The sequence below is a fragment of the Paralichthys olivaceus genome, chromosome 9 (assembly GCF_024713975.1).
Source record: "Paralichthys olivaceus isolate ysfri-2021 chromosome 9, ASM2471397v2, whole genome shotgun sequence".
Taxonomy (NCBI): domain Eukaryota; kingdom Metazoa; phylum Chordata; class Actinopteri; order Pleuronectiformes; family Paralichthyidae; genus Paralichthys; species Paralichthys olivaceus.
Window position 1 is genome coordinate 11,763,007 of NC_091101.1, and position 144,179 is coordinate 11,907,185.

At 40.5% G+C, this 144,179-nt stretch overlaps 1 protein-coding gene across 7 annotated transcripts; it reads right to left on the reverse strand.

Moving 5' to 3' along the window:
• Nucleotides 1-12,046: 12,046 nt before the first annotated feature.
• Nucleotides 12,047-98,112, reverse strand: gria3b (glutamate receptor, ionotropic, AMPA 3b). Of its 7 annotated transcripts, none has more exons than XM_020084038.2 (16): nt 97,796-98,101; nt 97,204-97,362; nt 74,046-74,285; nt 53,466-53,653; nt 41,993-42,046; nt 40,892-41,053; nt 39,642-39,809; nt 39,154-39,258; nt 37,040-37,144; nt 34,998-35,204; nt 32,373-32,746; nt 31,085-31,283; nt 21,742-21,989; nt 17,916-18,030; nt 16,253-16,500; nt 12,047-13,922 (listed from the first exon to the last, which is right to left on the reverse strand). In XM_020084038.2, exons 1-15 carry the CDS (start codon nt 97,872-97,874, stop codon nt 16,255-16,257), a joined length of 2,649 nt encoding a protein of 882 aa, XP_019939597.1. In that variant the 5' UTR covers nt 97,875-98,101; the 3' UTR covers nt 12,047-13,922; nt 16,253-16,254. The 7 variants fall into 7 exon arrangements, 5 of the variants coding, with proteins under 5 accessions (XP_019939597.1, XP_019939589.1, XP_069387530.1 ...); XM_020084030.2 differs by lacking the exon at nt 17,916-18,030 and adding an exon at nt 20,844-20,958; XR_011244018.1 differs by lacking the exon at nt 12,047-13,922 and adding an exon at nt 20,844-20,958 and having other exon boundaries at nt 16,362-16,500; nt 97,796-98,112.
• Between the last annotated feature and the right edge of the window lie 46,067 nt (nt 98,113-144,179).

A 144,179-nucleotide genomic window follows, 5' to 3' on the forward strand; every position in this document is an offset into this window, starting at 1 on the left:
AAGTCACTGGAAAGCTGATGGTAATCTGCTCGGGACAATCTCTGCTGGCCTCATTCCCCCAATGGAAAGGTGTCTACTCGCAGTGAAATGACTACCTCTCATACCTAACACTCCTCTCTCTCTGTCATCTCTGGGGGCTCATTCTCCCTCCCACTAATCTCAATCTCCCTATCGCTCTCTTTCCTCCACTTCCTTTCCCTCCACAAGCTTGTATTTCACCTCAGTCAATCCCCAAGAAGATGAAGAGGCAGGATAAGGTCGCGGCATCAGTAAAGGCTCTCATTTGGGCTTAATGAATACCATTAATTCAATCAGGGGACTTGTTGGGATGGCCTTGGCATTTGTCCCGTCATGATTAAGCGATGATATCAGTTATCAATCGTAATGAGCTTTTGTGGCAGTGGAAGACAGGCGCCGGCTGGTGAAATAATAACATCTTAGTCCGATGATAGCAGGTATGAGGCCAGATACCCATCTCATTCAGACCTAATGAAATCAAGGCATTTGTGTGGAGGGCAGTGTGCATATATATCTCACTGCTTGGTACTAGTCTGATGGAAACATCAGATGGTTTTCATATTAAGGTAGTAGTTGAAATCATCTATGAGTTAATTTCTGTGTGGCTACAATCAGTATTTTCATGTGAACAATGACTCAAATAACTACGTGTGGCTAATTTGACAAATCAAGCTTAACTGCTCCTGCTAAGAGTTAGCAGCAAAGTTTGATACCAGCTAATCAGCTGCAGTTAGCCGGCTGAGCACAAAGAAGAAGCTGTAAGGAGTTAGGGAAGGAGAACCACTGTGCAGAGAGAATCCGACTCCACTAATACTACACTTAAAAAAACAACTTTATTTATAGCAGAAGATACGCACACACTGTAGGGTACTCTTTGCTGTAGACTGTGCGCTGACTGTTATAATAAAGTTTCCTATTTGAAATAGAATGACACGTCCTGAGAAAATATGTTTTCAGTTCATACAGAGGAAACATTTAGTCGTCAGTTACTCGCAGGAAGAAAACAGATTCACATTAGTTCTGGATCTGAGCTGTTCTGTTTTTTATATTTATGTGGATGTGTCCACATCCCAATATGAGGTTGTGTCTCTTTAAATGTTGCTGCCGCAATGAATTGTGTGGCAGCATTTTCTCCTTTCATTTCATAAAGGATGCTCTGATGTTTCCTATGCTAAAGGCAATAAGTTAGGAAGCATTGAAGCTCCTTTCCTCATCCTTTTATAGAATTTGAACAGCTCTTATTTTGGTGGCTGCTGAAATACCTCCAGGTAATATCACTCAGTTAGGAAGGTTCCTAAGCAAAATGGACTTTTCAAAGTCACCCAAGAACTCCAGAAAATATCCAGAATGAAGAATGCCGCAGGAGATTGTCCGGCTCAAAAACCTTCACAACAACAGGAAAATCTCTTCATCCAGGTGAAGGATGGTGTGTGGGGAGAGGATGCAGGAGGCAGGACATAACGAATGAAATCATCCTCATCAATCAACGATATGATTGTCTTTATCCCGCCTCCTTAAAATGATTGGATGGGTCATGGACAAAACTAAAAAGCCAAAGTACACGCCGCATAAATGTTTTTCAAACATGGTTTCTGAGATTGACTTTGGATTGGTCAAGCTCATGTATTGGCAGAACCTCAATACTTTGTCCCTCAAACGCAGAGTACAGAGCCTGGCTCAAAATGACAGTGATCGCAGCTGGGATATTTTGGTTTCATTTCTGGGTCATGGGAGGAGGCAGAGACACGTTTCCATACAGTCTATTGTTTAAGCATAGTTATTTCAATGCTGCTTAAACACTAACCAAGATTTGTATAATCCAAATTTAGACCAGGATGTCCTAAATTTGTTTTCACCTTTACATCACCAAATGTTGAGTTGTAGAGTTTCTGCTCATCATTTCTGTCTCTTGTCATGTCAACAATGATGTTTATGCCCATACGCGCTCATTGAGAATGCAGCGGCTGTAGGGTCTTTGCCCTCCAGATTTAAATAATTCAGCACAAAGCACAGTTTCCATTCCATTTTTATGGGCCTCTTGTGGCAGTTCAAGGCAGTTTCAGCCTGTTTATATCACTGTCTCCCTTATGTGCCCTCAAACCAGCCTTTCTTAATTTTTGCATTTGGTTGCAGCCTGTAAAGCCTAAAACTTTTATGTTCTCCTCTGGTTTTTAATGGCATGCCCTACAAACCATAATGAGGATTGTGTAGGCTTTACAAAGAACTACTGTCTTTCTAAACACTCAATACCACAATGATTCATGGCTTGGTTTATTTAAGTGCATATACTTCCTTGATAGCATATTGAGGCCTACCAACTCACAAAAATAAACAACCTATCATGCAGAGCGACAGGAAGAGCCTATTGTACAGCACTGATGAGCAGAGCTGCGCCAGGCCCGGAGTCATGCATTACGCTCATCTCTCTCATAACGTTATTAAAAGTTTGAGCCTGCAGGCCATGAAGGTTTAGCAGAGGATTATTATTTCAAGCTCCCTGCAAAATAAATCAATCCTTTATCAAAGTCCGTAGTCACCATGAACTGCGTAATCAAATTGAACAGTGTTCTAGGCTAGTATCCCGTTACTGTTCTATTAAATTGAGCTATTGCTGAGGGAGATGGCTCAAATATAGCCTTGCACAAAAGACATGGGTGTTATGAGCAGACAATTGAAAAATCCCATAAATTCAGCCCTTAAGGATTTTTTCTTTCAAGTGTTTTTCCTTTCTCCATTAGAGTACAGAAAATGTTTTGTGTTTAGAAAAAATATGGATGTATACATATATATATTTTCACACTATATGCCGGCTATATCCTCATCTCTTCAAAAGCCCCAACATACTCAACATACCGGCCAGACCTATTCCCATTGTTGTATTATATATTCCTGTAATGCAATTTCAGAACGACAATTTCTCTCTCTCTCTCACGCGTGTGGTGGAAAGCCTGTTCGCTTCATGTGATTGGACAAGGCCGTTGCAGGCTCTGCGCTTCTGTTCAGCTTCTCCCCGTTGAATAGCGGCCATCAAGCGGCAGAGCAGATGAAGTGTTTTTGCTGTTATGGTCAATGAAGGAAATGACAGTGAATGTGAAAATATGCTGATGACTCCACTTGAAAGAGCAATTTCCATGAATAAGAAGGAGCAGTGTTTCCATCGAGCCCCCACTGTTTCCGTCCCAGGGTTTCCAATGCAGTTGGCAGGGATTTCACCTTAGGAATGATGTGAAATGATATTGTCTAGGGCAATGGATACAATGTGCGTGTGAGAGACCACACAACAGCAGTGATTTTCAAGCAAGACTGAATTTCATTTTTTTTTTTTCTGATTTGAACCAGTCAGTCCTCGAAACAGCATGGGAATACATAAACATTCAGATATAAGCATTTTATAGAACAACAACATAATGTTCTGGTGTCAGCAGCATGAACTGTAAGGACTGAAACAATTCTGAGGCTGAGAGAAAAACCAAGTCATGCACATTTCCTGACAACAACTGCTAACCCTGACCATGTGCTAGTTTCAGATATGAAGCTGCCAAGCTTCATTTTTGAGTCAGTTAAAACTATTTGCCTATAAAAATAGAATAGCACCTTATCAATTTTCCATTCAAACCAAAGCTGTTTTAGCATCATCAAAATTCAAGCAGAGGCTAAAACATCTAATTTAAAGACATTTCCAAAATATTCGTATAACAATGGATTCGTGAAACACATATGGAGGAATTCTGTTCATGCGTGTGCTTGCAATGAGACTCATTAGCTGCTTCACATGTGGAAACACGGAGCACAAGTGGCGTTTGCACCGTACATCTTATCTACTCTCAACACAGTGTTTGTCATTAAAGGGAGAGTTGAGAAGCAATTTAAAGTGACGCTTTGATTGAACTTTTGATGGTTGCTCAATGGTGTTTTGTGGTACGTCCGCACTACATACCTAGACGACAAGAAAGAGGCTCTCTGCCTTTGGAGCTCTAATTAGGTTCCAGAGGAGCGACTATGACAGGGACATCACTTCCTGTTCAAAGAGCTGGACGATGTTGCTCATCTACTCCACACAAATGCTTTCTTTCCAGCAATAATGAGCCGGGCACATCTTCTCCTTTAGTCTCATGCAGGTTTTTTTGTTACATTTTCACACTCAGAGAATGTAGTTTATCTATTTACTGAAGGGCTTGTCATATTTAAAAAGCACTAGTATCATCAAATCGTATACCTCCGACTCTGACCCACAAACAGACTCTGTTTTTGTGTTCTGGTGCTCCAGAGAATGAATGAAATTGCTTCTCTGACTCCGCTCAACCTTGTTATTCGCAAAATGTCTCAGCCTACATCCTCGAGTTGTGTAAGTCTGAGAGTGGTATTTTAAAACAATGATGGGACTTCATGCACTGTCAGCGACTGACAGAACATTTTGCTTTTGATACACTGAGCTTCTAATGGTCTGGTGCAACTCTAATATCAAGGAGAAGAGTCAATATTAACTAGAGTGTGAGCATGTGCTTTAATCTCCTGTTATGATGATGTGGATATAGAGTACATACTACCTAATTATAATTCTGTATCAATATGATCTCCTGCAGCAAGTATAACAAAAATATTTGACAGATTTTTTTTGCAACTCACGCATTTCTGCCACAAGAATTAATTAAATAATTTAAACATAAAACAAAGCAGCAGAAAGACTGTCGTTCGCTATGAGTCAGAAACTGAAACAGCCTCTCTGTCTCCCTGAAAGGTGGATATGCCAAAGTGTTTTGTATCATTCAAAATTAACTAAATCTTGCAGGGTGAAATAATTTAGGTTTTTCTTGAGATGGATGATATTTTGAACATAAGTATTTATTCTCTACTGCGGATGCATCAGGGAGATTAGGCAATTCAACTGTATACAGAATGTTAAAAAGTTAAAGGTTGTATTCCACCAAATCTGAACTGTCCTTGCAAAAGAAGTATGATAACCTCACCAGGTCACAGTGGGCACATACCATCAGTCTTCATGTGGGGGTTTATCTGCAGTATCTAATCTGTGGCTCATCTTGCCAAACCATTGTTGTGTCTTCTCCATCTGTCTCCAAGAAAGTCTTCTTTCAGAGATATGTATCCTCAAATACTGCAATGAGGGAACTATGTACAAATATGACTTTACACTATGTTCTGTCAACCTGCTTTAGAGAGGCCAAAAAATAAGAAGGCACACTATAGATTTTTTCAGACACGACCTGCATGCGGTAAACTTTAGCTGCAGTTTTCCTTTCACACATGAACAATGTGGCGGGTGATTCATGATGGCAACAAATACGGGCGAGACGTGGTGCAAGAGGCTGGAAGTAACGTATAACTCTGTTGCGTAGATCACGTGATTTTCATTCTTTACACAGACACCGTCGTCAGCTCTTATCATCACATCTCTCTTGACATCTTCGTCTGTGTCTTCTGCGTGTGTGACTGTCACCGCTTTTTCAAACCGGAAATATTTCTTTTCTTTTCTTGCGTCTATCACGTGTTAGACACAACAGATGCTCGCTGTGAATCCAATGGGGATTCTCCTGACTTTCTACAGACTTTAATAACCAGTTGCTGGTTGAGCATCCTAAAATAAATGTAGAAAGTTTTGGAAATATAAATACATTTTTGGTTTGCAGCAGCGATTTAAATGAGAACGGTTAAAACCAATTGACTGCAGACTAAATATGATGCTTGCTTAGCCTAATTAAGAATCAAAGCAACTTGCTTTGTATGAAGTTTAAAAACACCCCTAGCAGCTCCCCTAACAAGCCCCCAGGCAAATGAGAAATAATGTAAAAATCACTGAGCCTCAGAGATGTGTTGTTATCTTTGGACTTTGGAGGGAGCCAAACCAGCTGTTTTCAGTCTCCATGCTGTAGGTAAGGCTAACCACCATTGATGGTGCCATTAAACTCCTCAAGGGAAAAACTTTGCCACAGTGATACTTTTTACCAAAATGCTAATTTAACACGGGTCGTTTGTTATCTCAAAAAGATTTTGGAAGCTGAAGTGAAACCTGATGTCTTAAACACTTCAGAGAGTTGCATGAGCTGGGCCTTGAGTGGGCCTCATGAGCCACTTGACAAAGAGAAGACCCTAGTTAGGGGGGGTCTGTATCCTCAGTGTGCTCAGTTGAATCTAGTCTAGAGTCATAATATCCACTGAGGCAGAGGTGAACCAGCTGCTCGGGGGTTTGATAATCAACAGGGTCGGATAGAGGGGGAGTAAGTACAAAAATGTATGTGCTAGTTCCAGCACTTGATCACTTTGAGAGATTTTAACCAAAAATGTTTTTACTTCTAACTACGTGCAGTAGTGCTAAGTGCTAATATGGACTCTATCACCAGCTGCTGCCAGATGTCAAAGGCAATGTTATGTTGCCATGTGTAACATCGCTCATTACAATTGGCTGAACCTGTCGTTTCAAAGGGGAAAACAGGGGAACATTTTTTTTTTTTTTAAATAATGTTAATTATTCATCTGAAAATTTGTTTAAAAGGACTTTGACTGCCGGCATGAAAACGTTTAAGTTTATCATCCAAAATGTCTAAATATTGCTTCGAGGCTGAGATAATCTCGCTGTGATTACAACTCTATGTGCTACAATAATCAAAGTTTCAAGATACTTTCGGGAAAACATGTCCCAGATCAGGCTCAGACATTATTTCGTATGACTCATGGATGAATCAACAAATTATGAAGTGACCTTTCTATTGGGCTCATCTGCTTATTTTTGAAATTGTGAGAATGTTATCATTCCCCACAGTTTAGTCAAATCCATTACATAGTGTCCCCTCAGGACAACAGTGTGACTTTGAAAAAGCTGCAGTTGATCAACAACATGCAGTTGAACTTTCATCAAAAGCCAATCAGTGGTTTCTGGAGGGATGGACCGCAGCTGACTCATATTCCCTTTTGTTATTGTGGGGAGCAATTATAACATCATATAAAAACTGTTATGAAGTTTGGATTATGCATTGGACTGTAAAATCCAACACTGAAGATCAGCGAGCAGAACAACCTTAACACTTACCAAAGCAATTTCCTTTTGTGAGAAATAAAACAGCTTGCTGCATGTGGCAGCTGATGACTGATGACCGCTTCACTTCATAAATGCAGACTGAGCTGTGCAATATATGTGGGTCAACATGAATTCAGAGGGGAGATTTCTGCAGTCAGCTGCACGCTGAATCTATTACTGTATAAAAGGCTACATCGTGAAGTGCAGTGTCCAGATGTGAAATCACCCTGAGCTACTTGTCACTTCTAATGGGTCCTTTAATGAAGCTCTGCAGGACATCAACCCTTGCTACTTATTGTTCATTCCAGTGAACTGTCCTCCGTCCTCCACATATTTATAGAATGAACAAATCTACATGAACAACCAAATCTGATGCAAATCAGTGCTTAACACTGGATAGCTCCTTGGTGGTACATGGCCTTTTTTACGAGTTTACCATTATCACGGATGAATTCTTCAGCATGGATTCGACAAACGCTCCACGGGGGGATGTTGGTCTGTGCTTGCTTGCAGCTGTCGTGCAGGACCTGCATCTTTCAACCATGTTGTGAGCATCTTGTTCCATTTCATTCCTGAGGTGCTGTATTCTGGTTGTGTTCAGGGCACCTCTGAAGAGGATTTAAAGAAGAATCCACGAAGTTGTTACCATTTTTAATGCCATGGCTGACCAGTGTATTGTGTTATAACTGAAAGGACTACTTATGCATTTTGTGATGTGCAGTATATTTATCTTTTATAGCAGAGGCTGGTGAGATTGACACTGGTAAGACCATTCAAGTAAATTACATTTTATGCTGCCACCAGCAACTGGTTAGTTTAGCTTAACTGGAAACAGGGGGAACCAGTTAGCCCATTTCTATCCAGTGGTTATGAATTTGCCCACAAGCAACTTTAAAGCACCCTAATTAACCTAAACTGTATCTAATTTATTTAATCCACAGTTATTACAATTAGCTAGCTGGTGGGCAGATTTTGTTCCCATCGGACAAAAAGAGGCTGCTTGCATTGTTTTTCCAGCCGAGTTTAGAGCTTTATATGTCATGTCCTGCCTCTTGCATGCTCTACCCAGGCACCGCCCCTCACCTGCATGTTCCCGACATTTTCCTGTTGTGAACATGTCTGATTCGGTCAATCTCCTGCTGCATTCTTTATATGTGATACGCAAAGTGCAGACGTACGGAAAATGGTTTAGGTGAAACCTCTTCTTTAGATCAGGGTCAAAGCCTCAGTTGTTGGGAAGGTAGAAGGTGTGGTTTCCACTTGTTTCCAATCTTTGTGCTAAGCTAACTAATGCTGACTGTAGCTTTATATTTAATGGAATGAGAGTGGTTTCAGTCTCCTTTACAATCGTCAAACTCTCTGCCAGAGAACGAGTAAGACTTCCTAGGTTTCACTTTAACTCCTGTTAGTCAGCATTGAAAGCACAAATCGTTATTAACAAATCCATTAGTAAACATGTTTGCATCTATTTGCATTATGTTTACGTATAAACCATACATGTATGGGTGCTGTATAAACTATTTAAATGATGAATAGGAAGTGACTAAAGGTGGTAAAAAGTTAGCAGTGATTTTTCTGTGTTTTAAGCATAAGACATACATGTAGGTGATATGATCTCTCAGTACAGACACAGTTTAAGGTTTAAGCATCAGGTCTTAGTGTCATTCCCACAGAGCAATTTTTTTTAATCCTCAGCATTTTCCACTTGCACTGAGAAATATCATCATTTTTGAGGAAGAGATACCAATTCCTCCACAGACCCTCAACAATCAATAATGTAATGCAGCCGCAAGATATTTTGTGGGCTCAACATCTCCTATAAAACCTCCCTGAGCATGAGATGCACTTTCTTTGGATGAAAATAGGAGAAGTAGAAAATGACCTGAGGTATCACTGAGGCAGGTTAAAAGAAAGTCTAGGAGGGAACTTTTTCTTCAAACAGAGTGACTTGGTGGAGGTTTTGTGACATGGCTTCTTCTTTTGTCACATAGGCAGAGGCCATGCAGAAGCTCATCTGGTATACTTCAGTTTTATGACATTTTCGCACCTGAAAGTCAGAATCAAGGTTCCTGCCAGTAAATATATTTGATCCAGTTCGTTTTGCTGTCACACTGTAATTCAGGGAGTTGACTTTTGCATGGCAATGAACAAAATGAACCGGTTCATTCATTTTCTCATTTCAAATGGCAGGAAAACTTTTTCTTCTATGCACTTAATTCAAAAAGGTAGTAGCCAAATTGACAACACACCAACGTCAGGCACACTCCGAGCCCAGGTAGGTGATGACGACAGAACTAATTGCAATGTAAAACCAAAACTAACCAGATCAAACGTAAATATAACAAAGACATGAACCTTGCTTCAGACTTTCAGATGTGAAGACGCCCTAAACCGAACAGTCCAGAGGTCCACACCAAACAGACGGGTGTGAAAACACTCCTGGTTGGAGCTAACACAGAATGTACAAAGGTGTGTACCATCTTAATGTTTGATCCAGCCCTGAGCATGTTGCGGCAGAGGGCAGGATTTGTCGAACGTTCCGAGCTGTTATTTGAGCGGCCTGCCTTCTCACCTGACCCCTCTCTCTTTGAGGCTGTCTTGCTGTTAGAACAGCCTTTGACTGTGTGTTTTGTATATCACAGCATTCATTCCCTATTAGCTCTGGGCCCCAAGTCTGAAGAGCACACAGCTCCCACGAGGGCAGCTGTCTCTGCAGATGCTGGAGCTGGCACATCTATCGCCAGTGACTGCTCAAAGTCGTGAGTCGTGCCCGTTCACGTTTAGTCAAAGCGTAACAGAATCTCCTCTCGCCATCTGTGTGGTTTCTGTGAGTCCAACACCTGCATAACTCACCATCTGCAGGAGTGAGGATTTCGCAAACATGGCAAACGTAAATCTCATATGTGACTGTTAGGAACCGTGTAAATCATGACATTTTATTCAGTGGAGAATGCAAATGATGTTTCAACCCCCCCCCCCCCGATATGAATGCTGAAGGCTTCACATATGAACTCCATGTGTAATTTATCTCCATCTTCACAGTCATTAAAATGTGCTTCAAAGAACCCAATCAACAGCTAAACAAACTTGGACTTGTTCTAAAAGAAAAAGACGATGGACGAAAGCCAAACAGAAATATGGACAACCGCTCACGTCAAACGTCTGTCTATAAAAATGCTTTGTTTAAAATGAAGCCTTTGAACACTCTTCTTTTAAATAATATGGTATATTTTTTAAACATCTGGTAGGCTGATCGATGTCAGCTGAATGTGAAAGTCAAGTGCAGGTCTCTTTAGGCGCACTTAAGATAGCAGAAGAGCTTAAGTGGAGAAAAGAGGGAAATGGAACAACTGAGTTGGAATGTGATTTATTCATCGTGTCCTCAGAGAGACACAGGGTGAAAGACTGCAGTAGGCTGCAAAGTGAGGGAGCTAGTGAACCAGAAAGTTCTTTTTTTCCCTTTCTTTTCTGTGGCTGTAATCAAAGTACCCTCCCCATGACATGTCCTCTTCAGCCTTTAGAGTTTTCTTTCTCTCCCACACACACACACATTTTTGTCTTCTGTCTCTCCCACACACTGACAGTCATATAACCTCTTTCGTCTTACTGACACAGCTCATGTTAGATCTGATTGACTTTCACAGCCACAGGCCCAAAGAGGCAGCAAGCATCAGAAGCCAGCCTGTGGTTGCACGATTCAACATGCAAGAAGTGTGTGAGGACACAGTGGGGGATGATTAGTTGTCCTCTGGTGGAAGGAAATGTGCTTTCCTGCTCCTGTGATTAGACAGATCCGTTCCCCTTGTGACTCTCTGAATGAAATGGCCTCATCCCAATTGCTTGTTTCCTCTTGTTTTTATTTTTCTACTCTTGCAGGACAAACACTGCTACCATGTAGCCCTCTTTAATAGGTGAGTAAACTAATTCCAGACTATTGTCTCATTAACATCATGTACTGCAGTGCAGCGCCATCCCTGCTTACAAACTCCCCCACGATGTCTTGTTCCTGTTTGAAAGCAGTCCAGGCGTAACAAAGAAAAAAAAGCACCAAAGGAGAGGCAGCGAAGCAAAGGAAGAACAAAAAAAAGCAATATCCTTTCATGCTTTGTCAGAAATGGGTTGTTTGGAACGTACAGTAGCATTTCATACATACAGTCTGTTCCACAGGACTGGTGCAGTAAATAAATCCTGAATCATAGTGTCTGCATCCAAAAATGAAAGAAAAAAAAAAAACACAAACTGGTCCTTTGCCATGTTTGTTGGATTCATTATTTGAGCTGTGGCAGGCTGGATATCTGGGAGGAGGAATTCATTTTAGCACACAATGCAGACCCTGAGACCAGTTAAATGACATATTGTCTGGGCAATCTATTGAGCATTGTGCAGATTTACTGTATATGTGAGAATTTACACTGTGGGAATGAGCAGGGTTTTACATGACTCACTGCCCGTCTGCTGTATTTACTATGTTGAGAACGTCCTCTCTGAAATACAGTTTTCAGATATTTTATTATTAAAACCAAAAAAAAAACTAGGCCTTGCTAGACATTACAAGCAACTGCAGCATCCCTGTTGCAGTTTGGTTTGTAAGCAGTTGGGTGGGTATAATAATATATTATTGATTATGTCACAAAGTATCTTATAAAGAGAGAGTGGGAAAGATCACATGCCAGATGAAGCTGTCAATGAAGCCTTCAATCAGTGGCTGCCCAGCACCAGGAGTGCAGCAGATGGTGCTTCATATTGATCCAAAACATGCACATATACATCCGATGACTAACGGTTCAATATCACACCATTGCAGGGAATTCTCCTCTGTTTGTGTGTTTGTCTGCAGGGGGGCTGCTCAGGCTACTGATACTCCATCAGCACCATGCCCGAGTTAAAAAGTATGCAGTGTGTTTAACCTGACGTGCTCCTGTAGTCCCTGCAGGCCATACAAAAAAAACACGCGTGTTCAAAGAGTGTTGTTAAATGACAAAAACACGGACACACTAACCCTGTCTGTACATTTTATTTACAAAATGTATTAAAAGTTTCTGTACAGCGCCTCACTAATGAGGTTCAGCAAATTATGCATGCATCGCTTACTCTTTTGTACCCACTACTACGCCTTATTTTTGCAGAAGGTGAGGTGTAGAAAAAGAAAATAAAGAAGAGGATGAAACTCATTTACAATGACAAAACAGGGCTGGATTTTCCAACGTCAACCTAAGGTCAGTTTGTGAGTAGCAGAGCTCATCAAGCATCACTGATTTCACATGCAATTTCTCAGAAAACAAACAAAAAAACAAACTAATAAAAAAGAAACCATCTTTCATCATGTAATATAAATAATTCTCATTTATCTAAATGTACACATTTTTCAACTTATTTTTTCTACTCAAGTCTTTTTCTTTTTTTCGTATAAAACTATCTGCCCATAGTTTCAGGTCGATTACATAAGTAACTTCCTAAACCTCATGGAATCACAGTCTTTTTGAGAGAGAGAGGAAATTATTACAGCAATAGGGAAATGTGCTAAGCTTCAGGACTCTCCCTGGTACAACCTTGTATAAATCTATTTTCCCTTGGATTCATATATTTTTCATTTTACTAAGTGAAGTCACCAAACACTTGTAATGCTCATGAAAGGAAATCAAATTTAAAAGCAAACCACAGCTTATCGTAAAAATGTGCGATTTTTAAAAGAAAAGACGGTAAGGTAATCCAAAAATACTACAGTTTAAAAGCCATTACTGTTATCCTTTCATTGGATTGCAGTTGAATCTACAGTTGAATTACCCTTTTTGTTTGGTTTTACTTTCATGTACAGAAGACTTTGAATGACTTTCGGGAAAGACTGTTCTGAGCAGCAAACCTTGCGTGAGTCAGTGCTCCGCTGATATTTTACAAACTGTGGATTAAACTAATTATTTTTTTCCCTATATAACCAAGCATGAATTATTTTCTTTGTACAATTTTTTTTGTCATACAAAACACACTCTTGGCAGTATTGGAAGTGCGAATCATGACCTGGTTCTGTAGTGCGTCAGAGCCGAACCAGATCATCTTCTCATCTTCGTGAGTCCCGTCAAAACGTTCAGAAGACAGTGGCAGCAGCACCAGAGTTTAGAGTACAAACAACACACTCATCATTGTTTTGGGCTGAATGGCATTTTCACTCAATAAGGATCAATATGTCTTTTTAAACACAGGTACGATGTCACCATCAGTGACTAATACAGCAGTATAAAAGCTATTGTCTGGTAACCAGTGGCTTACAGTGCACTGAGTAGATCTCAGAAACTTATCTGAACACATATGACCAGTGAAAATCTGGCGGCAGAATGATGAGGAGTATTCTGATCATGACTACAAGAAACCAATTAGACACTTGTCGTATAAGATTTGTCGTCTGTCTGGCACTTCGAAATGTGCTTAGGGTTGCAAATGATGGCTTTAGTTCTCTCATTCACTGTAAAATGTCTTAATGTATTGTATTGTATATATATATATGTGTGTATATATATATATATATATGTATATGTATATATATATATATATATATGTATATGTATATATATATATATTTATACAGTCTTTATTTTTTTATCACCATTATTCTTGTTTTGTATGAGTTTCAAGCAAAAAAGCAATATCATCGTGAATGAGTTGCATTGATTGGACTCGGAGTTTCATAAGGCACTGAGAGGAGGGGAACCACATCGGCTCTTCACGTGACCAGTCCAGTCGTGTCGTCATTGCAGATTATCGTGCCGTTGTACGCGCAGGAAGATTTGGCTTGGAGCTCAAAACCCCTCCGCAATCCAGTTCTTAGTTACTGTAGGTGTTCAGTCACAGTTGTGTGGGACAATGCAAATGTTTCCTAAACCTGTTGTCGACACAGAGCAGAAGCAAACATGGGAAGAGGTGAGGTTTGTGTGACTGTCAGGGAAAAACTCACATCTTCATGCTGTGACTCATGTCAGGTGAAAAAATGCAACTGTGAAGTCAAAAAGTGGAGTTCGTGCATGTGGTTGTGGAGCTTGATGTTTCAGTTTTCTTTTTAAAGCCCCTGAAAAAATGGTTTCAAATCTTGACTCCCTCTGATCAACAGCATCAAAATGAATTTGGGAAAACATCCTTAGTTATTATTTAATAAGAATTGAACACTCAAAAACTGAAGCTAATCTACGTCATCAGGACTTTGACTTCAGTATTTGATGAGCTTGTTTATTGGTGCACTATTGGTTCTTGGGTATGACATAATTTGTATTTACAGTTTTATCTTTAGTATTATTTTCACCATTTGCTCAGGTTTTGGCAAATTACTTTGTTCTGATTTGTATAAAAATAATCATAATAAAAATATGTGTTTATATGTAATAAGATGTGAAGGATGAGGTTATGTTTTCAACTCTGCTGTATAATCCTACAGGATTATATATATAATTTAGCCGGGTCACCATGAAATTTATGTGGTGTGGGTCAGGAGATAATCCATGAAATTTTGGTGCAGATTTTTTTTTCACTTTCTTTAACATTTTTGTTAATATTTCAGACAAACATTTGGTGCAGATCCAATTGAAATTGGGATCTAGAGAATTAAAATGAATTTCATCAAAGGACTGTTGAACATTGTTGGAGGTATTTGCTCTCTGTATTTATTACAATTTTCACTTGTTCTTTGATTAGGTCTAAGTGACAAAACTATTTGGTTCAGTGTATGTGATAAATCTACTTAATTTAAGCATCAAAACTAACAACATGGTAAGGTAACTGGAAGCCCACAGTCGTCAGTGGAAACAGAAATTCGTAACCGTCTGAACAATGAATCACAATGTGATCTTTTGCACGCTCGGCCGCAGCCACATCTCTATTTGATGTATGTGACATGACCTTTTTCCAACTGAGCCATGCCCACTTCAATACAGTGAGAAGAGCACAGACAAAAACAATAATACATAAGTCACTCTTGTATAGTAAATAATACAAACTTCATCAGTGTGTTAGACGTTGATACAAAAAATGTGTTTTTCAGGGCCTTTAATCTCTGTTGCTCTGTTGTACAGCTGCACTTTCTCTAAACAGACACGTCACACTTAGTGTTTAACAAGAGGAAACAGCACACACACACGCACATACACACAATCAATCCAATCAAACACAAGGCTACCATTTTTTGTAATGATGCACTTGTTAGGGTATATACTTATTCGAAATTGGTGTTTGCAGCTATGTTGTGAATTTTCCCCTGAGCTGAGTTTTAAGTGGTAAATATGTTTCAAAGGAACTACTTTAAAGTTTCTGTATCGTTTGTCTTGTTACACTGTCCCCAGTGGCCAAAACAAAAGCGAGTGAAGCTTTTAAAGTTTTTTTTTCATGCTGAGTGTGAATTCTGTTCCACTGACTTTAATTCCCACTCCTCATCCAGAACGTCTGTTCTTGCTCTGTGTAACTTTGGTGATTGAGTATAATCTCCTTTGAGAAATCTATAACCAACTGATAGTTGCAGCTTCAATTGTCAGAATCTGACCCAGCGAGTTCAAGAGTAATGCTGATCTATAGATCAGTTGAAAGAACTAAGTCATTAAAAAACAGTGTTTATCTGCGAGTAGACTTTTAAAATACCAAGAATTGCAGCTCCTCTGGTTAAGGAAGCCAAGAATCGTGGGTAATATCCACCGTTCTGTTTTCTTTCAGTTCACAGAGTGGGACTATGCAGTGACAGCTTCAGTCAGCAGATTGATAGTCTTTGTTTTTCCTCGACTTGAAAACCACTTAATCACTCGTACATGGAGCCCAACAGAATTAATCACCACAAGTAGCTGCAGAGGGCGCTGTTGCTCAGTAAAAGTTACATAGTGTGGTTTTAATACGAGGTCATAATTTCATAACGCCTATTTCTTTACATTGAACTAAATAATTGTGTACTGCAGTTTGTTGACGCTGCAGAAAACCAGAGGTGCAGGATTATGTGTTCTCGCCCTCATATACTGTACATAGCCTGAGGCATTATCCACATATGTAACAAGGCAAGAGCATGTCTTGAACACGTGTGTTCTGTTGAGTTCAACATGACAACCATAAACAATTTCACAAGCAGCAGCAACACATACACATGAATAATTCACCCTTACTGATATGACTGGAGAGCTAAATGATTAATCTCACACAGATGTGCTCGGCAAAGTCTGAGGACAGTGAGGAGCGGTGACGTACCTCTAGATCTTAACGCTCTCGGTTCCGTACACGTTGTAGCCTTCTCTGTATGTGGCAAAGTTCTGGGTGTTGGTCGGGGGAGCCGGCTTAAAATTCTGGGCATTCTTGGCCAATTTCAGCCGTTTGGTTTCTTGCCGTGATTTATAACAGAACTCTATCAGAGCCACCATCATGGCCAGCCCCAGCCCTCCGACCAGAATATAGAAGACACCAGCCACATTGCTTAGACTGAGAGCACTTGTCTTGTCCTGGGGGAAAGTGAATGACATAGTTAAGAGTTTTGCAGTGGAGCGAGGGCAGCAGAACAAAGATGCAGCCTGTATCCTTCACACTGAGCCTGACATAGACTTGACTTTCAACAGTAAAATTGCTTTGCTGAATCATGACACCTTATCTCACTGACGCTAGATTATGAATAGGCTACTAACAGCTACAAGCGACATAAAATTTAAGATGCAATCAGGTGCTAAGGCTATAATTTTGACTGAACTGATTTTCCTATGGTTGTCACAAAGTTATGAGGAACTTCAGACTGCCATAGTCAAACCATTCTCCGCTAAGGAGAAAGAAGCCAACTCTTAATGCTCTGTCTGTCTGCTGGTGAATGTAGAGCTCACGCTTCCCTGCACTAATACTTTGTCAAATGGCTTCTGCTCTTGACCATGTAAGGAAGCTGGTCAGTATCGCACAGGTCGACAGCTCTGAAAATCCCTATCTTAAAGACATGTACGTATAACTCTCATGGCAACATTGTCATACAGTACAGTCAAATTCAAAATAGATGAATGATAGCTCCATTGAAGTTAAAAAAACACTAAAGATCAAACCATTTTGCTGCTGCTTACCTACCAAACATATTCATTAAAAATTTGTTCATTAGAGTTTTACTATTTGCAGTTTAACCCTATGAGCGTGGAGGTGTCATAAAGCTATCTAGCAACCCTAACCTGCGAACTGAGGCTTCGACTGTATCTCAGAGGGTTAAATAGTGGGTTTATTACATTCCTCGACTTCCTGTGATGTGCAAACAGAGCCAAACTGCAACTCCCAGCAGCCACAAGATTCAGAGGACACCCTATGGTGCTCCCGCTGCTTTAAAGAAGTTGAATTCCAGTAACTCATCACAATGAGAGGCGTCGCCTTCCCGTCGCACCACAGGAGGCCAAAGAATCTAATAGACACATCTCAATGCAAACTAGTAACGACACAAATAAATCAAATTTTCATTAACAGTTTGGTAAATAGAAACAGCAGCATAATGGTCAGAGTTTCATGAATGTCAAGAGTGAAAATGAGCAAAAAATAGCATTTATCAACAACTATTAACTGCTGTGATTCAGTTTAAATTGTGTATCTGCAAGGCACTTTAGAAAATTCCCCCTCAGCGTTATCATTACAGTTTTCACAAAAAAAAAAGAGCTTCTACATTTTTATATTGCATCAAAAATAAAAAAATTTAATTTGGGGAAGCAGTGCCGAGTGTCAACGCCACGTTTTAACCGAGTTACAGTTGGTGGCAGAAAATCAAAAAAAAAAGAAAAGAAAAAAATATGTGTAGCAAATTAAAATGTATACTATAGATGTTAGAGAAGTTTTGTCTTGCATATGAACAGTACGTCAAAATGCAATTTGGAATCAGTACAAAAGACCTGCAGCGACTGACCTTACTTCCAGAGTCCTTGGTTCCACATTCACCCTTATCGTACCACCATTTGTTTTTCAGCTTGTCTAAGATGCCTTGTTCACTGAGTTTCAATACTGCAAGGTTTACAGGAGTTCTTCACGTGGGAAATAACATAAATAACATTATATTATGTTATTTTATGTTATTCAACTTTAAACTACTACATACTTAACAAAGCGATAAAGCAGGACCCCTGGCTGTGTCAACATCACAGAGAGCAGGCATTCTACCTATTACCTCTATAACCCCTATTCTAAAGCCAGGGCCTGCCCGTATCGCTTTGAGTAATCGGCAGACGCTGTTAGCGGGGCGACGAGCAGGTACTGAAAAGTACAATCTGCAGATCTGTGAATAACCAAAAGCATCATGTTTCACTGGTTTGGGGACAAGTTCTGGATCACAGGGGCTTTCTGAGCAGCATTTAACAAATTCAGTCCAACAGGAGCTTTGACTTAACAAACAGAAAACAAATCTGACACTATCTTTCTATTTACACTAAATCAGCAAAATACTGCACTAGTTTATACTTTTGTTGCTACAATGACAACAATACATTTATGGGGGATATTACAACCAATATCTTAAATGCCCAAAGTGAAAGCCTATTTAATTCTTATGTGTCCTATTCCAACATATCGCTAAGAAACTTTTATCTCCAAATTACACCAGATTAGTGTCAGATGAGTGTGTCTCAAGCAAACTGCACAGAGCTGCAGGACTAAGCTCAGAAGTATCTGTGGAATAATTCCTCTCATATTTGCCAGAAGCAGCATAATCTAACATCTGACGCAGCTGTTTCTTGCCGTTTGATTTCTTTAAAAGCTACATCATCACCTCCAAATACAGCATGTATATTCTATAGAATGAGAATCACTTCAGGAAAAAAAACAATTGCAAATCTAAATAAAGATCACACTTTGTGGTCATAACAAATCATCATTTGCGGTCAATCTCACTGTAAGAGTGGAAAGGAAAATTGAATGCAAAGAAAAATAGTGCATCGAAAGATGAGTGACCTGACTTCTCCCAGGAAATGATGTCCCCCAAGGGGATCCATGCAATGCATAATGCACTGAGAGAAGATTACACCACTGTATATCCCTCATAGCCAATCTGGAGAAACGGACTGTGAAGACCAGACCATTGTCTTGGCTCAGAGAGACATTGATTAACAATGCAATTACCCTGTAACATGCTCTGTGTCTGAAACTCAATCTAGGCTACACTCTGTTGTGCCTGGGGGCATGAGAGAGCTGTGTGTGAGTGTGTGTGTAAGATGCCGTGTGCAGGTCTATGTGCATCCCCTGTTGTCTGTTGGAACACGGAGCTGTGAGCAGGATGGGGCCAAGCAATGCACTGTTTGGAACAAAAGCGCTCCAGGCTGCTTTATTCCACCTAATCAGGCCTTTCCACTGAGTCCTGGAGAGCTACAACAAGCCAGGAAACAGAGACAGGAGGGTACGTACCTGTGCATGACAAAGATCGATGACAGCACAAGAGACAGATACTTTCAAAGGGCTCCTGAGCATGCTCTCAGTAGCACAGGGAGGCCTCCTGAGCGCTATGGAACATAGCAATGTTAGCAATGCAAACATTGAAAAAGATGACATTAAAAAGCCCTTTTGAAAAAGGAACCACAGGCATTTGTTTGACATGTAGCTTCTTGTGGTGACGTTATTTTAACAGTAAGCTTAACCGTTCACTGTGGCCCTGACAAATCCATGACAAATTACACTGAGGGTATAATTATACAATCTGAAGTCTAAGGGACCTTGAGGCTTGTGTGTAATTTAGCCAATTATTTGACCTATATCATCACATGTGGGCTGACTGCGTCATTTGTCAATTGACCTGAATTGTAGAGAATATAATGCCACAGCCTTATATGTAATTTAGCAAAAATAGTCCAGTGCTAAATGGCACATAACCTACGTATTGTTACATTAACTTGTCACGGATGAGTGTGGGTTTCACACTCCATTAAGTGCCCATAATGGAAAATCATTCACAATCTAACCACAGAAGAAGAGGGAGAGATCTGATGGTTGGAAGGGTCACAGCGAGGTTATTAATGGGTTGGGGTAGGAGCAGCATGGAGCAGAATCAAACCACAGGTGGTTTATCAGATAACCATTAAAAATGAATTATAGGTCTATTGTTTAATTAGAATTCTCACGTTTGCCTGCAATGCTTATTCCCCTCAAGACGCCGCTGTTCCCCTTGCTTCCCTGTCGGCCTCGGCTGAGCAGCCATTTGGAGGGTTTTTTTTGCAGTCGAGGAGAATCTGTCATGTTGGCTTTAGCGCTCATGGGCTCTGGGTCAGTGTCACGGATGTGAAGCAGCTGATGTACTGCAAAGCCATCTCTTACAGGATTAGCAAACTTTCACCTTCGTGACAGAATGCTGGAGGTTATGGCCTTCTCAATACATTGCTTGGCAAACTATCTTGCGTTACTTGTATGTGTGACTTTACTAAGTAATATCTCAAAGTAACTAAGCTACCTTGACAATGTCCTAACAGCTGAGACGAGGTGATCTGCCCTATAGGTTTGGAAGGATGGATGAACAAGGCTCAACCTTTCCAAACTGTAGGGCAGCCATGTTCCCTTTACAATAGTCAAATGGTAAGAAAACTCCTATATTGGGCCTTATCTGCAATCAACATTCATGAACATTGTATTCTAAATAACCACAAATAATATTTTCTGTTTGCTAAGCAAGGGCTCCTTAGTTCGATCTGAGCTGTTAAACCATCTGGTCAGACAATCAGTTAATTTGGTAATCTGCCTTTGGGCAGCAGCAGGTCGGTTGGGACGGACAGTTGGTTTGGTTATGGTTGGGTTGTCGTAACAGCCTTGCCGATTACTCTGCACTATAGTACCCGATTGTGGTGACATCGAGGCTGACCTTGGAGTCACCTCCCCCGCTGCCGCACTCTCCCTTGTCGTACCACCATTTGTTTTTCAATTTGTCCAAGAGGCCTTGCTCATTCAGTTTTAAAACTGCCAGGTTAACAGCATTTCTTGAAACGATAAAACATAACTTGTAAGAAAATGCACAGGTCCGTGAGAAATCTAATGCAAAGTAATAATTGTACGAAGCATAATAATGATAGTTAATGGTAGAGAGACTACCACTGTCAAAACAAGGGCTTAATGCACAGAGTACTATCTGTTAATCAGAATGGTCTGGGAAAGGACAAATTGTTTAAGAATTTCAGGAATATGGAGAGATAAGAGAGGCTCATATAAGGTAAAGACAGTGTTAAATCTTGGAAAAGGTGGCATGAAGGGTTACGTAGTTTAGAACTGAAGTGTGCGGGATGGGGACACTTGTCATTGAGAAGAAAGTAACAACAACAAACATCATGCAATTAACATTCGTCACAAGTGACAGCGCAGCTTTTAAAAGCTAAATTGAAAAACCATTGAACTGTTAAATTAAAAGTGACAACACAACAGTCAGGTAGGAGAGCACACAGGACAGAAGGAGAGATCGAAGGAGAGAGAAAAGCAACAGTAAGAGAGACATAAATATGAAGTGACTGTTAGCTTTAGCCTTAACGTTTGGATTTGATTGCTCTACGGTAAAATAGAAACTCTTAATCACATGTATAAAAACATTGAAAAAACGTTATTTATCATTATATAACCTCTGTATCCAAGTGCATTTTAAAGGCATTCTACTGTTACCTCTATGTCGACAAAAAAAAGAAGAGGAAGAGAAGAGAATGACAACAGGGGGACATCAGGGTAGGTGGAATACTATAACAACATTGATGATATTGTTATATTATTCCACCCACCTTAATGCTGAGCCTTTGGGCGTCGCCACACCGTAGCCTTTTGAGTCGAGGTTCCCGCCCACTTTCATGGTGTCACATGGCTTCCGCTGCTCGATGTACTCGTTCATGGTGGACTCGAGGAGAAAGGCGAACTTGCCCTTTGACTTTCGTACCCGGGCTACGCCATCAGGCGTGGTCTTAACAAACACTGAGGGCTCAGCAGATTTCATGTATGACCACATCTTCTCATACACTGCTATTTTGGATCGCTGTGCGGAGAAGAACAGGAGAAGAGAAGTAGTTTAGAAACATGAGTGTTATATTTGTCATAATGGAGTTTGCAGGATTTTTGTGCTTAATGATCACGTCATTAAAAATGGCATCATGAAGTATTTATAGACATCATGGAAAGCAGTGGTGTGATATCTTTAAATACTTCCACAAAATACAGCAGGTGAACTTTTCACAAGATCATGAAGTACAAGAATTTACAAAATCCATTTTTCTTCATCAGCATAAATGTACTGTTTGAATATTAGGCCCTATGTTGCAGCTTGCAGCTCCAATTCACTGAGTGTGAATGAGGATCACACATCACCGCTACTGCAAGTAATGCCATGCAAATTGGGTTTTAGTAGAAATACTGACATTTGTGGGCTTGATTATGCAGAAAAATTCCAATAATTAAAATTTTGTGACTGTGAATTGCAGGTAATGATCATTTACATGGAGACTTGCAGAAGTTTGGAACAGTTTGTTGAAATGTCAGTCTCAGTGAATTAGAGCCTTGATTTATAGTCTTAATTTAGCTTTAGAAGCTATTACAGTCATTCAGCAATGCAGCCATTAATGTACAATCTCTACTGTGACTCAGAGGCAATGTGCAGAAGAAGCAATAGAAGTGTACAAGACAGCGGGTTTCACAGACAGGCAACCCATCACAAAGTGACACAGATGAGCATTTCCCTAGTGCCTGGGGTCAGGCTTAGCGAGCCTGTAAATTCTGGAGGACTCGAGCCCTATCTATAATAAGCATCAATTAAATTATTCAATGCCGCTGGACTTATTTTGGCATAGGCATTTCATACTTTGAACAGATCCTGGTCCAAACAGCAATGAGCCAGTTCCTGAGTGGCACTGTGGCTACTGAAAACTGGATCCTACATTAAAAAATGACACTTTCTTTTAATGAAGGCCAGAGAAAGACGAAGTGGTTGGATGGATTTCAAGAACTGGCTGAATCAAAAGATCGACTGCAGCCAAAGGGTTTGGAGATGAAATATGGATGAGCTGTTGATAGACCAACATCTGTCCGAGATGCTTCCCTTTAGCTTTTTTTAAAATCTCATATGCAGCACATGTCATGTAGTGCAGAAATTATTGTTTGATTCAGCTTCGATGTTCAAATCATTGTTTGAGCCATTTATAAAGCTGCAAAACTGGCTAAGAGCCTACTTTAGTCATGCTGACAGCCCTGCACAGCAATGATTTGAGCTGCTTGCATGCTAAAATGCTCACATTGACAATGCTTACATTTTTGTTCCGCAGGTATAATGTGTGATTAATCATCATCATATAATACCATTAGCTTGGCATGTATTTGTGCATAAAACTGGTAGCCTATTGGAAATAAAAATACAAAAAAAATTATAATTTGACTTGCTTTTCAGTCAGGCTCATATTTTAGGCTAGCAAGCATGGCTGACAGTCGCTGGTTTCAGCAACTTAGAAGTTTTAAGAAGAATCACATGTAATTCTATGTCTTTAGATTTGGGGTAAAAACAACCAATGAGCAGCTGTTGCCTCTGGAAAATTATAATGGGCAATTTCCACTGCATTCTATAAGTTCATAAGCTAAACAAGCCTAAAATGATAATAATCAGTAGAGCAATGGAAATAGCTTTTAATTGCTTGTTAACAGGTCAGAGAGTCAATTAGGAAATATGGAAAAGAGTATCTGTATTAAAGCTTTACTTTAAGTTGAAGATAAAGGATATTTATATTTAACACACACGGAACTCTGGTTCTTTGAAAATCCAAACACACCTATCAGTAAATTGACTCATCACAGCCCTGAATTGGTAAAAGCCTCCTTAATAAGAGCAGGCAAAAGCATATCCATCCTCTTTTGCTTTTCTATTAATAAACAAAAGCATTAACCTTGACCCAACAAAAGTGCCTCACTGGCATGTAATCATATACAATTTGTTTGTAGGCATCTGTCATAGAGCATCAGGCCAAGGGTGAGGATGAGATGTGACAGCAACATAACACAAATTAAAAAGTGTGCATGATGAATGTTCCCTGCTCAGATGAAAAAGCCTTGAATCCAGGGCGATGGCCGTTCTATTCTAATGCTAATACAGAAGACTGGGAGTGGGGGGGCAACAATTAGAGATAGATGTGATGTTATTGTTTACAATCTTGTTCAATGTGTTCATTGTGGAAAGGACACTCATTTTGGAGGACGATTCCCCCAAAGGCCTGAAGCTCGGCACTGGGAACGCTGCAGACGCCTCCTCAAATGAAGAGAAAAGAATGGATCTGGGCATTGATTACTGATGACAGAGTGTGCTGCCTCAGTGCTTTATGAAGTCAATTGATCAACATCAGAGCTGGGACAAAGTGCGGCTAAAACCTAAATAGGACCGATTCTGCCGCAACTAAAGTCACCAGTGAGATGCTTGAAGCAGATTCATACGGAGAGAGGGAGAAATATTTGATTATCGACTGATGGCCCACAAATGTGTGCGCGCGCACACACACTTTGAGCAGCTATCCTTAATAGGACTTTGCATTGAATTCCATTCTTTGTAACCAATGGTAGCTCAGTCCATAGCGACTTGGCTTGGGAACCGGAGGGTGGCCGGTTCAAGTCCAGCATGGACGGAAGTTGGAGAGGTGCTAGTTCACCTCCTGGGCACTGCCGAGGTGCCCTTGAGCAAGGCAAAGAACTCCCCAATTGCTCCCCGGGCGCCTTCATGGCGCTGTGTGGTGGTCATTGTGTCGATTGTGTTCCGTGTCTGCTCCGTTCGCACAGAGCGGTTAAATACAGAGGTCAAATTTCCCCATGTTTGCATGTTGCATGCTGTGTGTGGGACCATAAAGAGGAATCTTAATCTTAGCACACACACACTTTGAGCAGCTATCCTTAATTGGACCTTGCATTGAATTCCATTCATTGTAACCAAAACCTTATCTTTAATTTTATCCATAACCAATTCATACCTAATTATAACTTTAACCTAAACACAATTCAAATCTTACCTCTAAGAAGCTTAATACAGAAGCTCAAAAGATTTGCCTCATTAGGACTGGTCCCCATAAGGATAGCTGGTCCTGACAAGGTCAGTGTATATGCTGGAAAAGGTCCCAAAGAGGTAATAAAAACGAGTACACACACACTTACATACCATAATGTATTGAAAGTCGACTCTCATCTCCTTTAAAATCTAATCATTCACGTTCCGGTCTACACTGGTCATTTAAAATTCAATTAGGGAATAATGACTGTAAAAGTCCATCATCAATGAAAAGACAACTTGCTGAGCAATTATATACTGCCCTAAATACAGCTTTATACATGTGGCTCTCCCTCACACCATATAATGGCCGCGTGAGGAAATACCGCTGTGGTCTAAATGACCTTCCAGACGATTAACAAGGATTTGATGGCTACTGTATAATGTAAAAAGAAACACCAGTCTATATTGCAAATTGCGTAACTCTCATCCTCTTAGTGTCTCCACATTATACTAAAGCAATCATGATGTTGCTATATTCATAACAAAGTACCCTTATAGTTGATCTCAGCCAGCCCTCCTACTAAAGCGACACAGTTACATCACCTGTGTAGGTGTTCCTCCTACAAATCTGTCTGAAGCAGTTCCCCACTGTCTTCTAACAGCCATAAAAACAAACTCAGGTCTCTTATTCCAGCTTGGTGACCTAAGGTGAGGTATGAAGAGAACAGGACTTGCCTTCAGCAAGACAAGGTTAGGGGAAAGCCAGAGGAAAACTGGTGGGTGCTCATTATTCTTGTAGGGAGAAAGTCGAAAGTCGAATCAGCACCGCACCACATAGAGAATAGACATGTACTCCATGCAGACAGATACAGATGAAGGTTTACTTATAGCAAGGTTCAGGAGTTCACGTTTTTAATTCTTAAACCTGTAACAGCTGATTTTCTTGGGGCAGCAAAAAGTAGCCGCAAACATAACATGGACATATTATCAAGCACACATGCAGCAGAGAGGGCACAGCCATAGATTAAAAGTCTGATGAATATAAGCCTAATATTCACTTCCTTTTAGCTCTGTTTTAGACTCAACCTACCCCCAAGGGAAACATCTGCTCTTTAGCTGTGAAATGTGCTATTAGTATATTCACCAGCAAGCAGCTAATTTTCCTCTGTATATGGCACATTGAAATGTTAGTAAAATGTATGCAGCCTATGTATTGTAGGGTTCTTTTGGCAGGTGTCACGTTTTTCAGCAGATCTAATAGAGCTAATAAAAACACTCATGCTATAGATCTGTATTGATATCCCTTGCAAGGCTATTAAACAGAGTAAATAGTAGTTGGCTTAAGCTATCAAAATAAAAAATACTGTTGTCAAGCATTAGAATAGGTATAGAATACAGTAGGATTATGCATCTAAATAGCACCGAAAGGGCCAGCTTTGGCTCCGGAGTTAGAGCAGGTCATCCACTAACCAGAGGCTCAGTAGCTCAATTCCCAGTATCTCAAAAGTTTCCCAACGGCTGTGCCGACAGTGTATAAATGATCGAAAAAGCTCTGTGCATAGACATGCTCTATGAACATGTGCTTAAATAGGTAAATCTGACTTTTACTGTAAAGTGGTTTGAGTGGTAAATTAGACTTGAAAAGCCTCATATAAATACTGTCCATTTACCATTGTCATTATATAGGCAGTAAGACTGTTATTAAACATACCAATTCCACACAAACAAAACACAGTGAAATAAATTACACAAAAATCAGAATCGGACAAATACAGACTGTACCATTTTCAGTTTGTATGTTACAAGCTCTGAGGTTTCTCTTGTTGTCTCCTTTAGCAAAGCACTCTGTTAATATTATTAATTATATTATTATTATTGTATCTGTTAAGATTATTTTGTATCAATATATTGTAGCTATTTACACTAAAATATCCAAATATGTTATATTATGTTTAAAGGAAACATTTATCTTTCAGGTCAAGTATGTCAAGTATTTTGTTGGATGTCTGAATTTGTTCCACAGTCCGCTGTTAACTCTCTTACAAGCAAGCTTTGGTATACATGCAATCTAAAGATGAAATGCGTATATTAAAAATTTGAATCTGTGTAGTATTGGGTGATACACTGAAGTGGACAGAGGGAGATGGACAAAATGGATTTGGTCTGTGTTTTAGTAAATCTATCGTTTGGGGATTTTGTTGTTCTAGAAATAAACAGTGTCATTAAAATGTCTGAGAAGGGACAAGTGATTAAAGTCCAAAGTCAAAGAAATTGCCCTCTCCATTCTAAATAACCACTTAATCTGTATTGATTCCGAGTTACGCAGCATTTCCAGACCTCTGCCCACTGCCCTTCGAACCGCAGCCTGTTGTTTATTCTTGCTGCAGCGTCTCGGGCTGCTTTCATTATGGCCTCTCGCACACACGCTCCACTGCTTGTGTATCTAAATGCCATCTCCAAACACCCACCACTACATTTCCTTCAACTTTACTTCCCTTCCATTTTGTTTGTGGACATCACCACTTTCCCCCAATATCCTATTTGCCAGGACTACCTGTATCTCAAGTATGCAGAAATGAAAGTTGAAGCTCTGTGGGTGTACTTTGTCATTGAAGTGCCACACGCCATGCCCTGAATACCAATTGCTCGTCTTTGATGCTTGTTGCTGGACTCCAATAGCTGCTGTTGCTGCTCATCTGAAGTTCGACGAGGCCCACTGAGGACAGCACTTTCCCTCAGAGGTTACACGTATCTCACACAAGTCTGTCATCACTTTTGTCAGCTTTCTCTTTTATGCAAACAGGCTCTAATCTTTATAGGAGCCTCCTGTTCACTCAGCACTGTACTGAAACATAAAATGACAAGAGCTCGGGGAGTTGCGCTACACTGTGCTGTATATGATTGCAGGACGACCTACAAGGATTTCTTCAATAAATATCCTCGCTGGCTCCTCATCATGCAACCCTGGCTAAACGCAGGCCTGCTCTGCATAATAAAGCTACTTATTAAACATTGTGTTGGACCATGCAGGAGCTATAGTGTTGGTGCCGCAATAGCTGAGACATGAAATTGATTTTCATGCATAGTAAAATGCATTGGTGACTGCACCCAAGCTGTTGTTCCCATCTCCCCCACACCTGCAGATCAGTAAGATGCATGATGTTTGCTGCTCAGGCTTGGAGTAATGTATAATCTTTTTGAAGGGAACAGAAGACAATACTGCAGTCTCATTTCTCTGTGCAATTATCATTCTTTCATTGTTACGCTGTTAAATGAGGTGCATAAAGGGACAGCAGTGTGGTTGTCTTTGATGGTCTCACCCCAGTCTTTACACGTAATTAAACAGCCACATCAGCCCATTTTATCATCTCAGCCATTATTACGATCCGGCTTCTCCTTCAATGTACATTTCAAGACGCAACTGTGCCAAGTCTTTTGATGGAATAAAACCTCATCAAGAGGATAAACATGGCCTTGCTGGTACAACTCATAATTTTCTAATCATCCAAAACACAAATATTCAACTGACTGCATAAAAAGATCCATGACAGGTATTAAAGCGATGAAACAAATCACAGTGGCGCATGGCAGCTGCTACGTCAGGGGAAGAGCAGCACAAAGCTTGAAGCTATCTCACATTGTCTCAAGGTAAAGCAACAGACAGGCTGGAGACAGAGGAGGAGAGGGTGCCCAAAACAAGCAGGGTAGTCTGGGGAAGAGGAGCCAAGAGCAGGTAGAGCCACGCTGCCAAGCGCCTACAGCCATTCAGGCTGCTGCTGGGCTTGTCGACAGGCTCCCAGGCCAGCTGTCCTAGTTGGTTGTGAGCAGCAGAATCAGGGCCTTTCTGGGCAATCAACACCACTGTCTTTGAAAATTCCTCTACAGCTTCTCCTCATTCCCATCCCCGAAATTGATACACATGTGAAGACGTGAAGTCAAAACAGTCACTGTCAGCTAATAAGCCATATTTCCAAGGAGTCAGTTTTTAAATGTACAGTGTGTAGAATTTTGTGATATCTAGTGTTGAAATTGCATGTTACAACTGTTACAACCCCTCACCTCACCCTCTCCTTCCTTACATGAAAAATAACCCATGTTAGCCTTCAGTTGTCATATAAACTCAATAGGTGTTTAGTTTGTCCTGTCTAGACTGCTATAAAAAGCATAGCGGCCTCCGTGGGGAGGACCCCCTAGTTGTCAATATAAAGTATTTAAATATAAAGGGCCTTTTCTGAGGTAAAGAAAACTACAATTCATACAACTAAGATGAAACAAACTAGTGAAAAACCACAAATCACAAGGGTTATCCTGCATTAAATGAATTCCCTTTCACCTGAATCTTACACACTGGACCTTTAACATAAAACACAGAGGACAATGAATCTGATTTGAAAATTGAAAAACTTGAGTTGAAGGTTTTGTAGCTCATTATAGTGATTTTTTTTATATATACATCACAGTATTTTCATGTTATTGCAAATTTTTATTGCTCTCGTCAGGTCGTTTTCCAGAATTTTCCAGGTGAGATCATCAAAAATTAAACACCAGCGGTGTCATAGATGATGACATATGTCTTGTTCGAAACATTGGACTTGATTTAAGATTTCCAGCTGGCTGACGCCATATGGGTCTAATTAAGCCTGAATGTATTTCCTAAAAACCAGATCTGTGATAGAACTTGAACTCTTATTAATCAGTTTTTTTTCCTTGTCAGCCCTCTCCAGCTTTAATTAAAAGTCCCTTGGAATAGCAGTTCACGCATGACACTTCCTATTTGAACACTTGTAAAAGAGTTGTAAGTAGGACACTCATTATAGAGAATAAAGGAAAACTGCTAATTCCTGACCACCACCTCTCAGATGTTTGACCAGCAAACCTTTGCGTAGTCCCATTGTCCGGCTGGAAGCCTGATCTGTAATTGTCGTCCATCGTGTCTGCGACACAAAGACATATGCTGTATATAGACCTGTGCAGCCCCTCTGATGAAAGAGAAAGTGTTGACAGGTGTTTCTATGGAGAATCAAGTGTTGCTGTCACACATGTCAAATACCATTCCTTCAATATATGATCCTCTCAGAGAACCTTTCACAATCAATTCCTAGGAGACTACAGTCTTTAAACAAATGTTTTTTTTTTAATATAAAGCTTTGAAGACGCTATCTTTTTCTTCTTTGTGTGAAAAAACGTGGATTTGATTTTGCATTTTGTTGTGCTGAGCGATTCAACCCAGGGGTAATACAAATGAATTGCTCTTTCTGCCAACAGGCTGCAGCTGTGAAACATATGAATTGTTTCTCTCCTGCTGATGAGTAATGAGGGAGTATAAGATAAAAGACTGTCATATTGCCTTTTCGTCATCACAGGCAGAGAGCCGTTTCCATTAATTATTATTCATTCATCTTACTGCTCTGCCATTGCAAAGTGGACTGGACTGACAGAGCAGCCACTAGCCAAGACATCTATGGATTTCACAGCAGAAGGTTGATCAGCCCTAAAGATATGCAGGGCTGCTCTACTCCTGCATGTGGTTGCTTTTCAGAGACTTTCTCTTCAGATTTTACTTAATTTATGTCTAAATTGTCAGGCTAGTCTCTCATACCGATGGACATATTGATTATTCCATCTGAACCATCTTTCAGACTGCTCTGTTTGACCTGCAGGACTCTTCTTCATCAGGTCCAATTTGCCAGCTCTGGCTGGCTAGCTAATTATATTTCATGAGCTGACCCTTCTGAGTTTGAGTGCTTTGATTAGCCTCCTGTTTTTATCACCTCTGAGTCTTCTACGTTGTTATCACACTTTCTGCTGACAGCCCCAGTGCCTCAAGGTTGCACACTGCAGCACTGCTGCATCAATTTCATATTCATGTCGTAAGAGTTCAAGATCGGCTTCTCTGTCAACATGCCTCATTTGGAGCAATCTTGTGCAGGTCAGGAGTGCTGCACTGAAGGTACAAAATGGAAAAGCTGCAAGGAGTAGTTTATTGAGTATGTTACACAAAAGTAGCTCTTCTGACTGAGCTCAAAATGTTAAGGTCTGCATGATTTGGCATTTAAGCTGAAAGCATTTGATTAGTCAGGTGCTGTTAGTGTGAAACAGTATGTTTATGCACTACTTACCCTAAAGAACTCTTTTGTGGAGCCTGAGTCTAGAGTGCCATACGCTATCTCTGTCTGCTTGGCCAGATCCTCTGCACTTTCTATGGGAGAGACCATCCTCTCCACTGTTAAGAAGGCAGCCAGGTTGGCTGTGTAAGAAGAGATGATGATGAGGGTGAAGAACCACCACACACCACCAACGATACGGCCCGACAGAGACCTGCAAGAGAAAGGTTGATGACAGGGAAACACAGAATGTAATTTCCCAGTGACATGTGGTGCCTATTAAATTACTAAGATCTACCAGTTGTGTTTAATGTACCTAATTGCATTGGTCATCAGAATTTCCTGGTAAATCGTTAAAATAACCCCATACTGTGTCAGCACTCCAAAACAGTGAACTTCCAAAGAAAATGGTGGCAGTCATTTAAATGTACTCTAATCCAAGTTTTTAATTGGCTGTGAAAGAATCTGGGTCAAAGATCATCTCATAGCCTGAAGAGAGTATTGATGAAACCATTTTGTTGATGACAATTTCAGCATTCAAAGTGACAAACTCAATTATTCTTAAATTATAATAGCTGCAATAAAACTGCAATAAGTCTAATTTCAAATAATGAACACCTGAAGAAAGAAGGCTGTAAAATGAAGATGCTTGACTGATTCATTTCATGTACTTATTAACAGCTCATCTCATCACTTGCAGGTGAAATGTCGTGTTACCTCCGCCAAGGAGGTTGTGTTTTCACTTTATTTGTTTATCTGTTAGTTTGAAGGATTACGCTAAAATTACTGGACAGATTTCCACGATGCTGTGGGATGGGTCAGGGAAGAATCAGTCAAATTTTGGTGCAGATCTGAAAAAATGGGTGGATTCAGGAATTTTGTTTCACTTTCTCTGTAGTGTTTCCGACAGAACTGACTCAGTCTGTGGTGGTAGCCGGGGTGCATGTGCACAGGCACGAACGTGGCTCTCACATGCAGGAGATTCAGAGTGAAAAGCACGTAGACTAAAGAGTGAAGTAAAATTATTACATGAGAGAGAGAACTGCATTACATGCCACTTGCAGCTGAATCCACTGATAAAACTGTCTGCATGGATGGTAAACACTTCATGGACGATTGTGGGAGCTCACAATGGCAAGTCAAAATATGCGGTTCTATTGAATGTAAATGTGGCTTCATAAGGGGACTGTCTCTGCTGAGGTACACGATCTCTGAGTGTCATACTAGTATTAATGCAGTATCATTGTTTCTTTTTCTATTCTGCTCTGCTGTCCACTGCTGCTGTCTATTGGAAGTGACTCACCTTGGGGAGATGTCACAGCCCTGCTGCATGAAGGCGCCCAGTGAGAACCAGAGGGAATTGAAGATGCCAAAGTCATTGGGAGGATCGGGGGGAGTCTGGGGGTCTTTGGTCTCGTCCTGTTCCTCCAGGTTCCACTCATAAGGACTGAACCGACTGACCAGGAACAGGACCACGCTCACCCCAATATAGGCAAACACTATACACATCCAGATCTCATAGGCCAGCGGGTCCAGGAAGGAGAAAACACCAGGCTTGGACTTTTGGGGCTTCTTTATCATAATGGAGATGCCCAAGCTCATAAAGGGCTTGGAAAAGTCTATCACCTCCTCTCGAACCAGAGTAATGGTGAGAGGTGCAACAGCTATATCTGCTCTCTGGAAACAGGGACATGCACAGTGAGCATTAGTTATGACCTGCATGAAGAAACAGGTCAATTTACATGTCTGTGTGTGTATGAATGTCTGGAGCTGGAGAGGGAAGTAAAAACAATGTTTTATCACACATATTTTACACTGTTTCAAAGCTGGATCAAACTGTGACGACTGAAGACTAGCTGAAAGGAAAACATACACACAGGAGGAGAAGAGTGTCATTTGCACAGTGTTATAACTCAGGATGGCTAATGCATTTGAGATCCCGACAGTAAAATTAATTATTTTCACTAAATGTGTCCACATTTGGAGGTAAGATGGAGGAAAAGCTCCCAGGGGCCCTGCGAGACTTTGAGAGAGACAGCTTGGAAAAAATCCACAGAGGCAGATGGGAGTTTGAGTCATGTTTGACCAACTGCTTCCCTAATCAGGACCCGAGGAGAAACTGTGGGGAGAAACTTTTCAGTGGTGTGGCTCCTTAAAAACTCAATTTCACACCACATCTTGTAATGAAACTGTATCAATACTCACATTATTACAGTAAAACTGCAAAGCAATGCAAGTCTGTCTCAGCGATTCAATAAACGGCTGTCATTTAAGAAATAATAAAGAAACGGCAGGCCCTGGCTGTGTGAACTTCATCACATGCTGTTCAGTTCAAGATTACGCTCACACAGCTCATTCTGGCACTTGCTTTATTTGTTTTATTTTTTCAAGCTGTTTCTCTTCATCTGCCTCCTTTGCTCTGCTGCTTCAATCGCATTATGCCATCAAAACACATGGACGGAGGTGGTGCTGCCTTTTTAGGACTCACAATGGGTTTCTTTGTAAAAGCGAAAAGAAAATAATTAATCACATAAGACAGTGTTACTGCAGCTAGTGTGTGTGTGATTAATTAAATAAGTGCTGCTCTTCAAAAGGAGACGCTCTGTGAAGGGCAGTTCTTTGTATTGCGCTGTATTGTCTTCTTTTTTATATCGAAATTGAGAAAACATTGGACTGAGGCAGAAAACGTTTCTTACAAGGTCAAACTTGGAGCAACACAAATAGACCCAATAAACAGGACTGTTTTCTTTGTGCTGTCAACACAACACTGCGCAGGGCTATAACCATTTAATCCTTGTGCAGGCGTAAGCAGCACTCAATCAATGGTGAGGGAAACCAAGCAATAAAGAGCAGCCTCGGGCCTAACCTTTAAAAAGACAACTAAAATCAAATGAATTTACTGGTCAAAAGGTCAAAATGTACAAAACTATTAGTCCCAGCCCACCTGCTGTAAAATTACAGGCCAGGAAAGACTTGACAGTGACATGATTGGGATATTTTTTTCACCTTCCATCAGCGAGGAGTGGACTTTTCCCATTTGAAAGATAATTTGGTGGCCATAGCACATCAAACCAAGCAATCTCTCAGGCTGATAGTTGGGAAATTGAACAGATGAGGAAGTCTAACCCTCATGCATTTTGCATTTGGCCCCTGTTCAACTGTTGTGGCCTCGGAGAAAGACGAGAGAAAAGGGGGGTAGGGTATAATTTTTGGAGCGTTCGAGGTGTTGCGAGAGCCCGAGAGCTCTGTCAGATGTAAAACACGGCATGACCCTTCGCTAATGTGCGAGGTTCGACCTTTATGGAGCGCAACACATATGGATCTTGTTGTTTCAAACCGCAAGCCACCATTTAGCTGTTGATTCTAAAGCAGATTTTCTCAGCTGTGAATTTACAATGTGGCATATTCATCACACACATCAAACATTGAACATAATTACACAATCACTTCAAAGGCATACAATCTTTCATTCATCAAAGTGATTACAGTGTGTTTGCCATATGGACTCATTGTTTTCATGTACCTACCTCTGTTTCGACTGTACCAGAGAGAGAGAGAGAGAGAGAGAGACAGAAAGAAATAAAGGGAGGAGAGAGAGAGAGAGAGAGAGAGAGAGAGAGAGAGAGAGAGAGAGAGAGAGAGCTTTCTAGGCTGAACAAGGAGGATTAATTGCAATGAACAGCACTGAGAAATGATTTCATTTTCTCCGTCTCAAGATGATCACCAACTCCCCCCAATGCTTGAGGATGCATTCAACAAATTCACTCACAGCTGAGCTTCCTGAGACAGCATCAGACTTTGAACTGGGCAAGAGCTGATGAGTTCGGGTTGGTGATAACCTTAAGACAGAAAAATGAGATCTCCTCTCATGTTGAAGTTCCTTGCAAACTGTCATGTAATCAGTGAAATCGAGGCTCCCAGTACTCACCCCATAGACCAGTTCACCCACCATCCCGTTCCACGTCTTGGTCTCTGGGTCTCGGGCTCCGTACTTCCCATCCATTACTATAGACAGTTTGTACTTAATTCCAACATGTTTGGCAATCTCAGATGCTAAATCGACGCAGTAGCCTTCATATCTGTCATTCCCCTCCAGCTGCATATAATTTCTCTTGTACATCACATAAGGAGCTTCCTGTTGATTCAAACACACGCTGGTTTATTCACTCCCATGCCATGGCACACATTCAGTTATACAGAAATATGCATACATGCACTCATATGTGCCCATGCACGCACACACACATTTCCAACATTATAAGCTGCTATAACCACATCCATGCAGTCATGCATACAAAGATGATGTCCTGCAAATGCACAAATATGCACTTATAACAGCAGCGTGAGCGTGTGGTCACCCTGCAGTCAATAAGCAGTGGCAGCCAGCAGACACCAAGCCCAATGCACCCAACCCGTTTTGAGCCCAAGGGCGCAACTCGGTGGCACAATAAAGGAAGGTTAGAGGAAGGGAGAAAGAAAGAACACTTTTTTTCATCTAGTGTGGGAGAAAACAGGAGGCCAGAATGAGATTTAGCAGGGCTGGGAGTCATTGGTAGGCAAGGTGTGGGTCAGCTCAGAGGTGGGTGGGGATGGGAATGGGGATGGGTTTCATAAGTAAATGCCAGTGACAGGAGAGGGATCAGAGAGTGCCCATAGTATCTCAACATATTCAAGCACATTGCACCAGTGCGCAGTTAAAGGCTGTTTCATTCCAGAAAAAAAAGGAAATTAAAAACAGAATGAGCCATTATTTGCTATCCAGAAAAAATGCAAACAAAATTAAAAATAAAAACCTCCATAAATAAAATAATTATATCAGGAGAGCAGGAGCGTGCTAGCTTTCCTCTCCTTGTCAAAACGCTGGTGCAGCTCGTCTTTTCTCTTTACCGAGCACATCATCATTATCAAACAATAGGACTGCTCAGGAGAGCAGGCATTGTCATTACAGCCACACACAATTAGAGTGCAAGTAGGAGCGCAATGGTTTGTTTGTTCTGTGCTGAACGTATCCCCTCACTTTGGATCTGCTGAGCATTTCCCTGGAGTTAACACGTATTTACCCCCCGACTGTATTCCTCATCTAGAGATGTTAAACGTTTCCTCTCTTGCAATTGAGTGACACCCTCCTGTGAGTTGGAATACAAATGGAATCTAAGTGTGGAGAAACGCCAGAGATCCTTATTATTTCCCAGACATTTTTCTTTATCATCCGCTTGCAGAGAGTGAGGTATTGCAGCAGGTAATTATAACGCCATTATACAGTCAGTAAATACACTCGCAATGGAAGCTATCCAATAAGCCTGAAACGTTTAGTTGAGTGCAGACAGTTATAAAAGCAAATAAATGTAAAATATTTGTTTCTTTATTGTATTTTGGTCTGGGGAAAATGCCCAGAAATGATCCTCTCCTGAAGCGCTGACTGGAAGTTATACTTCAACACAGAACACATGGAGGAGCAATACAAAATAGATTGGAGAGGCGATAACAAGGGAAGAACACTACACCCTCTTATCCCTGCTCCAATACTGTTTATTTTGCTTTGCCCGGCTTGAGAAACCATTGCAGTATCGTCCTCTAGTCATTCTTCGGCCGGTCTATCCCAAGTGTCATTGAACATTTACTTGATGAGGACAGACAGGTCTACTTACGTATGCGTTTGTATGCGTTTTTTTTTTGTAATTGATGGAGTCAACCACTATCATATACAGTATACCATTATTGTGATGTCACTGCTACGACAGGCCACTGAAGTATGGAAAATCAAAATGCTTTGACACCCACACTGATACAGTTGAAACACTCCCCCCGGCTTCGGATCGACTGTTTCAACGTGTAGTGAGTGGATGGAAAGCAACACAAAAAAGATGTGGTTCTACCCGCCCAGGACAGAATGTATCACTCGTTGGAATCAACACCATGACCTTGAGTGGCAGAATATGTGAAACATTTAAAACTGCGTGGAAAGTGTACCATAATAGTAGTGACCACAATGGTTCGGTTTTCCACTGAGGAGTCGTTGGAGACCTGCGGGTCCATAATATTTACAAATCGCGTGTACTCGTTCCAGTACCCGATCTGCAAAGAGAAAACAATGGTTAGTGGTGCATTCCTAACCACTGATGTCACTGATGTAAAAGCACACATAGCAGGGACATATCTAAACATTACTGGGAACTGGTATGATGCAGGTTTCATTAAGACAACACTGTATTTTTCCAGAGGTCTACCAAAGCATCAGCAAATGAGCAGAATACTAAAATGGCAGACGAGGCCCAGTAATCTAAGCACGAAATGAATAGAGTTAAAACTATATTACTACATTTTTCATATTATTAGTGCCACGATAAAAGATATCATGAAAATACACAATGTCTTTTGTTATCTGCACCAGCTCAAATAGCCAAATATGCTGCAATTGCACTGCATGAGCATACGCCAGACGACTTCAATCCCTCCCACCTCCAGCTTCCCAGGTTTTATAGTAAATAATTGATATTCAGGCCTATGTACTGCATACATGTTTAATAATTTAGCATAATATCCCAGTGGCTCTACAGTTTCTACTGCACAGTCCTGCCATTGCAGTTACTCTGTACTCTGCTGTACAGATGCTTAAGTCAAACCAATGTCAAGTGTTTGTTTGCCCATCTGAAATAATGGCTGTTCTGGCTCTTGATGAAACGTGTTGCATATGCGGCTGCCAATAGTTTAACTGTTGCTGGCTAGGTTTTCCCTCTTCACATCTGGTCCTCATTTTTTTTCCTTTTGCCTCAGATCTTTAAATGTTTGGGGCCAGACAGGTGTACAACAGAAACACCGAGTGGAGGCGCTAGAAAGCAGCAAACTTCTCAAACTTGAGCTCCACACAGTTGTGGATGTTGATGAGAGCACTTTCTCTCCAGACCTAGAGAGAGGTCCAGATGTTTATTCCTGCCTCTTGACCGACAGTGATATCTGAGGAGCGCTGCTCGTGGGAGCAACACTGTGGGAAGCTGTGTCATGAAGCGCTGCTCCAGAGGCAGAGTCCTGATCTCACTCTGAGCAGCTGGGACAGAGATCAGCCCATACATCACCGGTGACAGCCACAGCTAAGATCCCTCATCCTCTAACTGTCACTGAGGTGACTGGGGGCTCCAGGTCCTGACAAACTGCTGCCTGGCTTGTCTCATGTTCCCTCCTTTCCTCACTCTCTCCCCCCTGACCTCCTTTCTCCCACTTGCTCCATGCCTCTCCCTGCTCCCTCCCCCTCTGCTTTTTTGTGCGGGGACGGCTGTAAAGGCTGCGTGATGCTAATTGAAGTGTAGGCTTTAGAGGCCTGGGAGGCAGGCGGCATAATCACATGTCATATCAGGCTGAGCCCACACTTACCCAGCTAACGAGAAATTCACAGCTGTCTCTTCGAACCCGGTGAGGTTATGGAATAAAACCAGAGATCATCATTTGGTACTGGTTATAACGTGAATGTACCACTGGGAATTACCAGTTTAAAGCGGAGCCAGAGGAATTCTTGGATCCCCTTTGCAGTAATTGGTTATTTGAATGGTAATTACTATCAGGAGAGGACCAAATATCATATCTGCACTGTCCCACGGCACAGAAAAGGCCTTATATCATTCTTTTGATAGGACAGTTTTAGCGATCAGATCTCGGGCTGTGTGTGATTTGTGGGGCTTTTAATTCTTGGCATTGCTCGTCTACCGTACAGAGGTGGAGAGAGGCAGTTGGCATTATTCTGCAGTGTCCTCTCAGCCCTGCTGGTCCTTGTGACTGAAAAAGCCCTTTGATAAACGGAGGTAGAGTCTTGTTGGGAAATGAATTTTACTTGAACACTTGCTGAGCTCACACCATGGGTTTGTCATACCTTAACATGTGGCCACCATCCTTAGAGTTTTATTCAAGTGCAGATGATCAATCAATCATTTGAAATTACAATTTGGCCAGATTCCATTTGACAAGTCATGAACCGAAACCTTGAGGTGTGCCAGGTGTTAGCTGTGTTCTGACAAAGACCAGGATTTTTTTTGATCGGGTCTTATTTGACACTTGATAAATGGAACCCGACAGGGGTCACCGCTCTGTCTTACCTTCCTCGGCCCACCTGTTTTCATCTCATAAACATCTATGGTGTAATTGGTCCTGCGGCCGTAGTTGTCGAACTGGATGTTCCCGGTCATACCTTGAACTTGGACCTGCCATGAGGGGCAGAGAGACACAGGGGGATGTGAAGCAGTCATCACTTTGCATATATAGCTGTTATTAAGGTGCTTGTGTCCATGCAGCTACTGGAGTGGTGCACACAGTCTGTTAATCAAATGATGAACTGGATACGCTTTAATAAAAGATGTAGTTTTATGGTAATGAGAGCCCAGATTTGAGTGAGCTCCATGCAGAGATATCTGGAGGCAGAGGGAGGAGAACAGCTCTGCGCTCTCTTCCCTTCTCTCTGTCAATTTCCATCTTTATCACACTCTCACTCGCTATCTCTGCTTCACTTCTTCTGGCCTTTTCTTTGGTTATCAGCTTCTCCCTCTCTCTCATTCTGCCTCCCTTTCCCCCCTCCTGCCCCCCCTACCGTTTTGAGAGCTCTCTCGATGTCGATGCCTTGGCTCCAAGGTACAGCAGGATTGGCAAGACAGTCTCCAGCGCTGCCCCGGCGAGAGACATCCACACGTTGACGCCGCAGGTACCTGAATGCCTCAGCTATCACTAGGATGGCATCATGGGTCAGTGCTGAAGTGTACTGTACAAGATCACATGGCAGAAGATAAGTTGAAGTATTAACAGGTTTATACAAAACAGGGTTATTTTGTTTCAATAGGTAATTACACATCTGAGCAGACAAAAATAGCATGTGAAGTTCCTCAGGGCTCCATTTTGGGCTCTCTTCTGTTTATGCTCTCACTTACTGATATAATGGAAAACAACAACATATTTTACCACAGTTATGCAAATGACACAAAAAATAGCTAACCAGGGGACTATACTCTTACACTGACCAAATCATCAGTTGGATGTGACAAAATGTTCTTCAGTTCAACAAAGATGAAACTGAAGTCCATGTTTTTGAAAAAAAGGAACAGCCAATAAAAGTCAGTGTTCATCTTGAATCTGTAAAGTTAAAAACAAAACCAAGGCAGAAATCTTGGTCAGAGACTTAGACCTTAACTTTAAACTGCTATGGGCTGTCATATAAATATGTCCTATTTTCAAATGAATTAGTTTGCAGTTATGTTTTGCAGTAAAAGTGATTGTGTTGCTTCTTGCCGATGCATGTCAGGGCCACCAGGTCAGATCAGCCTGGACGGATTGATAATTGGGTTGCTCTGACTCTGCATATGACAAATATAGATTGATTGGACAGATCTGATTGAAAAGCCAGGGCGTGTCTGATGGTCAGGACCTCTTCCAAAACTTTCAGCACAGAGTTTTGACAGAGACTTGAGCATTAATGTGTGATTTTATCTCCCACGCACTTCTCCTTCAACTTCTTCTGACCTTTTCACCAGCGAGGGCTGAGCCACTTGTTTGTTGACCACTGCACCATGACAAAATCTAATTAAATGCCATTCAAAATCCATTTCTTTCTCGATCATTGTTTAATTAGATGTAAATTGAAGCTGCAATATAACCTTGCCTCACACCGCCTATCAATATATCGATCACCTGGAAGGATGCAAAGCAAAGAGGAGGAAGCAAGGGGTGGGAGGAATGACAGGATGACAAAGGCAAACGGAGGAGGAGAGGAGCCGATAGAGAGCACTTCAGAGAGGGATGATCGTTGTATTCTGCATGTGCACTGAAAGGACCTTGTGAGCACAGTACCTTCAGAGGAGTGTTTCTGGCTTCTGGGAATTCTCTTTCATCCAGCCGCTCCCAGCGCTGCATGAACTGCTGCACGATCAGGTTCTCAGGGTTGACGATCTGAAACCCTGAAATGTTGGCTCCACCAGCGAAGACTTTGTCCAAGCTCACATTAGAAAACCCCTGATATGAGACAGAAAGGAAAGAAGAGGAGAAAACTCAAAGTGCCTGTTTTTCTTTGAGGTTTTTCTTTCTTTTAATGTAACTTGGGGCTGAGCACCACAAATTATTAGCAGCTATTCTGGCAGGGTGCATTTTATTATGAACTGCATTGTATGAGAAAGAAACATATGTTTGTCATTACACTGAGGCAAACTTTCCTCTCTACACTTTTTGGTACAACCTGAATTCATTTGCAGATAAACAACCTGCAGTTCAACAGACAGAGTTTGTTTCAGATCAAGTAGAGGCCAAAATATTTTACTTCAACCAGCTTCAGAGCGCTTTGCGAGAGAAAAAAAAAATCCTAATGCATTTCCCTAACCTTTGCTACTTGGGCTGCCTTTAAATTTTCCTTCTTCACCCTGCAGCCATGACACTGACTTATTTCTTTTTTATGGTCAAAGTGCAGTTTTTAAAAAATGCAGGACTGTGTCATGGTGTGCAAGGACGTGTATCTGACTGATGCATTAAAATTTCTTGTGACATTGCGCTAAAAAGCAGCAGGGGATCAGCCAGTGAGAGCAAGGCAGTCCTCCACTCTCAGACTTTCATGTTAATATCAAGGCTAAATGAACGGTTCCTGTCCCCAGTGTGTGTGTGTGTGTGTGTGTGTGTGTGTGTGTGTGTGTGTGTGTGTGTGTGTGTGTGTGTGTGTGTGTGTGTGTGTGGAGCTCAACTTTATTTTTACTTTCATAATCATTTGCACTAATATACAGTGTCGTTTGATTTTAACAAACATTTATGTGCAAAAAACATGCAGACATTTTTTGTTCATACAAATTCCAATAATCTACTTATTGTGCATGCACATTTGTGACCATGGTTGAGACTAAGCCACATCACATGCAGGAAAAAGCGGGTTCCGCTCGCTCCCAGGAGAGCGGCCGGGTTATTACTCACAAGATTGGCCAGAATGTAGTGGTAACCACGGCTGTTCTTCCCCAGGGTCACAACCTACGGGAGAAAAACATCAATACAGTAAACCACCCATGAGATGAGAGCTAAGAACCGCGGCTCATATACGCTGGCCACAACAATCTCTGTGAACATGGGGACATCCAGTAGTTTGGCCCGAAATAAAAAAAAAAGTGGCCTGAAGAAAAACAAGAGAGAGGGAGAGGTTTGAGGGCTGGTTCGTTAGGGAGGAGCGGATAACGACAGAGACACAGGAACGAGGAACATCCTTGAATATTCAGCTGACTTTGAAGTAATTCACGGTGCCGGGGATGCAGGGCCTTAGCAGCTATTGGACAGAAGGTAAAGGAAAAAATATTTCAAAGAAGTTCACAGTGAGAAAGTAAGATGTAGATCTCCCTCTGCTTTGAAAATATCACACCTTTGGAGCATAACAACATGTTTCAACCCACGCAGCCTGTCTGAAAATAGTAAGTGGTGTTATAAGTCATCCCTTCATTGTGGTATGAACCATATGTTGCCTTTTACTCAAAAATTTCTTTCTTTTGTTCTGGGCCTGCAGATAAATCTAATAGTTAAACTCCAAATTGTTTCTCTCATTCTTCTATTTTTGGGCTTTACTTCTGCTGGACTTGTTTTTTTGACCGGGCCTCGTGAGGTTTGTTATTGTTATTTTTTGCAGTCTGCTGCAGATGGACTTCTGAGCGGCTGCCACGCAGAAACTCGTCAACCGTGTTTCATTTTTCATCTGCGTTCTCACAAACACAGCCACACACGAGTTTACAGCAAAATCAGCATGTTTGCACATGTCCTGGCTCTGGCTCTGTCACAAAAACAAACTGTCAGTTTATCATCTGTTTGTGTGTGCATGTTAGTGCCGGGGACGTTGGATATTTGTTACTGTGGAATCGTTTACGACATTCCCGCTGAGCAGGAGAGAGTGATGAAAAACAAACTTGTATCTTCACATCTCCGGCTGCATAAATAAATAAAAAAATCTGCGAAGCACGTTTTCGGTTTCACCCCGTTTAGACTTCAATGACAGTATTTCATTTAGCTAGGCTGAACTTTAACTGACCTGAGCGCACAGTAGCACACAGCAATAAAACAATCCCCCTTGCTTGGACTGCATACAAATTAAATAAACCACTCATCTACACCTCCCATCACCAGCCTCTCTACCCTTCGTGGACATCTGAAGGTTGTATACGGACGCTGGTGCTGCTTTTGAAAAAGAGCACTCAGGGGAGCACAAACACACAAAGCCTTCCGCTCACGCTATCAAGCTGCTTGGGTGGGTCAGCGTTCTCTGACAGCTTCCCCAATCATTAAGGCTTTAAACTCCCAACACTGCAGGGCGTCACAGGCATAGAGAACAAACCACGAAAGTGAAATAAAAAACAGAGGGGAAATGAGCTGATTAGGATGCAGAAATAGCAGGAGCTGGCTTTCAGAATCCATCAATCTGCGTCTAATGAGCAAGTGACAGAAAGTTCCAGGAAAAGAAATCTCTGCAGCATTTCTAATGATATCAATAAATATGCTTTATTTATACGGCACTTATCAAAACCAGAGATTACAGAATGCTTCATGAGGTTATAACAACACAACAAACACAAGCAGACAAATGCTACCATGACGATATCAGAGCCAGACACATCACGGCTTCTTCCTCTGTAGCTGCTCACAAGTCTGACTTTCAAACTTCCAGCGCTGCTGCATTTCCTGGACAACCCCCACCCCCGTTCTTCCTTCACCATGCGCTAACCTTGACTCTGACTTCGAGCCCTCCTCCTCACACCTGCCCTGGAGCTGGGGCAGGGAGAGATCCCCCCTACCCACCCTCGTCCCCTGGCCTGCAGCTCACAGCCGGCCTGGCAACGGCTACAAGCGGCAACCTTGGGACGGAGCGCAGCGAGGCGGTGATGACACAGACATGAACCTCCGGCCAGAACACAACAACCTCTCCCCTCAACCTCTTTAATTAGGCAGACGGCAAGACCCGACTCCAGCTGAGATGGACAGATTTCATTGTTGCGAGTTGTGATGCACAGCTGACTGCCCTGCCTGTAAAATCCTCAGATACTGCAGACACTGATAACTATCTTTTAATGGTGTTAATGAGATTTGATACTCTTGTATTTCATTTTAAATCCAGTATTATTTGAGAAATGACACAGTAATAGGAGAACCATTAATACCCAGATTAGATTAAGCAGCACTTGAAGTGCTGCCACGTTAAAGAAATACACTTATTTGCTGTTTTCATGATTAATATGGAACTCCCTTGGTTCTCTCCATAGTCCAAATTGAATTGACTGGAATTACAACTGACAGTTATATAAGGTCCCAAAGTTGTAACTACATGTCACCACAAAAGCCAAACGTCATGAAATTCATGGAGCTCACTGTGCACCTCCATGACAGAATTGTGGTGAAGCATAGATAGGGACAAAGGCACAAACTCTTTTTTATATCTTTGAGTGTTTCCTGGAGCATGTGGTCTCAAAAAGTGTTCAATTGGAAGTTAGAATGAATGAAAGAAAGTTTGGAGTAACCAGGACTCTTCCTAGATTTGGCTCTGAGGCCAAATTGACCAATGACCCAATGGTCATAATAACTGAATCAACTGTTTCTGACTTGATGATTTTCTGTCAAATATTATTATTTTCGTTTAGTTTTTTTTGTTTTTTGCATCTCTCACGTATTACAAGCGTCATCAAACCCCTCACCTGCTGGAGTCCAGCAGAGGATCTCCTGCTGTGTTATCATATCGGCTCCTCCAGACTTTCTGTGGACTTTATACTAGGGGGGCAGGCAGAGAAATTGCTGAGGATCTCAAGAGTTCAGTGCATGTCTGAAAGAGGCTTAAGATGAGATGCTTTGGGGCGGGGGGCATCTCCGCTGCAGGGACAGGTACTGGTCAGAATGGATTGAGAGATGAATGATCCAGATTAAAACATGCTCTAGAGTCAATGTGAGGTGAGACTGTGGCGGAAGTTCACCTTTCACCATGAAGCTGCTCTCTGAGAAGCCAAAGCCAGACACTTCACATTCATAATGACTGAGCTTGAGATGTGTGAAAAGCCAGTTTTACCCCAAAACAAGGTGGTCATCACTATCAAGGGGTTGTCTCAGTAAGACTCAATTAAATAATGTGAATAATTTTGCAAATATGAGATTTTATATTTTAATTTTTTAATAAATGTCAAAAACTTCTTGAAAATACAATGGGGGGAATGCTGAGACCACATAGTGCAATCTGCAACAAAGTTAATTGTACAAAAAGTGATGTATGGTTCATACAACCTATAATTCTTTTTCCCAGTGTCAAAAAAAATGTGTAAAGCATGTCTACCCCTTCAATAATGTGATTCCTCTTTCATAGGCAACAGTTTCCACTTTTTCACATCGATCCACTCGCTGGCTCCACCACCTTTTGTTCTGCTGCTAAAGGAGAGTCTGTGTTTTCCCGATGGGAACAGACAACCAGGATGACCTTGACTTCACCCTCATCTAGCTTCCGCGAGCCTCGCCCTCACCAGACACAAAGCCTTAAACGTAAAACTGCAGCTACACATATTCAATAAATCCCCTGTTTTCCTCCAAGTTTGACCTTTCCACTGTGGAGTTTGCCAAAGCACAGGAAGAGGCAGACAGAATATGACAGGTTCCCCAGAGTTTGTAAATATCATACCATTTACAGAGGAATATAAAAGAGCAAATAATGATGCATTTATTTTTATCCTCCTCCTGAACCATGGAAACTTTGTCTAAATCACAAACTAAACTGTTGAGGTGAACTGCTGGCATCAGGGCTGCATGGAACAAATAATTTTGTTTACTATAATTGCTATTCATTTATTTTTAGGTATATAAAATATAAATTGTACTTCAAAAGTGAGGTTTAAATGACTTATTTTGTCCAACTGATAATCCATACTCCGTATAAATTGAGTTTAGTCCAGTGGTGAACTATTCCTCAGTTACAGTACTGTAAAAATGTACTATTAAATTGATATGAGGATATGAGAATAACACTAGTTAAATGTATACATTGCATTAATCAGATAGGATTTCAGTAAAATTACACATTATTGTGAAATTAAATGTATATCAATAATCACCAGGCAAATATATCCATCATTATTAAAAGTAAAGTAATTTTAGAAGAACATGGAAATCCATCTGTTTCTAGAAAAGTTATAAAATATAGGGTTACTTCAAAATATGAACACAATATTTTACTCTCCATGTTGAGAAGCATCATCAGATGTATCACTAGTAAAAAAGACAGTTAAAGACTGTCAATAATAATAATAACTTCTATCTCCATGTCGATAATTCATCATGATTTCACATTATTATTTCTGGTCAATTTAAAGCATGGCTTTTGCTCCAGAGTGAAGGTTGTTATTTTAAACTCTTTGTAATGAGCAGAGACTGAAACATGATAATCACCACGAAGATATGTTTATTATATACATATAACGAGTATATTGGGCTTTTGTTTTGTTGCTGATGATGAAAATTGCATTGCAATGACTGTTATTGTTTTATTGCCACATACAGTTAAAGCTGCAAATCTCAGTTCTCAGTTTCTCTATCTGCTGAACTAACATCAGCTCACATTATAAATTCAAAGACTGGGAAGCAGCTGCTGATGTGCTTTAAAATAGAAACTATAACTGAGGGAGTCTGTGTATTACCTATCAATCATGAATTTATCATTGCAGTTATTCCACTGCTAACTCTAAATGTCAAAACAATACAGTCAATACAACACATCTCTCTCTGTTTATCTCATCGTATAAAAACAATAAAAACATTAACTAGGTGACAGCCAATGTTTCATTTTGTAGTTTAGCATCTGAGATAAATTGCATCAATGTAGAAAAAGATCCTACTCTTTATTTTATGGGTGTTAACGTGGCACAGAGCAATTTATGTTTGAAGGGGGTCATTGTCATAATGGGGCTTAAAGCCTTTGAGCCAAACATATAAATCATCTTTTCATTATTAACCAGCGTGTTAATAACAAGCTGCATTAACAGCCACATGTAATTTAACGATGAGGAGGGTTCTCATGAGTTGATCAGTAGCAGTGAAGAGCTCCACTTTACTCAGGATGGTACATAAGGGTGAATTTGACCTCTATATGCTTTGATACAGAAGGACTTCTTCCTTCTCCAGCTCTGCTCTTGGTAGAAGTGCTCTCGCTGCAGCACTCTCTAATTAACAGCCAGTGGAGGCTGTGGCTGAGATGATTTTCTTGGCAGCGGCCATATCTGAACCCTGAAGAGAGCGCTGGCCTCCCCCCAAAAGCAGAAACATTTCAGAAACACCTGACTCATATTCAGACGATTATGATATTGCTCTGAGATACAAGAGCAGTTTTGAGACTCGATACCTCGGGAGGAAGGAATGGCTGTCACCGCAGCTGAGACGTCCTCCTGTTTGTGCCAAAACTTTGAAAAGCTTAGATGTCTTCACTTTGTTTTCACAGAAAACGATCATTGTAATTTTACTGGATTGAACTTCATCGGATTTACAGACTGTTCTTGATACACACGTCTCAGCCTCTCATTCAGTCACCAAGTCAGCAGGTCACACTCTCGTCAATGATAACACTCTTATTCCATTTAATTCTATAATCACAGCTTATAAAATCGCCTTTAACAGTCCAGGCTGGTTCCAGGGATTTGAACCTCTTAACATCGGGCAGGAACTGATCCTCCCCACAGCCTTAGATCAACTTCACCTTTCATATCAATAAACTGTAAGAACACCCTGAGACATGTTTCCAGATAACAAACTCAAAGCAACCAAGAAGCTTTAAAAGACTGGAAGTAGTGATGCTACCACGCACTCTGCACTTACCCTTGGGCGAGAGCTTGTGTGCAGTGTGTGTGTGTGTGTGTGTGTGTGTGTGTGTGTGTGTGTGTGTGTGTGTGAACATGGATGTGGTTCCAGAAGAGGATCACAGTGGAAATTTGGGCTAAAACATGGTGCAGTCTTGAGTTGAATTTGAATGTCGGGGCTTACGGACACTTGGATGAGACCACACAGCTGTATGGAGGCTTTTTTTCTGTTGTGTTTTTTACGTTTAAGGAGTCCCCAGTTACTTCAAATTATTGGATTTGGCTGCAAAGCTGTTTACTCCTGAAAAGTGCTTTATGGACTCAAACACTTCAGCCACCCCTCCATCTGCAAAGTGGTGTTTAGATAATAAGTGAATTTCAATGTTTTTGGGTGATTATCCCTTTAAACCTTTTTTCCACTGGTCAAAAAACCCACAATCGACATTCACTAGTGTAAGAAATTACCCTGCAGCAGACACAGGTTTTTAATTGGCTCTGGCTCCGATCAGTAGTGATGGAAACGATGGTGAGAGAGAGCCCCAGTTTTTGGTTCGTTCCAGAGGTCGAACATGATTAACCGGGCAAGAAAAAACAGACAAACCCCTCTACTGGATGACTGAAAAAGAAGTTGTAACTGGTTTAGCCACTAAAAAAACAAAACATGTAGACCTGCTAATTTTGATGTGAAAGAGACTGTTGGAGAAAGAGTTTCGATTGTACGATCATTCGGATGTGATTTTAGTTACATCTGCGTTTGATAATATGTTGTCAATATGTCTCCTGGTTTTCAGAACTATGACATTCGCACCACAGGAGGCAGAATGTTGCCCTAACAAATCCCCAGATGCACCTCTCTTTTCCTCCCTCTTTCTGTGAATCCGTTTTCACTTTATATATTTTTTTTTTTCTTCGTGCATGAAAATGCAGTTTTGCGGCCGGCAGAATGCTCATTGCCTGCCTGTCTTTGAACAGCTTGCGTGCCCTGGGCCTGTCCCAGACATTCCTCTTTTCCTTTTTTTTTTTTGCCTGCACTCTCTTTACACTAGTGATGAGCAGGTTGTTGCCTCCGAGCAGACTCCAGCACCGAAATCCCAGGAGGGAATAGGGCCAGGAAGAAGCACAGAGGCACATATAGAGGGATCAGATTAGGCATGGGTATATATATATCTGTGTATATACATATAAAACTCATGCATTTATGCTCCCGAAAATAGCATCATTATGACATGAGGTCCAATGCAAACACGATTAACTTATATTCAATGATAGTTTTTGTTTAAAGTCTCCTTCTTTAATGTTGCACACATCTCTCTCGGCATATTCCATCATAAACCTGGATGGTCCAGTGAAACACATTTGTTGGATATGATTCAGAGAGCAGAGCTGGCAGAGGCTCTCCCATTTTTTGTCATACGGGAGGGATTGCCATTGGTTTAATTTATCTGCAGTGCAGTGTATTGATGGAAAAGTCCTATGGGTGATAAATCCCGAGTGGTTGTTACAGCATAAAATGATAATGGCCCGTGTGTAGTATTCTCCTCAGCATCCCAAAACAAATTTGTTGGGAGAGTCACTCTGCTCTTAGGAGCAAACAAACCGCGCCTGATGCAGCAGTATGCAAATACTTGTCTTATGGTTCCTCTACATCATACAAGTGATAAATGAAGCTAATAAAAGTGACATTCAGCTGAGTGTGCTTATGACTGAAGAAGAGGCACATTCAGTGTTTCTTGGCATGTGTGAGGAAACTTTAATCCACTCATAGGACGAGGATTAGGATTAAAACAATCAATTAGTGGATCAGATGAAAATGTATCAGCAACTACCGTAACAATTATTTAACTTTCCTATTTAAAAAGAAGAACAAAAAATATTTCCTGCTTTCATCTTGCATTTACTTTTTGACATTGTCTTGTGTTTTAATGCCTTTTTTATGTCTCTGCACTGCACTGAGTTGATTTGTTGTTGAGGTGCTACATGAAACGAAAAAAAAAAAGATTCAAAACACATTATGGATTTTGAATTTTCACAAGTGACCTATGGATCGATTGAAGATATAATCCAGATATGAATCAATAATTATTCACTACATCTCCAGTGCTGGCAGCGTCCCTCAGGTCCATAAGTATTAATGCTTGAACATACTGTATAATGTTATGTGTAATTGTTGTTTTTATTATTATTATTGATGTATTACCTTGGAAGTAACATTTAAGTGTTGTCACTGGGCAATGTGGAGCCAATTTTACATGCTTAATCAATCAAGTGTGGTTTTCAATGTTAATTTGTTAGAAAGAAAAACTAATTATTATTTATAATTATTTCTGTATGTTTGTGATTGAAAAAATTATAATTATATAATTAAAATCCCTCTGAAATCCAGGGGTACGAAGTGTAAAGCAACACACAAAGGAAATACTTGTTAATTGATATAAATACAGTACTTTGGGAAATACATTACCACTGGAAATACTTTTCCAATTTAGGGAGATTACTGAGAGACTGAAAAATTCAGTTCAGTGAACGAGTAGAGACATAAAGGCCCAAAAGAAAGAAGCATCAACAGTGACCAGATCAGAAGAGCAGCACAGAGCTTTTTTTCTTTTTTTAATGCAACAATTTGATGAAGCTCAACCGTTGCCTTCTCAAGATAACTCCATGAAACGCCATTGCCTGGTACAGAGACGTTCCTTCTGTGGCGGGATTACGTCGACTGGAATCACAAAACTAAACCACTGAGCTGATTCCCATTTCCCCCCCATCAGCGATCAGCTGCCTGAACCTGTCGTGCCTCACGACTCCTCTCACTCTCGAAGGGCAGTGACCTTGACGGATTTAAGTGACACATCGACATTGCAACACGCAGACGCCGGCCTCAGCACACACAGAGTCTCCCTCCTGTCCTCCAGAGATGACACCCAACATGTATCTGTGTTCAATCATCGGTTATTAGAACTACAGCAGCAGGTAGAAGCGGCAGGTTTTCATACAGCTGCCACATGGTGCCGTGTTTGGTGTGATAGCCCTCATGGGGGACAGTCCATCCCTGTGCCAGTGCGTAATGGTACGACCCCGATAGGGGACGGCTGCAGAGTGATGTCCAGCAGCTTCCCTGAATGCCTGTGACTCATCTATATTGGCAGGGCCAGCCAGATTATTTCAATTTACTCCGACAACAAAAAACTCCCAGACTGGGGGTGTCATTAAAACAAGGCGCTAAACTGAGCATGCTGCTGCTTTGAAGGTTAGCTATTGTGAAGGCTTTATTCCCCGTCAGCACTAAAACAAAGTTTAAAGAAAAATATATGACAGTGATAGTTGGAGGTTGAGAAGGGGAAGATGAGTCATTGATGGGGACAGACACAGAAAGAGGAGAACATCACACAGATTGCCGCCCTGCATCCTTGAAACACACACTTTAAAACACAACCATGAATATGCCCCACATGTGATTTGTAATAAATATTCAAATTTTCTCTTAAAAGCTGATGCATCTCCTTAACGCAAAGAATACGTGTCCCTGAATTTTAAAGGGAGCACATATTCAGCACAAGAATTAAATTAGACACAGCAAATTAATCCTAAAAGCAATTGTGCTTTAAACTAGGACTCTGGGATCAAATTAGATTCATAAAAAAAACAAAAAAAAACAAGTGAAACTAACAGTCGTTGAGGGGATATCGGGAGGCAGAGAGGAGCCAATATCTAAATGAATGTTAACGAGCAGAATCCAATTCGGGAGCTGATTGCCTTATAAGCAGGCGGTGGCGAGCGAGGAGGTGCGGGGTGGTGCGGGGCGAGCCAACAGAGGAGAAGCACAGCATAATAGCCACTCATCTATTCATGGTAATTGTGTTTCCCACAACTACAAGGACTGGTGGACCTTTCATTTCCTCCTCAGGCAGTGGACGTGATTGAGGAACAGACGGGTTTTTTGGAGGGGTTGTTAGAGGAGGATTAAAAAGGATGTATCATCAGTGGCTTCCCCAAATGGCTGCTCACGCTCAGACCTCTCAACCACAGGCTCTCAGGGCAGCTCTGGTTTCCAAACAAGATGGACTTAGCAACCAGATGACGCTATGCTGAGCTCCTCCGACATGAAGGAATACTGATGTGTCTCACGAATCTACAAACTTGTGTCAAACATATATTATTTAGCTCTGGGAACAGATATTACTTCTTGTAAATCATGACAAATAAAAAAAGCAGTACAAAGGATACTGACATTTTCATTCACATCATCCTGTGTATTATATGATAGGCTACTCAATCATATTCAGGATGATTCACAGCAATGGTGCCATCAATTCAGTATTGTACCTCCATACGTGAGACAAATGTAATATTTGCTTCTTTGGGGCATTTGGGGGAAAATGCTGATATATTGGCTCTGTTCAGACCTGGTATTAATATACATTAATGTACTGAGTATACGATCACCGATGGACAGATCTAAGTTCAGATGTAAATGGGGTTCAGTGTCTCGTCCTAGGACACTTTGGGGTGCGGCCAGCAGGACATGCGTGACATCATGGCGGTGTGACCGATGTTTGCGGCGGCCTCTGCTGTTACCAGCAAAGACAAATATGAAATCCAATCAGGTGGTCTGGGGCGCATGTGGCTACATTCGCTAAATACGTCCCAGCCCACATATGAAGGACCACCGAGTCAACTGTCCTCCCACCTGCTACAGTTTTACTGTGACCCCAAAGAACACATTAATTTAATATCAACACTGACCACCACATATTGACTTTTTATTTTTTTTAAAGGGTAAAATCTTATTTCACAGCTGCGCACTGACCCTGACTCACATCAACCCACTGATTCAATCACTTTCTCAGTTTCTCTGTCTCCCACCACCAACACATTGAAAAGACACATATATAAACTCAGACTGGTTTAAAAAACATAATTTGGTCTTTGTGAACAAAAACAATGTACATGTCTATTTGCATATTGAGCTGAGGACAAAGACTTGATCCACACTGTATTTTAGTTTTAAAACTCTTTGACTGAGACAGATGTTAACATCAGGTCTTAACAGGACCATTGTCAACTTTAAAAGTAAAATGAAAACAGTATGATAAGCTTTTATCGAATTATATATTTATCTAAGCATTATTAGTTAATTTTATTATTTTTGTTTTCAGTCATCAACAAATATTGAAAATGTATTATGAAAGATCTTGAAAAGATAATTGTCACTAATTGATGCTACAGAGGCTGAGATATCCTGACTTTAACTTAAGATAATGGATCAAGCAAAGAATGTGGCTCATCTGATGCGATTCACTAGCATCTATTTAACAGACCTGGAAATAAGTGAAGTGATGTCATTGGATTAATTTTCTTAAACTTGACAAAAGCTCCTCTAGAGCCACAGCAGATAAAATGGTTTCACAGTCTGAGTATTTTCAAACATGACGACCAAAGTGACTTTGGCCTATAAAATTTGCTAGACTGGCTCTTTAATATATGTTATTTTGCAAATTCTTCTTAGCAATTCAGTGACTAGAGCAGGAAGTGAACAGAGCAGGTGTTTGCTTACATAATCTTACAGTTGTTGCCACGTGCACACTGGGTCTGACGCTCACCTGTTCCAATATGGTGTTGATCCTGCCCACCTCGCAGTCAATCACAAAGCGCTTCTCCTGTCTCCTGTCCATCTCCTCAATGATGCGCTTGAACTCTGCCGCGTCCGTTGTGCTGCTGACGGAGCGAGCCGTCACCTGCCAGTTGTTGGCCACCGCTGCCTCCATGATGGCCTGCAGTATGGAGAAACCTACAGAGAGGGAGAAATGCAGAGAGGGCCCGAGAGGATTAGAAACCAAAGAGAGCAGCTCACGCTTTGGTACAAGAAGTAAGTGGCTGCTAATTTACATTATTCTGTGGAGATCTTTCCCTTGAATCCAAAGGTTAAAGGGCATCTCATTACAATCTTAAATAAGAGTCCGAAGTCTGCAGGTCAACAAAAATGTTGTCCAGAGTCTGCACTCAATGTGCGTCAATGTGTGTGAAAATATATTTACATATTGAGAAGGTAAAATCTTAATGAAGTGAAAGGACGTGGAATTGTATCTCCATATTATTAAAAGATCAGTGGGTGATGTTATTGTGCTTGTCATCGATTAAATTATGGCATTTAGCTCAGCCACATGTTCACTTTGACAGGGGCGGCGAGACACACTGCGGCCCGTGTCTCCTCTGAGGATTGTGCCGACTCATTTAAAGATAAAGACAATGAAAGATTCATACAAGCCAGTGGTGGGAAGAAATTATTATGCGACCAGAAGAATGGAGAACGAGCTCTTCTAATGATTTATTCACACGTGAAATATTTTCATTTAACAAAGCTCTCGGAAACACATACGGTCAAATCACACACCACGGGATGAATAATGCAATCCTTTATCTGGAGGGATAGATTGCATGTAGCATACGCTGAAATAAAATTTGCTCAACTCTTCTCTAATGTACAGGGGGCGAAAGGGAACATGAAGGTTATTAATGAAAACCAAGCACATATGCTGGTATTTCATTAAGCCACAGACAATGCAATTCAAACTGTATGTACAATAAGCTTCTTTTCAATATCTCCATTCATTTTTCATGATCCGCGATTTCTGTAGCTGATACAGAAAAAAAAGAAGGGTCCAGCGACCGCGAATTCAGGCACACATACAGATTTAATATGACGATTAAAATAGTTGCAAGTGATTGGGTATTATGTAAATTGTCTGACACAGTCTGAGCAGCAGCGGGCAAAGTAAACATTTATCATAAATTTTTTTACTGTGAGCCATTTCCCTCTACAGCCTTATCTCCATAAACCGGCTGCAGACAACCAACAAAGCCGGCACAGAGAGCAAAGAAACAAGAAGAGCTATAACAAGAAAACCACTTTCTGTTCATTTCTCTGGTTTCGCATTTTTTTTATTTCCATTCCATCTGAATGGTCAAGCAGCCTTGTTATTTTTTTTTGAGTTTTTTTCCTTGACTTGGAAATGCTCTGAGACGGCCGCTCTGTGTGCGTCTGCACTCCCGCTGTGACGCCACCACTGCAGCACACAGCCGCATCTTCAACGGATGACCTTTTGGCGAGCTGCACAGCGAGCAGTGGAGGCTGACGCACGGTGTGTCATCTGTCCAGAGGAGCAATGGCGTACCGCCTGGAGACATCAACATGTCAGACCTCAAGGTTATCTGGCAACCCGGTAATCAGGTCACATCTCAGGAGATGAGTCTTAGTTTACTATAGTTTGTGAATGTAACTTGTAGCATGACACAGAGTTCACATGATGTGTTGATGGCATGTAGAGGCACACGTCCCTCTGCGGGTTCTGGGTCACAGACCGATCAAGACTAGCAACACCTGCTACATCTGAAGTGAAATAAGTCTGGACAATAAGAATAAGAAGGCAGCAGTTAGGATTTAGGATTTTTCTAAATCGGCTACACAGTTAAAAACGGCTACATCCATACTACTCTGACTACACAAGCCTTTTGGATCCATGCCAGTTTTAATCACCTTCCATAAAAAAGAATTCATGTACACTGGGAATGTGTGTGCTGGTGTAAATAGGAATTACTTGAATAATAGTTTCCCCTACAAGTAAGCATCATTGTTTTATCATTGTAAAATACTAAATATAACTGCAAAACATCTGCTAGCAAAGGCAGGAGGGTAAGCAACACTTCTATACAGTCTATGGTTCTACCCTGGTAGCCGAGGCTAATGGAATCAGCGAAGGCTCCATCATGACTTAGCAGCTTTGCTGGAGTCATGGTAGCATTTCGGAACGTCTGTGTTTGAGTGGCTCTAAAACTCTGCAGTGTTGTGGACCGCAAGCGTATCCGTAGCAGAGATGACAAAGCAAAGCCACACATTGCATACGTTCTGAAAATTGTGCCTTGTTCAAGCACATTGTGTTTTAAAAAAAAAAAAACTAAATCTAAATTCTTAAAAGGTTGTCATATTCATGGTGAGTATTCTTGCTCAGTGATAAAAAAAAAAGACTGCTGACAGGGGCACTGAAGGAGCCAGACAGATTTCAGCTGGGGCCAGTGCCCTCCTGGTCTCACTCCTGGATCTGCCCCTGGAAGGCGGGGAGGTCTGAAGGCACAACACTGTCAAATGTAGTTGAATTTTTTACCTGGACAAAAGCCACAGTTTTACTCTGGGGAGAAAAAAAACCTGAGGTGAAAACATCAGCAGTATCATCATTTTTAAATGAGCACAGTCTCTCGTGCACTTTATCTTCCACTTTACCTAAAGGAAAAGTTACAGAATGAAGGTTTGAATAACGCAGATGCATTATTCATTTTCCAGAAGCATATGCTTAGAACCTCGCCGACCACAAGCCAGCTGGATAACATGGCAGTGTTCCCGGCAATAAAAGCTCCTCACTTTGAGAGATGTCATGTAGATTAACTGGGTCGAAACGCTCTCTGTTGGTTTTGCAGTGTCAAAGATTACGGCTGGTGAAGGTAAAAATGACAATGAGCCTTTTCACTAAACATATTCACAGTGGTTGTGTGGACATGTCAGGCTGGGTTAAAATGATAGGGTGGATATTTGGTTCAGGGCTGAAAGTATCTTCTTGTTTACCACTTCTTTTCCTGTGCTGCTTCAAACGCACAGTAACATGTGTTAGATGATTTTTAAATAGCAAAAGAACATACAAATGCTCACAGGGGAAAGCCCCAGGGATATGGGCCTCATATATGTAACTATCTACAGTGCTCTTTCAAAAAAATAAATAAAAATCTGTGCATTTCCTATTTCCATTTCTGAGGTGCAAAAGGAAAAAAAAAACATGAATAATGCCAACTCTTATGTGAAAGAGGGAAACAATGTCCTGTCAATCAGATTAGAATCACAGAGGGCTTTTATTTTGAAATTGCTGATTTGCGCGTTCCTCTCCCTGTGCCTCGGGTGTCCCCTGAACTGTGTGGGAACAATTGGATTCATTTAAGATTCACAGAAGATTCCATGGCTGCCTAGTTTTACATTTGTATGGAAATTAAGAGATGGAATCTGGTGGTGGTAAATAGTCTGTCCAGAAATGGATGGCTCCTGTTTTTTCTTCTCTTTTTTTTTTTTAACGTCAGCAGAAAAGTTTGTGTTCCCTGATTTAGACTTCAAAATCAAAACTGACTTAATCCTTGGAGCAGAATTTAATCTAACAGCAGCTGCAAAACTGATAGTTGTTTCTTCATCTCCTCCAGCAAGTCAAAATAAAAAAAACATTTCATTATTCCATGCTTCTCTGCATGCTTTTAGGTCCGACAATTCACTTCATCTGACCGGACTCCATTCCAGCTTCAGCCAATCAATGGATTCAACCACCTCGGCAGACCATCATAAATGCTTTTTCAAGTGATCTTCATTTCCAGCACCGAGAGAAGCAATAAATCCCATTCACCTCCATGAGCCCCACAGCTGCGTCGTATCTAAAATTGTGGTACAGTCAACTACATAAATTATGGAAAACAACAACTCGATTTTCTTATCACCACCTATAAATCCCTGTGGTATGAACCAAGTGACAACGTGTTGCAGTTTCTGCTGATCATGCTCCTCAGTGGTAATCATACCATCGACACAACGTATAGCTGCGAGATGCTCTTATACTCTGCAGCCAGTCACATGTCATGAAGACATACATATATACGTGTAGCAGGGTACAGTGTATATATTGATATTGATGTATATATTTCTATTTTATACTAAAGCTAAACTTTATCTTGTTTTTATTACACCGTATTACTATCAATTTATTTTTGACTATTGAAATAGTGGTTGTCTGTATATAAAGATGGACGACACTTCCATTTCCTTACAATATCCAGAAATGGAGCTAAAATATCCTGGATATGATGACTGCAGTGACGTAGTAGTATTGATACACAGTTTTTATATCTAATTAAAACCTTATTTACCGGAAAAAAATTAGCACTTGAACAGTCATCAGTGTAATGAGAACTACTGTCAATGACATATACCATCTTTGACAAAATGATTAGATGTGTACTCTGACTTTTAAGTCTGGTCCATGTCCCATCCACTAACATAGAGAGACGCAGGATTCATGACATATAATGCAGCCAGCCACCAGGGGGCAATCAAGCGGAATGCTGTAGTTGTTATAGAGCCTGAATGATTTATCAGTCGGCTTATATGAGCCTTTCTCAGAAATATCATTATTGTCAATGTCACTGTGTTTGTAGATAAAATAACTTGTATTTTGCAGAACAATGCTAACTAAAATGTATTTTTGTTTAAATACGACATATAAAAGGTTATTTTCTTAATTGGTTGTATTTGTGTTTTCTTTTTATTTACAGTTATTTCTGGTAACATTTATAGGCAAACATTCGACATAAGCTAACGACATCTTAGGAATCATTGCCAATTCTAAAATAATTTTACAATTGATATAATTCTAAAATATATGTTGGCCAATGTAGGACGTTTTTTACTCCCTAATATCAGTCACATCAATGGCTCCCAAAATCAGTTTCAGTCACCTGGTGTAATACTGTACATGAAAATAAAATTTGCGACAGTTGAGTTTTATATGGCTGAGATGCACATAGAGTCAAATACATATTGTTCAGTGATGCGTATGGGTGTTTGCTTTATACTTTTGTGCATATACATAATAATGTAATAATTGTAATTTTTTTTTCATCTGGAGCCTGTGTGACCTGTGTTTACCCAGAAATCCCTGCACTGTGCTCAGCCCCAGGAGACGTTTTGGTGTATCTTCACAGAAGCATACATTCAGCCTTGGTTTCACAGGCTTCATCTGAAGTGAGCATGCGGCAGAGTTAATATTCACAGAACACTGACAGCACTCTGGACAAACGGTGGGAGAGAGCTGAGGAGAGAGTGGGAGCACCAGAGCCAGAGGGATATCTGAGAGGAGGGCAGGTCTGAATCTAGTTTTATTAAACATTGGGAAACGGTTCCAGCTAAAACAGGAAACCTCGAACACACTTGAAACCACTGTGTGGTTTGTGAAGCGGTCTATAAACAGCTGAGATGGGTGAACACTCACTTATTTTAGTATTTTTCCTTTACATCTATTTCATTAAATTGCAGAGATTTCAAATCCCAGCAGAGCCTGATGACATCCGTGTGCTTATAAATCATTTGCTGTTGCGAATAAGATGTCGTGGCAGCGTAGCGTACAGCGGCTCACTGAGAGCTGCAGTCTTCTTCCTCGTCTGTGAACCGGATCTTAACAGGATGAGTTTTGAAGCGTCACCCGTGGCGGCTCAGCAGTAATTGAATTGAGTTGCATCTAATCTCATTGCCCGGCTCCTTTGGTTCCCTGCCTCTCATTAGGGTTCGGTGCAGAGTGTCACAGGGCTTCATCTCTGCCTCTCACTCACAACCCTCTCTCATATCTCACAACACATCCAGGCTAACTAGACGAATCACAGGAGCCATATTTCTCCAAGAATACAACTTAGCGATAGTCTTAACTCACTGTTACTCTTAGAGAATCAGCTACACCATTAGCTCATATCACATTGTGTCATTACACTGTGTCCTCACTGCATTACACTAATCCACATCAATCCAAAATCTAATCTACCAATCTGATCAAATAATGACACATTAGAAAATAAGTCACCGTTACCCACACTGCAGCTCACTCTAAATAAGGGGAACTGCACGAGAGGAATGATGGGTATACGCTACAATATGATCTGAACTCATCAGTGAAGGATCAAAATCGTAGGCACACACATGAGGCAGCGCTTGTTGAGCCGACAGTAAATGTGGCTGCTCTCCTCTCTAACTTGCCAATCCTCTGGTAAATGAGGGTCTTTGGCAGGCCGCAACGCCCTGCTGAGCACTGCCCGGGGTCTCAGAGGGCATCAGAAACAACTGAGCTGAAACCACAAAGATAATGACCTCGGCTCATAATTGTGGGCTGGTTTGATAAAAAGAAAAGTGAACTTTACAGAGGCAACACTGACAACATATCCATGAAGGGTCAGTTCATTCAAATTACAGAGGAAAAATCTATTTGATTTACGTTTACTAAATATTGTACTAAATACTGGATATCATTTACTTCTATTGGTATTAAGCCATACTGTAATCTGTAATGGAGGCAGAACTCCGAACAGAACAACTGTAGAAACCATCTGCATGACTATGTCATAGACTGTATATAAAGATGGACCATGAACAGCTCCCAAGAGGTTACGCCAAAGCACATTGATCGCCCCCTGGTGGATGGCTGATCCTCCATGTTAGCAGATGGGACATGGATCAAAATAAATACTCAAAGTACATGTCAAATACATATTTCTCAGGGATAGTTACTGTCATTTTATGTAGTTTTTACCACAATGATCTAAGTTCACATTTTTTTTTGGTTTATAGTACAGGACGAAAAGCCATGTTTGACAGCTGAGACTGACTCGTGATTGGTCAAGAACTTGTAGCGTTGGGACCTCGATATCAAAGCTCCATCCCCTGATCGCTACTGCACAGACTCTGGCTCCAAATGCACAAGATGGCAGCGTTCTTATCTGAAATATGTTATCTTCAATTCTGGACATTACTTCATGCATTACGGCATGACGGCACTTACTATCTATAACTAAGACTTGCATATCTGAGAATTGTTTGCACTTTTAGTACAGTTGGCCCAGACAGGGCAGCCTCACTGGCACTACAGAGTTCGAAGTGGGGACATTGAGTTTGTTTATTGACTCAAGGATTCATCTTCCCTCTCTCCCACAATTAAACCATCACGCTGATATGGAACCGAGACGAAACCAGTCCACCCCCAGGAAAGAGTTGTGCACGTAAGAGAGATTTACGACAGAAGCCTGGTGGATCAAAACAGGACCGATTGGACACAAGGCAAATGGGAACAAACAAACAAAATCTCCACAGAATGAAAATGAGTTCAGTGAGACCTCATCTCTGATTAATATTGACTGTTTTGTTTCTCCAGGGAGGAAAACATCAAAAGAACTGTTTTCATCAGCAGACACACACACACTCTCTTTCTCCTTTCCTTTTTAGATAACACTCATAAATCACGACTCACACTCCTGAAGCCGTGTAACAGGAGAGTTCTTCTCTTTAAACACTTGTCTGAATTAAAATAAAATATCTGATCCACCAGGAATAACCTCAATACTACTCAGCAAATGTTTTACACTGTTTAAAAAAACCCACCTACCTTTACCCTTTTAAGTGGCAAAATGAATAATAATTAAATATTTAAGGCAACTTCTACCTTATGACCACCATCCTCCAAACAATACACAACTATTTATTTATTGTATTGTAATTGTAACAACTGTTGAGAAATATTTGATTGGTCATGAATCATCGTATGATTTTGACAGTTTGGAATGACGTAGCTATGAAATTGTATTTTCATTTCCCGTCATGTTAATGGCTCAGCGTTGGATGTGGGGCTTTAGCACACACACCACATATAATATATAAATAAACTCTTCCCTTCTCTTGTTGAAACATAGAGAGAAGACTGACAGCATCTTCTGGGGAAACAAAACCACAGGGATCGTTGTGCGCCTCACTTCTTACTATTTTAAAAGAAAGTGCATTTCTTTCCCTTTCTATGCTGCTCTTCTGTCATTTTGCCCATGGCTGTTTTGTTCTTTCTTTTGCCTTGTTTTCCAAATAATTTCTCCTATATGTGTAATTTATTTCATCTATTCTACAAACCAAGTTAACGACAAACTCAGTCAGAGGAGCCTTCGAATAATTATGTATTGCCTCGGTGTAGCTTTGATGGTTTTTGAAGGTTTTCTTCTAAGGTGATCTACCAAAGTACAGTGATTAATCATCAACACACCAGCTACACACCGCCTACTCAGGACCAACGCTTCAACTCAACAGTGCTGAAGGAGGAGGGTCTGCTGATAAGACTTCCAAAAGCTGAAACAGCTGAACCAGTTTCGCTGGGAAAGCCTGTTTTAGAGTTATTCTAAATTAAATTAAAAGTATGTAAAATGTATTTTGATTATAAGGGGTTGATTGATCATTAGTCAAAATGTTAATTTATGTACATCTTAGTGTCCTTTCGTAGCATAGCCTTCCAAAATAAACATATCCTGACCCATCATTGTCGAATTTTTCACATTGTTCGATTTTCCAGCCGCTGATTGTCCTTTTGCCCACTTTGCAGCTTAACTTGATTATCAGCCATCACATTTATCCTGTGTTAGAGGATAAAACTTCATCTTCCTTGATTAGGACTGATGCCTGCAGGTTGAGCCTGGACATCCATTGAATTGGGAAGTCACAGCATCTGGTATTAGACTGATTGGATAGCTGGTACTACATAAATCTTTCCTACAACATAAGGTGGCGCCACCTAAACAAACGCTAATTGGAAAAGCATCACAATTAGCACAGAGCAGAGCAGAGTTTAGAATAAGGTTGTAGACAATTACACCAGTTCTGTTTATCAAGTGCTTTGGTAGCACAAGGTAGAAATGGCTTCTGGAATTCAGAAAAGATTATGTTGACTAAGCTAAAGTTATGTTTAAATTTGGTATTATATATCTGACCCCAGGATAACATCACAGAAATGTTGATCCCTTAAGTGCCTGTTCGCAGCCTCAGCTTCTCAGGTGTTCCAAAGTCGAGGCTGAAAAGTAAAGGTGACCGTGCTTTTGTCATCAGGGCCCCTCAGCTTTGGAATGACCTAGAGATAAGACTCACAGAGTCAGTGACTTCTTTTAAATCTCTTCTTAAACCCCATTTTATAGACTTACTTTCATGTGATGCCGTCTTCTTTACCGTTTTCTGAACACTTATTTATTTGATGATTTTCATCATCTTTTTACTGCTTTTATGTGATTTTCAAGTGACATAGTCCTAAATTTATTTTTTGAATTGAACACTACTTCGTTTTTCGACCATATCAGTGTTGTTGCCAGGCTTTCTTGTCACATTACATCCTGTCCATTGTTATTACTTTGTAAACTCTGTTTTTAAAGGTGCTATATAATTAAAGTTTATTATTATTATTATTATTGTTATAGTAATAATTATAATTTATATAATTGATAAAAAAAAATACTGATATATTTAAGTAAATCCTTGCAGACTACGTGGCCTTGGAGACATCGAGTAACAAGACTACGAGCTGCCTTCACCATGGGGATTCTACAAATGCCTATTTAAATCCCTCCAGCCGTCAAAGTCTCACTCTTCATTAACTACATCTCTACACATGTAAAAATCCATAAATACTCCCAGAGATGCTTTGTATCAGTGTTAAAGTTGAGGAAGACAAAATAACAGTATTTAGGCATACTAACACTCACCAGGCTCTGAGGATCCCAACAGTGTTTGTGCTGTGGAGATCAAAAGATAAAGCTTTATATTTCCTTTCATTAGTCATCTGGCAAAGGCCCACACTTTGTTTAAAACAAGCTGTAGTTTGTTGGACTTGTAGGACAGAAAGTCCTCTTGCAAACGAGATACAGTATCAGCAAACAAGAGTCAAATCAAGCAGCTCTAAGCAGCTTTTTAATACCTGACAATTAATACTCTGTCCTGAGCAGATATTATATTTCAATTCTCAAATAATTATGATGCTTATTTGACGTTCAGTTACCTCTGCTAAGGAGGTTGTGTTTCCTCCCCTGTCTGTTTGTTTGTTGGTTGTATGTTTGTATGGAAACAAGATTACGCAAAACATAATGGATGGATTACAACGATATTTGGTGGAAGATCAAAGATCAGATCCAAATAATAATTTGTTTAGTGAATTTATGAGTGATTTCAAATGAGGCCTTGGTGGAGATATGTACTCTCTTAGTTTGTTTGACTGTTAGTTTGCAAAATTACACAAAAACTACAAAATGTATTACCACAAAACTTGCTGGAAGGATGTGGTATAGGTCAGGGGGTGGACTTAAGAATTTGTTTTCTGTTTCTTTAGCATCAGGAAATAGTTATGGATCTTGATTAAAATAATCAGGCATATTTAAGGCACTGCTATCTGAGTGTGAATTTCGATGCAGCTTGAATGAATTTCAGCGGACTATTTAGCCTTAGCAGAGATATGCGCTCTCTACTGTGTGCAATTCAAGTTACTATGCATATTTTCCATTTATTCTCTATTATATAATATATATGCTTACACAATTTTATTTTCATATTTAACCCTGTTCAACACTTTGGTCAACTGTGGTTGTTTTAAACATGTTATATACATAAACCTTGGCTTAACTTAAATTTTGAAAAAATATATTATTAGAAACCAAGGCATTACCCATATGTGAGAGGAAATAAATGTTGTATAGAAGCAGTGTGTGCTCCTCCACTTCTCGATGGTAGAAATGCAGCGTTCACCGTGAAGCGAATGCCAAAGTAGCCCGAAAAGTGTGTAGCCAAGACTTTGAAGTGGGGTTTACAGTAGGCCTACAACCGAAACAGTTTCGCTGCCAAGTGTTGTCCTGATCAAAAATATAGTGCATGACAAATCAAACAGAAGCAGCGTGATGTCTATATATCTTCAGAAGTACATACATGCAGGAGGGAGGAGAGTAGCGCTTTTCCACTTTGAAAATCCTCCCACAGACTTTTCAGAGCTCCTCCATCTCCCTCAGTCTTTCTTTTGTTTCCGTCTCTCACTCTCATATATAATGTAACATGCACTGATGGACATGTGTGTGTGTATGTGTGTGTGTGTCGGAAGGGATTGATCAAGTGCAGCGCGAAAGCCACTGAGCAGCTTTGCCTAATGAGCTCAAACTGAGAAAGAGAAAGCGCTACCTCTCACGACAAAAGGTCAAGCAATAATTCTGCTCATGTTGACTCTTGTGGACGACGTATACTTTTTATTTGTTGTTTTCAAACCAACAAATTGGCCCTGTAACATCAAAGCATTCAACCTCTACTCCACCTGCTCTAACCAAAGGCCGGGGCATTTTGTGGTAATGAAAAAACAGAAGAAGCTCCCAGCAGCAATTTCATGGCTGCTGAAGCTACCAGTGGGTAGGTGGTAAAATGGCTTTATTCCAGGTTCAGTTAAAAGAGGACACTGAGAGAGCACAGAGGTTTATTGTGTGCTTATTGTGACAGACGATGGCTCTCATCAGTTTGTTTTTTTAAAGGCACAGGTGCTTGACTTGCAGTTTTTCACGGGGTTACTGAGTTACAGAGGTGGCCGCTGCAGGTTGGACCATCTGTATATCGGGATGTCACTTTGGCACTGAAGCCAGTTTATGTGTGCAAAATAAAAGAGAGAAAATGCCAGTGGTGCATGGCTTCATTCACATTGCTTTAATATTATTTTTCTCGCGCGTTTCGCGGCTTCTCTGATGTGCCCTTTCTTGTCAGCGTGTCCAAGCTGATTTACTCTCCTGATGCATGCATAATTTAGTTGCTATGAAGCCGGTGTGAAGGAGAGGGCCCACTAAAGCACAAGAGGCATATGTGTGTGTATAAAGTCTCAGCTGGGGGCAGCTGATGTGCCGTTATAGTGGCTGTGATGAGACCACAAAGCCAAGGAAACAAGCTGCGGTGTATGATATAGACATAGTTGCAGTTGGGAGCTGGCATTCACACTTATTATCTCACATAGCGAGCCATGAGGATAAATCAACAAATATGGGCGACCATATTGCACTTGACTGGACATTATTTGTGATGAATGTGTTAGAATGGCATGAAAATGGCTCATATAACGAATTGAAAGGAGAACGACAGCTGATGGTGAAATATTGTCTTTGGTTTATCACGGTTGTTAAAGTGTAAACTTCAGAGCTGCTGCAAACCAAACTAGTGATGGTGGGTAATCATTCCACTTAACTTTATGTGTTTTAGTTACATCCTCCAAGCAGGTTGTGTGTTCGCCTGCGATTGTTTGTTTAACCAGATCACCACGAAACTTGGTTTGCAGAATCGGTCAGGAAAGGAACCTGTCACATTTTGGTACATTTTGGAGTGTGACAAAATGGATGCAGCTTGAATTGAATTTATGATTGAGGTCTCGTGCTCTGCCATTCTAGTTTACATGTGTATTTATGACTCTATTGTTTTATTTGCTTGTTTTTAATTGGGTGTGGTCTTCTAATCATGGGTTTGCTGTACAAATGTACAGTATGAATACAGTTCTGGGAACAAATATATTATCCACACATATTTGTAATTATATATGATAGGTCTTTTTATTTTAGGTTGCCTTTTAAGAACTGGCTTGGGACAACAAATGAAAATTAACCTATACATCTAATTCATTTATAGTATTTAATGTGTTGATCACTGTCCCTATAAAATAAAATATAATAAAAAAGTGAATATGAAAACATGTCCGCATGCTTTTTTAACAGGTCATACTGAAGCACACAGAAACAGTCATTTCATGTCTGTTTCTGTCTGTGTAATTATGGAGTTTGGCCAAAAATTAATACATCTGCTGGTGTATCACACGGCTTGATTTGTTTTGTTGTTGTCCACAGTGACGCCAAACCACTAACAATCAAATTAAAGGACAGACTTGATTTGGTTTGCCATCAAAGACATCGAGTCGAGCAGCGGGAGGCATTTATTGTTTCACTCTTTTAGGGGAACAAAGGCAACTGTCTCCCGATGGCCAATTAGAGGGATTGCTGGAAGAAAAGGGAGCAAGGTTCGCTGTAGCTGTATCTGCCTGATTGCCCCCCCACCCTTCATATCTGCCCTTCTATCTACAGTAACTTGGCAGGATTTAGAAGAGATGCGCCTACGTGGGGGTCATCAAATCCTCCCATTCACAAGCCTGGTGGCCATGTTGGCACATCGCTCTGCCCATTGTGCCAGGCTTCTGTTAACGGCTGATCTAACAGTGTCTGCGGTGAGTTATGAGGGCTTACTACAAAGCCAAGTAGGCCTTGATTGATGCAGCCATCAGTCTGATCGATTATTTTCTTTTTAATGTTTTGATGTGTGCAAATCGTTTCACTACCCAACATTAGCAGCTGTAATCTAATGCTGAGAATTCTCAGCTACTTCCTTATGATTTAAAAAACCTCTTTCATATCAAGTGCATGTGCACAAACACAGGATATGTTTCCTTTATGTCTGATTTTAATACAGACCCTAATCCAGTCTGCACTGTTTATTAAATAGACTGTATCTACAAGTGTCAGTACTTAACAACTCTGCCCGGACACATACATACACATACATGCAGCTTTAATGGCTGAATTATAATAGCTGAGCCAATAGATTGAAAATTAAAAAATATACTCAACAGTGCCCTTCGAACACTTATTAACTAAAAATGAAATATAATGAAAGCCTGAATATGAAAAGGCTTTATTTCTAATGCCTTTTGAATAAAGAGAAGATGTAGGGAGATGATTTACGGTAGCTGCACATTAGCCTGTCAAAATCATTATGGACTATCGCTGTCCTTTGTTTCAAATCTGCTGAAAGGCTCAAATCAATTGTGCTGTTTGAGACATTAGTTACACTGATTCTACACGTGCCTCAAGTTTTACACATCACACAAACGGCACGTCAGCAAAGGGGGCATGTCCCCTGTCAGTGCTGCACTGGTTCCACTCAGTCATTTGTGCCACACACAGTTCGGATCTTTTGCCTGAGTAAACTGCACCTAAATACAGTTGAGACATTAAAAGTGTTCTTCTTTGAAGTTATTGTGGTTTTCGTGGAACTGCATACTGTAGATTACAGCAAATCAATGTTTTGTCTTTTTAAAATAAGTGTATTGAAATGGCTTAAATGTGCACTAAGCTGAAAACAAATATATAAAAATAAACTTTGTATTTGAATAGACTCGTGTGTTTGGGGGATATGTTATTTTATCTTTTTTTTTGTGTTTTTCTGCAAAATAGCGTTGTTACTTTCATCATTGGAAACAAAAATTGACTATTGTCTGGGCGATAGCTGCCTGAGCGTTAATGAAATTGCAAGAAACTGTTTTTGGAAAGTAAAAATATTTCTCTTGGTTCAATGCAACTTCTCCCTGTGTTAACACGGCAGCACTATGAAGGGTTGTATGTGAGATTTTATACATATTTCGGTAGTTAGGTACATTTGAATTAAATATTGACATTGTAAGGAATATAACAATAAATGTGAAAGACAGATAAATATTGTTTCAAATCCTGCAAACACATCAAAAGTCAAATAGATCACAATTTCCACATATTTGTGTGTTTAGAAAAATGCTGTTCCCATCATGGTCAAAGAAAGACAACCTCCAGTGATCAATACTGAACATGGACCTTATTGCTCCAGATATGTTTGCTGAATTGACTCAGCTGCACTTATTGACAGGCTGAATGAAAGGAGTGCCCTGGAGGTTCTCTTGGACTGCCAGACTACACCTGGCACATTTTTGTTCAAAGTACATTTGACTTCCTGGTGCAATAATGACGGTTTTTTATTGAACACTATTTCAACTGTACTTTCAACTGTCTGCAGTTAAATGATAAAAAGCAAATAGCTCAGTGCTTTCCACACAGCAGCCGCGCATCGGATCGTTTTCCCTCTAACTGTATCACATTCAGAATATTGATCTGCAGAGGAGATGATGGAGGGAGACGACAGGAGGCCCAGCATTGTTCTTCATATGTCATCAACGCCTCGGTGTGACGATGGATACTTTGAGTTCGAGTAAAATCTTGTGTCTCACAACAACATTGCAGTTTTACAGAGGAGGCAGCTCCAGGTCTTAACACAAGATATCACTGATATTTGCTCTCAGCAGGCTGATGTTCACTGTCAATGTGAGATGTAACACAGTTACTTTTAACCCAAGTAACTGGATTTTATGTGACAGATTTGTTTTTATCTGTGTCCTCTTTTGAAATAGTCAATTTTAAAACCATCAGTGTTGTGATTAAAACATTTTGTTTTGCCAAAATTACTTTTCATGGCTTCATGGCAAAGAAAATAAAAAAAATAATGGTTCAATCTTGACAAAATCAGAGTAATGCAGAGAGGCGGAGACACACGTAAACACTGTTGGAGCAGTGAGACAGCAGCAAGGAGAGAATAAACATACAATTGACCCTTTGTTATACCCCTCCCCCTGAACAGCGATTGTTCCATTATAACCTAGCAACTGTGAGGCACAGCAAGAACTGCCAAGCTTTGACTTTAGGGCTATACTCTGCATTTTAAGTGTTTGGATAGTGGTGTCATTTATTCCAGAACCAGAAACAAAAGCAAAATAACAAATGGTCAAGTTGCTGTATCATACAGGAAGCTCAGTGACCAAAGTATAGATTTATGTTTAACCTTACGACATCATGGAAAGGAAATAGACATTTTCTCTCTGGGCTCACAAGGAGTGAGCCTCCTGGAGCTGCTTAGAAAGATCATTTACTTGGGCATGACTGGAGCTGCTCTCAAGACATGCACTGAACTCACTGCACTGACATTTTACAGAACATTTCTGGAGGGGCTGCATGTGAGAACGGACTTTGTTGCTCCAGACATTTTCCAGAACTTTTCCTGCCAGGAACCTAATAAAATGTCTGGAGGATGTACGTTTCATTTGTGACAATGTATATTTACAGTGAGCGAGTGGGAGTGTTGACAACGTTTCCATCTGAAAGCAAAAAGAATACAAATATCTCAGGATGAAAAAGAGGTGCCACACACAAAGAAGACGGTGACAAAGATGTCAACTTGGAAAGACAATGAGATTACAAAGCTTCTGACGATCAGACCGATACCACTGTCGATGTGCTGTGAACTGTGCAATTTTCACAGCAGAACTAATGCGTCATTCCTGCCTCCTGCATGCTCTAACCAGGCGCCACCCGCTCCCTACATGTTCTGTGCAATCTCCTGCCGCGTTCTTCATATGCAATGAGAAAACATCTAGACCCAATTTTACATTCAAATCAACATTTACATTCATTCGCTTTTTAAGTATGCTGAGCTTATACACTGTTTTTGCATTTGTAAAGTACCTCAGTGATTTATTTAATTCTTTGTTTGCACTCGGTGATGCAGATTTGCTCTTACTGAAGATCAGTGAAAGATCATTGTGTTGCTGTACTCCACTGCTGTGATCATGTGTACATGCGATCATGTGAAGAGAAAAGACAGTGATCTCTAACATTGAATGTAATGTTTATATATATTCTAAATCAGAAGAGTAAAATATTCCCTATATAACAATAGTGCCCTGCATACATGTAGCAGATTTCTGATTTTCCACTAGAATAACAATAGATACACAAATATACCAATGATAATTGACCTTATGCTCATGCAACGTAAAGCACCATTCTACATCAACACAATCTTTTCCTGGGTTCCAATTTGCCTTTTAATGCATGTTTGATAAAACCATTGATCATCCACAACACTCGAGGCAACTTTGCAATTATTCTCCAAACTCTCCTATTAGCGATCGAAAATACAGTGCTACTAAAAAACAAGTATTCAGCTGAGCTCCACCATGAGGCTTTATTCAGTCAATTGAAAAGATTAATTGCAGCCTCACTATTCATTTGGCTCCGTTATTGGGGCTGGCTTAAAATGCTTTTAGGCCATAGCGCAGTGCTTTCAGTCCGAGAGCGATGGCCCATATGCTTCAGGCTCAGATGTATTGGAGGGAAATGGAGGTAAATTTGTGCCCTAAATACCAATATCAGACAGCTGTTTGAAAGCAGACGTTATGATGGAGGAACTGCACTGGAAGCAAATGGAACAGCCGTGCACTCCGTGTTATCAGCATAATGAGTGGCCACTCTTCTTTTATCTCAGGTATTATATTGACGTGTGGGTGCGTGAGTGCGAGTGTTAATACACGTGTGGGTAGAGAGAGAGATGAAAGATCCAAACAGATATTACTGCTCTTTCCTTTGATTCATCCGAATCATGAATTCATGCGAATAACCAGAAAAAACGGACAATCCCTGCATCACTCCTTCAACCTTATTCTCTGTTTTCCCCTGTCTTACGTCTCCTATGGTGAATATTCTTCTTTCTGTCCTTTCAGTTTACGTCAGCAGACAAATTTCCCCTTAAAAAAGTGGGGGTGTGCAGAATGGAGGTAGATAGATCTTGCCCTTTCTGTTCTGGCGGTCAGGTATGGGCAGATAATTGCCAGGTCTGTGCAGCAGAGACAGATGATTACAGGATTTATTGTCTCTCCCAGGCACAATCAACCCTGATTCAGCAATTTCACCTCAACCTGATTTATGAGTTGCTCTCTTTCACTCTCTCTCTTATATGCTTTTAGGTTTCCAGCATTCTTCTTCCTGAGAGTCTGAGTTCACTGTCGTAGAACAGTCATCAAAACCAACTATTCTTTCCTTAAATGGAGACAATCTTGGCTCCAAATTAGTCCCAGAACACTCGATCTGAAGCATTATATTCAATTTGCTAACCCCCCCCCCCCCCACCGCCCGACCTTCTAACATTAGCCTATGTAATATTTAGAGACACAGATTGTATGGAGGGATGGAAGAAATGACTGTTCCCCAAAAGTAAAGCCATAGCCCCTTGATCGCCCCCTGTTGGCTGGCTACAGTATAGGTCATAAACCCTGTCTCCTCCATGTTCGTTGATGGTACATAAAAGAAACAAAAAAATAGTACAAATAAATGTTTTCTTAACAATGTTGCTTAAAAATGTTGTTTTTCAGTAAGTTGGGTTTTAATTAGTTCAGTGATGCTATAAAAACAGAGTGAAACATAATGATTGACGGTTGAGACTGACTACAAATTGGTCAAGCGCCTGTATCGGCAAGACCTCGCTACTGCGGCTCCATCCCCCGTTCACTACTGCTAAGACTCTCGCTCCAAATGCACACGGTGGCAGCGTTTGAATCCAGGATATTTTGGCTGCGTCTCTGGATCGTGGGAGGAAGTGGAGACGTGTCGTCAATCTTTTTATACAATCTGTGGTGTAGACCAACATAAGTGCTAATGCTCAGTTAACCCTGTGGGTAGTAAGCTGGTTAGCCAGATATTTTTATAATTACAGTTTAGTAACGGTGACCAGATGTCCTGGTTTCTCTAGGATTGCCCTGATTAAATATCTGTAACACACTAAAATGACCTGACATTCCAAATTAAATTAAAGATAGTGCAAGGAAGTTGGCACAAAGAAGTCAAAATCAAGACTAATGAATTAAATATTATAGTTAGTCTGAAGTTGCACATAGGCAGATAAAATCATAAGGAACAGTTGTAAAATAGTAATTGTTAAAATGGCTATTAATAAGCAATTTAAAAAGAGTTAAAATAACAACTGAAATAGTCAGACAAGTGAAACAGTTTGATGATTAAATTATACAATTCAGAAATACAGTATTTGGGCCATGTCGAGTGATAGTGATAATGGGGTATTTGAGCTCATCCGACATGGTTGTGGGTGAATGACAACAAAGAAACAAAGCTCAACATAATACAGACAAAAGCGAGCTGTCTATCCTTTTGCTTCAGAGCCACAGGGTAAAAAGGGAAAAAAAACCCCTGCACCCTTGAAGACTATTTTCCCTTGTCACTCCTCCTGGTTTAGCCAGCAGTCAGTGTCCATATTGCCAGGGGAGCTGCACTACCTGATAAGCAAAGGTAGAGGCTTCCTGACACATCTGTCTGCTTGATGAGCCAAGTGTCAAAGCCCCCCAAAGTGCTGGATGGAGAGCATCAATAAACGACTTTAATCCCCTCCTGGGGCCAATGTCCTCCTACTAATAAGGGATCGTCTTACACCACTGGCAGTGGGGAGAGAGGTAGAAGAGGCTTGGCATGGGCCTCAGCACGGGGATGTACAGCACACAGGGAATTGTCTGAACACAGTTACCGGGTTGTAAATCACATACACACCTGCCGTTGCTTTAATTGCTGGACTGAATTGGTTTTATTCCCTCCTGCTCCTATTCCTTTGCCTTCTGTCCTTGTTTTTACTCTTTCAAAGTATTAGTGTACTGGTTGTCATCACTCTCTCTGTCTCTAACTCCTCTTGTCTTTTAGTATACCAGGCTCTTACCCCTACTCCGCCCCAAACCATCTCACTTTCCAGACATGAGAGGAAAAGGATGGGGGGGTAGTCAGACAGTACTGGTTGTGCTGTGGGTTGCGAGCATCTGCAGGGAAGATCCAATGAGTGTTCGAGTCAGTGTGACCCTAATTAACCGCATATTATCTGTGGGCTGTGTGGAGGATTAAGGCCCTCAGCTCTGGACCCTACAGGCGCAGAGACCCAAAGACTGTGGGTCTGTGCACTAAAACACACTTCACATTCTGCCTCAGAGCGAGACAGAGAGGGGGGGGGGGGGGGGGGCGCGAGGCTGGACCATAAAAAGAACCAAACACGGAGCGGCGAGAGCAAACTGCAGAGAAGACAGGTTGTGCGAAGAATATCTGCAGGTCAGGACCTTTCTATAATGACCAAATAAACATAGCAAATCGTAGCAGCGCTGTGCATTGTGGTAGGAATATGTAGCAACACCTTTTGGCACCTCAACAAAAAAGAAGACGTATCGCTCTATTCGTCTGTCACATGTTGAACATATCCTTCCCTTCAGTCCAGGTTGTTGTTTGAGCAAATTGGAGTTTCTGAAGGAGGAGGGGATCTCCATTCTATTCAGAGATAATGAGCTCATTTTCTCATTTGACATTAGAAATCCCAGAAATGAGCAATTTGCAGCGTTGACAGGTCGTCATGCACGCGGCGAACAGCTACATTAAACCAGCGTTTATCGTCAACTAGGCAATGTAATCTCGGAAACCTAACAAAAAAAGAAATCCCACAATAATCAGCCCCCAAAGGCAGAGAGAGACTGTGATTTCTGTAGAAAATGTTTTAGAAGCAGCTGTGACATACCTCATTTCAGATGAAAGATGGGCCAATATCAACAACATGATTTAACAGAAGATTAACTGACACCAACCAGCCGACTGTTAGAATAAGATACGCTGTTTCTTAAAGTGTAATGTCTTATTACAAGTATTACGAGCTGCTAGAGAGTATATTTTACATTTACACCAAACTACTGTATTAAATAGTGCAGCGTTTACAGTTCGAGCATTTACAGGGCTTTCATAAAGCATTACAGGGTAAAGCTGTCCTTTGCTAACCCTGGTGTGCGGCTGCTATTTTGAGGCCCTGAGACATTTCCTGTGGTTGCATGCTGTAATTTAAGCGCTGACTCAAGGCCCACGCTGTCACCTACCTCGGTCAGTGTCGTAGAGGTAGACAAACTTCTGCCACTTGTAGTGAGAGAGCAGGCTGAGGACGGCGCCCCGGAGGGCGGGGCGCATCTGGATGACAAACTGCACCTCATTATCGGTGGGGTAACTGGGTGTGACGAAGGAGGTGTGCAGGGCGCCGCAGAAGGAGGTCAAGGTGTTCATGGACTTCTTGTCGTAGAATCCGAAGATGGCGTACACCCCGCGGGAGAACTGGGAGCAAACTGCAGGGACAGTAGAGGGCAAGAGGACAGTGTTAAAAATGTTAGTCAGCAGATTATGTGTATGCACATTCACAAATGTGTTCTTCATCACTTTAAGCAGCGATGGATCGATTGTGTCTTTTAACCCAACACTAACAACCAATTAAGGGTTTATGTGACTATAAGTATCCACAGTGCAGTTGATGAAGCACTGACAGTATCCTGCATATAAAACAATAAATATACATGATAATATAAAACTACCAATGTGTTCTGTAGAGCCAGACTGATATGGATTTTTGGGGGCAATTACCCGAGAGTAAAGAAGTTCCGATATACATGTATACAAAATTAAATTGGCAGTGATTCCTAAGATTTCAAACCCTTATGACAAATATGTTATTGATATTTTACAGATTAACCATATACTTTATTACAAATAACTTTAAATAAAAATAAAACACAAATACAACCAAATATATAGAAGTTGAATTAAGAAAATAAACAAATCTTTGTGACATAAAATGTAAGCATTTTTGCGAGATCGTTTATTGTGTAAAGTAAAACATTCATATCAAACAGAAACACAGATGTCAATACGTCTGTGAAAGACTCATATCTGGTGATTTTATCAGCTAACTCATAAATCAGTCGTGGTCTAGTATTCTGTATCAATCAGATTCATAGTTTTTGATTGATTAGTGTTTGATCAGAAAGTGTTGTTCTTAATTTAAATGGAAAACAAAGACGAAACTGAAATTTTACATTTGAGCATGTTTGCTTCTCATCATGTTCTTACAATTCTTAGATTTTTTATGATTACATATTCAAAGTCCAGAGTATGGCATCAAAATAAACCTTTTCATATCTGTACCACCATTTTAAACTTGCATTTTGCAACATCCGACCATTTCAGGTGACACCAGAGCTAAAATTACCAGTCAATGGTAAAATCTTCAGCAACAGCCTGTCAATCATCATTTACGTCACGTTGAGGCAAAAAAACTAAATCCAGAAGAAAAAGCAATAAAAGCTTCTTTATTGGAATGAATTGCTGCTCTTCTTTGTCTTCTGTGACAGAAAATTGTCAGGCTGTCCTCAGGCTGACAGTTTTCTGTCGTAAAACAAGGACAAAATAGACTTTACCTTGGGCTTTAGAAAATTGTGATGGGCATTTTTATTTTATTTTTTACAATTTTCTGACAGTTTAAAAAGAGTAAATGATTTTTTTCCTAAAAGTGACCTTCCACGTTTTAAAAGTTGAATCAAGTTGAATTGTAAATTCAGAAATTTCCAAAAGAAATAACCCTGATGATGTCATCAGGGTTGTTTCAGCTAGAACCCCCATCAGTACGCTTTGGATTGACTGATTAATTATGAAAATAAATGCTTGTTGCTGTATTGTACAGCCTGATCCCTAGTGAAAAATCTTCATGCACTGCTTCAGAAAGTCAAATAAATATGCTAATATTGCGACAAGATGTCAGGGAGAATCCTGCAGGTTTAAATACGAGTCGGTACGGTGTGTTTGCTTCAGTGGGAAAGTGGCAGCCAAAGCACAGAAACATCACGTTGTTCACCGAGAGTCTGCAGCTCCAACCAGTCATTGCTCAGTTCCCTCATCCACGGCGAACGACTCACTGCGGCATTCACCGCAGCTGCTTGGGTTACTTCCCACGAAAGAGCTGACAAAGACAAGTCTTTCTACCTCGAAGGAAACGTGAACACAGACTCACTGTCAGTGACCTCATGTGTACAGTAGCCACAGTCTTTGTTGATGCCACAACGGCAGACAACTCATGTGTTGTATCTCTGGATGAAAAATGTTGTTAAAGTACACTGACAGAGGAAGACACAGAATGTCAACTTTTGAGCAACCCCTTTGAAAAGCTGCACAAAAATGAGTCTGTGTTTGGTGAAGCTGCTGACTGAGATGACCAAAGGTGACCGAGAACAAACAGCGACACTATCATTTCAATGTTTTTTACTGTAACAAATCAATAACATCCACTAGGGGGAATAAACACCTCAGTAAAAGAAACTGTTTCTTTTCCTTATACAGTCTTATTTAGTGTGCACGTTGACATTTCTTATGAGGTGTTTCCATTTGTTTGCGTATTCAAGGATCACTCTAGTGCGAGTGTGAATTGTCAGGTAGGAGCCACTTCCATTCAGTCCGAGGCCATTAACGTGTAAACTAATATTCACGACTACAGGTGTGTTTTGCTTTCATTACACTATCATGAGTGGCTGTTCACTTATTCTGATTGACTCTCAAGTGTTCCCGCTGGGTAATCAAGCATTGCTAACGTCCCCCAACACTGTGAGCATTCCGGTACAATGGCCCAGCGGCTCAGCGGCTGACACGAAGGAGTGCCCAATCCAGTCTCATGCAACAAATATTTGTTTCTGATTGGCTGACGGATACATAATCAAGTCGTTTGGTGGCATAAACTAGACTTGCTTAAGATCGAGCATGCAGAATTTTCAAAGCTGAAAAATAAAAATTTCATCCAAACCAAGTCAAGCATAAAATGAAATCACACGCGCGTATGCACATGCAATAACCTTTTTTTTTTTTTTTCTTTTTCTCCCTGTGTGAATGGTGTTACGGCACAAAAACCTCTCTGATACTCAGAGGACACTTATTTGGCTTTTAAAGCACAATTGCTGTGTGAATGAGAGATCAAGTCACTGCTGAGATTCACCGCCTCCTTTTTTAATTCTTTCCCCTCCCTATCTGTCCTGGCACAGATACCTCTCCAGTCCTCAGCAACACACACACATACACACATGCAGGAATACACACGCACACACAGGCACACAGTGCTCCTTGATAGGTGAATCAACAGCTGGACAGCAGTATTGTGGGTAAGCGCTGCAGGTTGAATGGTGCAATGTCCTCCTCTGAAAGGGAGACAGCAGGAGTTCCAGACCTCGTCGAGGCCCAGTTTTCTCTGCACTCCCTCTTAATTTGGACCAGTACTGACACAGAACCACTCCTCGGGGACCAGATCTGGCAGCATGTTTCTCTCTGCTCAGCTGCCCTCTGCTTATTAGCTTGAGCCCATCCTACTATAACAGATATGTCCAACAAAACTACCACCACCCCCTTCTTCCCTTCCAAATACCCACTCTTGCCCCCATTAGTGATAACAGTGTCCTTGTGCTGCCACCTGATTGTAGTGGAAAAGTTTCACGTTGCATGGATCCCATGAGCAATGCCACGGAGAGCGATCGGAGGGGGGGTGGGCATAGAGCTCTCCCATGGCGGGGAGGTTTATAAGGATGTTCTAGACATCGAATGACCGGTTTTGTTTTGAGGGCACGCACCAGCCACTCTCACTGCACCAGATCTGCCAGCATCGTGCAACTCTGCCCCCTCAGACACAACTCATCCTGAACTCATCCTGCCTCAAGAAGTGCACACTCCTTCCCCCACCACTCACCACCCTCTGCGTGTCTGGCCCCATGAGCATCATTTCTGACAGGATATGTGTTTATATTTACTGTGCACTGCCACATACATACATGTGCCATAAACAAACACAAGTTGTCTCTGTGCATGTGGCAGCAAATGCCAGTATATATACACTACAGGTAGAATAACACAACGTGCAATTAAGGGAAGCAGTGATACTGATTTTCGGGAGAGCCAAATCATCTAGTTGCCACCTGGTGACTGGCTGCAGTATAGGTGATAAACCCCACCTCCTCCATGTTAGGGGGTGGGACATGGACCAGATTAAAAACATTGAATTCATCTTTTCCTCAAAGATGGTTTAAGGTAAATTTTAAATTTTAAATAATTGTAATTGTTTCAGTTGAAGGCAAGTTCATTTATAGTTTAATAATAGCAAACAAGAGTACATGAGAAACTCCTGAGCAAGCCAAACTCAGGAATTAAAATATAAAAGTCACATGGACCATTATTCTCAATTTAATCCCTTAAACAAAAGAAGAAAAAAGCCTGGAGTGATTTTCAAGAGTCGAACTCAGAGCTGACACTGCGTCTGAAAAGTTCCACATATGGAAAGTTGTGGATTAAGAGTCCTACTGTGTGTGTGTATGCATTCCTTCACTCACTCTCTGCCTCGCCATGCAGTACTGATCCCCTCCTCCTCCTCCTCCACTTTCCTGTCCTCTGTCCTCACCACTCTATTTGACCTCTCCTTTTGTTGCCTGTCTTTCGCCTCAGCCATCTGGTCATCCCCCAAAGCATACATCCTCTTCAAGCGTGGCAGTATCTCTCTCCACCTGAGTGCTCCTCACTCTTACTCTTTCTCCTCTCAGATTGTTTCCCCTGTAATATTGCCCTGCTCCATCAGTGGACCAGAGATTGGTGTTGGACTTGAGTAGAAAAAAGGAAAAAGAAAAAGGTACTGTAGAGTCAAGGGAGCAGGAGCTGCAGTGAAGGAATACCCTGGGCCTGACTTCATCCCTCTTGGTAATCAAATAAAAATGAAATAAATGTGCTGTAGGAAATGAGGCGGCCGAAGCTGCCTCTGAATCTTAAGAAATAACACATCGCTTAATTCAATGAGTCTGTGAGTGTCACCTTGAATTCCAGCAATGTTAATTTACTCAAAAGTCTTCAAACAGACACATGCACATGCATGTCTTTTGAGGAGCCTGAATGAAGAGTGGTAAACCACACAAAGATGATTCTCTCTCATCAGTTCTCTCTCTCTTTGATTCTTCTCTAATCTCATTTTCCTTTTTTTTTTCTTCCTCCTCTGCAGCTAACCGTGCCTCCTCCTCCTCCTCCCCCTCCCTGCTGCAGGGAACCATGCATCCTATCTCCAGTTCACTGGTCAAACACACACAGTGTGCCGCCCTCATTCCCTTCTATAATCAGGACACTCGGCAGTGCTACGGGGATGTTACATTTCCGATGCATCACTTGAGATGGCTGGCCTGAAATGCTAGTTCAGAGGGATGTGTGGTATCCTGCAGACAAGCCGGGATAATTCATCAAAAAAAAAAATCCTTTTCCTCAAAGTATTTGGATTTCCATGCTTTTTTGCGACCCATGAGCCAGAGCCTTGCACAGCCTTGGGTAGGGGGCCATGAACAGTAAATGTCAACGATGATTGTATCTCTTTAGCTGTTTTTCTCATCTTTTTCTTTTTTTTTTCACAAAACCCACATTTCTCTCTTTGGCTCCGTTATTTCTCCTCTCAACCACACGTCCTCCATTTCCTGCTTTTCTCTCGGCCTCCGTCTCCCTCTGGTCTTCATAGATCCTCCTGCTGGTACCCACCTCCCTCCCTAACCCCCCTCAGTTTTCACCAGCCTACATCAGGCCCGGCCTGTCCCGCTCTGAAGAAGGGATGCTGTCACGGGGAGATAGCTCGCTAGCGCCCCGGGGGGATTGCATCAGCTCTTGTCATATATGTGAAGTGCTTCAAACTACTACCTCAAATGGCAGAACCAGATTCAAGATCACCTCAATTGCAACAGTGCTGTGGCGGAACGTTAGAAAAGGAAGCTGTTAGTCGTCCTCATGCATCAACATCTATCATCTATTTGAGTTTCATTTTATCTGCTTCAACAGAACCAGCGACTACACCCAGAGACAAACACACAATTGCTACATGCAATGAATTTGAAGCAGAACTACAATTGAATATGAGTGTGTTCTCTTTTTTAGTGGAATCACATCATGACATAATGGTCATGTTATTATTTTATGAAATGTTGTTTAATTTAATGAAAACTGTAATTTAAAGACAGAATTATATATTCAATATGAAGGCTTCTTTCTGATGATATACTGGATGTAACAGTCCAAAATGTTATAAGTCTGTAATTAGGTTTTGCCTGCATCCGTCATTCAATTATACATTATAGTGTTTATTAATAATGGAAACACAATTATCATACAGTTAAAATGATAATGATAATAATAAGGACATGTTTATTTATATAGCAGTTTCCAAGCTTAAGCACCACAAGCTTTCTAAAGAATCAGAAACACATGCAAACCCCCTAATGTCAGCAGTTCCCATACTATCACAAGCTATAACACAAAACAGTATTTAGAATTGAATACAAAGAATTTAATGTAAAGCAGAGCGGCTGTTTTAAAAGATGATAAAATCTCTCTATTTTTTTTCCCACAGAGCAGCTCTGTGTGAGTGACCTGCGAGTTTCTCCCCTGCCTTGTGCTCCCCCTGCCGGGTTAGAAATCCCCAGTGAGTGGTCCCTTATCTGCTGTTTGGGTTTGAACGAAAAAGAAAAAAGAAAATACAGGCAATCCACTAGTGAGTTCAGGAGTGTATGTGCTTGTGTGTGTCTATGAATTGTACATGTGTGTTTGACTGCTGCAGTGTATGATGGATGATAGTGGGTCTGGAGATGCTCTGTCACTGAGGCCTGTGCATCCATCAGCACCCCAACATGACAGCAGCAGGTTTCTAACTTCCTCCTGAGTTTGTTGACTGGAAAAACACTCACCTCAATACACAATTTAATTCTATATCAAAATTGTATTTATTATGCTGTGACCATGTAAAGCCACAATAGACACATGCATCGATTTATTAAAAGAAAATCAATATGGACATTATATCGAATATCTAGTTTATACTGTGAACACACAATACATTCCCTTATCTGCTTGACATTTAAAAAGGGTCCAGTAACAGTAATGGCTCAAATGACCTCTTTTACAATGGAATTAACAGGTATACACAGATTTTTTTTAACATGAGTAAACCTACAAAAAAGGTGATCGACTCCTTTCCAAATTGGAGCCGTATGTCACGTATGTCAGAGTCATTTGACCTGATGTCTGAATGTCAGAATGTCTGAGTGTCGACTATATCCATTTACATTATAGACATAAGTCAAATGTTAGTGGGTTTTTTGACCAGTGGGAAAGGCGCATTAGGGTCTCTATCAAAGACGACACTTGTATTGCTACCTGTAACGCTACTGGTTCTAGGCAAAGAAAGAACATGTAATACAGCAAACATGTCAAATATTTAAAGAATCTAAAAGTATTCAGGGCAATCTCATGTGTGTGAAGTTTCTTATTCACACATACTTTTGATCCAAATCTAAGGTGAGAAATAACAGGAGGCTTATTTCTGTAAAATTATATGGACATGTTTTGTTATATTGACGAGTGTAAAGTACAAATTTGACACCCCTGCTGCTCACATTTTTAGTCTAACAGATGAAGCCCACCACAAGGCACAGAACTTTAAAATATGACAGGAGTCATTTGTGAGAGGGAGCAAACTAAAACATTATGTTGTATATAGACTGCACTGCATATAAGCACTTTCTGTATGGCACAGGGATTAGGTTTTAAATTAAAACCAAGTAAGACAATTTACTTTTCTTTGTGTTGAATTTATGTCACTCAGTGGTTCATGTTTATGTTCATAGATCTCCCAAGTCACCGATCAGATTGATCAAGTAAATCTTAAGTCTTGTTAAAATGTCACTGGACTTCTGCTGATTTATGTGATGTGAATCCGTTTGTCATATCTATGCAGGAAAATAAAGGTGTCTGCTTTCAACTAATAATTCACATTTAAAAGTAATTTAAAATAATATTGAGATGTGAGTAAATTATAATATTTGGCTAGAAATTATATAATTTCCTGTTCTTCAAATGTAATTAATAAACCTAGGACTATCTCGAACTGTAGGGAAATGATTAAATGTTTGAAAAAGAGATCTACTATATAGTGTCTTAAATACGTTTTTTAACATTTTAATGCTAAATCATTGAATTTTAACAGCAAATAAAATGTTATAATACCATGAGGCTTTAATCGGGGCTTCATGTTTGGTAAAAACAAGCAGTGATGCAACTAAAACATGAGAATTCAAAGGATTTGGACCCATCGATGGTGTAAATAGAACATGGCATTCAAACTCTACACAGCATTAATAACTAGGTTTGACTGTTGTAAATTACTTTGTAAATGACCGTGTATATGGTGCAGTGAAGATGTGAAGAAAATGACCTGAGGACCAGAGCTGCTGAGGTCTGAAGTGACCCACATGCACGTGCTTCCCCATCACTGGACTTCATTAACTATTCTCTTTCCTCTCTTGTTTCCTCTGCAGCCTTTCAACCAGCGCTTCCTTCTCCTCTTCACCTGCCATCTTCATGATATAGTCCCGTGCTCCTGAGAGTGGCTGGGGAGCAATCCTCAAGGGAGTCAATGACTCGCAGCTCCATCTCCCTGTGACTGATATTTTCACCTTCAGGATTCAACCATAATGCTTTTCATTTGACCACAGTGCAGCAGATGGGGCTGAACGCACTCCAAGGGTCAAACAGACCCTTGTGTCGTGGCGGGCTCGTACATGCCATGATGTCTTCATCATCATGGTAATGCCCTCTGTTTGACAAACACAAATCAATATGCAGAGCAAAAGAGCAGGAGGTTTGAACAAGAATGCTGTTCAAATCTTTGACACGCTGGCCATTTCGAAAGTTCAGATAACAGTGTTGTGATGGCAGCTGTAAGACCAGGCCCCTGAATAATTCAGGGAAAATCGGTTTGACAGGTCTCAATGGATACATGCAGAAATCTCACTTTGCATGCCCCCCGTCTGCTGAATACCCTTTCCTTGACATCTGCAATTAAGGACTATCTATGCATGCAGATAACAGACCAAACCCTTGGCCCTTGCTTCACCTCGAGAGCCGTGCTCCGAGATCTCAGCCCATCACGTTGAACAAATAACAATCCCTTCTTCGGCAGACTCATGCAGTCCACCATTTGCTGCAATGCAGAGGTGAGAGGAGTGCTACAGGACCTGTCTTATCCTTTCAAACATCCCCTACCTCCGGGAATATGTCAATACAGTACAAAGCAAGGACAGCAGCTAAACACTGACCCTTTGAGTATGGCTGTGTGCATTTTAAGGAGGATTCAGCGGAGTATGAAACATGTAAGGCTTATGATATTCTGTAATTGGATTTCCCAGAAAGCTGGTGACAAAGTCCCTCACACACCACTAATCCTCCCAATCAGCACTGCAGGCCTAAAGCGTGCTCTTCTCTGCAGATGAATATTGAGGGAGAGAGGAGAATGGAGCTGAAGGGAGAAGCAGGGATCGTGAGATGGGTGTGGATCGCACCACGGCTGCATCTGAATGAGCGGCCGCAGAAGGCGTGCCAAAGTTTCCCGGTGCGCTCGGCCTAATCAACATCTCTGAACTGGGAGTGAGATGAGTTCAGGGAGGCAGGGGGGGGAGACATGGGGGAGTTCAACGTGTCCGCGTCGGCAAACATTCGGACTGTTGCTGTCAGAAGTGGTCATGGGGATCTGGCTTCACAACAAACTAAGCAGATTAGCTTCGCTGAATCACAAGAAAACAGTTCACTTTAGGACTCCATGACAGATGCCGTTAAGAGAAGAAGACGCGAGGAGAAAACATTCAGCTCCATCATGGAGATTACACTTGGTTTCAAACAATGTCTCTAAATTATTCGACTTGACTTCAGGAGAGCTGGGTGAAAGATTTGTGGTGATATTTCTGGTATAGCGTGCGGCACCTGACTGACTTGTTTTGAATCCAATTCTACACAGCAGGGGGAATAACCTGGCAGCTGCAAACTTCCCCTGTTCCTGTTCTTATTTGGATGATTGAAAAGAAAAAAAGGAAAACAGAATAAAGTTTTTGCGGATGTCTGGCAGGCACATATGTTTTTCCATCAATGTCAAAAACACCGGATTGTTTTGCCTGCCCTCCTCGATTCTGTGCATCAGCTCTTTCTGTTCTGCTGCGTTGCTTTCTAAAGCAGTTTGTGTTTGTCATTTTCTCTTCCTCTCATCTGCATGACAGGACAGCAAGAAGTCTTGAAATTTCCATATTCCAGTTAGAGTGCAAACCATCTGAGTTTAATGCTCCCTGACTGGTCGTTTCTGTCCTTTAGGGGGATTTTCAGAACTCTCAGTCTCGTGTACGGCTTATACACACATGCAGAGCCATGAGTGTGCCACACAGGGGCCACCGAAAGGAGATGACTATCTGTCACTCTCACGAGGTCCACTTCCTGCAAGTGTAAACTAAGCCCTTGCCCCCGGTGTCGCTAATCAAATTACACGTCACAATTCATATCCTATGGCGATGAAACAAACCGAGTCAAGCTATTGAGGGATTTGCATTGTGAAGCCTGATTACAGAGCTGAATTTTAAAACAGCGCTTCTCCAGCTCTTCTCGCTCTCTCTGTGAAGAATAATGGAATAAGTCAATGAGGACGGGAGATGGGACTAGTTGTTTAACCTTGAAGAGATCACTTAAAGAATTCCCCTTCCTTCACTGCCTCAATCCAGGCCTGGTTAAGTATGTAGAGTCCAGCACCAGTTTTCATCTTATTAGTGCCCTTGCTGAGACGGTGCTCTGTCCCTGAATGTTAATGCTCGAGGTAGGAGACACAGAGCGATAGAAAACAGAGGGCTATGACAGCAAGTCAGCTGTAATCCTATATATTCCTCAGCCTGTGATGCAGCCCCTTAGAAATGGCCATACTCACCTTATATTTCTAAGGCTAATTTGTCCACATAAAACAATAAAGATTCACTTCACACAACTCCATGTCGTCACTTACAGAAAAGAGAAAAAAGGTTGCTCGCGTTAGATGAAAAGATATGCTCCATTTTATTCTCAGTCAACCGTTTTTATTGTCTGGACATATGCTGGCAATGCCAATGAGAAACATTCTGTGTAAAGTGGCGGCAGTGTGATACACTGTCTGTCACCAGAGGCTTTAAAATACAAGGATACACTGACAAAGATAGTTAATAGTGTCAGTGTCAGTGTCAGTTCATCCAAATTCTAAAAATAGCTTTTTTTTCACTTTTCTCGATTGGTCTCTCGGCCCTGAAGGCGGTTTTGGTTTTTATTATCCAGTGTTTTCCAAATGTTGTCACCTTACATCCTTAATAAAAACAAAGATGGATGAACTTTCATATGTGGTTTTCACCACACATTCAGACATTGACATGTTCCCTAAAACATTGATTAAGTTACTCAGGATAATCCAAAGACCTCAGTGTAAACTGTTATTATTGGAAATTCTTTCCACTAAAATAAAAGCTCCTACAAACAGGCTGAAGGGAAATAAGATTTATTACAATTACGTTGGCTGTTGGTCCAATGTTCCGACACCCAGAACACACCATTATACACCATCTGTAAATGGCTCTATTAAGGAAACACGCACAAAAGTTATACACTTGTACAGGGAGGAAATAGCTATGAGATTAATTAAAATTAGAAGTGAAAACCCTTGTAATGCTGAAAAATATTTCTGTTCTCTTTCTTTCTTCTATGTAAATTTGACCAAACTCAATTGCATTTTTAAGTCTCTCCAGTTGACTGATCACTTGTGCTTTTTTTTTCTTGATTAACTAGTTTTTAGAGAGCTCAGTACTCAATTGTATCAGTACAATACTATTACAACCAAACGATCCGACATCCTGGAACTTTTAAACTGATATTATAATAAAACACGTTTTTTCTGTTAATGACATTTTTTCTGTGACATTCCATTAATCTCCATTATATTGGTGTGGAGGCAGAAATTACAAAGGACACTTCAATATCTTGGTAAATTAAATCAATCTGCATTGCTACATTAGACACCACGAGTGGTTAGCGATGGGGCAAGTTGACGCTACAAGCTCTAGATTGTCTAACATTTTGATCCAATCACAGACTTGTTACACAACTGCGACATTAAAGTGCTCATGCAACAAAAGTCTTCATTACTCCTGAATATTTCATTCAGCTACAGGGTGTCCAAGGACTAAAAAGCTTTACTCTGAGAAGAAACCCCAGAAATTGGGAGTGAAATGTTCACTGACTTTTCACAAACTCCAGCCACTTGAGAGCAATTTCCAAACTTAAGCTTCTTTATGCATAGAATACCCAAAGTCTATCCCTTTACGGCTTAGGGAGAAGACTTGTACAGGAGTAGCAGTAGCAGTTGCGGCGGTGGCGGCACTACAATTGGCAGGAGAAAAATACACAGCGGGAAGAAAGCAAGAGAACATAAAGCAAATCCACTGTGACTTCTCCATGCCCTTGACATATTAAAGGAAGGTATGTTATTCAGACTAAATGTCCAGATACACCTGAATGATCAAGGTGCCATTTCACCTCATCCACACATATTCTAAGTTTCTTTATTTTAAGTGTGGTAAGTTAATAATGTCAAAGTGGACATTACGCTTCTTTTGGCTACTTTACATTTCATAGCCGTTGGTCAACTATTTGAATCGTTCAGCTCATCACCAGAAGTGAATCAATCCTGACACATCGACCAACAGTGTTTAGCTTGTTTCAGTTCAGTGTAAAGAACAGGATAGATGACAGTAAAGCAACTTTACAATCAAGTTCACACACTCGGGCGCACAAAAACCCAGTGGTTAGTCACTTCATCTCTCTGTCCTCATACTGTGCCTCTCTCCTCCACCATTCCCTCTTATCATAAACATAGCTAAGCCACTGAACTCTTCCAAGTCCTTTTTCATCATATTCTAGCAGTTCCAGGGCTGCAAAGGGCACCAGCATCTGAGAGGAGCTTTCTATTGAGGCTTTTGGAATGGAATCACTCCAAACGGCCTTTTCATTCTGCAGCTGCGATGGATTAGCTCTGTCATGGGTCCAGATGAGGTTTGCCTTCCTGATCTGCGCGCCACGCTGCGGAAAATAAAGCCACACCACCGAGATAAAGAAGGCAGGAAAAATAAAATTAAGGGACAGCTATCGAGCCGGCGGCTACCCAGTGGTCGATGATAGAACACTTCAATATTTCATCACACAGTCATGCATGGACACACAAACATTAACAGCAGCATGGGAGCAACCGCCCACAGGTTTTACGTAGCCATGTGTGAAATGGCAAGAGCCACACAACAGCACTCTCCGAATTAACCATTGGAGGGCGAAACAGAGGAGGGTCATGGTTGAGTGAGCACATCGTGTTCACTTAATTCTCACTCATGGGGATAGTGAGCACTGAGGACAGGAGAACTGCAGCAAGACGCATGTAAACTAAAGCCGCACCACTGTGTCACATCTAAATGTTTTTCTCCTTAACGGCCATTAAGGCATCTCAATCTACAAATGCATGGACTGCAGTGGCAACTACCTCCTAAGTAGCAAAGGAGCAGATGAGTCACAGACCGTTGGAGGTTTAAAGTCACCTCCCACCATCGTCTCACTGCAGCGCCCCGAGGCAGTTATTCAAGGATAACAAAACCAGGCGCCTATCTAAAAGAACGGAAATAGAGCTATATTGGGGATACAGCCAAGAAAAACCTGCATGTTATTTCGCAGTAAACTAGGACTGACCCCTGAAAATCACTGATTCAAGTCATCAGTCAGAGACCCCTCACTAGAGATTCTTCAAGTCCAGAAGACTTTTTTTTCTGTGAGTGTACGGTGCACTTTTGTTCAAGTCCTCTCCAAGGACTCTCTGTGGTCAAATCATTCCACTAGCTGAAGTCATCATGTCCACTTTTTGGAGTTGTCTGCGACAGGTGCAGGCACGGACTTGGACATTGGGTTAATCTGAGTCAGTCAGGGTCAGGAGAAACTTTATTTTCTGCCTTCAGCAGAAATTTAAAGCTCACAAAATTTTAATATATTGATAGCATAGTTAGCATGCATTAGCTCGGAGGGCTAACTTGGCTTTTTTATAATATCACATCAACGTCACGTTACCCTCACCATCCCACTGTCTTGAAAAAAAATTCAGTTCAATACTTTTTTGCCTGATATGAAAACAGTCATTGAATATTACCATCGAATCAGATTCACTTGACAAAAGTTGTAAATATGAAGTTTATGACTGAAGTTGACACCTGGACCTCAACTGTGCACTTGCATCAGTGCAACAATATGATTGGCTGGATATGTTTCCCAGTTCAGCCGTTATAAAACAGACAATCGGCCTATCGGGGACAGGGGGTGGAATATGTGTCATACATCTGCCACCTCTGGTGACACAGACTTTCCTCTTCAGCATTCTCTGTGATTTGTCTCCTCACAGTCTCTCCTACAACCAACCAAATAACTCCCAGCATGTTATTTATCATTTTAATCTGTGCAGGTTTGATTAAACTTGTGCATTCAATGTGAATAAGTGAATATTCAGAAATACATTGGCGCACGTTATGATGACAACACGACTAAAGTGATTTGAGAGGCTTGGGTTCTGTTCCTCAGGCGTGCAGGAAGATATTTCTGTGTCTGTGTCATCAGCGCATCAACAGACCCTGCTCTGACATCGCTGGGCTCTTCAATCTTCCGCTGCAATCACAGTTGCAGTAATTGTCTATAAATTCACCCCCATCCCCAGAGGTGTTGGTCTGCATTATGTCTTTCATTACATAAGATGTGTTTAATATTAACCACAGTGGCTCTTCATGGCACGACATGTCTTATTTGCATCTCTGTGTCACTGCAAGGAATATGCTAATATATTTTTTCCTCCCCTCCTCTCCTTCAGCCTGTATGCTAGACTGCCCATACACTAGTTTCACAAGGTTATGATGCTTCAGTGGCCCGGCGACTGTGAACTGTCACAAGCAATCAGTTATGATGGAGCCCTTGTTTCTGCACAGACATGCAGCTTTGGCAGGGCTCTGCTAGCGACTGTCTCCTCAGAAACGGGCCAGAAACGTGCAGATCAATCTGCTCAGACGGCAGACGGCGAGATGGAAGCTGGAAGCCCCTTTGCACTGTGATCCAATATTTACTAGTTTGGGAGAGAACATCGTGACACTGCCTGTTGGTGTTTTGTATTCATAACAACACCGCCCTGATGTCCTCTTCATTTCTGACTGTCTTTAGCGCAAAAAATACACACACAGAAGAACCAAAACAACAACAGCTGATCATGCAGCCCAAGTGGACTGCCAAGATTAGACAGCATGTATGTGCCAGTTAATGCTCTTCTCTGGGTTCTCGAAGAATAATACGAAGGAAGTGTATTCTTTCATAAGCCACATGACCTTGGTTAGGACAATGCAGTCAGATTGAGGAGTTCTCTCTTTCTTTTGAACCCAGTGAAAGGAGACCAATGCAGCAACTTCGATGAGGCGCAATGTGCTATTCCAGCCCAAGAAGAGGATTACTGATTCAGTGATTATGGGTATTGTAGGGGAGCATAGTGAATGGCCAATAGCCAGCTGAGTGTGACTGCGATGGCTGCAGGAACATAGCTGTAATGGGCTTTGTGGGAGAGATCAAATAAATATAGAGAGAGAGAAAGAGAGAAATGAAAAAGACAGAAACGGGGAGTAGAAGTAAAGAAAAAAAATGCTGACTGCAATGTCAGAGATCTTTAATCGTGACAAGTTTTGAAAAATGCTCTTCCTCTCTTCTTCTTCTTTACCTACTCCATCCCTGCCTTTTCACAACTGGTGCATGAGGATAAATGACATTTTGAAATGAAATATAATCCTTGCCATAAACTACATAGCCCACTCTCCTTGAGAGATGTTGCTCACTGACAAAACAAAATGGAAAGCAGCCATTACATGAAGCTGGGCTGCTGGCAGACATATCCCTGATGCACCTGAGATAAATAGTTTACAATATAGCAGCCGTTCGTTTTGACTTAACATGCTCCACATGTACGGGGGTTTTCTTATCATAAACAGTTTTCCTTGCATGCAACACAACAGCAAATATGTTTAGTGCACCAGCAAGATCCTGTGTGATCTCTCCCAGTGTTTACTACTGCTTTATATACGGTCAGCCGGCTCCTCTTGCTCATCACAGCGCAGCGCTGATATCATCTTCAATAAGGGAACACAGACTTAGCCTGTCATTGTTGACTTATAGTTCAGAGACCACCCTTTTATTTCAACAGTGCTGAACAGATGTGCGGAGCATAGATGGGCTGTCATATTGCATCATGTCTACTGGTGGGGAAAAAAAGGGGGCTTGATCTACGCCTCGCATTCATGGCTTTGCCATAAAGCTCACATATGGGTCAGTGTCCCACAAATTATTCATATATTTATTCTTGTTAATGGTTACTGGAGCCATCAGGGTTTTTACTGCTCAGCTGCGGCATGAAGTGTTTTTACAGATGTTGATATTTTACTGTCAACAACATCCATCAAAATGTTAAAGCTTTATGAGCAATCCCATATGTCCACGGACACATTCAAAGCACTTCTCGCAATCCAGAATCACTGTGTTATGAATTATATTAAGAGCATCAGTTGTCATGTTATTACTCGTAACTGTGGGTTGTGGGGTGATGATATCGTCAGGTTGCCATGACAGTCCATCCATACTCATTTCACCATAATCCCCTCCGCTTGCTTATAATTTATCACATTTGCCACAGAAAATTGAGCAGATAAAGGAAATCAATAGGAAATCCAAAGATCCCAACATGCCCCCACAGTGGTTCTGAACGCACCACAACAGACTGTCAGGGCTGAGGAGCTCTTTAAAAATAGCCTGTAAATCTACTGTGTGATTTACTGGACTTCCGAATGAAAAATCTGTCCCTACACTTTCTGCTTCTTTATATTCCATCGCTGTTGAAATGGCCAAATGCCCAGTGTTTGTGAAAGATATATGGAGATTTGAAGGAACCACGGCAGCGAGGGAGGAAAGCTGTTGTTTTATCAAACAACATCTGCCAGCATCATTGATTCCAAGACAAATAGCACTCCGACAGCAACACTTCTCCTCAGGTTGGGTTTAAGAGGATCTTTTGATATTCTGATTAAAAATTCATTGTGTTGTATCTGCCTCGGAGTGTGTTCTGTGTTTTCTATTCTGAATCTCATTACAGCTTCAGTGATATGCCTGACTTAATAACAAAATAAAATAAAAAAATAAAAACACAGTGGAGGGCATCTCATGGCCAGAAAATTAGGTCAAAATAACATTCCCTTTGGAGGTTTGGCCTTTGGGATCTCGCCAGCTTTTTCTGTATTTGCTGTATGAGAAAGCTTTAACCTTATTCCACAACAAACAGTACCAGCCATTGTAGTCATGCCAGTCGAACTTCAAGAAAAATGTATCAAGGAAACTATTTCATCAGTACTCAGTAGTCTCTGCATCTTGTTTGTTGCCATAATACAGAAGCACTCTGTGGTGTCAAACCAATTGATGCTAATTATCATAGGAGTCAAGCGTATTATTTGAATGATGACATAAATCATACCCACAAATTTAACACCCTGTCTGACCCTTTCCCTAGGGTATTTTTTTTCATTCGTTTGTTTGGTTTGTCTGTTAGCAGGTTTACACAAAACCTGCTTGACGGATTACCATGAAACTTGGTGAAAGGATGTAGAAATAGTCAAGATCTGAACAAATTAGCAAATCCAGGAATTTAGTTTCACTCTCTCTGCAGCATTTCTCACAGAGGTCATTCAATCTATGGCGGTAGCTGGGAAGCACATACACGCGCGCAAATGACGCTCTCACATGCAACAGATCCCATGTGACAGAGTGAAAGACAAGTTTTCGTGGGAGAGAGAGAACTGCACTGCTATGTTGACAGTAAAAACTTTATGGTCGATAGCACAAGCACACAAGAGAACATGCAGCAAAAAGGGCTACAAATAACACTCCGCACAGCTTTACAGTGCAGCAACAGAGCAAAACACCAAGTCTGTTGGGGTTCATTACAAAACTGTGGCAGGACAAATTAGAATATGGCGGGCCGGCACCGCTGGATGATTTTCATGTGGGGAAGAACATGTCAGAAACCCACAGCGCCACTAACACCTCATGCAAATCTGTGGTGAGCTGTGGAACTGCAGCAAGCCCTAAGACCTTGGAGCTGCAACACTGTAAATCTGCCCCTATGCAGTGACATCTTGCAGTGGACTAGAAGACCCAACGAGCAGGTGAATAATAAACTGATGACATTATTCTTTATTCAGCATATTATTTTGGCTTGTATGACTCCTTTTGAAGCACTTATAGTAATAATTGATATTTAGTCTCAGGGTTCAGAGGAATATAATGCCAGAAATGTATAAGTCTTAGTCAGATCATAAAATGTGAGAATAGCTGCACCCTTCCTCTGCCTTATCCTCTGCTATCTGAACCGTGCTGTCACTCACCCCCCTCTGCTGTTGGCCCCGCTCCCCTCTCAGGGACCTGCAGCTCCCACAGCATGTAACCTCATCCAGAGCCGTTACTGTACCACTCATCTGTCTGAGACCCACATGCAGCCACCTCAGCAGGCCTCTGAGACCGCCTGGCCTGCTGGCCTGAAACTCACACTGTTGTGTTAAGAAAAGTACAAACACTTTCTTTTTTAATCTGCATTTCTTTACAGAAAGGAATTTTCTAAAAGTGTGTTGTCTTACTTCCACACAGGGAAGGCCAGGGAATATTCTAAACGTGAACTTTACTTTACGAACAATGAAGGGTGTCACAGGAGCTTTAGTACATAGCAGTGAGATTTGCTCAATAACAAATGTGAAGCGGGAGACGGGACGTGCCCGTCTTTGCATATGTGACTGCACACGCCTACTGTCTGTGGCTGTGTGCAGGCTCAGTGCATATGTGCACACACATGCGTACATATGAGCATGTGCATCCATACACAAACTTCCATCTGTGCCTCCAACACAGCTGGAATGTGATGGCATGTCCCAGTACAACCCCCATAGCCCGAAGAAGTCGCTCACTCTCTTTCCCTCCCCCCCCTTCTCTCTCTCTCTCACACACACACACACACACACTCAAACATGCACACATCTTCTCTGAGATAAGCAACCTCTAAAATATTCTCTAATCAAATCCTTTCTCCTCTTGCGTTCTCTTACTGCAGTCTCTATCTCTTTCCTCCCACCACTCAGTCGTTACCCCTTTCTCTCTTCCCCTGCCATGTTTGCTTGGTCACACCTTTCAAGTTGAGTTACAGGCTGCAAGGACAAGAAGTGTGGTGCTTACTACAATCACCTGAGGAGCTTCTCTCGACCATAGCCTGTTTCTGTCAGGCCATGTGCTGCAGAAACACGTCTCCCTGTTGCTCTGTCCATTCACACACCAACCAACACTAACAGCCCCAAAAGCTACACGCAACAATACATGCGAAGATTGGGTAAGGTCTTTTTTTTTCTCATCTGTCCGTGCTTCACAACATATGCCTTTTGCCACAAGTGTTCAGTCAAAGCATAGCCTGCCAGTGGAAAGAGAGTGCTGGTGTTTTTTGACTTCATGTGCAGAGCTAGCTCTGCCTGGGTGGGCGTAAAGGTCGGTGAAGAAGAGGCTTCGAAGAATGTGTTGTGTCTAGACAAATATTTGACTTGAGCGCAGCGCTGGTGAGTGTTTATGATGATCCTCATCATTATGTGCAATGCAACATCCAGTGCAAGAGTGCAGCACATAAATAATGTGTGATCATTCATTTTTCTGCACATCTCCTCAGACTGACATTGCCAATATTGCAACAATGACCAGTGGAAAATGGGCTTAAGGCTCAATAAATAACGTATTATTCAACTGCTTGTTCCATCTGTGCAAAAACCTAGATCATGAAACCAAGAATTTGCTCTTGTTCCATTTTTTTTATTGTACAGACATGAGAGTGGCAGCCGATCAATCTTCTGATGCAAGCTTTGGCACAGAAGCAAGAAAGTGCAGTTCCGCAAAATGTCAGACTATTCCTTCACCATCCCTCCTTTTACAATAAGACATATTGCTTCTCACATGCCCTCTGTTTTTCTCTCTTGTCCCTTTCCCCTATTTTCTTTTGCCTTCTGGAGAGACAAATGTGATTCCATCCTCTTGGTAGTGAGGCGGTTCTGACTACAGTAGCTATCAGCGGTGGGAGAGGGTGGCTGAATGGTTCGGCCAAAGAAGCATCTGCTTCTGCCAGGGTTTAAGGACCTGAAGGATTTAATAAAACAGGGGTAGGCACATGTAAAAAGGCTGGCAGAGAGGACACAGACCATTAGCTTAATGACAGAATGAGGAATGAGGAACAGAGAGATGAAATTCAAAAGCCAAGCACTGCAAAAATTTCCTTTAACACGAATCAAGACCAGTAATCTAATAAATAGAGCCGCATGGAGAGGCGGAGGGGCGCTTGGTGCCTTTCTTTTTCTCTGCCTCAGGTAAAGGAAGAAGAAGAGGAAGGGTAAACAGGAGAAAAAGGGAATGGCGCCATCATTAAGTTGGCTAGCCGTGACCATCAGGAACATTAATGCTGCCTGCTCTGCTTATTTCAGTCCGCTACCCTTTGCTTTGAACTACGCCTCTGTGAGCATACCTGACTCCGAGCTTCCACTTCTATTATGGACCCTGCACTGGTAATTACACTTTTCACAATTTCTGATGTCACTTCAAAGCAACAACAGTCTTGCCACCAAAGCACATACCATCCCTCTGCAGTACAAAGCCGAGCCTTAAGGATTACTGAAGCCACACATTGTTTTGCTGCCGGTCACTAATTCAATTAATAGCATAAGGCTTAAAACTGACTTGAAAGAAATGGTTCTGACACAAGGACTGCGCCTTAATTATATACCTAAGGATTTCCATATTTTGTTTCTGGAAAGCAAAATAAACTCCAGAAAGTTCAATTTGGATTTCCGGTGCTCGCATCCTCTTGCTCCTCTGCCTCTATTATATGACTTTTAAAGGATGTAGAGCAAATGAGGGGGAGTGATCTACATGATGAGTCAGAGTTGAGGGCTTTGGCACTCTCTGTCCCAGAGTAAAGAGAGAATACATACTAAAGCAAAACAACATCAGCTGAGAAATAAAAAGGTCCGGACAAAAACAAAATGAAATAAAGGCTGTCATCTCAACGACCCTTCAAGGCCTAAGGCAGCCACATCTCATCTTGATCAAAGCAATGAAGCTCGCCTCGAAATAGATTTACTCCCCAAACCCGCATAAATGCCACTATTGTAAAACCTTGTTTCACATTGTCCCAATAATAAAGTAGATGTGTACTATCGCTCACAAAAGGTCTGAGTCATCCATGCAGGGCTATTGATGACAAAGGGAATTCGAACGTCCACTAAATAATTGTGACAGCTTGCAGAAGAAACAACAGCGCTGACAAATGTAAAACACAGAACACAGGAGGTCCTCGCTCGCTGGGGGCGAAGCCTCAAAGGCCTGGAAGTCAGCAGTTAAGTGATATTTAATAACCGTCATCTCTATTTTGTTCACGACATCGGTCCAGACAATCTGAGGTGCTTGTGGACTGTTGTGAGCTCAGCATGAGCTGTCTGGCGTTTGTGAGCCGAGCTTGACAAGACTCTGAGGGCATTACCTTGAAAAAACTCTGATATTAAAAGAATGCTACATCTCAGACTGCTTTTAGAACAGTGTGTGCTCAAAGGTTTTTGAATTGTTATCTGATTATGTTATAATCAAGACCTTTAATGTGTTAAGTATAAAACTTATTTGGTATAATACAGCAGGCTAAACACAAAGCTGTCTGCTCACAGCAAACAGTATAATGACATCACCAATCACAATCACCCTCCTCTTTTTGCATCATTAAATGATGCGTTTCTTCCATGCATTGCTTTTTTTTTTTTGCGTCATTAAAGGTTCATCGTTTTCTTGTATGTGAAGTTCAAGCCAGTCCAGAGACAGTGCTCGTGATGGAGAGAGATGCTGAGACGTGGCAGCATGAAACAAGAAACGGGGCCACGGCTCCCACAGGAGCCCCTTCCTCTGACTAAAGCTCTGTCTGCCCCTGAATTTAATTAGATTCTGATATCAAGCCTTTTTCCTCCTATGCTTCCCTTCCTCTTCAACATGCGTGAAATTGCAAAGGACTATCTATTATTTATTCTCTCTCATTTGCTTATTGTTTCTTATGGATGCGTTCGTTAGGACACCGGCAGCTCTGCTTGTTGTGATACGACGCTCTGCTTTATCTCCCTCACTGCTCAGACCCACCTCCTCTGCAGGTCTGAGTCTAACTCATTTGCTGGCGTTGGTTAGGGAGCTATGGATTTTTTTTTTTCCCCTTTCACCCAATGACAGCACGGTGAGGTGCTATGAGGGCTGGGTGCTAATGAGCTGACTCTGCAATGCTGGGGGAGATGCTCTGTAACACGGGGCGGGGGGAGTCAGAGGATGGAGCAGGCAGAGATGCTCTGGCACATAGGAAGTCAGAGGGGCCATTATGACCATGCCACACAGGGGTTAGAATGACTGGACCACTCACACTGAGCTGTGTGTCTCTTTGGAGTCGGCCATTCAGCCAAACTGAACCCATCATTTAAAATGACATCACAAAATGGCAATCTCAGCTCTATCTCTTCCCCCTTTTCATCCACCTTGTTTCTGCTGATTTCGAGAAACGGCTGCCAAGGGGGGTGTAGAGGAATGATGTTAGATCAGCTACAAATCAAAAAGGGCTATGTGCACCAGTTGCACCATGAGCTGTACACATAAAAGCACCGATAAAAAATCATGGACAAATCAAGATACTGCACCATACTCAGTCATATCCTTTCTTCTTGAGTGAGTGAATTGTGTATGTGATGAAAGTTAAAGATATTTACAGCACATGCACTAACATGCAATTCTGTTCCATGTAAACTCTCCATGCAGTGTGAGTCTTTGACACAGGGTTTGGTGTAATTGGCTGCGTTCTCTCCTCAAGGCTGGAACTGTAAGCAGCAACTTATTTGTCATTGTGGGATGTGTGCTTTGGAGAAAATATCACCTCTGCACAACTCCAGACAGACAAAATACTAGATATTTTGTGGTAAACCCAGAGAAATGCAGGAAGAACAGTGTGTACACTATAAAAATTCTGTTTGTGGATGTGTGTGTTATTCCCACTGAGACTCCAGGAGCCGGAATGGAGTGGGATGAACTTGACTTGGCTTCTCCCTATGAGCTCCATATGAGTGTTGACATAAATAATTCTGTTCGGGACAGCTGTGGCGAGGACCTGGACAGGAATACAAATAATGGCACACTTACACGCGTGGGTGACCGAGAAGCTGTTGGACGACTCGAGGTTGTCCACATTGTAGTTGAGGTGGAAAGGCTTCTCTGTGGTGTTTTGGTTGGTGTTGTAGAGTTGGACAGCGAACCTGAACGCGCTGTGCTCCTGCACCGTGGAGCGCATGAACAGTCCCCCTTGAAGAGATGAAAAAAAAAAACATGAAGATGAGACAAAGCTTTCACATCACACCCGTGCATCTTAATCTGGAGTCAGTGGAGACTACATTGTATTCAGTGAGGGGAGACTCCCGTGGCGATTCCAAGCAGGGCGCATGTTACTATCATGCGTTTTGGGGCATTGCGCCCGTCAGTAACTCTTCAGGTCGAGCTGACCGTCTCCCTCCTTCCTCATTTCTACTCATCAGTTCTCTTCACACAACAAAGACGTCGCTTTAATCTAGTTTTCAAAAATCAGTGGCTTTGAGCTTGCAGCATAATCAAGTTAGTCTCCGCCACATCACTGCGCACAGCTCCGCGCTCCGTACGGCACAAAACATAAAAAGCATGCAACGTTGCGTTTGATTCCCCCACACAAACCCGCGGTCCTTATCAATAAAACAGCACTTACCGATATTAATCTGATTGGGGAACCCTGCGAGCGATCTGTCACAGAGCCACAGCAGAAACAAAACCACGCGTTGTGCCATTTTCTTTTCCTCCGACCTATAATCTGTTCAACTCCTTAAAAGCGTCTCTCTGGGCACATTCATATAGGAGGCTGTGTTCTGGATGAGGAGCCGGGCGCGATGAGGAAAATCCAGTGGATGTGGTGATGATGGTCGCTCACAGCGCACCAATTAGGTTCATTGAGGTGCAGCCCGAGCAGCTGCAGAGCATTGCTTTTTTTCCCTTGCAACTAAGAGATAGAGTGAGAGAGAGAGGGAGAGAGGGGGGAGAGAGAGGGATGAGGGGAGGGGAGGAAGGAGCTGATCTGAACTCCGATTGGACCAGTGGCGGTGCGGGCCGGTGTTGGTCAAACTTGATCTGACGCTAGAATGAAATAATAAAAAAGCCCGATTACGACTGTTTGGCATAAGTGCGGCACTTGTCAATATTAGCCCAGTGCTGCTGGAATCAATATAAAACACTGCAGTCTCATGTGGCCAGTGATGGTGAGCCCGGACACATCCAGCTGCTGCAAGAGCTCGACGCGTCGCCGTGCGCAGACGCAGCGTTTGAACCATTGAAGCCGAGAGCTGCGGTGATTTTTTTCCAAAGTTTGTGTCCACAGTGCATTGGTCCTTTTCTCTCTCTCTCCACTCCACTCATTCTGCAGTCGAATACCCTGTCCGTGTTCCTCAGCTCGGCTCAGGAAACACTGACATTTTTTTTAAGGTTGGAGAGAGGCTCAACAACAGCAGCAGCTGAAGTGATGGAAAGTTGAAAACACGTCATGCCTGGAAACACACACACACACACACACACACACACACACAGGCCTACATATGTTGTGGCAGAGGGAAACACAGGCAGCAGAACTGTCTATGGTCCTGAAAATGATCAGGAAAAGAAGTTAACAGTAGTGGAGCACTGTGATGGAGCAATTATGATGCACTTTAAACACACTATCATGTTACTGTATGTGATACTATCCTGTCCACATATTGTCTCCTCATGTGTCACCGGTGTCTACTGTTTATTTTATTTTCCATGCTGCTATGAAAAGGAATTCAACCAACTTGGTGGTGTGGCCATTAATAAATGACTGTGATTCTCGGATTCTGCAACCATGAACATATTCAAAAAAACATGTAGCCTTCTTTGAATGTGTAGCAATGATAATAATAATGATAATAGGTTAGGTTTTATTTACTTTAAGTTCGACTCAGCCTCTAATAAAACCTCTATCATTCATATGATTCTGTCTAAGAGAGAACAATTAAGGGATTACTGGCCCATTTATCACCCTCAGCAAAGCCTTTGAAAATTGAGTTTTTAATTGCACTGCAAATGGCTGAGGCTTCGGCTAGTGATACTGCAATGCACTGAGTAGCTTTTAAACATAGGACAATCCTTATGTGTCCTGTTTAGCATTAGAAGTGAAACAGTGACACTTTGGTACTTCTCACTCACCATTGACCTGCTAAGTTCAGATGATGATATGGCTAATTTTTCACATTTATATTCCTTCCTTGAATCATATCAGCGTAACTGGGATCATGTGGTTGAAGGTGTGCTGTGAATCAGTTGTGTCAATATAGTAATGACGTGGCATGACCTCGTCATCAGAGGGAGAGATTTCCTTTCCAAACAGGGTCAGAGTTGATCTCTGTTCCCACAACTCATCAGGGCCTCCTGGGATGAATCCGCGATGACATCACATTGATTCTTTAGACTTCGCAGCATCCGTGTCAAAGTCACAGGACGTCAGTTGCGTGACCTTAATGGCTAAAGTCATAATGGCCGGTGTCAAATTGCTGACATCTCCACAGACTCTGCATCACATCACCACTGAATCCGAGATGTTGTTGCTAGCTTTAGTGGAAGAGAGAGGTCACCTGTGATGCTACGTTGTTAAGATGCTGTACACAATAATTAACTGAAGAATACCAAAGGAGCCATTTAATTGGTCATTTACAATGCATGCTGGTTCTCAGTGTGAACTGAGCTAATCACGCATCATTTCAAATAATCCCCATGAAGAAAAAAATATTATTCGCTACAAGGGGAGCCAAATATTTGAGATAAGGCCTTGATATAATTGATATTAAATGATGATGATTGCGCTGCATTATTTGCAATTAAGACATTTTGGCCATGCTGCATTATCCCCTGGGCTCAGTCGCTGCTGGAATTCAATTTTTGTCACCAGTGTAAAAATTCACAGATACCATCGGTATGAAAACAAATAATTATCCGATATGCCTTTTTGGATTTGAAAACACTCAGAGGAGTGTTACTGGAGCCGCGAAATGAAACGACTGAAAAATAGATGAAAAGATGTTCACTTTTATCTTGTGATGATGATGATGATTCACAGGCTATAGCTCAGAGCAGTGTGAGCCTCACCAGCAAGAATTATTCATTTGCTCTCTGTCTTCTCCAGCGAACACAACAGGATAAGATCGTCATCTTTGCCTCTTTGAGGATACGTGAGCGTATAAGTTGGAGGCGACAACATTTATTTAAAAAAAATTACATGTTCTGTCTCTGTAGAAATCTCGGGACCGTGAACTTACTTTCAGATTTGACTTGCTGATGAAGACTGGATAATTATTCTGTTATCCAGACATTTCAAGGAGTTTTCTCACGATCAAACTCGACGACAAAGTGTCTCGATACAATCATAAGAAAAAACCTGTAATATGCAAAATTATCTATTTTCAGCAAGTGTAATCTGTTTGTCTGGTGTCAGTGTTTCCCAATATTTATGGTTTGTGACTTCTGTCCAACTGACACTTGATTTTTGAGGCGGATTCTGATACAGTTGCCCTCATTCAATTATAACGTATCAACATTTTGAATAAAGTTCTATTTGGCTATGAAAGAATTATGACTACATGTTGGATATGGTCTTGAAATATAATCTAGTTGGTGCAAATGTGTCACATTATACCTACTCTACTTACCAAAAATATTTTTTGGAACATTTACCTGTTGACTTATAACGATGTATCAGTATTAAGTGAATCATGACCTATTCATTAGCTCTGGTTGTGATCCTACAAAGTGAAGAATATCATGTGACCTAAAAACAAATATAGGTGTTAACCTGGTTTGAACAATGTTACAATCAGACTGGAGTCCATGGCTCAAATCCATCCACATGTTTTTATCTGACTGCACTGATTGTTTGAGACAGTGAACACTATTAAAACTCAAACATACAAATAATAACCAAAGGAACCAGAGAACTTTTAGCAGCCTTAGAAAGTGAGCATATCCAGCGTTTCACAAGAACAACCATTCCTTCAAGCTGAGCTTAAGATATCACGTTCAGGAAAAACATAAAAATACCTTATGAAGCCACAGTCCTTGACTCTAAATGATTTTTTGTGCCAATTGTAAAAGGATTCCTCGACGATCTTCAAAAGGCAAAAAAAAAGTGTTTTGTGAGGTCACTGTGAACTTGACCTTTGACCACCAAAATTGAATCAGTTCATCCTTAAATCTAAGTGAATATTTGTACCAAATTTGAGGAAATTCTCTAAAGGCATTCTTGAGATATCGCGTTCACAGTAACGGGACGGACCGACAACCCAAAAACATAATGCCTCCGGCCACTGGTGCGGAGGCTTAAAAATAAATACCTTTTAGGAAACATATTCACTGGTGACGTTATGTCCAGAGATAACATATGTTTTGAATGAATTAAGCAATTAATGTATAACTGGCAGCGGAGAGACCAGAGGCACAAAGCACATGACTGTCAGACCCCAGAGTCTCATCTGTGGTTGGGTTAAAATAAATCATCAACATCTCCTCATTATGCTGGTTTAAAAATATCAGTTTCCTATAAAAGGAAGATGAGGTCATTTTTAACAGACAGGGTCAGGTCAGGGCGGTGGGTTGAGATCTACAGGAGATTCTTTGAACCACTGTGTACGAGACACCCTCCTGGTGGAGTTCCTCGCTGTCAGGTGAGAAGAAGCAGCTGGTGGCTCTTTGTGTATTGGAGGAAGCACATGGCTGTCTACACCTTCCCCAGGTGATCAGTGGGGGTTAGCACAGTGGGTTCTGTGGTACATGTGGTTTTGGCCTTTATGAATGGGAGAAAAAATAGGAGAATGCCAAAACAATAGCATGTTTACATGGACACCAATATTCTGACATTAATATGATTAAGCCAACAGTCTGAATAAGACACTGCCATTAAAACACTATTGTGTCATTACCATATTCTGAATAAGGTCATACTCAAAAGAAGAAATAATTGGAGTATTTTGACCAAAGTCATCATGTGGACAATCACATTGTAACGTCCTGGAGTTAACACAACTTTCTGTTACCTATTGCTTGACGACACCCTGTGTGGACACAAGAGGGAATAATAAAAAGAGCTTTTTGCAAAATTACAAAGAAAACTCCCAAAAATGGCATCGTACATTAAACTATTTCGGGTTTGAGATTTAAAACTGGCGGAATGGCAACAAATGTAACGACGGAGGAACAACAGTCATCACGCTATGCTCTGTAAAATGTAAATGTAAAATTAATGAAATATTGCAAAAGCAACTCATTTCATTAAAGAATGCCTTATTCTGAATGAGGTCAATATTCTGAATCTTGGTGTCCATGTAAACACAGTCACTAGCTGCAACAGGGCCCAGATCTAGAAGTGGGCAGGGCTAGACAATGCGCACCCATATTTCTACTTTGCCCACCCGATTGGTCAACTTCATTCTTTGTCATATTATTTTGCCAATCACGTTTATTCACCCTGTCAGAATTTCTTGATGTCTGAATTGCTGGTTGGACTTGGGGCTGGATTTAAAAGAACTATTCTCTGATCAAAATTGATCACACTCAGGTCCCTGGGGGGAAAATAAGTTTTGTTTTTGTTGCTGCCTTCAGGTGCTGTCAAAAAAAACAAAACACTACAGTAGGACAACCAAGCCAAAGTTCCCCCACCCCCCGAACTAGGCAGCCTAGACCCCAACCTGCAGCTGACCAAATTATTCATTTTAATTCTTGAAAACAAAACGTGATCCTGCTCGTTGTGACCAAAGCAAATCAGTTAGACACATCTGCTCGAAACTGGCATTCTGTGACTTGATATAGAACCAGGTGTTTGGATAAATTCTTAAATCTGGTGTAGATTACCTCAGAGCTTTCATTTAATGAGCTGCAATGCATCAAGGCCTTATGTTGATTTAGAAAGATTCATTCCATGCAAAAAGTTTGTGCATTTCAAGAGAAAAACAGCTTTTTATGCCAAAATATTTAAACACTTAACAGCTTGAAAATTCAATATTATCCTTTCTTGTGATGTGTGAACAGGATGGTCACATCGTATTTTATTTCCTTTGCTCATAAGTGACTTGACTCACCTTTCACTCTCTCTTTTTCCAACGATTTAGTGCAGTGCCACACATCAATCCTACCCTGCTGAGGAACTAAATTGAGTAATCATAGAAATGGCTTCCTCTAGTGAAAGATACATAATGAGAGGGGGTGAATTAGTATTGTAGGGAGGATGCAGTTAAACAAGCATTATGCAGCTCAAACTCAATGATATTTGAAGAGCTATTCCAAGGAGCCATCAGTCTTGGCCAGATGTTGGAGGCTGATAAGAGACTCTGCTCTCAAGGAGCTCTTCTTTATTCTGTCAGTGCCTCTTGCCATGAAAGAGACTGTGGGATGCAATGGCCTAAGGAGATAGAGAAGCACTTGCCATTGTGGTAGAGAGTCACACAGATGTAAAGAAACAACAAATCTAGTTGAATAAAACATTTTGTACAAACACTGTTCAACATGAAAATCACATTTGGTTAACAAAGTGTAAAAAAAAATCTCCAGTGGGATAAAACTCAGAATATGTCATGTGGCAGAACACTGTAATGGAAAAGATGTTCTGGAGGAGTCGTGGTGAAGGCTCCATGAGGAAAATGAAAACGCATCATGAGGCATAAGACTTGACACAGTTCAAGGGATGAGGGAAAAGTGCCTATCCCACTCTCACTATTTGAATGCCACTGCGTGCTGCGTCACAAACCCATCATGCGCTTTGGCTCCCCCAGAAAACACTCTTTGGCCTGAGTGTGACAGAGGCGGCGTTATCAGCTGCACAAGCTGACACATTTCACTCTCTCTCCTCAGGCTTTGCACAGTCACAGCCGTGCGACCGCAGCAGTCAGCACAGCGTGGCGGGAAGACATCTTCACCATACGATGTTTAAGCTACATGGAAGAGGCCTTCTGCGTGTGGGAGTGAACCGCATCCCCGCTAACAAACAAACATGTACTGGACAAACACATTTATGTATATATACATGTGTGCACAAGGTAAATCATAAGCCAGTGCATACATGTGGTCTGGTGCTGAAATAACTAGCTGCTTACACAGTTAGTGAATCACAGAAAAAGAACTGACACTAAGTTGTTATCGTGAAGAAAAAACACCAGAAATGCCGTAAATTCTAATTCTGAATCTGAAAATTACCTCTTTATCATAAATTAAAGGCTGTAGGGTTTGAATTATTTGTTGGGTGAAAAGTCAGTTTGTAATGTCTGATTACTGATTAAGTGGCTAATTAAATAAATGATCAGCTGATTACAAAAACAACAAATACATTTGTTCATATATAACAGATATTTATGCATAAATTTAACATAGAAATAGATATATGTATGTATAGATGTATATACAGTATACACATAAACACACATATATATACATACACATTGATCATAATGTGTGATTATGGCTTGTATTTTACATTATGTGTTCTTTTCTTTTATTTAAACATTTTTATCTGTTTTGAACCTATGTATGTCTTGGAGCATTATTAAAAGTGGTATATAGATACAATGTATTATAATTATTATTACCATTATTATTATTGATATATATATATATATATGACACACATACGTGGCTCTAAAAACTCTAATATGTCCATGTCCGTTCTCCAAACAGAGCATCTTGTAAGAGAAGTGGTAACACGAAAGGAACAGATCCCACTTGTCTCTTATTGGCTTGTTTTTTTTTTTTTATTGATTTTTTTTTTCTTATTACTACGTAATGTTCTGTGCACTGACTCAGCTCAGGTTTCGGTGACCCAGTCATTTCAGACCACCGAACGAGAGTGACAGAGGTTTAATGGCGGTGGTGAGTTATGGTGGGAGAGGATAAAGAAATGAAATGCAGCCAAGAAAATGCTCAAAACAATCCCTCAGCAGCAGCAGTGGGAACAACAACTGCAGCCTATTATTTTCCCTTCCCCCCCCATGGCCTCTGTAGCCATATCCCAGTAACGGGAGATGGGTGTTGCTCACTGCCTGCGTGCCTAATTGAGAGGAAAACAAACTGGTTGCTACAGATAATGGGAAAGGTGAGGAGAAATACCATTAATAGCCAGTGATCCTTTTTAAATAATTACCAGTGTCCACTCTGGCACGTTACCAGCAGTGTTCCCATGATTGATGTCCTGGCTATTATGGGTGTTAAGATAAACCGGCTAGTATAAAGAGAAATCAATCTTACTTATTATGGTATATGATACATTTCTTTGAGGAAATACTACAGTTTTAGGTGCTTTAACAACAGCCTTACATGAGGTTTTATGTAGGCTGAACAGCAAACATGATGAGTGGCATTAAATGTGCATAAATTGTGGGAAGTAATGATAACGAGCATATTAGGAGCACAAGTAAAATATTTATCTTTGTACAACAGACATGCAGGTCTTCAGGCACATTAAGTACATGATAGTAACCTAATGGTACTCTCTTACGCTTTGATTTCCTACATACTGGGACGCAGGAAAGCAACATTCAAGGTCACAGGAAGCATTTCCTTGGAGGAGAAACAGCAAGCTAACAGCACAAGATAAATGATAAACATACTGTAGATAGTCTGTGCCGTACTTTTTAATAAGGCACTCCACATCTCTGCAGTTATAATAAAACATTCCGGAGCTGGGAGTATGAATATTGCATGTCATTAATGGATCAAAGAATCAAGAGGTCAGGAGCCCATGTTTGCTTTTTTTTTTTTTTTTGATGCGTGTATACGTCCGTGTGTGTCCATGCTGGTGTGTTTGTGTGTCCTCCTGTGTGTGTGTGTATGTGTGTGAGTGTGTGTTTTGTCAGAGGGGGATGCTCCTGCTGTTTGTGAGTCCCTCACAGTCTGTAATGCTTCAGTTATCCCGTTGTTAGCCAGTTCTACTGTACCTGCAATTAAATTTCCAAAGTCAGAGGAGCTTAACTAATTACTCCCAGCAAATGGCCCCTCTTTCCAAGGCAAATAGCACCGCAATATGCTCTAATAGTGCAGGAAGCCATAACGCGGGCCGGGTGAATCTCGCGCTGTCAATCAATACGAAATTGGATTTGCAACATAATGTTTTGTCAGCTATTTCTATGCATTCGTTTGACAGATAAAACTGTAATCAAGCTAATGCAACGCTCTCAATAGAATAGTTTAGCGGCGCAAGTTGAAATGAAGCCAGTTATTCATTTTTGCTCGACTGAACAGAACCCAACAAGTTTCCACTGCAGCATTTCTCATGTGCGATAGTGACGAGTGCTTGACAAGGCCAAGACGGGGAGGCTCGTCTTCACGCGAATGAGAATGAAGCTTTTTTTTTTTTTTTTCAAATACAAATCACCCTGGAAATATCACCTTGGAATAGTATTACGTCTAATGTAAATTTTCTACATTTTGATGTACATTTGCATTTTCTCATGTGGTGTGCTGTCAGTGGCATCAGCGGGTGGTGCACGGTGGAGCGCGGAGAGGCTTCAGTGTTTGCTCAGTTTGGCAGACGACTATTGCTATAATTATATTAGGACATCTGCAAGGCCACTGTCGGGCCTATAAACACCACCTGCGGAATACAAGGCCTTCAAGACCATCTCAGCACGCTGGTGTGACTCTATAAATTACCGAGGAGCAGGGTTAGAGCCGTCTCGGAAAGAGTTCCATCGATGCTGATTCATACGAGATAAAATCAATGTGATGCAGAAGAAGACAATAGATGGTGACGACCAAAACAAATACAGTGAGTACCACAAATACTTTGAAACGTGCAAGATTAAACACTACTAATTTTTAATAAGATTTTATGCAAAGATTGACCAGAGTAAAAGAGGGTGATTATTTATAATAGCTTTATTGACAAAATCAGACTTGCCACAAAGCGTTTTTTTAAATATACGGTGGTAGGTCTATGCAGTGTCTCCATCTCCGCTGTGTACAGCACCAGGGCTGCCTCACTGCATACGTTGTGTGAATTAAATATTAAGTCGGGCTGCAGATGCACAGGAGTGCATTATTTACTGATGGCAGCAGAGGAAACACAGATGCTCGACTGTATGTCTAGGACATACAGTGTACACCTGGCAGATGAAGGGGTTATTCTATAAGCTCTTTAGTTACTTCAGGTGTTCATGAAGATTAAGAATACTGCTCCTTCTTTAAATGATACAGAGTACTAATGTCAATGATGTAGTTTGTGTTTTTTTATCAGATTATAGGTTTGAGATACAGTATTTTACCTGAAATCATATTACGATCACCGACCTAAAACACGACACAATTTTATTCTTACCACTCTGTGCTTGTGACATCTCTTTGACATGCTGCAGTTTATCACATCTCTCACATCACTTTTCCTGAACACCATATTCCTCTTAGAGTCATTAAAATTTCACATATCTTATCCTTACTTTCTGGAGGTGAAGTGCACTCGGCGTGTCATCCGTGTGATGTGATTCACGCCGACAGGAGCCTTCATTGCATGGCCATGTTTACTCTACATGTACACTATGTGTGTCCTTGCAAAATAACACTTTTTTCATTTCCATTTATTTTGACCAGTGGTGGAGCTGTGGCGACTCTGAGCAATAAAACAGCTCATTTATTTGACATGAAAGCTGATGATTGCTTAAGACAGCTCAAGTGGTGGCAACAAAGGCAGAGGAAATCCAGAGAAGATAGAGTTGGATTGATCCGCCGTAGAACAAACTAATAGCCCTGTCACAATGGAAAATGGTTCTATGTATCACGTATTGCCCGTCAGACAATCCCATACTTGTGTTTAATTCTACGTATGAATTCAAGAACTTACTGAGCAAAACCCTGGTTGAAATGGTTATTATTCAAGCCCACAGGCAGGTTAGTCCAGCTCGGAGGGAGTTAAGCTTTAAAGGGGGGTTTTCAGGAACATATCTGAACTGAAACAAATTGCTCTGAGCTGTAAGATTCATCACTGTCAGACCTTCCTTTTTGCCACACTTGTATAGGTCATGACAAGCTCCCTAAAAGAGGAATTTTCTGAAAATATGGCACACTTATTTTAAACCCACCTGACATTTTGAAAGGTTAAGCTCCCCAGAAAGGGCAAGCTAATTAAATAATTTCTTCTCAAAGAGAAAAGATATCAGCTAATCACTGTGGAGACGTATCTCACAAATATTAGATCATCATTTAGAGGCACTTTAGTGGAAGCAGTGGCAGCATGTCAGACTGATGGGTTGTAGTAAGGGAGAAATACTGTGGGCCAAAAATGACTATTTTGCAGTAGGCCATTTTTAATTCTAAGCTTTGGCTACTGCTCCATGTACATCACTATTATATCAACCCAAACCCTAACCACTGTTACTATAGTAATACCATCTCCACAGTTTGGATAGTGGTTTATTCACTCTCCAAAACCAAAAATGGAAGAGCAAAATTGTGTGGTATGTTTTTTTAAGCTCTTACATAAGGTGCAAATGTCATAAGTTAAATGAAGCATTGCGTTAGTTTATGTAGGACACGGAGTCATGTGCTCAGCCGTCACAAGCTGTCAGCTATACTGATGGTTTATGGGTGCTCATCAGTCACTCACCAATCACAGCCCATTCTCTCAACAAAGCGGTCCCTTTAAATACGACCTCCTCCTCACTGATCCCTGCTCAGTTACACTGCCACTCATTCTCTGCTGTGGGCAACTTGCCTCCACCACCCCAGCCTCCACCTTTTAACAATGAGTCCAAACATGGTTGTGGTAAATGGTCTTCATCTTGAACAAATGTATCCTGCCTGCTACGCCCACTGGTTGTTTTTTTGCATGTGTTCCCTGTTTTATCGTAGCATGCTGCGTGGCTAATCCAGGGAACATCCAATGAATGGAGCCATCAGTGCCAAGCATAACTGTCCCATTTGTGCAATAAAAGGTTCAATCATGATGAAGTGTTCCTGATTGAACAAGCGTTATAGTTCCACAGCCAATACCGAGTCATACTTCAATATGTTGTAAGGTTATTCCAACCCAAACTAAAGATTCAAACACAATAAATTCTTTGTTTGTATTGACACTGTTTAGAAAATATGAAGAATTATATATAAATCGAACCCTACTGCTAAGCTAACATGAATGCCAAGTGCTACTGCAAGATAATCGCTATTCAGCTTTTTGATTTAAGTTGTTTTTATGTTGTCCCTTCAAGCCAAACACTGTTTGAGGGGAGGTGACAGCATGATTGTGGGTGATTGGGACGACAATGCAAGAAGGCAGAAAATGATTGCTGTAAACTCTGGATTGAGTTGAGGGCCTGAATTCATGCAGACCCAAATAGACCACAAAAAGGTTAATGGTCTAACATGGTGTAGCCGGATATTGTGATATTATAAGTCCTATTATCTGTTATCCCCAATTTTTGAAAATCAAAAGTAAGTTAAAGTTATAAGTTAAAATTCCTTGACACCTTATTATAAGTGTTGTCTCAAACATCCAGAGTTCCTGTCCCCAAGGTTTAGTTTACATTAAAGCCTCTGCAGCTCCTGGGAATATGATATAACCCCATTTCCTCTTTAAATGTACTGGTCACATTTTAAGTATTGTAGATTCTTTTTTTTCTTTTTTTTATGTGGCAAGAAACGTACACAAGGCTGAAATAAAAAAAAAAAAAAGAAGCTGTCCCTATATCCTTAATTCACCCTAATTACAAAACCACCACTGGGATTCAGAATATTGTTTATTGTGTTTTAACAAACACCTTCAACTGGTAACAGTGCTTTGAATCAATCAAATTTAACAACCCTTGTAATTTCAGTTTGAAAACAAGTCAGTGAAAACGATGGACGAGATAAAGCATTTTTAAACAAAGAAAGGACTCTAAATAGCTGAAACAGTCTGCTAATGATGCTTTGATTTAAAATGCTAAATTGTGTGAACCCTGCTCTTGTCTACTTCTGTCAATTAGATGACCTGATGTTATTGACATTATTACGAATCATCACTGTGAGCAGCATTGTGCGAGCATGAACAGTCAATTTGAAATTTGTACTTGATTTAACCTGGATGGTTCTCGAGAAAAAAAACCCGGTATCAACACAGGAGTTCTTGTTGTTGAGATTGTGTATATCATCCACAGCTCCAGAGGATCTAAATGCAGCGGTAGGATCTTACATAATAATCCCATCACTGATAACACACCCCCACAATGCACTGCAGTGACAGGCTCAAGAGGTGTTTTCAGCTGATTGTCTGGATATTAGACATTAGTTCTTGAGAAAATGAAAAACTCATCACATGTAACAATGTGTCCGTGGGCCCTCTACACAGACACCCACACAAACAAAGTCCACTAATCACGGCCTCTGAGACGAAGCCCACAATAAAACCTTCCCTCTAACTCTCAAACATGCAGCATTATTACAGTAAACTGGTAGACTTTTATTTTGTTTGTTTCTTGGTCAATAAGAAGGGAGGGCCAGACTCTGTATGTGTCTGTGCTTCATCCCTCGCTCCAATTGAGATAAATAGTGATTTCCAGAAATAGCGTTCATGTTGCTTCTGTCTGGACAAGAGCAACCAGCAACCAGCTGCAGATACAGCAATTTACCAGGATCCTTATCTATGAAACATCATCTTGATATTTTCACACAGACATTATGTCCAAGCCTTTGCATAAAAGAAAGCATTAGCGTGATTAGGATCAGAACAGGCGCGATAATGCTCTGTGTGGTCTCTGCAATTTCAGATTTGACACAGCAGGTTATGATACAAGACTGTATCCTATCAGACAGGATGGAATGGATGGACGAGAGCGGTAGACTAATGCAGAGTGACACTCGCTCTCTCAGTGACTCCACTAATGGCCTTCAGATAGACGCACAAAGCTGGGTGGCGTGAAGGGCACTGGGTTACAGGTTTATTCAACCACTTCTCTATCTAGTCAAATGTATTCTATTATTGTAGTGCTCCCATTTTGATACTGTTATTTAAAAATAAAAAAACATTCTTCATGTGGCTACGGGCAAGTTTATTTTATCATATTTTTCTTTTTTGGTGCGTAAGGACTGTGAAGAAGGTTAGGAAGGTTTTTTTTCTTTGAGAAAGAAGAATCTGACTGCTCCAGGTCTGAAAAATATCCTATTACCAGTCAAAACATTTCAAATGGCTGCAATCTCCCTGGTTTCCACCAAGAATACTTTTTTTTTTTTTTTTAAATAAAGCTGTAACTTGAGAAGAAATAAAACATGCAATAAAAAGGACTGAAGAATGACAATGGCCTGGGGCATGATGCCAACACAGCAAAAAAAATTGTAATATCTATTCTTTCATACCTGCATAGAGTGTTTACCTATTTACTGGAGGAAGAAGAACTCACACAAACAATGTCGGAGGCGGACAGGATTCATTCCAAGTCTGCACTCAATTTTTAGGTGTCTCTTAGATGTATAATATTATAAAGACCTGATCGTGGCTGCACCTGATGCAGAAAATGTGTTTGCCCAGGTCAAGTGGAATTTATCTTTTTGTGAGCTCCACAAATTCAAATCAGGTGAAAACTTTACAAGGTTGTCCACACTCACCTCTGCTGTTTGCACTATAGAGATGATACTGCTTTTTAAGAATATATAGAGCAAACATTGTATTACTTGTCATGGCATAGATACAGCATAAAATAGGATTTCTTTATATGTGAATGATACATTATTTTCTGGAGTAGAAATTTAAGAGAAAATTGCTGTTTTTGATATTTTCTTCTGGAAGCCATGTCAAGTAAAAGAGTAGAGAGTGAGCTCATGGTGCTCAGAATGCATGACCCACATATATTACACACCCTTTCCATTCAAAGCGGGTCTGAACAAATGTACCTTTATAGGAATACAGGTTAGTTGAAAATACCCAGACTTATTTAAAGAAAATGTCCCTTTAATTTCCAAGTTAAATGTGAAAAACACTAGCCTCTTTTCCTTATGGCAGAGTGAACACAAATACAGCAATATGTTTACCTTGATTGCACCGGTTCTGAAATCTCACAATCTGTTGACCAAAAGTCGTGTTTTATTAAACATCATCACTCAAGTTGTCTGGAATAACAACCATCACATTCTAAAAATAAAGATCCACTTATGCAAACTAAAGACAGGGAGGATTAGCTCTCACCAAGCACATTTCATTTTCATTTGTTTTATCAACTGACTCTCATTAATGGCTGCTGAAGATTGCATCCCACGTAGCCCTGTTAGCTTCTGCCAGATCTACCAAATCTAAACACCAGTGTAGTGGAACAAAGTTCAACAAACTTGCATTTGAAAGCAGTTGAACATGCAAATCAACAATTCAAGACATTTATATTGGGACCATTTATCTTTCTTCATCTCAACAACTCGCTGATAAATTTACATTCATCTTTTTCAAACACCTCAGATAGAGATTATGTTCAAACTCAAGTATAAGACTAAAACTGAACCTTCACTTGTATCTGTAGTCAAACCTTTGTCATATAATTCTCACCTGGTATCCATCCTCGAAAGAGACTTGAACAAATGATAAATGTGAAAAGCTGAACACTTCCACAAGAAAGAACTGGGAAAAACATAATATTCAGATTCAAGAGGAACAATGGAATCAATGTTGAACACTGAATAATTATTTATCTTTAATTATCACATGGTCCTATGTAAATATCTGGTAAATAAATTCCTTCTCTGTGTTTATTGCCAATCTAATGAGATCAGCCAAGTACTGCTCTATACAGTGTGTCGTAAGATTCAGGATCAGATGTACTGTGTTACCTTTTCCATATGATTTTTTAAAATAACCTCACATTGGCTCATAAACAATATTGGGTATAAGAGACTCCACTCTGAATAAAAATGTTAAAAAAAAAGAAAAAGAAAACTCACAGGGAGTTAGTTTGAACATTCCACACACACACACGCACAAACACACAAACACGGATATACAGTACATAACTGTAATAAAAGGTAGGTGTTTAGCCAAGTGACAGTATTCATTTGTCACCTTGCAGACTGCTGGAGGTTGACTATTCGCAGCACAGGAGTGGAAGAGATCTGTGGTTGTTTGTGTGCATGTGTGTGTGTTAGCATGATACCCTGTTCTGCAGGATGAAATAAAGAATCAAATGCTTTTACCAGTGGCCCCAGACATTTGCTTTTAGATATGAGAAAATACAATTTAGTTTGTGTAGTTTTCTGTGCAATTCATTAAAATCAAAAGTCACATAACATTTCTGTGTGAGCTGTAGACATTATTCTAGTTTAGATTGTCGTTCTCTGTTGTTTGCCTATCTTTATTAGTTATCATATTGCACTTACACCGAGAAACAGACACCAGCACTGAGAGAATACATCTGCCTCGCCCTCGCTGTACAAGACATTATATAATCTGTCCATACAGTCGCCCTGAGTATCAATGAGGCCTGTGGTGCAAATTCATTGTGGGCACATGCCTTCTGCAGAAAATGTCCTGGAATTGAAAGCGGACACTGTTTTTGCTCAGCTCAGCCTTCTGATGTCATCGAGAGACACCAAGAAGGTTGCAGGCTGCTTCGAGCCTATAGTGACATTAATGGGATTCTTTTCTCGAAGAATAAAAAAAACATTCTAAAATTTTAAACATGAATAAGTGGTTTTAAGATAAAATTACTAGGTGTCACTGGCACGAAGTAATTCATATTATTTTTGAATGTTAATTGGTTAAAACTATTTCCAATAAATTCATATTTACAGTGCAGTGACATTGTAATAAATATGCAACGTGAACCTTGTGCGCTCACTTCACAGATTTAGGGAATATATTAAATACAACCTGGATCTAAAATGTTATAATCTATGAAGACATTTTCTTCTTCTTGAATCAGGTAAATCCCTTTACATGGGACTGACTCAACAGATACATGTTTCATACAGTGTGTCATTTATTATTTTATATAAGCTTGTAAAATGTTTAAACGTGAGGATGTTTTCATCTGAGCTGTTGCTTTTTTGAGGAATGACTAAGGTTATTTTTCTGCCTTTGCTATAAATACACAGCCTCGCCACAGACAATCTGTCTATCTAGATGAAATCTGAAACAGGTAGAGCAGAATATACTGGCAATTACCTCTCAGTCACAAGCATTTCTCACAGCTGGACCACAGGCGCTGGCAGAATTTATGTGAAACACGGCAAAGATACATCTTCAAGGCATGAAGGACTTTTCTTTAAACCAATAATTAAATAATCAGTGTTGCAGGTTTTCCTGATTTTGCCTTTTAGTTTATTTTTCAAGACTCAGACACACAATAGAATCAAACTGTCCTATTACATCCATCACTGGATACTATACAATAAATACAGTAAACTTCAATATGCATTGAGGCATTCAAGTGCAGGAAAAAAACTTGTTCACCTTTGTTTTTGAAATCAAAAAGCATAAAATTACTTTGTTACTGTGAACTGCTAGAACAGGATAATAGGGACAAAGAGAGGACATCATGTTTTTTTATTTACCTCTTTACACAAAAGGCTGGTCAGAGCAGTCGATGTGTTTCTGCTTTACATTCCTGCAGTGTTACAGCAGCTCCTGCCAACACAGCACCTACTCTACACATGCTCACAAACAGTGTTGCTATAAGCTCAAACACTGGCCGTCATTTACATGCACCAACAAAGCTAATAAGTCATATAAATTGTATCAGTAGTCAGCTGTGCCTCTGGTCGCTGCAGTGTTTCGTCTAAAAAATGAACCTGCGTTAAAACAAAAGCTTTAATCTCTTGTGGTGACTTGTCAGGCTGCTACAATAATTGGTAATGGGATTTTCACTGAGCTCTGAAGGCAGAGTCACAACATCAATGTACTATAAAATGATTTATTTCTACACGGGCCCCAAATGCAACGCCTTTGTTATTCCACAGTACAAAACGGCATGACACAAAGTCACCTACAGCTGTGCACTGAAATAATATAGAGTCTAAATGACCAGATTTAAGGCCATTAAATCAGTTGGTGCGGTTAGGTTAGGTGAGTTACATTCTCAGTTAAAGAGAGGAGCAAGGACAAATTCTTTCTAAAATTAATTCCTGCGTCATGTCACTATGGAGCTTTGTCCTTGTTTAATATGTCAAGAAATCCAGAAAGATAATGTCATCCTATCTCAATATTATAACACACACACCATTCTCATGGTTGCAATAATAAACACATAGTTAACATTTATGGGAACATATTCATGAAAAAAAACTCAAATAACTGAAATAATTTCTATAGCTGCTGCTGCCATGCCTCAAGGACATTTTACAGCTGAAGAAAAAGTAGTCAGTGTTCTCTGGTGACACTATTTTTAAGTCATATATATAAATATATATATAGTTGGCAGAGTCAGTTGGGGCTGAATGAATACATTTAACGCTCATTTAACAATAGCATCAATCTTTATGTGAAGATCAATATTGTGGAGAAAGAGATGGAATGTGAGCAGGCGGAGTCTGGATGGGTGAATGAATGAATTGATAGATATGATATAATACCAGTTATGGTTTCATTATTTATAGAGTAGCTAGACCATTTTATTAGCTAAATCGAATCACAAATTGTCCAAATAATCTCCTGAAAAAACAACTCAGCCACTCACTGATGGACAATATATTTGTCCAGTTGCTGAACCCTATTAGCTCCAAAGCAACTATTGATGTGATCTTTAATTAGTTGTATAAAGCAAATCATTTCAGGTATCAAGTGTTTTAAAATGTGATGTTTACAGAGTTAACAGGGTAAATCTTAGTTTGTGCTCCGTAAACTAAATCTGTAAAACATCCAGGTCTATGAATTTTACATAACCCTTGAAATGACGATTTGCAGAGTAGCACTCTGACCATCTGGCCTTGCTCCCCCCTGAGGTTTCACACAGTTGAAAGGGTGTCCGCTGGGATCTCGGTGTCTTTAGGAGATCACAGCTCATTGACATGAGCTTGTCTGAATTGAACAGCTTTCGCTCCCTGGCCACTGATCCCTCTTCCTGCAACACTCCTCAGCGTGTTATGCTCTGTTTGGGTTTGTCACCCAAAGCTGCTGTGAACATGGTGAATGAGTAAAGACAAGGCAATAGCACAGAACCACTGCAACCTGGAATACAGATTACACCAGGCTTTGAGTCAAGGAAATGTTGAAATCACAAAGAAATGCTTACTATTCCTTCAGCTGTCCTTATATGTTCATAAAACATAGTGATTAAGAAATCGATTTGCAGTTTGTTTAAAGCAGATCTTTTTTTCTCACTGATCTGTAATGTTTGAAGAACATGAGGCCAAACTTTTACATTATCATTAAGCAAAAAATGAGTCTTCACATTGTCTTCTCTTTCTGGCAGCTTTGTCTTTGTATGCCTGGAGTTTTGCCATTGTGATTTGTTTCTTTACAGCTTCCTTCCTGATTAGGCAGAATTTGGTATTGTGAGGAAACTGGTGCCTGTTATTGTGGAACTTGACAATTGTTGGGGTTTATCTTGCTGAAACATTTGTTTCTGCAAAGTTTCTGGTCATGTGGCAGAACGCTTTACACTCAGTTGAACTATTCTCAAAGTACTGACGTTCCACTGTTCTGCAGAATTTTAGAGACCTTGCAGACTTTGGGCTGCACGAGGAGAGATAAGATAAACTCTTGTCAGATGTATTATATTGGTTGCTATTGGGTTGTTTCCGTAGGCCTGTGCACTTTCATGCTGCAATCAACTAAATAACAAACCCGTGCTGTATAAACTATTTGCATATTTCTTGGCGTGTTAAATCTTCCACCCAGTATTTACTTAGGAAAGTTTGTAATGTTTTAGACGCTCAGCAAAACTGTAACGCTATCAACAATTTTAAAGTAGTAAAGGTAAAAGTAGTTTTAACTTCACCAGCTGCAATATACAGCTTCAGAATGTGTGTAATATACTGTATATATACTACATTATTGATTTCTCAACTGCATACCTTCAGTCCTGTCTTATGAGTGAAATTCCACTTGTAAACAATTATACACTGTAATTTATAGTAATCATTATACAATGTGAACCTCTGCCTCTGGAAATTGTACGGCTACATTAAAATTGATAAAAGCCTTAATGCACAAAGCAAACCAGAAAACTTTGATATCATCTATATTATACTGCATGTTCATACTGTGTCTGTAGCAGAATACAACAAACTCTCTTTTGTAAGTTTTTGTGTTTCTACAGTATGTTTTTTGAAACTAGCAAAATATGAAAAGAAACAGGTTTGTAGCATATATTTGACAAAGAGCACGACATAAGCCTTGTATATCCTCTTTCAGAGTTAATAACTGTTTAACTGAGCTTTGAATTTGCTAGAATTTACAAATAACCTCTGCCATTAGCACAACTGCACACTGAGAAAATGCATTTAGGAAAACAGCAGACACATTTTGATCAGTTATGGACGCAGCATCATAAAATGATGGCTCTTCCTTTGACAGAGCTGTCTTGAGCACTTCTGTTTACAACAGGAGCAACAGAAGATTAGGGTGTTTCTGTGTCAAAATCCACCCATTAAACAGACAGTTATTTTTTATCCCTGTCCACAGCTTTAAAATCACTACTGTAGCAATTCAGACGGCTGCGATAAAAGGATTCTCTCTCTAATTCCAGTTTTAAATGGAAAGCGGAATAAATGTGTGAAGCAAATTTGCATTTCCTGGAAGTGAATCATGAAAAAAAAAACAATCAGCGCTCAGCAGCAAACTGTATCTTCCTGCTGGTTATTTCTAGCATTTCAGTTAAGAATTGCATGATATGTTGTATCTACCTGCACTGAATATTTTAGGATACAAGACACTGAAAAGCTAAAAGTAGAGAACTGATATGTTGAATGGTGATTAAGACAAAGAGGGGCCATCTCTCATTCTGCCACTACTTGTTGTAGCACTAGTGGGACTAACAGCAGGGCTGAATGTCTTTTGTCAGTAAATGAGAGTTTAATATGTTGCACCATGGAGATGGGACGTAGAGTGTGTGGTCCCTGCTGTTTCCTTCATCAATGCCTTGCCTTGTCACAGACCGCACCACATGAGCCCACTCTCATCTCCAGCAACAGGAGTCTGAAAGATCACAAACCTGAGACCTTTGTATTGGCCTCCTGAATTGCTTTCTAACGTACATTCATCAAGACTGCCGGACTCAAAGTTACCTAAAGGTATAAATCTCCATTAATATTCCCACAGAAGAGAAAGGTCATTTGTCTTTTTTCTATAAATGGAAACTAAATGTCTTAAAAAATGTATGACTTTCCATTATTCCCAGCTGTTTTGGTGTGATGAAATATAAAGGTTGTTTGGGTTTTAGAAGATTTGGAGAAAATGTTCTTTGGTTGTGTCTAATTTTAGCGTTACTTGTAGAGAGACTATTATCTTCTCAAGCCTTCTATAGCTTCCAGCCTTCACCCCAGTTGGCAGGCCACTTGAGACCTTGAGCAGTTCGCTTTCCTGGAGACTCACCTTGCCATTTCCAGGAAATCCTAAAGGAAGAAAGCTTGGGTACCACAGACGGGTGTCCCCTGAGATGCACAGCTGCCCACAGCCTAAGCTCACCATGTCACTGAAACCTGACCTGAGTCTGTCAACATCAATCCCCAGTTGGTGCCTGACCATTCAGCGGCCCCTACTGACCCACATCCAGACCTCCCACGTCATCAGTTGGCCATCTTTGCTAACACTCAGACCGTCCATCAGCTGCTCACCTGCTACCTGTCTTGCACTTTGCCCCAACCGTCAGCCATCAATTTCTACTGAAGTCAGTCCTTCTCTCCTGACAAGCCAGCCACCCAACATCCTCACTTCTTCTGCTTGTTCCATGGAAAACTCTGTTCAAGGTCTTGCTTTATCACACATTTAAAAATGTGCCTGTTAGAGAACAAAAGGAGTGACAGTGATAACCATTGTTTGGCCTGGTCGACTGTTTTATTTTTGCTTCGGATTTTTTTTCAAACCATACATGCTATGGTATTATTGTACCTAGCTATTTCTAAAGATCAGTTACCATTTGACTATCAGTTCCTGCACAAATAAAATGATCACCCATATTTACCAGTCTAATAAATTCCTTTTCATTCACCCGTTTTTGTTGCCCCTGCAGCTTTCTGTATGTGTTACACTGTTGTAGTAAATTAACTTTTTCAGCGTGCAGAGTGTGAACTGTGTTAGTCTAAAACAGCACAATAGTGTTGAACAGGGCCTGCGATGAGAAGAGAGCCTTAAGTGAGAAGCAGTGTCATTAACACTCAAGTGAGTTTTGCATAGCCTTAAAGCCTCTTACAAACGGAGTCATCAGATAAAATTGAAGACATATCAAGTGGGGCTGACGTGGTTTCTTTGAACTTAATGATGAAAGGTCTTAGAAGAGTCACATTTTCTTTGATGGATTATATAAAGATAATTATGGACGTCAGAGTTGATCACGAACATCCATAGTTTATTATCACAGCTTAAACACTTTGTGCATTGAAATGTCTGCTGATACCAGAGGGCAAATACAGTATCCTGAATCTTGTGTCAGGAAATTAGTCTTTTATCTCTGTAAAACCATGCAGCATATTGCATATGTGCGTAGAGTTTAAATTTAAATAAAGCCTTAACAAAACACTGTGATATTATTCGATTACATTATTTTATTTTGTCTAAATCTGTTGCCAACCTACATAGGCAACTCAATGGTGATGTGTGTTGTGTATCAAGTCTGATCTGCAGTAATATACACGGATCAGCCCATATGCATAACATATGGTGATGTATGACACTGCCAGGGTTATTTTTAAATAACAACCTAATTAGCCAGTGTACATACAGTATGTACCTTCACACTGGGTTTTCACTATAAGACTTGGGTTTGTTTAATAGAAGGTTCTGTACTCACCCATTATATCTTTATCATCACCTTGTGTTCAATAGACAAAGTTAACTGCCTTTATATTGGACTCAAATTTCCATGTAAGATCATCGAAGCAAAACTCACCTCAAATAAGGACACGCTCTACGGTGCTGAGTGAGTGACATCGTTTTTGAATTCCAACCAAGTCTGAGCTGGTCCAACTTCTGAAATGTATTCTTGCCATTTCCTTAGGGATGTGGAACACAAAAGGCCCCCATGAAGAAAATTAACATTTTTCACAGTTCGTTGAGCTCATTTAAATGAATCAAAAGATGCAACTGACTCATTTTCATATGGAAAAGCTGATGCCAAGCACTGCTCAGCATTTGCCCCTTCTTTACATTGTTGTGAAAGATTTGGATTCAATGTTTGTTTTTTCTTTAATAAAAGTTGAACATTTGGCTTCAAATTCAGGTCTGCTGACTTCAAACACATTTAAACTCATCAACTTCCTGCTAATGCTGCTCAGTGATCATTATCATACTGTAACTTGGATGTAAACGAACATACGTGGTCTATGGTCTGTATTTATATAGCGCTTATCTATTCGACCCAAAGCTCTTCACAGTACAGTTTTACATTCACCCATTCATACACACATTCATACAGTGCATCTATGGGCAGCACATTTCCTATGAGGGGCGATTCGGGGTTCAGTATTTTGCCCAAGGACACTTCAGCTTGAAGGTGGGGAAGACTGATGTGACTACAGCTCCAAAATGTATAATGTATTTTTCTGTCTGCACACATCTCTGCAACGTACAGTATTGGAGTTTAACAATTCATCAGAAGGCCCCTTTTCTCAAAAGAAAAAAGTGTAATTCACATTTAGCAGTTTATGCTCATTTTGGTAAGTTCCGTTTGTTTGAAAATCATCTCCAGTAATCTCAAGTTCTTTGAAAACACCGGAAGAGAAGCAGCTTGTTTAATTCTCTTCGAGGTTTCTGTCGGTGTCTGATTTACAGCATATTTTGGGTGTTTTGAATAGTCTCGGAATATTGCCAACAAACCAATCCCATGAAAAGTTATTTCCTTTGGACGACCATTTATTTAGTCAAGGCCAGAGTAGTTTTGCGGGATGGCTTTCATTTCACGGTTCATACTCTCAATGTGATTAATAAGTAAAATGCTGTTGAAGAGAGAGAAAAGCCGTCATTCAATCATATCTGCCTAGACTGGTAAAACGGCAGAATATCCCAGGGCGTTAGGAGCTGTTGTCAATCACTGCAACAAAATCATGCATATTCGGATCTAGTCTGACAACTCCTCATGTTTGGCCTATGTCCACAACTCGCTAGAATAAGATAAATCATAAGGGATGGTATTTCCTTAAGAGTTTACATCAGTGTAGCACTGTGCACCAGGGCTGCAATCACAGCAACCATAGTGGATTATCTGCAGGGATTTTCTCCTTATTTTGCTTTTTATTTCAATTTTGATTTGAGTTAACTTGATGTATGACGTGTGTTAATTGATTTTGTTCAAACCAGTTGTTCCTCTGAGAACTAATTTAGTTTGCACATTCTTATATTTTCTGTTTAACCTCATTAATTGTGAAGTAACATGTCTGGTCCATATGGTGAATGAAGATATATTTGTGCTGTACTTTCTTGTACATACATTAATCATTAATATTCATCCTAATTATTCAACCATCAAATATTAAACACATAAAGCTTCATTTGAACAATTTAAAAACACTGGCCACACTATTAAACAGCTTCAGTATTGTGTGCATCATGCTAATAAACTGATAAATGAGAACCAGGACTGAAAACTGCCAACGCTGCAGACGTGGACATCACCATCATTGACGGGCAGCATGGCCTTCTCACAATAGAAAATAATATCGCAGTGGCAACAACAATTAGAAGTACTACAAATAGATCATTGTTCTTTCAACAAAATTCATTAATTTTCATTTTGTGTGATGGCATGAATGTGACTCTGCAAAAACATCATCATTCACACTTTCTAGCTATTATTTATACAATTAGTCCGATTATACAAGAGTACAGATACTCACAGGTATTTGCAAATGCATGCCCGATGATGCTTCAACAGATGCACAGCTTGTACGATTATTCAGACTTTCCTATATGTTGCACCCCTGGCCACACAAAGTGCTTATCATCAGGTAGATAGGGAGTTTAACTGAAAGCTCCACACACTCCCTATGGGAATGTATGCATGATTAATACCGCCTGTGTGTATACAGTACATTCACTGTGTAACCAGTGTCTACCATGACTCATAGAGCCCTTGGCGAATGGGAGAATATCCATATAATTTCTGAGGAGACTGCTGGTGCCATCCTCTGCTTTGTCGTTTTAAACGGTGCGCGATCACCTGTCAGTTTGATTAAGTAAGCTCTTGAATCTTCTCTGCTGTTATTAACTTCAATTTCCATTTTTTCCCCCATAGATACTCGAACACCGAGGCTAGATGGAGATGAGTGAAAAACACAGTGACCCGTTTTGAAGTCTGGTCTCTAATGACTTGTCTCTTTCTGGATGCTCAGCAATGTTTTAAAAATCGCTGCAACATCACACACTTTCAGGCCGAATGAGGGAATGTTTACTGAACATTAGTAACAATGGAATGCAGTAATACTATATTTATGTGTTAAGTGTGAGTGTGCATATTGTGAAAAGAGAGAGAGACATTGTATCTGAACACAAATGCTGGATTCAGGGACTTTGTGCAAATGTCAGCAGGCCTCCCAGCACCTCCCAAGCAGTCTAACTGGAAATGGCACTGAGATGCTGCTGACCATATGGCTCTTGTAATTAATCGTCCCGATTAATTTTTGGCTTGTCCTCAACATGTGCACAGTCACTTATGTAATACAAGAACCCTATGAACAAGCACATCCCCTAGCCTTTCATACTGAGTGCTAAAACACAAATGGAAGGTCATGTGGCACGAAGGTTAACACCACAGCTGAAATCTCATTCAGAGAAAAACTTTAATTTAGATCAGTCTAATTATTTTGCACTGGGTACTGTAGTGGGTGGGAGCCATGTGAAGTGCCACTGACTGCAGATTAGGGTTTTTAGGGTAATTATTCTTGGACAAGGGAGCTTGATAATACATTTGGCAAAGTTATTGAATTAAGCAAATTATCTTGTGGTGTTACTCAAATTAAAATGACACTAAAATCAACTAACCTGACCAGAGCACTGAGGTCTGCCTCTGCCAAGTTTAAATGGTTTCTTGTCCCTGGCAATGGAAAGAAAGAAAAAAATAGTAAATACTCCATAATTAATCCAGCTAATTTTTTGTGATAATGCAGTTCTTTGCCTATACACAATATCTTGGATAAATTTTACATTGCTCAAAGTGATATAGCTATTTCTGGGAAACTAGTGTTTCCTCATATATGCACATGTAAGCTGCTCTAGGTTTTTATCAGAACATATACTCCATAAGGTACCTGTGGTGCAGGTAAGAAGTTTATACTATCTATCATTGTTGTGAACCGGTGCCAGCATTATAATGTCTTGTGTACCATGGGTCATGTGGTGGAGGGACATAAGAGTTGTATTAAGCCTTTTGTGGCCCCAGGGGCAGCTGTGTCAAATCTGATAAAGTGACTCAACTGATGTCACGTGAGTCAGTTTCTGCTGGGGCTGAAGGCTACAAGTTCGGAAAAAAGAAAACAGGCTGGTGTGAAGTAAGGAGAAAGTGATCATACCAGACCTCTATGGCTGCTCCTACTTGTGGTTTCAGAGGCTCCACTCCGCTATATTTGCCGTTACTAGCGTTAAACACCTAAATCTCCAATCAAACTATCAGCAGGCGTGTTGCATTGTGGGTAAAGTAGGTGCTAGGTTTTGGCAACAAGACTAATTCAAAAAACAGTTTCTTCTTTCTATGAGTTTCTTAATGGTATAGTAGTGAGATGCTCAGTGGACTATTATTTTAACTATAAAAGCAAACTGCTATTCTGTCCCTAAAAACACAATGACCAAACTGAGTCTTCAAGGGATCAATATGAAGGGGATAATAGTTGATGTATTGCAGATAGAGGTAGTAAGAAGCACTGTTTGCAAATGTTTGGGTTTCCTGGCTAATTCTTTGTGTGACAAAAAAATTGTAACGTACACAACAAAGCCTTGCTAACTTGGCTAGTAGGCTGTTTGTCAACATGATTCTTCCCTTTGGAAGCCATATACTGTATGTACGAAACATCTCGAAACACTCTCCGACAAATGCAAACGCCATTGATTGTGCAGTAGCAATCAGGGAAGGAGCAGCTGTAGCAAGGTCCCACCAAAACACACACTCAACCAATCATGAGTCATACTTAGCTCTCAATCATGACATGAATTTTGACATTCTAGTTTGGTACATGTCCTATCCACTAACATGGAGGAGGTTTTATGACCTTTATTGCAGGCAGCCACCAGTTGGAGACAATCTGGCTTCACTTTAAGGGAGCAGTCATATGCTCTCTTTATATACAGTCTATGGTCAAAGCGTACTCTTCCTGTTTGATACTATAAGGTAATTATAATCTGTCAAAAAGAACATATGACAAGATCAAATGTCATAGTAACGTTAAAATTCTAATGGTAGATGAATCTTTATCATAGTGGTAGAGCTTCATTGTCACACCAGTGTTTAAAGAAAGAAAGAGCAGCGAAGTGGCAACTAAATGCAGAAATACCTGCTTGGCTTGTTTCACTGTCATCCCACATACTGCAGCCGGTGACATACAACTGCAAGTACACATGGCCTTGATATAGGCAAAAACACTTCAGAGTACAAGAGTTATCTATTATGTATTGTTTACCACTCATCTGAAGCAATGTATCCACGAGAAAGGTGAAGAATAGCCGGGAGGCATTTACCAGATGTTCATTTATAAAACAAAATGTATTCACTTGAAACGCCTCAACTGCATTCAGCACACCTCGACTGAATTTTTCAACAGATCATCGTGACTGGAAACAATATTTGAAGCTGTCCTGTATTTTGGGGAATGAGACAACCAATGTAATGCCATCTTTGAGATTAACCAAGAGAGTCATACTGAAGATACTGATGCATGTCTCAGTCACAGTCGATTACTGTCTTACTATATCTTTTATAGTGTTTCTTTTTTTGCCAGCTAGTTTTTAATTACTTTCTTTTTAAGCCCAGATATGACCTGTAATTGACAGTTTGTCTACCTTGCACAGCAAAAGCCCTAATTTGCATGCACCGACCCGTCAAAGAGTTTGTGTCACCTGCTGTGTCGTAGGGCACCGTATTAATCGTCCTTGGATGACTAAAGAGCTTGGATTATGACACTGTTTTTCCTCCTTTTTCCCGCCTCATAGGGAATGCAAAGGTTGGCCCTTCAGAATATTAGTCTGACTATCTGTGTGTGAGGAGTCAGAGGGTGTCGCTGGGGGGAACCTGAGGGGCTCGTGCTAGTCAGTTTTTAGAGTCTCATCCCTCTGCTACTCTCTCACCTTAACTCAGGGATTGATAAGACTTCTGCTCCTGCAGCTGTGCTGCTCTGGAGCGTTGCACAGTGATAAAGGACCAACGAGACGTCAAGCTGTTATCTCCTTGATGCTGACATTCACCTCATATACTCGGTAACATGTGCCCAAAAAGTACAGTGTTCTCGCTGAGAAATCTGCAGGGAACTAAAGAGGCAAAAGCAGTGAAGGAAGATGGCACATAAACTGACAATTACACATGACATGCAGTTGCAAACAGAGTAAACTACATCCACCTAAGTACAGATATGTGTTTTTGACAAAGCCTTGAAATAACAGTACCACTACCTCTAACGCTACTTATTATTGTTGACTGCTAGTGAGCAAGAAAATGGTTAACCTGTCTAAAGGCTCATTTATGATCAATGCTATATACATATACAGAAATGGACAAAACCATTCTCTGCCTTCATTCTTTCCATATTTCTTCTGTCCATCTCCTGAGAGCTTACAGATATGGACAAAACTGACAATATGGAGCACTACCACCAAAATCATGCGAGGGCAGCGTAGCAATTACTTCAAAAAAGACAATCATAGGACACAAGGAGGAAAGGCAGAACTTTGTGAGTTGGTAAGTTGGTGATTTATAGGATGTTACTTCACCCAAGAACAGGGACAAAAAGCAGCTTTTGACACTTTTTAAAACATTATCGTTGTTATAAACTCTCGACTCTGTGCTGCCCTCTAGTGGAGGTATTACTTAACAACCATGCCAACATAAAGGATGCATGAAAGTATGTGAGCAGTAACAGTTGCATTGTTTGAAACACACGTATCTCTTTTCATATGTTCAGTTTCCGTGTAGAGAGGTGGCCTTAAGTCAGGTCTCATAATCAGTTCAGGCCATGTGACTCGGCTTTTAGATTATCTAGACTGACTGAGACATTGTTTTATACTTTACATTACATTGTTACTTTATACTGTGATAACAGGTACTTAATTATTAATATAAATGTATTAGGACCGAGCTCTACCAAGGAAGTTCCTCAGAAGCTGTCCATGTCACCTTCAGACAGAAAAAAGAGGGAAGAGAGAAAAGACACTTCAAAGACATCCGTCCTTTTTGTTTGAAACATGACACACGCTGGACAGAAGCTGTTGAGACAATGTGTTTTGAGACACTTTATTCTTCAAGAATTAAATTAATTTTTACATTAAAAAGAGGTTTGTACTTCATAAGCGCCAGCAATAAAGGGGAAGGATGTACCTTATCTCTGCCTGTGCTCTCGCTTGCTTTTATTACAGCAGGTAATTTGCATTTTAATTTGGAGCTTGAACCTGTGCTTAATAGAATTAAACTGAGAGACACATTGACATGGTTTTCTGACCCCTGCAAGACCTGCACGTACAGGAGGGGCAGACTCACTCAAGTTATAGCGAGGTACAGGTTGACCCCTTGTTGAGATAAGCCTTAAAGGTAAACACCGGCTCCTTAAATGGCAATTATTGCCATAATTTTCAGCAAACTCCCTGCAGGAGCAGTACATTAACCAGTAAAATGTGTGTTATTGAGAAATCACACAGATTTTTTAACAGAGCTTCTCCTCATAAAATCATTCCTTCTTTCATGTAGAGGAATGGGAGACCTCGAATAGAAAGCAGAACAGTATTTTCCTTTTTCTGTTCCATGCACGGCAAGATTGCGGTTTGTTTTTGCCATAATAACTCCCAGTCCTGGATCTGTGAAATTGGAAGTTGGCTTGTCAGACATTTGAATGTTTACACCAGCTTTGAATTTCCTATTCAAGTCAATATTAGGTTAGGCTATGGGGGGAAACAGCTTGAGAGGGGGAAGTGCTATGAAGCATGAACAAGCCAAGCCGTCGACCAAGGAGAACCAGACAGAATGAAGTTTGTCGTTTTATAATTAGAGATGAGGAGCTGGGGCTGCAAACAAAGAATATCAACTGGCACACGTCATTTTTCTTATACTTTAAGTACAGGCGTGAGATTTAGCACAGGATGCCTGCCTCATATAATAACAGCACACAATTAATTTTATTATACTATCAGTTTCACTGTTTTCACCACTTAAGACTATAAAAGAGGCCTCATTGCCTCCAAGAATGATCTATAGGCCCCCGTTCCTCTATCTGCACCAGTGTGAGTCATCTCGTCACAGACAAGTATAAACACCATGTTCTTTCAGTAGCTGTCAGCTTTGACCTTTAAGGTGGTTTTAATAACGGTATAATTGACACTGAAAAGACTGTTGCGGCAGAAATGCAAAAAGCTAGAAAAGGTCTAAAAGGAACATAATTCGCCCCAAAGCCAAATTAGTGAGATCTGAATTGATCATACTGAGCTGAACTGTCAATCTCAACATTTTATACAGCTTTACTCAACTATCCAAGTAAATGGCAGCAGACTTTGAATGTCTCTCATACCACTGAAAATATTACAGTAAGTGCTCAAATAAGACAACCTTATATGAAATAGAATTCATAGAAATACACAGTACTTATTCAATATTGCATGAGTGGAACAATGTGACACACCTTCATACTCACACATTAATAAACAATTATCATTGATCAACATGGTCTTCCATCTCTAAACATATAAGGAGAGTGTTTGTTGTACTCTATGGAAAAAAAATCCACAACCAGACTGGGCACCATGAAGATTTGGCTCATTTCAGTTAATATATCCCACCTTGCAGAACAAGGGTCACAGAGGAGCAGTAGTCATGTTATCTGGTCAGTCGATTGCTTCATTATTGGCTGCTGTCAGTAGCAGTATTAGCTATCAGCAGAATCAGCGTTATCACAGCCTTGTTTCCCTTAACATCTCTCCTCTCCTCAGCATCACTGCTGTATTTCTCTTTTCCTTTATTGTATTTGTTTTAAACATACGATATGGGCTCAAAACAATAACAAGGGAACTAGTTTGATGACGTCTCTCAAATCCTGTTCGTGGATGAGGTGTACAAACTTTTAATTCATGTGAGCAAAATGCATGGAATAACTGCAATCCATTATGAGTTACCAATACAAACAGTAGAAGGAAAATAGAGCTGGCTAGCAGTGTTCATACACCGGTTGCCCTGGGAGTTATAGCAGAGACGGGAAAGGTCCGAAGTAAAGAGGACGTTAAAAGACCAAAATTAAACGTTCTTTTGAATAAAATTGGGTATTTGTTTGGGTTTGAACATGACTTAGACATTTTGGATAATGTAAGTATACAAGTTAAGAAAATAAACAACATAGGTTTAGACATTTTAATAAATTACATATTATATTTTTATCAACCGTACAACAGAGCCAACCTGTAGCGACAACACTACAATAATGGGGATATTAAGTACACAATTAAATAAGCTGCTGTATTTCTCTAAAGAAAAGAAAAAACACTCACCATCTACATGTTTTGTTATCTGTCTTTTCTGAATATAAATTAAACATTCAGCAGCGTAGGGGCATTCATCCTCCTCTGACTGATTGACACTTCCATTAGGATAGACGGAGGTTTCCACGGTGGCCACAGCAATTTCAAGCCTCCCCCGCTGCTTTCTGCACTATTGATAATTTCAGCATTAATGCCGTTTTTCCAGCTCACATTTAATGTGTATCACTGAGGTTGTGCTTAAACAAAAATAATGAAAATGTGTTTGTTTGCCAGCACAATGTAAAAGAGCCTGATCTCCTTTGTAGAAAAAGGTGAAAATCATCATAAGAAACTTTATAGAATGTTTTTGATCTGCAATCATTTTTGCTTTGACAGATAAAAACAAGCATCTTTGCTTCTTGCACATCACACAGTTTATACTGCGTGGTCTTATCTTTCCATTTTCCATAGTGTTGCCATGGATTGCTGATGCATGCTTAAAGCTTTAAAGGCTGCCACAAGAAAAGAGTGATTAGTCATAGCAGAGGTGTTGCAGTGGCATTGCGCTGCTGGCATCACGAGGGAGATCCAGAGTGTAATGCCTATTAATTCAGAGAGACAAACTGTGCAGCTCATTTGATCTTCTCCCCAGCCCATGAAATAAAGTGCTGTATTTAGTAATACTGTTTGCTTGACACTTCATCAAACAGACAAAAACCCTCAAGTGACAAATTCATGCAGCCTCACTTAGTAATCCGTGTTGCTTCAAAGCAAGTTTGTTAAGATATAGGCAAATCATTTACCCTGGATCAATATTTACATGTGATACGTGATATTTACATGTACTCCCCTCCTCCACCACTATATTTTTTCAAATGCATTGCAATTTTGATAACCTGTTAAGCGTTTGATAAGCAAAACTGCAAAATATTTGCTGCTTTCAGCCTCTAAGATTTCCTATTTCTTTCTGATCTCTGAAGCTGGACTCATAAAGACAACATAAAACTCTTGCACTCCTGTTCTTGCCACTCTTTGACAAGCTTCTCCTCCAAAGCTATCCATTGCTCTTGTATAATAGCTTTTTTTTGTGGTTGAAATACAAAAATGTTTACATTTTTGTTTGATAATGATTTTAAACATCATCCTGAGGTGGATGCCGGAAAACTTTTCATCATTTCCTTTTATAGCCAAAGCAACAGAAGAACAACAATATGGATTCATCCACATTAGAAATAATAATGTGTTGCAGCTCTATAGGCACATGCAAGAATTTATGAGTTTACATTTCTGTCAGTTATGTAAACACAGACAATCATATTTGGTGTCCACTCCAATCAGTGGGAGGTGACATTGATCTGCAATCATTCCAAACTGATTGTTCAAACGGAGAGGGATGAAAAAAACAACTTGTTCATCACACAGGAGTGCTCTCACACTATATTTCAAATTAACTTAGCTCCCGCTGCACCAACACAGCAGTGATCAGTAACAAGGATGACAACTGGATTTTGTGCGGGAAAGATTTGAGTCGAAAAACCATCTAAATTATTCAAAGAAAAAGATTCTGCAGACAGGCGTTGTCCGAGAATAGATCATTCAGGCAAAACATCTATATTTACCCCAAATTTAAAGCATTATAAGCATGTTGTCGACATCAAAGCCTACAACACCCCGCTCCTAAAATAATCAGTTTTACAGCCCTGAATTCATATGTCTGAGTAAACAGATGGTAGTTTCACAGAGTTATTCACTTTGAAGCTGCATCTTCACAGTGGGCCTCTCCCTCCCTATGCCAGAGAGCGCAGGGTAAAAACTATCTCCCAACGAGAACATACTGACATGATTTCAAAAGGTCCTCTCTCGCTCTCTCTGGCTGTTGCTGTCCTGACCGCGAGCAGTTTAGAATGCGAATGTGTTTCCGTGTTTGTTTTGTTGAGGCAGAAAAGGCATGCACTCCCGAGTATGATCTGAAGGAAAGTAGATTGAGACGGGCACGGCCCAGATATATAATTGGAATCTGTTCTTGGATGTGGAGAGTCTTCGAACGCCTATCCTCCAAAAAAAGGGCTTTTCTTTCTAATGGGAGAGGAGTGTATGGACGCATCTTTTCAGATTTCAGCTCCTGTCTGGCACTCTCAAAAGAAGATGGTGCTGTTTTTCAAAAATGCGAATGCAGCAATGCAGAGTTGCTCTTATTTTTATGTGTGCGGATATGAATCTTGTGGGCGCTACAGTAGTCTTTAAGCTTAAGTGTCATTTACATATTTACAGTGTCGAAAACATACAGCCCACGAGTCTTGGATGGACATCATTAATGCCCACAATTCCTTGTTTTTGTGCTCTCTAGCCCTATGTTCCCATTGATTGGCCCATTATTGGAGACACCAGCATGGAGCAGCCTGTGGTGCTAATGGTATGCTCTCTCATTCAAACAGACACTGAGCAATGGTAGACCATTATAACATGCAGCCTCCTCAGCACCGCCTGCCACTGCGGCCACTGATTCTGCATCCATCCTCGCCAGTAGACCTGTAATTGTAGTCGGGGGGGGGGGGGTGATAGGGCTTGTTAACATTTTTTGGGGGGGGGGTTGCCTGTGTTGGGTGTGATCTGTTTGGAAAAGAAATAGCATTTTCTAAAATATGTTCTCAGTGACGAATGAACCTCAGTGGATGAATAAGTCTGATGGAATTCCCCATCACTGTCAGGGCAAAAACCAAGGCTGATATTTATCACCTCAACAACTGAGTAAAAGTTGAGATCTCTCAAGTCAAAGTTCTTACTCTTTAATCTGTTTGAATTCGCAGGCTTTGACTGACTTCACTCATCACAGCTGCAGAAGTGAGTCAAGGCAGGGGAGTGAAACAAGTACGGAGAGATAAAGGAAGGAGGAGACAAATAAATTATATGATGATGGATGATAAGGGGAGATCATTATTAGAGTGAGGCAGGAAGGGTTAGATGGAGAGAGGAAAGATAAAGAAAGAGAGAACAAGCGATTTAAATTTCTCATTCTCGCAGCTGTATTCATCGGAATCCCCCTCATCTGGAATCAGACGCTGCATTTCATGGTACACAGATATGTATGCATAGTTCGACAGCTCCCCTCAACTCAATTCCGTGTTGGGATTATATTTACTTGGATCTTTGGCTTTTACTGTAGAGAATGATGTATTTTCACATCAGACACTTAGAAGGTTGTTTTAAAATTCATCGGCAGAAGGTGGAAAAGTTTCTTATGCACTCACCTTGAATCTCAGGTTAATTCGAGTGCGTATGTCTAGGATTTTATGAAACCACAACTTCAATTTACAGGTGTGTGTGTATATGTGGAAATTTGAAACCTCCAGTGCACAGACACACACAGACACAGACACACAGGCAGTGAAAATTCATAGATAATGGATTTTTTCAGTGATTTTAAAAGATTTTAGTGATAAACCTTCAACTCCACATAAAATTACTGCAGCTTTTTTTCCCTTTTAGGTATTTCATACTTTACATTTTGACATCAAAACATAATTTTTGATCTTTGGGTTATTACTGAGCTGTGACCGAGAGATGAGCTGTGTGGTATGTTTCAAACATAAACTTGTCAGTGCGCTCTGGTGGACAAATTATGAATTATGATAATAAGAAAACTTATCTGTGCACCCCATGATAACCTGCAGCCAGCACATACCTGTGTACCTGCATGTGCAGTATGTAGGATTTGGCCTCATATTGTCCTGTAAAATCATTGTTCTTGCTCCACATTTATTTTATCAATTATTATATTTAAACAATATATTTTTGTGACCAAAAGTTTTTCTTTTTCATTCATAATGATGGTAACAAAATAAACTATATACATATAGGGCTAGGCAATAAAGAAATTATTGCAATATCATTTTCATTAATGGAATACAATATACGTATATATGAACAAAAGTAGAAACTCAATCAAATTATATCTACATAATCACACTAATACACACATATACATACAAATTTGCATCATTTTACAGTTGCATGGCATTTTGAAAAATAACATTCATAATCACTGATACGTAAATAATTTGTATTATATTAGTGATGCAAACAATTAAAAAATTTAAATATAAAAATACAATAAAATTCAGCTGACATTCTACATATTGTTCCAGCTCTCCGACATTTTGCCTTGCATTTTACCACTTGCTCAACAAAATTTGTGCATTCTTTTTATACACTATATCTGACGAAAAAACCCATTTAGCTAATCTATTTAATCTGTGTGAGACAGTGATCTGTTGATATTTGTGAGTAACACTAACAGATCGACCTGCCTCATGGATGAATAGTGAGGCACAAGCACTTCCTTGTTCATACGCCCATTCACTGACGAAATGTATAAAGCCAGTGAGTGGCCAGTGACAGGGATGGAAAGGCTGTCGGAAGATAAAGGCACGAACCCTCTCTCACAACGCTATTTATAGCTGAGCGCGTGCAAATGTCAATAATTTATGCTGACACATGTACATACTGCTGTCACATTAATAATTGTGTTGCTAAAATAGTCACAGAAAAAGCACACAGGGCAAAATGTAGGCGGTGGCGAACATGGAACACTTTTCATGAGGGGAAATCACCCAGCATTACAATAATCACTAGAAGAATGGGGCCATGAAAAACAGACTCCCAAAAAATTTCAGATGGGTAAAAATGAAACTAGAGACTTTAGTGAATTACTTTAATTGCACTTAATGAATTTGATGAAAACCAGTGGGATGCAAGCTGTGCGTCAATGACAAATTCTCATAAAGACATTTAGATGCCAGAGCAGATACCGGGCCCATCTTCTCTGAATCTGCTTGGTGCTCTACGTGTCCCGTTTTACAATGGGCACATGAAGAAAAGCATGGCAATCAATATTTCCTGCACTAATTGAAGTGCTTTTTATCTTGCTGGACTTGCAGTGTGGTGTGTTTGTGTGTGTGTGTGTACTTGTGGGGTTTTTGTATATTCATCCACAGAGCTGTCCACTTCTCTTTGTCTGGCCTGGCCTGTCTTTGAACTCTGTCAGCCTTTGGAACACGCCTGCCGCTTTTATCAATATTTATGCCAGACAGAAATCTGGACCCAGGTCACGAGGCTCTGCACTACTTACAGTCACCCGACTGTGAATGTAACTCATGGATCACATCACAAATGTGTCCTCAGTTATAGTTTAAAGTATTTTTCCTTTTGGTAGGAAATATGAGTATTGAATATTTTCAACCAATCTTTTTTACTCGTCTTCTTTGATTTCCCCAGGGAGTGATGTGTGTACTGTGCAGAGATAACAATGTGTGAAACAGTCAGAAGTTGGTAAATGCATCCCAGATGACTCAGAGACAGTTTGATTTTCACAGTAAGAGGCGCAATCTGTCGCAGAGTCTCAAAATCCCCAAAAAATTCAATATAGGGAGACACTGCGAATGACGGGCTTATTCCTTTATCACAGGAAAGAACAATTAATTTAAAGAACAAGGCCCTCCAGAGATTTGAAATCTCAAGAGACTTGAACGAATATCTATGGTGGAGAAAAGGATGAGTACGTAAATGAGGGTAGTCCTGTTTCACTTTTATGTTATTATCTGCTGATGTGTTCACTGTTTAATGACAAAACAAGGAAGGAGCATCCAAGATTTCAAACTTCAGCTTGTTTCTCTATTTCAGGCTCCTTGTAAGGCATGTCAGTGTTCACTATAAATTCAAATAAGCCCACAGAGCTGAGTGTGTGTGTTTGTGTGCAAGCAGAGTTTCACACAAACGTCTCTGTAGATGTTCTGTTCAACAATCACAACTTCCTCTGCTAAATCTTCAAGACCTTCAAGGCAATTGCATAGCACATATTAAGTTTGCCAAGCGGGAAATTTTGTCCGAGGCTATGCTTATGTGTGGTAATCTTCCAGACTTTCAAGTGCAATCACTCTCCTCTGGAAAGTCCTGCTCTTCATTTGACACGGGATGTTACACTGGACCAGCGGCTAATTATGTTGGCCCGATGATTAACATTTGAAGGAAATACTATCCTCAGCGGCCAGGGCAACAGATGCATCACAGTGGAGCATAAAGGGTAACAGATTTGTTTTTCTGTTTATGGGTTTCTATATTTCTGATGTTTAACTGTGTTTGTGTAAGTGAGTAAATACCTTTGTTTTAAAACCCACTTCTATGCCACTAATGTTTAGACATCTGGAGAAAAGATAAATCAGCTCATATATATATAAATATATATTAGTTTATTTCCTGATCTTATTTTTCTTAGTCCTGAAATGTTTGTATCCTGTCTAAACCATGCAATAATCCTGAAGTGCCGGTCATAAACCCCACCTCCTCCATGTTAGCAAATGGGATATGGACCGAACTCATTTTAGGTATTTCTTATCACACTGATGTTTGTTCAAATATTCATTTTCCCAGTAAGTTTGGTTTTAATAGGAACGTCATAATTGGCAGCATAGACTCACTGAGAGACTTAAAGTTTATTATAATTATTATTATTTCCAAGCACACTGCAAAAATTGTTGACTTTATTTAAGAAAGTTGAGAGGAAGCTTCATTTGTTAACATTTACAATTCCACTGCAATACACTACAGCAAGTTTTCCACTATCAGCAGCACTAGAATATAGATGAATATTAAAGGTCCAGTGTGTAATATTTAGGTGAAAGGGATCTATTGGCATACATTCAATTTAAAATAATCCTATTGATGATTGATGTTTTCACTCATGTGTTTCATCTAAATTGTTGTATGTTTTTACCTAGAATGGGTTCTTTATATTGAACTACTTTGTATTTACATCAGGCTGCCATGTTTATACAGTAGCCCACACAGGACAAACTGAACACCTTTGGAGTTTTTATGACAACTGAAGGCTACCACAGTCATGTTTGGAAGGGGAGGGTGAGGTTAGGGATTCTTAATATATTGTTATATTATTGCTTAATCATAACAGCCAAATATCCAAAGATTAAACTGTATATTATGTATAGATGAATATAATGTTATGATGTGAATTCAAAAAAAAGCATCTTGCAATTGTAGTTTCAGAATGTTAAGCCCCAAAGTGTAGAAAGTATTTGTGTTTATTTGACCTCATGATATGTTTTTCTTATGATCTCACACTAGTTACTATTAGTGACAATTGCACACAAGCACAACACATCCCATCCGCTAATGAGTGTTCTCAGGATAAAGAACACAGCGGCAATTATGACAGACATTATGAACACAGGTCACAGAGTAAATAATTGGATATCTACAATTTGCAACAGCCGTTATTATTCTGTGCAATATAAATATCCCAGTGTTTTGGCAGTGCCAGAAGAATAGCATCACATTCCAGGCAAGCTCTTATAGAGTAATCGAGACTGGACAAGACAGCATACAATTACAAGCACAAATTATAGGTCTCAACATAGTTTTATGTTTAGCTGCTGTGAACAAACCCTTGTTCCTGGAGGTCCATTGTTGTCTTGAGTTATAATGATAATCACAGTTTAAAGAAAGGATGTGTGAAAAGATCATTCCCGACATCTTTGTTCCTGCATGGTGCAGCAGTGGTAACTTCAGTCTCCTTTGCTTTTCTTTTAGCTCATTTTCCTTTTTGATACTAAGCACAATAAATAAATAAAATAAGAATTGCCATTGTAAGTTTTTGTTTGTCAACAGGTTCAAGGTTCATGAACGTTACATGGAGACTGAGTCTTACAATATTCAGTAAAACACAGCTCTGCAGGAGCCTAAAAAATCAAGAAGTGGCTGCATTAGTTTCAAGGCAGCTCAGTGATGCATGAAATAATGTCCTGTGGCATGTTGCTAAGACCCATCCCCGATGGGAACAAGCACTGAAATAGCCACCGAGCTCCAGCATTCAGCCCCCCCCTCCATCAGCTCCAAGACAGAGTCTCAACTCACATCGCTGTGCTTCTCCATCTCATGCCATCACACAACATCTCTTCCAGCAACCCTTTTTATGTTTGTTATGCAACACATCTGTACAATGCTTTTCACTTTACAGCGGCTTCTGTCAATCGTCCTCTCCTGCTCCTCTGAACCCACATGCTGTCTATTTTTAATTGCTGATGTCAGAGCAGGTTGGGAGGTTACGCTTTCGACAAGATTCTGGTTTATTAAGTGAACCACCACATCGTCTGGGAGAAGGAGAGTTTAAGTCTGAATCAGGTACCAACATTGTGTATCAATGCCAATTTTCAGTTGTTATTATCATGCTCTTTAATGTCCGACTATTGATATACAGCTGAAAGTGGTCTGCAGGATAACACATGGCCTTATTATGGAATCTATGCCCAAAGTTTTATATCAAACATGACAAAAACGCTCCACTTGTCACTGCGCTACCTGATCAGTGCAAGACAAAGAATGGCTGCGTGAACCTCCGGCACCTTATTCTGCAGCATATGCTCAGATTCTCATCATCTCTGAGACTGTCTTTTTTATGTCACTATAATTGAAAGGAACTTGCTCAGCCACTGACATCTAACCACACACCAAACTCACATCTAGTATACCCTCACAATCATTTATGGCAGCTGTGTACGTCCAATGGGCTTAACTGCAAATTAGTATGTTGCCTTTCGGGAAAACTGCTGTAATGGAATTGTACTCTAATTTCTCACTGCCACACAGTTTATAAAGGGCCAATAGACAAATCCATCATAATAATGGATTACTGCTGTCTTTCACATGTGGCCCCCAATGTGGTAATTTAGTACATCATAGCAAACCTCTGCAAATCCAATGGTAAAGACCATTTAAAGTCCAATGTATGTTTGTGATACATGAGCTGTTGGACTCTTTGGTATAAATTTGACAAATTAGACTATAGATTAGGAAAAAAAATGTTTTACTGTGTTCTTTACACAGCACCTGCTTTTTCAAAAAAATCTGAGACCTGATCCGCTTTTTTATCTCTTAGCCTGAGAAGATGAGCCCTAGGCAGCAATTAAATTGTAAACTTAGCTTAGCCTAGGAGGAATGAGGCTGGGGCACGCAGTTTGAGCTCCCCACCAACAATTGGCATTTGAGAGATGAGAATGTCTTAACAAATTTAAACCCGACTGACAGCATTTCAAAACATCCCCGACTGCATGCTAGCTGCAGGATGGGGGTCCGTGTTTGAATTAATCTCTTCAGCCCAGCGAGACGGTGAGGCACACCAACGAGGGGCTCTGTCTGCTGAAAGAGAAAGGGCTCAAATACATATTAAACACAGCCCCGAAGAGCACTATGTTAATGTCAGGTGTTCCCCATGGTGCAGCAATGTCAGGAGCATCTGGCTCATTTCAGGGAAGAGGGGCAACATTTTTTTTTAACATGTGTTGTCACACAACATCACAAATTAAAAGGGGAACATCTGCATTTTTACGTCATGTATGAGACGGAGAGAGAGCAGCACTCGTTCTTTGGCTCCAGAAACATGGATCCTGCTGGTTAGTAAAAACATGCTCTACAAAAAGAGCACAGAACTGTCTAGAACTATGTATTTTATGGGAAATGTGATCAGGTTATTGACATGTATTAAAATGTTCACTGTGCTAAAATCAATTGAAGACCATAAGTGTACAGCTGCTACAGTGAACTGTGTATGTCCATCCATTGCAAAGTGGATTTGGGCATCATGATGGAAATAACCCTCAGGCTAGAACAATAGGGGATTTTTCATTATCAATTATGTTCTTCACTAATTGATCAGAAACACAGCAGCTGCAGGGCAAGAAGGACGATCACCATAGGGGACTGTGCAAACCATCAAAATCATTATAATTTACCTATTGATTTAAGAGACAGTAGTAATTGTCTTATATTTAAATACTGACTTCAATGACTTATAGCAATCCTGACTTGTGATCATGTGTTATCACGACATTTTTTTTATGTGTTAGTTTACATTGCGTTGTATCTGTGTTGAATAGCGTTGTCTGATTTCCATAATCTGATGAAAGTCAGTGGAAAGCTAGCAATGCATCCCACAGCTTGGGTTCAGATGTAGTAATCATAGGTTTGCTGTAGTTTTGATGGTGTGCATTGTACTATAGATATATTATCCATTGGTATTTGTAATTATGCATCGATCCATCATCTTTAGGGGACAGTGCTAACCACTGTACCACCATGCCGCCCCGCAATTATATAAGATAGGTCATTATATTTTATATTATGGTGTCTTTTAAGAACTGGCTTGGGATAGCAGAGGGAAATTAGCCCATAAAACTTACTCTAGCTCATTTACTGTATTTTGTCTGTTGATTAATGAGCGCTGTGCACATACAATAAATAAATAAATTCATTGTTTTGTCTTTACCATGTCAGTTGACTGAAGTTGGCCTCTTGAAACTCTTTATTGTCTGACCAACAGTTTGAACTCCAAAGGTATGTGATGGATTTAAACTCATAGAGCATAGAATATTTTAACAAAATATTAACTGAAAAAGGTTCTAAATGAAGAAATTAACTACTGTTCAGGTCTAATGGACAGTGTGCTTGTTCTGGCAATAGTAAAACATATTCACACCACACTATTACCACCTACTAGATTATAGTAGGAGATTTCGAAGAACTGTGGAATGGCTGGAGCCCAAGCATCAGATAATGAAGGTTTGAGGCCATTGTCAGTCCCTCTTAATGTGTGATTAGATGCTGTAAAAAGAACGTCACTGTAAAGGAAGAGGAGCGCAGTCGACATGAGAAAACGCACAGAAAACCTCTCTGCAAATCTTCAAATGCCTGCCTTCAACTGACAACTCTGCCTGATTAATCAACTGATAGGGGACATGGCAAAATGACAGTGACATGATGAAATTGCTCTCAGGTTTTATCAAAACGGTTTTTAAAAGAATCCTTTTCCTCTCTCTCTTGATTACAGCCACAGTCAGCAATCCCCAGCTTGGAGACAAAACAAAGCGATTCTTAATTTCCAGCAGTTACAAATGCCAGAACCCAAGGCGCATGGAGGAGGCAGATAAAGTTGTTATTGGCAAATGTCCTTGGTGCCAGCAGAGTGAGCGCTCAGTAATCCTACTGTTTTATTAGTCTCCCAGGACCCTGGGACTCTGCGTTACTATCACAGGCTGGTCCCATGTAGATAACAGTTCCATTCACCCTCACATCTACTCATAGCTAAATTGACTGCAATTATCAGGACTCTGGAGCTTATTATTGCCCTCTTTTATTTACACACAGACTCGCACACAAGCCCTAAAGTTTTTAATGCTGAGAGATGTTGGACATTGCCTAACATGTCTTAATTCTCCATTAAATCCTCTGGAAGGACGGCATTGATCTCATCTGCTTTGCTCTAAGCCTTAATTGACCGTGAAGCAATCAGGTATTGTATAGTTTGCTTTTTCAATTCCTTGTTGACCAATCAAGAAAGTTACTTAGACTAACTCCAGGTTAGTTCTGATGCATCCAAGAGGTAAACATACTACACACTAGAAATTACTTGTATTAACACGTAATGTACGCTTCACTGCCTTTTTACTGAGGGTGATATTTGCTGTTATTACTTTGAGCATACGTGTTGAAAGCATAGATTGTATATAAAGATGGATAAAAGATCTACACTTCGTCCTTTTGTGCAAAAATGAAGCTGAAACATCTTGGTTACAGGTTCCGCCATATTGTGCTTATGGCATCATTTGAAGCCAGAGTCTGCACATTAACAATCCAGGAACAAAGCCCCGGGATCAAGGTCCTGCAAATGAGCTCAGTCTCAGCTGTCAATCATGACGTCTCACTCCTTATTATAGTATCAAATCAGTAATGAAATTAACCATCTCAAAAAATGTTCACGTGTAGTTTGACTTTTTTATTTGGTCCCATGTGCCACCAGGGGTGCTCCAGATAATTCAACTTAACTTTTTCAAAAGCTTTAAAAACAAACTAATGAGAGCCAGTGGCCTCAGTGTCGACTGTCACGCACACAGGACAGAGTGTTAAGTAATGACAATGTGCTCCTGAAGAAGGCAGCCTGCCAAGGGGCAGGGGTAAACAGGTGAGACCATGACCCTCTATTAAAAGGATGTCACCCGAAGTCATTCGCCATAGGTGAGGTCCGTAACCTTGCGCTCGCTGAAAATCTGAAAATATGAAGTGGCCTGTCAGTAATCTCAAGTCTGGGAGGGCACCAGGAGAATGGTAGGGGAAAGTATTAAAAGTTATCAGTATTTTGACATTGCATGTGTCAAAGCATTTTCAGTCTCATTTGTAGTCTGAGTTCCCACTGGCTTTTCTTTCCATTCATCCAAGCATGGCAGCAGAGAGGCTAAATAAAAATGAGACTTATCCATATGGGTAAACTGACATAGCGTTGGACCTAAAGCTAAATGCACTGGAAAATATTTTCTTGAAGAAATGGTTAACATCAATATCCTCAGGGCATTAAACACTGCACTGTAAAAAAGTAACTTATTCTATCACCATATATAATCAAACCTTTCACAACAAATTTAACATTACCACCACATTCTCATGTTGACCAATAGTAACGGTAGCTGGACAGCCAACTATTATTTCAAATAGAAACATACGTACATTGTGTATTAGCTCTATCATGACTGTTGTAATCATCCATGTAAGTGCCTGACAGAGCTAATTATAATATAAGTAATGCTGAAACAAGTCAGGAGTGATCCTGTTTCAACTGAAGAGTCTGAGAGTATTGTCTCAAAGCCAACCAGCTGAAAAGTTTAGTAAGTAATAGTAAGATATTTATGAAAGACATCTCTGAATTAGGATATATTTTAATGAAACAGCAAAAATTCATATATTATGGAACAAAGATCGTCCTGAAACACTGTGCCTCAAGTTTGCCGTGGGCAGTGTTCCTCTCACTGACCTTTTGGAAATTTAAACTCTGATTACTTTGAATGGAAGGAAATAATGAAAACAGTGCACAGGCCTAATATACCGCTTACATTTTAACTCATATCTTTACATGTGGTGTATGGAAATGTGAAATGCTGTTTCTCATTTTACATGTTGTTGTTTAGACCAAAGAGGGAATTTGAAAACAAGTCTCCTTCCGCTGACCTTTGAGAGAGTATATCTGTGAATGGCCCAGCCAGGAGTTTGCATGAGTGCGTGTATTTATGTAGACTCTGTTTGATATTTTACAAAGAGAAACCAAGAAAAGATTGATTGAATTTGGATAACAGGAGGTATTAATACAGGAAAAGCCTGTTGATTGGGCTTGTGCTTTTTGCAATATGCAAGTTCTACATAAAGTCAATAGAAGAAAAGTGTGTTTTAAAATGAATAATTGAACTGGGTGTCTAAAAACTAGCAGTCTTGCTGATTTGACATGTGAGCAGACTTGCAGTAAATGTTTAAATATTCATGAAATTAAACGTAACGAGTGTAGGGTTGAGAGGAGGTTAAGCCTCATAGGCATCAGTCACACGTCTGCAGAAATCTTCCTACAGGAGGGGTACCTCACCGCAGAAAACACATCGAAGCATAACGCATGCATAGTAGATTGTGTATTTTTAACAAAACTAAACGCTGTGCTGTGGGCATACAGGAACTGTTAATTGACCAGTATGAACATAAATTGGACTATTCAGATATCCAAGAGATTCTCCCTATAGGTGTAATTAGATGTGCAGCTGCCAAAGCATCCCCTATAGAGAACCTGCCATGGGTAACGTTTCCTCCCAGTGGATGCATGAAGAAAGATAATTGGTGTAATGTTCATGCCCAGTGTTGTGAGCTAATTAAAGCCGGGGGCATTGGCTATCAGATCTCACAAGCTCCACTGCAGATGTCCACTGGTCTACAAAATGACATCCAACTTTTATTTACAAAGAAGGATTCATACTCTTAGTGTGACATATGGTCAGGGTGCTTTGAGGACAACAACAAATGTTGAATTCAATGATGTATTTAAATGTTTAAAGGTCCAGTGTGTAAGATTTAGGTGAAAGGGATCTATTGTATTTTAATACTTTATATTTATATCAGGAGCGGGTCCTCTCCACGGAAGCCACAGTAGCCTAGACTGGACAAACTAAACACCTTTTGAGTTTCTATGACAACTGAAGGCTACCACAGGTTCTCTTGGAAGGGGAGGGTGAGGTTAGGGGTATTCAGCTGCAATGTGCAGCTTTACCACTAGATGTCACTAAATTCTACACACCAAACCTTTAAATTACCGTTTTAAGATTAAATTATCCATTATAAAATAAAAAGCTGTTTAGTTTTAGAGCCAGGCAGATATTGGGAAAGATATGTCAATATGTCAATATCAAATTATCCAACTATTTATTAAAGAAAACACAAAATAAAATAAATAGAAATTGAATTAAGAAAATGTATATAAATGCGCATCTTTTCTGCATTATTTATTTTGTAAAGTAAAAGTTTTCATAGAAGCAAACGTGAATGGTGATATCAATATGTCTGTGAAAGGCTCATACCATACATTATTATTTAAATGTAATAACACTAAATCAGTATTCCGTTCTGCTGGGTGAGCAGAATGGCATCATTTTTTCATATCACAGCCTAAGTAGGTCTGTAAGTTTATAGCCTGAAAAAGAAAGACATCCCGGTCATACAGACTGGATAACAGTCACACACCCTTCAGACATGTGCAACCTTCAGATTAATCTGAAGCAAATGGACTCATTCTGGCCACACAATTAAAAACACTAGCAATGGTATTGGCCATTTTTTAGCCAAATCAGTACAAGTCATCTACTTAATCCTACAATAACTTGAATCTCAAACACACACAAATTGCTTCCTCCTGGCAAACCATTCAAGCCAAAAACACATACTAAACACACAATGTCTACATATTATATCAAAGGTTTGATGAATTACTGTGTAAATTACAGCAATGAGTCACCATTTCAGTTTTCAGTTCGAATAATAATTTTAAAAAACATTGCAGAGGGGCAGATCATTTTATCTGCCCCTCTGCAGATTATTTTTTAATTGTATCTTTTAATTTTATCTTCAGGCTGAGCATGTTTTTCAGTCAGTCACATACAGGATACAGTAGTTTATATCTGCAGGACCACTACTTTGGAATTGATTAAGACTAAATGCTATAGTCCCCCCCTTAATTTTTTTTCCCATTTTCCTCTCACAGATAATTGAATGGGTATGACGAGCAAAAACAATGGTAGGGCGAATGTCCAGTTAAACCTTGTTGGTATATTTAGATGAGCATTCAGAGAAATGAGGTACTGGGCTGTAATTGCATGCGAGTGATTATAGCTTTTATTTGGAAGCCTTTCACAGAGAATGAAAACGAAACGCCATTACCCATGATTGGACTCTTCTTGTT

Coding starts and splice junctions, on each gene's coding strand:
- gria3b (XM_020084038.2), bottom strand. CDS start 97,874: ATGGCACAACGCGTGGTTTTGTTTCTGCTGTGGCTCTGTGACAGATCG. Junction 41,054..41,992: donor ACTACATTCTGGCCAATCTT/GTGAGTAATAAC, acceptor GTCTCATATCAG/GGGTTTTCTAATGTGAGCTT. Junction 18,031..21,741: donor CCCAAAGGCTCAGCATTAAG/GTGGGTGGAATA, acceptor TCCCACGTGAAG/AACTCCTGTAAACCTTGCAG.